Raw genomic sequence first — 116,430 nt, forward strand, 5'->3', positions numbered from 1 at the left:
GGCACCTTGTAAACCCTTAAAAGGTGCTAAATAATTGGGTCTCAGAATTCATCACTGCAATTACCTATATTTCTGAAAGTTTGTATATACTCAGCGCCTTGAGTACCTTGTTTGGTAGATACGTGCGCTATATAAGACTTCGATATTATAAGCCTTTTTGAGATATGGTGGGCACTATAATAATAATAAATAATAATAATAACAATAAGACTTGTAATGCGCACGTATCCACCCTGCTAGGTGTTCAAGGCACAGGACTTTAGAAGTGCACTGTTCGGTTTGGGTATACATACAGATTTACCCATCAAACCTAATAGTGTCTTAAAGTAAGTGGACACTATTGGTAATTGTCAAAGACCAGTCTTTGCACTTGCTGTATCTCAACATATTATTATGCATAACATCACAAATCTGTGAATATTTCAGCTCAATCCGTCATCGAAGTTGCGAGATGATAATGGCGAGGAAACGTGAACTGATGAATAATGGCGACTGGAGAAGAGACTAACTAACCGGAAAGGACTTGTATGTTGAAAACGCCTTGAAAACAGACTAAAAACGAGGCTATTTATAGGAGAAAAAAAAATTAAATACAAAAATAAATAGTAAAAATTTTGGTCGCCACGTGCTCTCCCATCGAAATACTGACTGGGCCCGATTTTGCTTAACCTCAGTGACCGGTCGAGAACCGGTGTTATCAACGAAGTATGGTCGTAGATAAAACCAAGTAATTACTTTTGAAGAAAATTGACATTGTGTTGAGAACGCCTCGAACGCAGACTAAAACGATCAACACGTGGTGCAGAGCGTGGTTATGCTCCTCAATGCACGGCATACTTACACGTGGTGACCGCAATGCACCGCATGCTTACACGTGGTGACAAAGTACATGTACATGTAATCGTAAAATCTTTACGCGCAATCAATGGGGAATTTTGTTGTTCTTTATACATGAATTTTGAAATTTTCAACCTCTCTTTTGAGCCGGAAGACAAAATCAAAATGGGGTCATGTATGTGAGGCGTTTACGTATGATGTATTGATTGTAAAAATCCCTCATGTAGATCAAAAGTTATGATTTTTTGAAATAATAAACTTTGAATTAGTGTATCTCGTCAACTGATCACGTCATCGTGACGCAACAACTTTTGCATCATCTACTGGTTATTGTCTACCTGTGTGCAAAGTTTCAAATTAATGCAAGCTTCGCATCTATGCTTTTTCTTAAAAAAACGAACAAAATCAAAGAGTTGTTCTTTGCAATGTGATATATGATTGTTGATTTAGATGACTCTGTACATATGTGGATGCTGGAAAGGATGACATACACTGAAAAGAAGATGCCTCCTTGCACCAAGCTGCTATATGTGTTTCAGTGTTGTTTCAGTAGTATAGTGGTATCGAAGTCTTATATAGCGCACGTATCTACCAAACAAGGTACTCAAGGCGCTGAGTATATACAAACTTTCAGAAAGATAGGTTATTGCAGTGATGAATTCTGAGACCCAATTATTTAGCACCTTATAAGGGTTTACAAGGTGCTACGGCGCATAAAGCAGCCACAACCAGGAACACCGGGGCGAACCCCTTCTCTTTTCGATAAGTGCACTGGGTTCTTTTACATGCGTTACACAACACATGGGACCAACAGACTCAAGGACACAGTGTCACGGCTGGGGATTCGAACCCACACTCTGCTGATCAGAAACACCAGAGTTTGAATTCGGTGCTCTTAACCGCTCGGCCACGACACTTCCAAGTACTACAAGGATACCTTCTCCGGTATACTTCTATCATAACATAACATAAAATCAGGTTAATTTTAGGAAAAACACTATTGGATTTTTGGAAATATCAGCTTGAATGGAATGCTTTGATGCGTCGATTCCATAGAAGCATTTTTGTAATGTCATGTAACTGTATCTCCCCAAAGGAAATGTACATGTTTACAATTATATGTTTGCTTATCAGTTTCCTGAATGATAGTCCATCTGCATGATGATTTGTGTTTTTTTCGCAAGTCATTATTCAATCGAGTTGCTATACATGTATATGTTGTGTACTATTAATTGTGTATTTTCTTTTATAGAAACGTCTCTGTAAGGACAGGGATGGGAGCCCAAATACTACAAAACATTTGTTTATAATTTATATACATTGGGTTATTTATTGGACATAACATTAAGTGACATCAAACTGAAACACTTCAAAATCTTTGATACATCTCCAGATTGAAATCTATATAATATTCGCCTTAACGGAGTGTAAATCTTTTATACTTCTCCAGATTGAAATGTATAAAATATTCGACTTAACGGAGTGTAAAGCTTTGGTAACTACTCCACATTATCAATGACCTTAAAAATTTACTTGTCATCAGCACTACAGCAGGGGTAGAAGAAAGGATAGTACACTGATTATATGGATTATTATTCAACAATTTATTTTTACGCTTGCATAAAACATTCCTTGATATTCTCTGTCCAAGACACTCAACACTCAATTGTCAAAGACCAGTCTTCTCACTCGGTGTTTCTCAACATGCACAAAATCAAAAACCTGTGAAAGTTGGAACTCAATTGGTCGTCGAAGTTGCGAGATAATAATGAAAGAAAAAAACACCTTTCTCACACGAAGTTGTGTGCTTTCATATGCTTGATTTCGGGACCTCAAAATCTAATTCTGAGGTCTCGAAATCAAATTCAAATATTTTTCTCGAAAACTGGGAGCCGCTTCTCACAATGTTTTATACTATCAACAGCTGCTCTCAATTGTTTTATTTTCCATCTACATTTATTTTGAGTAATTACCAATAGTGTCCAGTGCCTTTAAGTATTGCAATATATAATGTAGTCAAATGGAAATGTCCCTTCCCATTGTTGAAAGAGCCGATGTGACTTTGAATGATGTCTCGAGTTGCGGTGCATATGGTGCAGCCATTCAATCTATGTGCAGGTGGTATTAATGTCCTTATACGAATTTTGTTATTGTTTACGTGTTGCTTGAAAAATATTATGCAAACTGCGTTGTGGTTTGGTGACTTTAATGAATTGGCATTTTAACTCTTTTGACGTTGCAAAGCCTATAAGCGTGGAAGTGTCGTGGCCGAGCGGTTAAGAGCACCGAATTCAAACTCTGGTGTTTCTGATCAGCAGAGTGTGGGTTCGAATCCCCAGCCGTGACACTGTGTCCTTGAGCAAGACACTTAACCATTGCTTCGTCCTTCGGATGGGACGTAAAGCCGTTGGTCCCATGTGTTGTGTAACACATGTAAAAGAACCCAGTACACTTATCGAAAAGAGAAGGGGTTCGCCCCGGTGTTCCTGGTTGTGGCTGCTTAATGCGCCGTGGCACCTTGTAAACCCTTAAAAGGTGCTAAATAATTGGGTCTCAGAATTCATCACTGCAATTACCTATATTTCTGAAAGTTTGTATATACTCAGCGCCTTGAGTACCTTGTTTGGTAGATACGTGCGCTATATAAGACTTCGATATTATAAGCCTTTTTGAGATATGGTGGGCACTATAATAATAATAAATAATAATAATAACAGTAAGACTTGTAATGCGCACGTATCCACCCTGCTAGGTGTTCAAGGCACAGGACTATAGAAGTGCACTGTTCGGTTTGGGTATACATACAGATTTACCCATCAAACCTAATAGTGTCTTAAAGTAAGTGGACACTATTGGTAATTGTCAAAGACCAGTCTTTGCACTTGCTGTATCTCAACATATTATTATGCATAACATCACAAATCTGTGAATATTTCAGCTCAATCCGTCATCGAAGTTGCGAGATGATAATGAAAGAAAAAAAACACCCTTGTCAGACGAGGCTGTGTGCTTTCTGATGATTGATTTCGAGACCTTAAGTTCTAAATCTGAGGTCACGAAATCAAATTCGTGGAAAATTACTTATTTCTCGAAAACTACGTTACTTTAGAGAGAGCCCGTTTCTCACAATGTTTTATGCTATCGACCTCTCCCCATTACTTGTTACCAAGTAAGTTTTGATGCTAACAAATTATTTTGAGTAATACCAATAGTGTCCACTGCCTTTAAGCATCGTGCCCGCCATATCTAATAAAACATGGCTTGTCGTGTTCCCTGTTCGGTGAATGGTGCCTCCTAGTTCAAATAGGGGGCACAATTCAGGGAACATGGCACTAGGCTCCTGCGAACAACCTTTTGGCTAGGACTACGGGGGAAGTCTATCAATCAGCAACGGTCTCTGCGGATCGTATGAGCAACCACTCAACAAATAGCGCCACCAACATCAACAACCATGTACATCCCATGAAAATAAAAGATGCCTGATAACTACCAGTGTTGTCAAATATCCAACCTTTAACAGAAAAGAAACAGAAAACGAGTGAATTGGACACTGAAAAAACTTCGATTGTTAAATTTGGAAATTACCGTGAGAATGTCGGGGATTTGGGGTGTTTTTCTTCTTTTTTGAGATTGTCTGATAGGCCTCAGTGCATGTTTGTTAAACACTCAATCGTGTACAGATGTTAACCAAATTTACAAGTTCTGCAAACGTTCAATTAAAATGAAAATACTTTCCACAATTAGTTGTTTTGTTTCAACAAACACAATGTTTGAATTTGTTGGTAAAACTGTTTCAAAGAATAGCGATCTGTTTTTGATTTGCATTTATGGCTTTCCATAGTTTTCCAACCTGGGTTGGCAAAAAGTCGGGCTGTCACTGCAAAGAAAGGTCTGTAACTCAAATAATGCGATCTCCCTCCACTTGTCCATTGCCGCGCACATTACTATTGAACGTTAGCGGGCGCTGTTGTAAATCTTCCAGATCACCACCACAATCGGTGGAATAGTCGCAACGTGGGTGTGTGGCGTGGAGTTAAGGCCCTACCACAAACGTCTCGCACCAAGACTACATAGGCCTACGCTGGTTGCCTGTTAAGCATCAAAATAACATCCTGCAGCGAGGACCTTGTTTTGGTCGTGAAACCCCCTGCAGTTTTTGTCCATTAGGTTAAAGGGGCTGGGTCTTCATGAAAAAGGCTAGTGGCCCAACATGGAATTAGGAACTCCCACTCAGTTATTTCACGCTTGTGCCCCCCCCCCCGACCCCCCCCCCCCGCATGCGTGCTGTAACTGGGTGAGGGAAAGTGCATGCATAAAATTCAACTGCAGCCACATGCTAGTCTTGGCCAAAGGTAGAGCTCGATAGTGGACAGTGCTACTGTGCTACTGTGCTCGGTTGTAAATCGTTATAGCGCGCCCTCTTACGCCATGATTTAACCAACTTGACTAGCTCTGGAGGTTGAAATCTACTCCGTGGTTAGACTGATCCCCTGTCTTTTTAATAAACTGGTTTTACAGACCCAGCGATTTTATTAGAGAAAATTATTTCGTTTGATAAACATGTAGTGAAGTGATTAGCTTTCCATATCATTGTGCGATCGGTCCGAGTTGTTTTTTTCTTCAGATGAATGTCTGCACAGCGTGCACGCAATAATTATGTAAAATTATTTATATTAGAACATGAACGAAGGATTTGACTACGGAATCTCCATTTGAAATGAAGTCAACAAAAATAATATGCTTTTGGAAGGAGGTTGACAGAGGATCAAGGTTGGTCTCTGACGTTTTTTAAAGAGCCCCGAAGTGTGACGTCATCAGCTACTTCATCCGAGCATGGAGGTAGAAATACGGACTGATTCACCTTGCTGGATCTGGTTCAATTTGCTGGATCAAGTGTTAGATAAAATGGTAACTCGACTTACTGACATAATTCATCTCACCAAGTCGATTTAGATAAAATTGTCAATCGACTTGGTTAGATAATAAATATGTCAGTAGGTCGACTTGTTGCCTTATCTTAGTCGACTAGGTGAGATCAATTATGTTAGTAAGTTGACTAACCATTTTATCGAAGTCGACTTGATGAGATATATAAATTAATTAGTGGCTATAAGTCAACTGATTGCTTTGAAAAAGTCGACTTTGAAAAAGTCGACTTTGAAAAAGTCGACTGATAAAATTATGTCGGTAAGTTTACTTATTCAACGAAATAAGTCGTCTCGATGAGATATTTAATTATTTCGGTAACTCGATGTGCTTAGAGCAAGGAACAGATGTGAGATGGCACTCTTGGAGCTCCGTATAAAACACAGCAGCCAATGTTATTGTAACGTTCCATTGAAAGGTCAAATAATGCTGTCCAACTTTAATTTGACTTGTTACATTGGCTTACCAACACCGAGCGCCAACACTATAGTCAGCTGGGCGACACTTGTGGTCTGTGAACCAACGATGAGTGATGTTCCAATCAGTGCTCCACTCGCCATGACCATGACGCGGGTACCAAGTAAGGCCTCCAGCGGTTGTGCGAATGGACCTGTAAAGGCAGCCACAAAAAGGTCACCTGGAAGTGGTATTTTGTCAAAATAAAGCTTGTGTCACTAAAATAATGTGTTTTGAGGAGTCGAATGTGAATAAACAGTTAACTACGGTTCTACAAAATTAGTTTAAAAGTAGGCCCGACCAGAGAGGGCGCGCTGTTCGTGACGTCATTCGAGGCACGATATTTGAAGAAAAAATGTGTAGTCTGGTCCCGTCCGTACACTACGTCTGGACTGATCGGTATGATGCTGTACAGAACTACGGTCACGGAGCAGACTGTACGCACTGTATGGCTGCTGTGTGGACGGTCCACTCGGATTCCCCAGCACGGTGAATCGCATGCAGTGCTAACACAAGATATTGACGCTAGGCGCAAGCTAAAAATTGCCCCCAAAGTTGAAATAATACCAGATTTTGTTCACGTTAGGCAAATGCTCCTTTGGGTTCGTTACGTCTTTCAGGTACCTTCTTCGACTTCCCACAAGCTGGAAAAATTGTTGGGATGGCGTCATGTTTTAAAAAAGAACTTTTCTCTTCATGTCAAAATGTGTGATGTATTCTGGATTCTCGAAGCACGACGGCTCAAAGTGTTTGCTGCACAGTGCTGGAATACGTCGGACCGGACCACTTTGAAAACTGTTTTGAGGCTCCGAAATGAAGCATCTGAAAACACACAACTTCGTGTGACAAGGGTGTTTTTTTCTTTCATTCAAACTTTCACAGGTTTGTTATTTTATGCGTAGTTGAGATACGCACACAAGATGGTTATTGGCCATTACCAATAGTGTCCAGTATATCAATGGTAGTAAAACGCACTCTTTCAAACTATTTCTTCTGAAATTCCCACCTATTATTTTAATTCAATGCCGATCGACAACATTAATTTGAATGTCTAAAAAAAAACTTAAAGGCAGAGTGTTTGAGATTCATATTTCTGTGGTGTCAAACTATCATCTATGCGTTCCCTTGCTATATTTGGCTGGGTTCAGTGTTCTTAATATAATGGAATACCACGACGTTGTTTAAAGCCAGTGGACACCATTGGTAATTGTCAAAGACCAGTCTTCTCACTTGGTGTATCTCAACGCATGCATAAAATAACAAACCTATGAAAATTTGAGCTCAATCGGTCATCAAAGTTGCGAGATAACTATGAAAGAAAAAATCACCCTTTTCACACGAAGTTGTGTGTTTGCAGATGCTTGATTTCGAGACCTCAAATTCTAAACCTGAGGTCTCGAAATCAAATTCGTGGAAAATTACTTCTTTCTCGATAACTACTCCACTTCAGATGGAGCTGTTTCTCACAAGGTTTTGTACCACCAACCTCTCCCCGTTACTCGTTACAAAGTAAGGTTTTATGCTAATTATTATTTTGAGTAATAGTGTCCACTGCCTTTAACGTTTTTATTTTCTCAGTGACATTCTGCTAAGTAGTTCATGCCAACTTAGTTTTCATCTGTCTTGATAATTGGTTTATAAACCAGAATTACGTCGACAAGGCAAAACACAAATATGATCCTATATTGTCTGAAAAGATTTACATATTACAACTCATTCTAGTACCCTCATTTTGTAAAAAATGTCATTATTCTATGCAGAAATCCGCAAAACATGTGGAATGGTTATTAACAAAAAAAAATTCCGTCCATTGCCTGCCCGTGTCATAGGAAAATCTGTCCCCGGGGGTTCCCAAGCAGCAAAATAACAAGGAGGGGAAGAGTCGAAAAAGTGCACTATCGGAAATGGTCGCCATTATTGGGTGGGGATAGTCTTGGTGCAAGACGTTTCTCTTTTCCCTTTCACGCACACCGCGGCCAATTCACCAACCGCACCGACTCACCTGACTAAGTCCACTCACCGCCCCGGCGGGCGGTGAGTGGAGGTAGGTGAGTCGGTGCGGGGTCTGTCGGTGAATTGGCCGCGGTGTGCGTGAAAGGGAAACGAGAAACGTCTTGCACCAAGACTAGGGTGGGGATTGCACAGTTGGGGATAGGGAAGGGGTAGGGGAGGGGGATAGAATCCCCGCCACAATGGAACTCTTTTGTTGCAGTTTGTTGTCACAATGAACTGTTAGCTATTTGTATAGCCGTCCTTGTGTTGCACGGCGAGCGCGCGTACCGGGTGGGGGTGGGGGCATACTTGTCACATCAGCAACCACCAATCGCTATAGCAATCATCCACCCAATCAGCCACGTCTTCGCTGTAAACTGTTCCATAAGTGTTGGCAACATCACTCCTAGACTTTTGATAAGTCCTCCCCATAGGAAATTATGTCATGTGGAGACAGAGGACACCGTACCAGCCCTGACGGCTCCCTAGGAAGGAGTTTTCGTTTTGTACGATGGTTATGCGAGTCCTGTTACTGGTGTATAACCATAGAGCTGTATCGAAGTTCATTTATATAGCTCTATGGGTATAATAGATTTACCAGGGGGTGCAGGGGTTAATACAGGTGTTGGAATACAAATAAATAAATACAACATAAACATCGCGAAATACAATAGCGTAACAGTTGAACCTCGATATATACATGCACAAATTCATGCATGCATTTTATATCCGTTATTAAACGCTAAACAATAATTTCGTCTTTGTAAGCAGACTAAAACACACCAAATAGACACGCTAAAAATTACAATAAAGTGTGATAATAATAAGCAATCCCTCGATGGCGAGGAAGATGTTCTCAAATAAACCGTAAAGTAATTAGTCTTGGAGGCAGTTACTGTCTATTATATCGTCGACGTCATGAATAGGGTTTTTGACGTTGGCCCAGTCTGATCAAGAGAGGGCATATTTTATTATATTTTGACGCGAACGAATCAGACGCTGAGGAATCTGGGCCCAATTTCATGGCTCTGCTTACCGTAAGCACGGAATCGGCGCTTACGGAAGCAGGGAATTCTGTGCTTACGGCAAGCGTATTTCACGGGTTAGCGGCGAATTTGGGCTTCTGCGCGTGCGTACTCCACTTTACTAGCCATTCTACGCTTACAAGGCTAGCGCAGAAATTCGGCACTTGCACGTACGCGGGGAATCGTGATCGTAAGCGCAGAATTCGGCGGTAAGCAGAGCCATGAAATTGGGCCCAGCAGTTTATTCAGCCCATGGTATAGACGGGCGCTTTTGTTATTGACTAACTTAGGCTTGGTGGTCAAGGTACCATACCAACGAAAAACAGCATGCTGCCCTATCAGTCGATGATGTCATCGTTAGCCAATCACCCGTGCAAGAAAACCAATCTGTCTAAATAGTTGACTTTTTCGTAATGTGAGATTTGGATTAACGGTGAAATCGCTGTATCCTGACTGGACTAGGAACGATCCGGTCTCGGTTTAAACATTTCCAGGTAGAATATGAAATAATCTATCCATACATACTAATTGGGGACTGTTGCCGACGTTCATAACGGGAAAATTTGCCGTGTTTTTGTGACTTGTTTTCTCCGTTTTTGAAGCCATTTTTCACGTACAAATTTCTCTTTTTAAAATTTGAGTTGCACCGATTGTTTTTATACATAATGACAGCCTCTTCGTTTCAATTTACTGGTACATTATTTTGGTTGAGACTTTTCATTAAAGGCTGAAAATGACCGAATTCCATAAGCCCTTTTGACTAATTAGCATTCAAACCGAGGTCACGCATGAAAAAACGCCACATATCCCTGTAGATAAATAACAATGGGGATTAGTGTACTGCAGGCTAGGTAGACTGAATATTAAAAAGTCTGGTTCCCCACGTTTACCCAATCATTCCCCATTATGAGACTATAGTCTTAACTCTTTGTGAAACCCACCAAGCACTGTTTGCCGATCCATGACGAGTCCACAATTTGTTTTAGTACAGAAATGTATGGAGACGAAAAATAAATAAACAAATGAATAAAAGATATGGGTTTTACAATAGCTATTTGATTCAAGTTACTTGTGCAATACGGCCCGTGTTCCGCCCCAAAGGAGACGTAGACGGAGGAATTGGCACTGAATATAAATATTATAAATTCGCCGGCGGGGCTCATAAGCCTACTGCATCCTTAATTATGACAATTTATAGTCAATAGTCCGTTTTGTTGTCACACAATATACATAATAATTTTATGTGAAATTCACTTTGGTTTGTGAGTCTTAAAAATATATACAGGTGCCATGGCAAAAACTGTCCGCTGGCAATAAGCGTCCGCTCATTAGCATATTGCGTTCTAATTGGTCAAGCGTCTATGACGTCACATTGTTTACGGAAGCTTGCTATAGTGCATATAGTGTCCGCGGTTAGCGTGCATCATCATTGCGTGCTTATAGTGGCATAATTTCCACTTATTTTGTCATTATTTGGCTGTATCATAAAATATTAGTTCAATGGGGGGACATAATACAAAACACCTCTAAACATCCAGCCACATAAATTACATTCCACTTATTTTGTCATTATTTGGCTGTATCATAAAATATTAATTCAATGGGGGGACATAATACAATACCTCTAAACAACCAGCCACATAAATTATAATTGAGTGATGTAATTTTAAAATAATAATGATAATCACCGCAAGCAAACCTGTATCTAATTATAATTGATTAGTCTGCGAACCCTATCAATAACTTCAATATTGTGCGTGTTGTCAAGCGTGGTTGTAAGGAACCCACACACATCATGAGTCAACAAAATTACGTCAGTTTGCGCCTGCGTACTGATGTTACTACAACAAAAATGGCGTCACGCCAACGTGATGGGGTTGTTTTCTTCATGAAATAGTAAGTGATTATTATGCAATTAGGAAACTTTAGAATCATTTTAGCTACTCAATATTTCGTTTAAAGATGTGATGTACAGGTGCTGATACTTTGTGGGTTTTATGTGTGCATTTAATTGACATTTATTGGTACATAAGAGTTATTTTTGGGGCTCACACTCTCAATAATAACCGTGGCCAAACTGATGTGATAATATTCCTAGACTTTAGCAAGGCTTTTTAGCAAGTGCCTCACCATCGCCTGTCAGCCAAGCTGAAGCTCCAATTATATGGTATCAGAGGGGACACGGCAAACTGGATAAGTTCGTTCCTGAGAGATCGAGAACAGATTGTGTCAATAAATGGCACCTCTTCGTCTTGGGGTAAGGTAACATCAGGGAATTCAGGGGTGTACGCCTAGCCACCTGGCCACATACATGTAAATCGGTCCAATCCACTCCGTATCCTTTGCCCCAGCACCACTGTCACTGATATAAAAATCTTTTGCTTCCTTGAAAAAACCATCTGCATCATAAAACTTACCGATCTAATGCTTCAGAAGTTGCAGAGAGCCCTACACTTAGAATTGTTCAAATAGGTAAGGTATCACAGGTTTTGAGTAAAATTCAAATGAATTTTGACTTGAGTGTGAATTTTCCACTTCCTCTCTTTTTTTACAGCTACACTACTAATGCCGATTGTCCCCTGACCGTGTGCATATTTTTTTCCCAGGACAATTATGTAGATAGAATCATCTGCACACATTTGTCCTGGAAAGAAAATATACCCAATCCGCGCTTTGTGTACAAACATTTATGGACACGCGTCTGGGAACTATTCTTCGTAGTTCCCAGACGCAGGTCCAAATGTTTGTACACAAAGCACGGATTGGGTATTTTTTTCTTTCTAGGACGAACGTGTGCAGAGAGTTTTACACGTTTGTCCAATTCCAAGTGTAGGGGTAGGGCTATCTGCAACTTCTGAAGCATTAGATCTGTAAGTTTCATGATGCAGATTGTTTTTTCAAGGAAGCGAAAGATTTTTATATCAGTGGTGCGTGCTGGGGCCAAGGATACGGAGTGGATTTGACCGATTTATGGGGCTAGGGTACGCCAAATCGGGCTAGGGTACGCCAAGGTTCGGTTCTGGGGCCAGCCCTGTTTCTCATACACATCAACGATATCCAGGACCAAGTGCAATCCAGTTTGAGGCTTTTTGCTGGCAACAATGTCATCTATCGTGAAATACATTGCCAGGAAGATCACTGCAAGCTCCAGTGCGACATAGCAATTCTCACTGAGTGGTCTGCAAAATGGTTGATGCACTTCAATATCAACAAATGTGCTTCACTAACTATCACCAAAAAGCGCAAGCCCAGCCTCTTCCTTGGAACCTTACTCGCATCAGTAGACCAGCACGATTACTTGGGAGTCACAGTGACACGTGATCTCTGCTGGAACATCCACCACCAGAAAAAAATCAGTAAAGTCAGCAGCACTCTTGGTCTTCTTCGCAGAACCCTCACTCACTGCACTCAAACTGTCAAAACAACAGCCTACAAAACCTTAGTTTGTCTGCAAATGGAATACGCCTCAGAAGTCTGGAGTCCACACACAATAGATGGTCAAATACGGCTTGAGCAAACACAAAGGTCAGCAGCACGCTTCATCTATAACGATTATCGAAGAACAACCTCGGTCACAGTGCTCATTAACAGCCTGGTATGGGAAACCCTTTATGTAAGACGCCTCCTTGCACAGTCCACCATGTTCTTTAAAATACACCATGGTCTCGTCAACATCCAAATGCCACCATCTATCAAGCCAGCTACATACATCGCAGACAGGATCACACTCTCAAATATACTATACCAGATGCCTCTAATGACCAATACAAATTTTCATTCTACCCAAGAACAGTTCGGATCTGGAATCATCTACCCTCTACAGCAGTCTATGTGCCATCCATCTCAGCATTCCAACAGGTTGCCCTGTCAGCAATTAGAGTCCTACGACCTCTGGCTAGCTCTAGGATGCTGTAAACCCAGTCTTGCACAATGTAAATAGTGCACAACCTTCTCGTTTCCTTTTTATTTATTTGTTCTCTTCGCACCCTGCACCGTCGACCAATGATGCCACCAACGCACCATCCCAGCTTAGCTTCCTACGTGAGCTGTTTAGGGATTTAATTACTCAAGACTCAAGTTAGGTCAGGACATAAATAACCAGTCACATCGCACAGTGCCCAGTGTGAACCCGATGTCGGTCACTTCGGGTTCGTACCCTTCATACCCAAGTCACTTCGTCATGTTCGTACCCAAGTCACTTCGTACCCAAATTGTTGTACCCAAGTCACTTCGTACCCAAGTCATTTCGTACCCGAGTCACTTTGTACCCCAATTGTCTGATTCTGGCAGAAGTGGCCGGCCTTATTATTATTAATATTATTTACTTTCATGACATGTGGACATCGTAGATCACTTCATACCCAAGTCACTTTGTACCCATTGTCGTACTGGGATACAGTATATAGTTATTATATCGGCCTACAACTAGTGGATGTTGGACACTTTGTACCTGTGCCACTTCGTACCTTCAAGACACTTTGTACCTTCGTTCGGGACACTTCTTACCGTTGGCGGGGTACGAAGGGGTACCAGTCACTTCGGCACCTTGCAGACTCGTCACCTGCAACCTCGGCACCCACAGACTCGGCACATGTACAAATACAAACTCGGCACCCAGTTGAAAAAGTTTGATTTTCACACTGCGTGGTAGGCCAAAGGGAGTAACTATAGAATACAGGGCCACACTCGGCGACAGACCTAACCCTAACCGTAACCCTAATGTCCGGGGTACGAAGTGGCAATGGTACGAAGTGTCTTGACACCCAACTACTTCCAGGTTCATTTACAAGCTTGTACAAGATTGTTATGTGCATTCACAAACTGCTTTACTTGCCAACATCACCCATCCTACCCATTCCTCAAACTCATGGATTCTCGCCAAATTTCTGCGTGAATCCATTTTGATTCTCGCAGAGTCTAAGGAAATTCTAGGCCTGCCCAAATCCCTTATACTTTTTTTTAGGAATACACAATCTGGGGAACGCTACTGCAGAAACGCTTCTCAGATTCAAATTTGGGAGCACAAAAATGTATTCTTTTTAGTACTATACCACATGTTTTTTATGATGCTTTTTATATTGAAAGCTGTGATGTTTTGTGATAAACAAGGTTTAAGCCCCGGTTTGGTAAAGGGTTTCAACATTTGCTGGATAGAAACTTAAAAACTAGGTGTCCAAATTCTTCAATAAAAGTACAATTACATTTACATGTAAATGACATAAAACGGAGCGTTCAAAAGACACCTCATACACTCCTGGCTCTGGCTAACACTATGGTGTGGAATGTTGCTCCGCTTAAAGGGTCTATGTTCTTGTTCCTTACACAAAACACAATGCCCACAGATTTACATTAAACTTACACAGTTTGAAGATTATGATAGTGGAAAGCTTCCCTTGAAATTTTACTCACTAAGGTGCTGTAGTTTTTTAGAAATGAGTAAAACAAATAATTTTCGCCTCAGTTTTAGCATGTAAAAACGTATTAACCAGTTATGCTATGATTATGGTTTAATACCATAACTGGTTAATGGGATTTTACATGCTAAAATAATTTTTACTCATGTGAGACGAACATTATTTTGTGATTTGTTTTACTCATTTTTCCAAAAACTACAGAACCTCAGTTAGTATTACTTGAAGGGAAGCTTTCCACTATCATTATCTTCAAACCCTGTAAAGTTAATGAAATCTGTGGACATTTTGAAAAAAGTACCCTGTATCCTCTAAGGCCCACACGTACAAGAATATGTCTTTGGTAACAGGGAGTAAAATTTAGTTAAAGTGAGGGTCGGAAGCAGTACTTCTCCTTTTTTATAAAAATACAACAGAATTTTAACAGCTTTTGTTGACGTTAATTTTAGGCTATCATCATCTGGATCAAAGGATAATAACAAATACTAGTATAGAAGTCCACCACTCTTCACCCACTACCCTGAGACAAGATGGCTGAAGAAGCGGAGGAAGATCGTCTTCAGGTGATGTTCAAGAAGCTACGAGTAGACCCAGCTTGGTGAGTCTTCCTTACCCAGCTATTTATTACTGGTGTTGTAGTCTGTTTTGTTTTATTTTGGTCAGCTACATTATTTATTTATTTATTTGTTTTTCTTCGTATTATCGCCCAACTCACAAGGCAGAACGGCCACTTCAAGGTGAGGCTGTCGACCCAGATCATCTGTAACCAGGGACACACCTACTCCTGGGGCTGAAACAGGGTTACCCTTTTCACACTATGTACATGGAAGGTTAAAGGCATGGGTATCATTCACGAGGAACCAGGCTGATAGAGCAGAATGCACTACCTTCCCAACAAAGGTTAAGAGCACCGAATTCAAACTTTGGTGTTTCTGATCAGCAGAGTGTGGGTGCAAAACCCCAGCCGTGACACTGTGTCCTTGAGCAAGACACCAAACCATTGCTTCGTCCTTTGGATGGGACGTAAAGTCATTGGTCCCATGTGTTGTGTAACGCATGTAAAAGCACCCAGTGCACTTATCAAAAAGAGAAGGGGTTCGCCCCAGTGTTCCTGGTTGTGGCTGCTTAATGCGCCGTAGCACCTTGTAAACCCTTATAAGGTGCTAAATAATTGGGTCTCAGAATTCATCACTGCAATAACCTTTCTGAAAGTTTGTATATACTCAGCGCCTTGAGCACCTTGTTTGGTGGATATGTGCGCTATACAAGACTTTGATATACAAAGCAATTCTGGTTTAAGTGTATTGCTCTAGAGCACAAGTATTATGACAGGGATTCAACATCAAACCCACCCTTTTCAGAAAAATGTTTACCTTCAAATAAGAACCTACTTGCCGCTCTTGAAACATGGCCTACATTGACAAACAATCAGTTAAATTGTTTACATTTTTTATTCACCTTTTTATAGGTCTTCTGTGGGATCTACCAGCCTGCTGGTGCCACACACAGAGTATCCGATTGACAGAGAAACCAAAGCAAGGAAAACAGGTCTTAGAAAGAGCAGCCTCCGCAGCACTAAACACAGGGTAGAGCCTTATTCCACAAGCTGTGCATTGACTGCTACATTTGGTGAGCTCCCTTGTGCTGTGGATAAGGGAAAGTGCTCCTCATCAACCTGTCTGTGCGTTGAGAAGACTGTTGAAAGCAAGAAGGTGAATGCAGCCAGTGCTGAAACAATAAAGACCAACTCTGATCAGCAGGAGAAGGAAACCAACTCAAAAGAGCAGGCCTCTACATGCAGTCATAGACCTTACGTTGGCTTTGAGTCAAGCACTCTCAGAAATCCTTTAACAAAGATTTGCATCAGGAAAGACAAGGAGATATTTGGTGCTACAAATAAAGTCAAGTCCGTCGCCTCATTCAAGACACTCGCAACCATCGAAGAAGAGACAACCGATACCCTACCACCGCACGAGAGACCTAGCGAGACCAATTCACCCGTGAAGTTTCAGTGTAGCTGTAAGTCCACAGCCAGTAAGCACAACACAACTGCTGGAAAGCCCACTCGACGACTAACCCGACACCGTAAAGCAAAATTAGAAGCCCGGAGCCAATCATTTCATGGCTCTCGCACTTTCGCCACATACAGAGACAACACGAGGCTCTGTAAACTTGGGACTCCTGGTGCTGTACAAAAACCCTTGCATAATGCCAAAGCAGTGGTGAAATCCAGCACCATGAAATCAGACTCGCCGCTCCAGGGCTGGACTCAGACCCTTGCCAACGCCAGTAGTAGCGCCATGTCTTCACCTCCACGCTCTGAGTTTTCATGCTCTCAGCAAGCTCGATTCACTCACGACATCTCATTTGATGATACAACGGCTGACGATCTGGCTGGGTACTTTGAAAATTTGGTTTATATTCCTAAAAAGATGTCCGAAATGGCAGAAATGATGTACACATAGCTCAATATCTGTTTAAAACTTTTGACTGACATTATTTTTTAAGTCAATGAGTTACATATAGAGATTGTGCATACCATTTAGCATTAAGCTGTTTTCATTTTTCTGCGAAGTCAAAGAATGAGGAAAAATGTTTTCTTATATTTTATTTATTGTAGTTCTATCTTTTTTCTTCGTTTTCCAAAGTTGCAGCTTAATGCTAGTCGCTGGGTCATCATGCGATGAAGCATAGGCTGCCCTTACCATCCCCACCCCTTAGCAACAGTTTTAGCACCTTTATCACAGAAATGTCGTGCTAGGCATTTTGGGGAATATTGTAACCAAATTAAAATATCATCGCTTTACTTTCTCCCTCATTTAATAATAATAACGTGTTTATTTTATAGTGCATTTTACAATAACATATCAAAGTGCTTTATATGTTAGGCCTAGTGCCCTGGTCGTTTGACCAATTATCATTCTTGTAATCTTTCTCAGCTCCCTGTGGATTATACAGGCAGGGCAGACAGGTCAGGCAGCGCAGATAGGTCACTCTGAAGGTTTTTCAAACACAATTTCAACCTCTACCCTCACAGGTAGACCCATTTATGCCCCTGGGTGAAGAGAAGCAATTATGGTTAAGTGTCTTGCTGGAGGACACATGTGCCATGACCAGGATTCGAACCCACATCCCGATGACAAAACTGTCCGAACTTGAATTCAATGCTCTAAACTTTAGAAATTGTTATGAGTTATTTAATTCTGGATCTTCAGAATCTGCGTAGAATGATTGTACATGTTTATTGTTTAATTATTGAGGACTCATGTGCCATGACCGGGATTCGAACCCACATCCCAATGACAAAACAATCAGAACTTGAATTCAATGCTCTAAACTTTAGAAACTTTTTGAGTTATTTAATTCTGGATGTTCAGAAACTGCCTAGAATGATTGTATATTGTTTATTTGAATGTTCATATAAATGCAGCTTGCCTGGTATTTGTGTGAACAATTTTATTGGAATTGAGTGTAAAAGATTGAACAAAGCATCAATATTTATGAAAATAATGTGTAGATTCATAGACAGACAAAGTGGATGTGTATATTAATTATTTATTATTTAAGTATTTTAGAATACAAGGTAATATTTTACTTAAGTAAAGAATGTTTTTAAACTGAAAAGTGAGAGCGGCTGGATAAGGAATTTCTGACAGTTGACCTTGTAAAAATATCAATTGGAAACAATGGTACCCTTACAATTTATAAAGCAGATGTAGGGCCTAATAGCTCTGTGTTTATAACATTGTAATAAATCTGTATGGTTTCACGCTTAAAACCTCTTTTGACTCTTGCTCTGTGTGGGATTTACCGGTTATCATAACCCCCCCCCCCCCCTGTCCCCTCACCCTATTCTTCAGGGACTGTCTTTGACCATTGTTCCAAAATTATCCAAACCATTCACAAGTGTCTTGTCCTGTAATCTAATGAATCTTTTTTTGAAAAGTCTTTGTCCTTAAATGTTGTAAGAAAAAACATTCCTGTTAACTAGGTCAGACCTGGAATTTTGTTACAAAAAAGGGCAAGGCCATTGTCATTTTTGCAAAGGGCACTTCCATTGGAGCAAGTCAATGGGGAAATTGTGAAGGGGCACCAAGGCCAAGAACAGGGGCAGTGGAGGCCATGACCTCCGTAGCCTGCGTGTAATTCAAGGGTTGCTAGGTTTCTTTTGTTTTTAAATTAAAGCAAAGGTACATGGTACATGGACATAATGAAATCTTGCCCAAAAGCAAGTAACATTTGCTGTGAAGCAATTTCTATCGTTTTTGTACTTCATTTAAAAAAACCTAAACGGGTCGGTTTGCTGATGAGATATTGGGAATGGTGGATTGGAATGAGTGGGCTCTTCACTAGAAGTATTAGGAGGGGCGTTTCTTTCATTATTGGTCAATATTATGCGAAACTATTTTCTTTAGAAACAAATATACTAAGTCAGAGTCTTCTTCAACTAAAAGGACCCTACATGTCATTTAATAATTATCACAATATTACCAAATGTAGACTCATTGAGTTAATGTTGTTTACACTCAACCAGTTGGGTGAAGTTACTCAACAAAATTTTCGAAACAAGTGCCTCAAAATGGCAACCCGCCCCAGCCTGATCTCCCCCCCCCCCAATAATTAATAATTGCAAAGACTTGCTGATTTTCTGTTCTCCAAAGACACATTTCCTAGTTCAATTATCCTCTCCAAAAGGTTGTGCAAGAAAGTGGGTCTATGGATGAGTGAATAAGAGCTACGATCGTCACAGCTGGCGTACAAATAATAAAACAATTGTATCGGGGGCAGAAATTTCGCCATCGAAGCGATGTCGATGCTCAGCTCTGGGAAAACCCGGAGAGCTACCCAATTGAAACAAATGGCGCCCAGATGGGAAATGCCAGCTCGGGCAACTTGACTATTCGTTAAGTTTTCAACATTGGCATGAAGGAAGATCTTCAAATCACTGCAGCTCCCCAACAAACTTCTTTTTTAATATTAATTTCATTTTTATAATTGTGTGGTATATCATAGAGGAATCATTTTGTATTACCAATTGGGATTCGTAAATGGGCACCATTGAAGAATCACGTCATCAACCTTTCTAAAAACAATCATCACCACACACGCGCACGCGCAAACGATAAATAATAACAACCGCACAGTACATTCATCGAGCTCGGCTGAGAGAGAAAGGGTTATGTGGGTTTTCTGTGGGGTTAAATCGGTCTAAATTTGACCGATTGCTCCGTTTGTTTTACCGCTGTATAACCACGAAAACTGTGCTTACATATTATAGATTTGTTATATACAGTTAAATTTACAAGAACCTCAAAATGGGAAGGCAACGAGGAGTGCATCCAACATGTTGTTTTTGTCTTCACGTACGAACTGGCTCGGTTTTGATCGGGTTATGGCACATGGTAAGTACAAAGTGTAGATCATTTTGAATAGAATTTAGAACGTAGATGCGCAGTAGTATGTTACTACAAAAAGTAGACAAGATAACACAACAGTAGAGATAGTGTTCTAATCATGGAGTAGGTTCGGGTTCGCTACACTCTACACAGAGTGTACTCATGAGCTGATAGATTCATATTCATGAAATTCACTTCATGCCATCATCATGGGAAATACTTTATATATATAGGCTACTTCTACTTCTACTTCTACTTCTACTTCTACTGCGATACTTGGCATAGTCCTTCAGTCAGGATATAAACGCCAAGGATAGCTGCTTATGTGCGGTGCCAAGTGTTGCAGGTGCATTTTATTGTACAAGGTGCGAGTAAAAAGTTGGGAGGTAGCTAAATGGTTGCTCCAACCGCCCCCCTTAAAGACCCCGATGGATGGGAGCTCGAGGATCTGGCTGGGGAGGGCATTCCACCACAAAACTGTTAGTGAAAAAAACAAATATTTGTAGAGCTGGAGACGTGCTGGGATGGTTTGGTATTTACATTTGTGGTAGGATCGACTGCGATCGAGTACTGCTTGGGATCATGGGTAATGAGGTATTGAGTTGGATTGATGGCTACTAGCTGACAGCGGATCTTATACATCAAGGAGATACTAGCAGCGTGTCTGCATTTTTCAAGAGAGTCCCATTGAAGATCATCTATCATTTTGGAGACGCTGCCCCTGCCGTGATAGTTGTTGAAGATGAATCTGGCAGCTTGGCGCTGGTTTTTTGCTATTTTGGTGATGTTTTTCTTGGTGTGCGGGTTTCAAACTGTACTACAGTATTCGAGATGTGGACGGACAAGAGAAAGATATGCTTGTTGCCGTAGCTTCCAAGAGCAGCCTCTGAGGTTACGTCTGATGAGTCCAAGCATCCTGTTTGCTTTTGCAGTTATGATGTCTATATGGGATTGCCATGACAAGTTACTTGTAAAAGTTAGGCCAAGATAGGGATGTTCAGAAACTGTAGTAAGAGCACTACCACCGAGATTGTACTCAGTGTTTATGGTTTTACGTAGCAAGGTGAAGCGCATGGTGTGGCATTTGTCTTTGTTAAACTTCATGTTCCATGTTTCAGCCCATTGCTGTAAGGTGTCAAGATCGTTTTGAAGAGCTACAGAGTCATTGATGGATGCTATTGACCGGTAGACGAGACAATCGTCAGCGAAAAGGCGGAGAGTTGATGTTATGTCTGATGGTAGATCATTTATAAATGAGAGGAACAACAAAGGGCCAAGTACAGTCCCCTGTGGGACCCCGGATGTGACTTGGGACCAATCTGATGCTGTACCATCCACTACAACACGCTGGGAGCGTCTAGTGAGAAAGTTCTCCATCCAAAGCAATAGTGAGTTTTGTATCCTGTAGTGATGGAGTTTACGTAGCAACCGTTGGTGTGGTACACGATTAAAGGCTTTGGAGAAGTCCAATACTACCGCATCTACCTGCTCTCTGTTGTCCAACGACTTGACTAGATCATGTGATGTTATGATCAACTGGGTCTCACAGGATCTGCCCGGTCTGAAACCATGTTGGACATCGGCAAGGATGTTGTTTGAGTCATACATGTAGTGATCCATGACATGACTAAAGATAATGTGTTCGATGGTTTTACTACAAATGGAGGTAATTGAAACTGGGCGGTAATTCGCTGGTGCAGTTCTGTCCCCCTTCTTGTAAATCGGTGTGATATTGGCGACCCTCCAGTCGGATGGTACATCCCCTGTATTCAGCGACTGTTGGAATATGTGAGATAAGATGGGCGATATCTCAACTAGGCCTGGGCGAATTATTCGAATATCCGGTTAATGGCGAATAGGTTTTCCTATCCGTAACCGCGAATGCCTTTTTTTTCTTAACCGGATATCCGCATAGGGCGCGAATACCTATTTACAAACCGGATGTTTCTGTAATTACAACCGAGTAACCGGATATTCTTTAATATCCGAATATCCGCGGACGTCGGGCGACAACGGATATAAATGTTTTCTCTGAATCCTTATGAAACTTCTATTAAAACAGCATAAAACAGCATATATTAAGTATTTAACTATGCTCACCTCCGTGAAGATTTAAAACAATGACATTTCTGACGTAATTTGTTCAAAGATTACAAAAGTTTTCCTTCACGTATAGTCAATCACGATCAAAAGAAAAAGCAAATCGCCATCTTTAAATTAGATCCGGTCTTTTTTATGAATGAACCGAGTGACACTGTCTAAAACTTATATCAATCCGCCCATATGATCTCATTCACAAACGAACAGCGCCCTCTAGCGGCAAAAAAAAAATATATATTTTTTTTTTTTTTTTTTTTTTTTTTTTATTAAATAGCGCCCTCTAGTGGCGAAAAAATTATTCGAATATCCGGTTAATTTCGGATAGTTGGCCAGCGGTATCCGAATAACAAAATTTCACTATTCGCCCAGCACTAATCTCAACTGCGAGGTCCTTTAGAATGTGGGCAGAAATCTGGTTCGGGCCTGTTGCCTTTTGGGTTTTCAGTGACTTCAATAACTTTGAAACACCCTCAGTTGTCACATTGATGTGATTCGCAGCAGGGTATTTAGGGGGACCCAGATCAGGTATAGTCTTAGTGTCTTCAGTGGTAAAAACCGAGCTGAACTGGCTGTTAAACGAGGCAGCTTTTCCACGGCTGTCAAGCACAACTTTGGAGCCATCTTTTAGTGATGAGATATTGGTGGAGTCCTGTTTCTTGGACTTGATGAACTTCCAGAAAGCTTTATTTGATTTATCTTTTTCATCAAACATGTTATTTTGAAAGGCCCAGAAATTTTGGCACTGTTTCTTCTGAGTTGCCTTCTGGTGCACTTTGAAGCTATCCCAGTCCTTAGGATTGTTGGAGAGTCGCGCTTTTTTATACAAGCATTGTTTCTTTTTGGACATACGCCTCACTTCTCTCGTAATCCAGGGATTTTTATGACTGGCACAAGATGTTCTGGAGGGGATGTGCTTTTCCATGAGTTCACTGATCTTTTCTTTGAACATGTTCCAGTTGGTTTGCACATTGCGGGAATCTGGGTCACTATTAAGAAAGCTGTCCTGGAAGTTTGTCATGTCAGCTCTTAAATTCTCCATGTTTGCTTTCCCATACAAGTAAACCTTTCTTGGAACTTTTTTGTTGAGTTTGGGTTTAAGACTAAGGGTGAAGAGAACCACTTCATGATCGCTGATACCTGGAACCACTTTACATTTTTCAATGTAATTAGGGTGGGTTGAGAGGACGAGGTCCAAAATGTTCTGAGCAGCTTCAGAAATCCTTGTGGGCTCTTTGACTAGTTGGTCCAGGAAAAAATCATTGCATACATCCAGTAACAGAGAACATTAATTTGCCGACTCCACAGCATAAGGTCTAACAGATCGAGTGGTCCAGTCAATGTCTGCAAGGTTAAAGTCACCCCCAACAATCAAGATCGCATTTTTAAACTTTGACTGGATGCTGGCTAGCGAATCCGACAGATGCTGGATGTTTGCAGGTGGTGAGTTGGGAGGTCTGTAAAAAGAACCTATGGTGAGAGGTTTATACCCTTGAATGTGTAGCTCTACCCAAATTAATTCAGCCTCCGTTGTAATGATGTTACATTCACTGGCATTTAGATCATCTTTCACCATAATGAACACACCTCCTTTCTTCCCCTGGATTCTATCTCGTCGGTAAGTGACAAATCCTTACGGGGTAATTTCTGATGTAAAAATGGCGTTTTTGAGATGGGACTCAGTACCCACTATGACATCAGCTTTGTGGTGGTCTATCAGAGACTCTAACTGAGGGAGCTTGTTGCAGAGGCCATCACAATTGATGACCAGAGTTTTGATTTTGCGGTGTTGACTGGAGTTTTTTACTGGTTTGGCGCGATGAGCAGGGTTAGGTGAGGATGTTGCAATCGGAGAGCCAAGTTCATCTGATGGGATGTCATCTGAAGTGCAATCAAGGCTGCTGAATGAGTTACTTAAGGTTATACCAGGTAGGGAGTGGAATATCAATGGACTCGTGTTAGGTAAACCACACTGGCAACAAATCCATGTCAAGCTGGAGTTTGCATGGGCTTCATATATTGCAGTATGCATGTCCATGCAATCGATATGGTACCATCCGCTGCACTGATCACATTGCAGGCAATTCTGACCCCATCTAGCCGCTTTATGACAAATAAGGCACGGGAACTTGATTGAGCGTGGTCCTGGGTTCAGCTCTGTGTCTCCTGCAAGAAGTATGAGGGCCAAGAGGATGTAAGAGTTTCTTACGATTTTAAACTTCAGTTTGATTTGGTGGTGCTTGCGAATTAGGCTGAAGGCATTCCATGATTTGGCGTGGAATGTTTCCAAGTTGGTTGCAGACAAGGTGAGTGATGGGTCCTCAAAACCCAGGCCAACTGATTTAATCCAATACATGAATGCATCTGAAAGACGTAGGGCATTACCACTTTGCATGTAGCGGTGGCAGGTTGGAAAAGGCATGAAGGGTCTGCTTGATGATGTGGCGACACCTCCACGTTTGTTGGTCGATAATGGTATACGTACATTAAACTGAACAATATCAAGTTTAACAGAAGGGGTACATGTAAGTGGAATAGTTGCATCTTGAAGCGTGCATGCAAGCAATGTCAATCGGGGACACATGTAATTAGGTGGGCCTGTGTGCACCGCACAGAATCACTGGTAACAATGGTAATAAAATTGAAATGTTCATGTAGTACAGTCAAACAATAAATTGATGGAACATCATGGATTGTACATGCAATCATAGCACTAGGGCATGGATGGATCTCACCATTGTAGTACTGATACACTGCTTGCAATGGAGATCGATCAACCGTGTCGTCTGGGAGTACTGTGTAGACTCATGGAGTAGTCAGGTGGTCATTTGTATGGAGATGCATCTATGGACACTGGCCTGCACTGCTCCTGAACATGAACTGTCTTCAAGGTCTTCAAAATGTGGCGAAATGCACCAAAAACTTAGGAATTCCTCAGCAGGGGTGGTGTAAGGAGCATAACATAACAGATTTGGTAAAAGGAAAGACAAAAATCTGCCAAAAAAGGGGTGAAAATAGGAAATTTTGTGGAGCTTGAAACGCAAGGCAACTCTCTGGCACCGCACATTTTCAGCAACATACATAAATCTGAAAAGAGTGAAAAATGTCTGTATGCACTGTATCCTGCCCCCCCCCCCCACCCATGCATTGCAATGACATTGACAATGATGGCCACAACTTTTTGGATTTTTTTTTATATATGTATCATTTTGGAAAAGTTTCTGTACTGTATGGCGCCACCAGTTTTTCATTCGATATAAAATAATCAAATGTAGTATCTAATTTACCTCAATGAGATATCCCTTTTTGTCAAAATTAGTGAAAAAGAGGTGGTGCCATACGGAAAAATATCCGTTTTTTGTATGTTTATGTAGATGAATATGATTAAATCAAAAACAACATTTCCGTACACTGCCACTTACTAAAAAAGAATTCACAAGTTTTTTACCAAAGGAATATCTCATTTGACATTTGTTTTAGAGTTAGCCTAATTAGATACCAATTTATTTCTTAACAAAAGAAAAAGTGATGGCAGCATTGAAATTAAATAATAAATATTGATCCTACCATGGAGCTAGCAAGCCGTCAACTTGCCAACAACTCACTTGTGCCGTCAACCATGTCAACTCCCTTCGACTCAACCACGACACCGCAGATGGCAGGTATAGATTAGTCTTGACCCAAGACGTCAGCGATCAATCTACACAAGTAGTAAAACCTACCTAAGTTTAACCTAAAACTTAAGAAAATTATCTTTTTGCTAATGTAATACATAACAGTTCTACGCCTCTTGTGTGAATTTAAAAAAAAACATGTATTGGAGGAGTTGGCGGCGAGTTGACGGCACCAAGCGAGTTGATGGCAAGTAGTAGGACCCTGTAATATAGGTCACTGGGTCACTGCTGTCGTCATCATACACATAGTTGTGTCAGGTCACTTCGAACCATTATGATTACGTTACTCTTGACACTTCAAACATTTTGCAAGTTCTTCAAGTTCAAAGTTACTTTGGACTTCGTACCTCGTTCTTAAAGGGAAGGTACACGTTTGGTAATTACTCAAAACAAATATTAACTTAAGAACTGACTTGGTACCTAGCATTGGAGAGCTGATGACTCCCTCTGAAGTAACGTAGTTTTTGAGAAAGAGGTGATTTCTCACTAAAATAATAAAAGACTTCTAGCTAGAAGTCTTTTATTCCTACATGTATCTGAAAGCACACAAATTCGTCCAACGAGGGTGTTTTTTTTTTCATCATTTTCTCCCAACTCTGATGACCAATTGAGTTCAAATTTTCACATGTTTGTTATTTTATGCATATGTTCAGATACATTAAGTGAGAACACTGGTCTTTGACAATTACCAACAGTGTACCTTCCCTTTAATTCAGGATTACTTCATAGAACAAATTCCAGGCAAGCTAAACACAGCTTCTGAAGTAAACACTTGTTAAAATGGTACCTTTAAAAAGGGAAAATTAAAGGCAACATCTCAGCGAAACGATTGTGCAATAATGCCCAAAGGAACTAAAGTTGCAAGCAGTGTTGTCAAGACCACCCTAGTTGTGATTTTATTTTTATTTTATTTTTTCATGATTTTGACACATTGTACTGCTGTTTAAAAATTCTCGTGCCTCTTTGTAAAAAGTCAGTCAACTAGAGTCACTACAGTCAACCCTTGTCTCTTTATGTTGTTTTGGCACATTACAAATGCCATGTTATATTTACCTATCGTTGATTTTCATTTAAACAAAAATATGTACTTTCTCTTTAAATTAACAGGTGGGGCAAGTATGTGCTATGCTGCTGATTGCATCTATGATCATCAAGGGAACTGTCAAGACTGAGGACAGCACGTCCACCAGCTTGTCAATTGAGGACCAGCATGATGCATGTGGGTAGAAATGTAAAAACCATTTAAAACGGGCTATGTCTGAGGGACATATTCTCGGTGTAGGAGGGCACGGTTCCAGGCTGTGGGCGCCGGTGGAAATCAGCCACTGAAGACTTTCCAAAATTACAATATTTCGCCGTGGACTTTCTGCCTCACGGAAACTTTTAATACGGTGGAGTCTGCCCTATAACCTTCGAGGGCTGAACCCACTTGCCGGGTGGTTACAGTCGACCCACTCTCACTCACTCGATCTATCTCTCCTGTTACATGCGACCCTGCTCGGTCGGAGTCATCGTCGATACTACTCTACATTCATTAGGTCTGGGAGAGCAAATCTTTTTTGATGACAGTTTTTGGACTTTTGCCCTTCCCTGGACGGCCTGTGCTTGTTTTATTGTTTTGCTTTTTTTTGTCCGAAGAATTTAAATAAAATAAATAAATAAAATAAAATATCCCTACCCAGGAAACCTAACAACGATTGCCACACCTACATTCCACATACCATGTTCATAATGTGCCCATTCACAATACCCAAACCAAATATCATGACCACATGAGGAATTCTCTGAACCTCGACCACAGAACAATAAATAAACTTTTACTATTCGTGACACAACACAACTTAAAACAGACCATGGGCTGCTTGACCAACTATGCGGGAACTGAAAAGACTAAAGAATTCCACGCGACCAAAAACTTAAAACAATTTACAAAGTTCCACAAAATGGAAACACTTTGACACCCTCCGTCTCTCGGATGTAGGATTCGTACATTGGCCTTGTCTGTCCTAGACAGGGTATCTCACTCCAATATTATGGTCCTTCCTTGCTGTTTTAACCCTCTATTTATTGTTATTTTTGTTCAACAGCTGATTACTGTGTTGGACTGGTCATCATCTGTTGCTACTTTTTGATCACAAGCATGATGATTAAGGGAGTTGCACAGGTAAGTTCATAACAGGAGCTTTCAATAGGTCTTAATGCATGTGATGTCATTTGAGTTACGACACACTCGCGCTATAGGTCAAAAGAAGGTTTGCTCATTGGCCCATCATGTGCACCACACGCTTCAAATGCTTCATAATCATTTTACCTGACCTCTAACTAAGACTGTTCAAAGTTTGGTTATTATTTGGTCTGTCTATTCTATTCTAAAAAGGAATTTTCCTCTGGTATCTTAGAGTTTCTTTTGACTGCTGTCATAGAGATTGCCGACAGGGAGTACAGTGTGTCTCTCTGACTGTGTCTGTTATAAGTGTTCAAGTTGGTCAGGGTTATTAACTTTTTTTATTTTTTTACCCACACACCGATGTGCGTTAGCACTGTATACTCAGTACTTTTCCCGAGTCCTGTGAAAAAATATCACAGACATGTTACTCGGATTGGAACCCACGACCCTTGCAATTCTAGAGCAGTGTCTTACCAACTAGACTACCGAGGTTGCCCAGTAGCTAGGGGGAGTTCGAATCCTATGTTTTGGCAGCGGATACCGCAATGATATAAGAGATGTTGAATTTGCATCGGGGATAAAGAATATTAATTTTGTTTTTTACCCATACACCAATGTGTGTTAGCACTGTATACTCAGTACTTTCCCGAGTCCTGTGAAAAAATATCACAGGCATGTTACTCGGGTGGGATTCGAAAACCCAGGACCCTTGCAATTCTAGAGCAGTGTCTTACCAACTAGACTACCGAGGTTGCCTAGTAGCTAGGGGCAGTTCGAATCCTATGTTTTGGCAGCGGATACCGTAACGATATCAGAGATGTTGAATTTGCATCGGGGATAAAGAATATTAATTTTGTTTTTTACCCATACACCGATGTGTGTTAGCACTGTATACTCAGTACTTTCCCGAGTCCTGTGAAAAAATATCACAGGCATGTTACTCAGGTGGGATTCGAAAACCCAGGACCCTTGCAATTCTAGAGCAGTGTCTTACCAACTAGACTACCGAGGTTGCCCAGTAGCTAGGGGCAGTTCGAATCCTATGTTTTGGCAGCGGATACCGCAACGATATAAGAGCTGTTGAATTTGCATCGGGGATAAAGAATATTAATTTTGTTTTTTACCCATACACCGATGTGTGTTAGCACTGTATACTCAGTACTTTCCCGAGTCCTGTGAAAAAATATCACAGGCATGTTACTCGGGTGGGATTCGAAAACCCAGGACCCTTGCAATTCTAGAGCAGTGTCTTACCAACTAGACTACCGAGGTTGCCCAGTAGCTAGGGGCAGTTCGAATCCTATGTTTTGGCAGCGGATACCGCAACGATATAAGAGATGTTGAATTTGCATCAGGGATAAAGAATATTAATTTTGTTTTTTACCCATACACCGATGTGTGTTAGCACTGTATACTCAGTACTTTCCCGAGTCCTGTGAAAAAATATCACAGGCATGTTACTCGGGTGGGATTCAAAAACCCGCGACCTTTGCAATTCTAGAGCAGTGTCTTACCAACTAGATTACTGAGGTTGCCCAGTAGCTAGGGGCAGGGTTGTTAAAACTTATTTACTAATACAGGCCTCGAAATAGCCAACAGCTCACACTCACCCCTGTTTTATGTTTTTTCTTCCCCCAACAGCACCAGTCAAGTTACCTGCTGCCGTTCTTCTGCCTGCAGCTGTTTGATTTCTTCATCACATGCCTGACAGCTATCGGCCTGATGTCATACTACCCAGAGTTTGACTACGAAGACAGTGTAAGTCATTTAAAACCCTGGCCATCTGTGAAGTCCTCAAACAGTTTATAAAGCTGTTTAAGCAGAAAATACTGCTCAGCAAATTTCTAAGCAAATAGGGCACTGGTTGCAAACTTTTTGGATTTTGGGCTGGTAAGTTGTAACCAGTTTCTGTTGAGCAATATTTGCATTTGCTTAGCACGTTTTTATGCTCGCAGGCTTTATGAAATTGGGCTTTGATCCTTTGTAGTTAAGCCTGTGACAGTTACACAGAAAATCGGCCGATCATCCGGTTAAACGTTTACATTTTTACTGTTTGTAAAAAACGTAATTTTTTTTTTAAAGATGTTGTGGCGCTATGCTTCCCAAATTGCAATCCCAGAGTACACAATGCATGATCCTGTACCACGCAAACAGGCATATTATTTTAAATTTACAGGCGTGTTGTCTTAATTACTTAACGTGCGATAACAAATGCAAGTTACATTGATCACTAGAGGGTCGTTAAACAAAATTCTTGAACGGACGGTTACATGTGTAGCCGACTGTTTCAGAACTGGACGATTACATGGGTAACCAATCGTTTCAGAAATGGTTACACGTTAACAAATATAACAGTAAATGCAAGAATCCCCCCTCTTTGGTGTTCGTTCCCAAAATTGTAAAAATTAATGGGGTTCTACATTTCTTTCTTTCATTGTGTTCTTAGGGCAAGTTCCCGTACAACCAGGAGTTCATGCACTGGAAGGAGAAGCTGCCCATCAACAAGATGGATCTGGACAACCAGTGGTTTGTCATCGTTGCCCTGGTCATCTTCATGATGATCATGGTAGTCAAGGTAAACGGCTCTCCATACCCACTCACAGTGGGCTTCAGTTTAGGTTTAGCAGACACGGGGTTACCGAGCTAAGCCCAGCATATCCAGTTCACGTTCCTGCCTTCAAGCACTAATTTAAGCGATGGATCGTTCAGTGTGTCGGGCCAGACCATAAGATCCTCACCAACAGTTGATGATTTCAAATGCAACCTCAAAACCTTTTTATTCTAGTGTGTCATATTAATTGCTTTTGTTGTTTGTTTTCTTTGTGTGTGAAGCGCAATGATAATTTTTTTGCTATTGAAGAGCTGGAATTATTATTTCTATTATTATAATTTTGAGCCAAGCCCAACTATCACTTTATCTCTAGGTAGCATCTAGCAACAGAATCCAGAATTCTCCTGAAGATTTCTCAGAGCATAGTGATCGAAGCGTTGAGTTGTCAACCACTGGTTCTTTTAAGAACCAACATTATTAGAACCAACACTATTCATAAGAGGTTTAAGCGTGGTGCTAACTGCAAACTTGACCTAGTTATACTCCCTCCTTGCAAAGTTTTAAATCCTACGTAAACAGCTCTGATTTGTATGTTTTTCTCCGTACACACATCATCAAGCGAAGCCAAAGCTAATCGTGTTCCAGTTCTTGATTTTGTTTTTAAGATAAGGGGTTTACCCAAGCGTTTCTTGGATGTTTGGATGCCATAAGTTTGTGCCACATCACCTTGTAAACCATACAACTGTACAAGGTGCTACATTTATAAATGTACAAGCGTAATGAGGTTTTAATAATTCTAAACGTAGCCCTGCATACCTTTGTTGGGGTATGAAAAGGGCTATAAGATTAAGAACTATGCACCAATATTTTTAAAAACAAATTTATGTATTTCTGCTACTGTTTGTTATTGTTAAAGGAACGTTCCAGAATTGGTAAGAAACAAAAATCGTGAAGATCACAGATTTACATACATTAAACTTACACGGTCAAATGATGATGATAGTTGAAAACATCCCGTGAAATATTTTTGTCTGAAATGTCATATTTGATGAGAAATAAATAATCTAACTTCGTGTTTGGAGTTTATCGCTCAGTGAGCGTTTTATTCGTTTTTATTTTGGCACCGATGCAATGCAAAATTTGTAATCAGTTTTTCACCATCTCTCATGACCCAGATGGCTGATCGATCTCAAACTTCTACAGGTTTGTCAGTTTATGTATATGGTGGATTACATGTGCTTACACTGCCAGCAACTGTTTTGTTAGCAAAAAAATTCTGCAATGTTATTTTAAGTAACTTGTTTTTTTTTCATTGCAAGCATTTTTTAGTTCGTTCTGTATTTTCTGTAATTTTTTAATTCAAAAGTCCTGGTTTCACATTCCAAAAGCGCTTTGAGACTTCATCGTAATTTTGCGCCATATAAAAACTGTTCATTATTATTATTGTTAATTTGTCATTGCAAGCATGGGGATTTGGGTTCTCAGTGTACTCTTTTAGTCTTTAATTACAATTAACTTGTTTTTTTTCTTTGTCAGGCCTACTGCATTGCCTGTGTGTGGTCATGCTACAAGTACATCGCAGCCCGTGAGATGGGAGACAATGCCCAATCTGGCAATTATGCCATGGATGCTGAGGTAAGCAAAGTCTTAATCATGTTGCCACCCACCTGGTCAGGTTCCTTGTATAATAATAGTGGCTTTGATAAAGTGCTCATATCCATCACTCAGTGATGCTCAAGACGCTTTAAAGGCAGTGGACACTATTGGTATTTATTCAAAATAATCATCATCATAAAACCTTTCTTGATTACGAGCAATGTGGAGAGGTTGATGGTATAAAACATTGTGAGAAACAGCTCCCTCTGAAGTGACGTAGTTTTCGAGAAAGAAGTAATTTTTCACGAATTTGATTTCGAGACCTCAAGTTTAGAATTTGAGGTCTCGAAATCAAGCATCAGAAAGCACACAACTTCGTGTGACAAGGGTGTTTTTTCTTTCATTATTATCTCGCAAATTCGACAACCAATTGAGCTCAAATTTTCACAGGTTTGTTATTTTATGCATATTAAAGATACACCAAGTAAGAAGACTGGTCTTTGACAATTACCAATGGTGTCCACTGTTAAGTAGTAATAACCTGCAAGGTATTGTGTCATCATTTGAACAAATACTTGTTTTTTGTTTTAAAATGTTACTGAGTGTGGCTTTAGTATTCAATTTAAAAAAAAAAATACCACCGGACTTATCCAGTGATGACTTAAAAGACCCAAGACCAAAAATCACTGGCCTCAGGACTGTGGTCCAGTCTAAAAGTTGAGCCCTGAAGTAGATCAAAGAGCATGACTGATTTTATTACGAGAAAACTACAGCAATTTCTGTTTACTGGGTAGACTGAAAAAAAGTCTGGGTGTGGTTGGACGAAAGCATGAATTTTCTCATTCTTGGATAACTTTCTTAGGTCCATGTCGCACAAGGCAATTTACAGGCAACCAACCAGTTCCAGGCGATCTCCAAGAAGAGAATCCATTCACATTTTAGTGTTCACATATTCTTGTGGATCAGATAAACAATGTCTTTAGAAAAAATTACTAGTGGGCTGACAAAGTGTTGCTGTAGCACTGACTGCAGTAGGTTGCCTCCAAGTTGCCTGTAGAAGTTGCCTCGTGTGTCAAGGCTCTCATTGTCACCGTGGTCAAGTGGTTAGACTGAAGGGCTTGCAATCACAAGGTTGTGGGTTCGAATCTCCCAGCTAACCGCTGATTTCACAATGACTAGAATAAATATTGTCTTCTAGTTACTGAAATCTCAATTTCTTGATTTGTGCAATTCATAATCATAGACGTTAAAGCCAGTGGACACTATTGGTAAATGTCAAAGACCAGTCTTCTCACTTGCTGTATCTCAACATATGCATAAAATAACAAACCTGTGAAAATTTGAGCTTGACTGGTCGTCGGAGTTGCGAGATAACTATGAGAGAAAAAAACAACCTTGTCACACAAAGTTGTGTGCTTTCAGATGCTTGATTTCGAGACCTCAAATTCTAAACTTGAGTTCTCAAAATCAAGTATGGGGAAAATTACTTCCTTCTCGAAAACTACTCCACTTCAGAGGGAGCCCTTTCTCACAATGTTTTATACTACCAACCTCTCCCCATTACTCGTTACCAAGTAAGGTTTTATGCTAATAATTATTTTGAGTAATTACCAATAGTGTCCACTGCCTTTAAATGAGAGAGATTGCCTGTTGCCAGCTTGGCGTTTATATCCCGTTGGGGGAGTTTGCCGAGTTACCTTGACGGGGAGATCATCTTAACAAACAAACAAACTCTCATTCTTTGTCTTCTGTTTCAAGGCTCTGCTCCCCAAGCTGCCTACCTACAGTGACGCTATCCAGTCTCCTGATAGCAAGCCACCACCATATGAGCAATAGATCAGCGTGGCCCTCGGAAGTTAAAACTGTTCCACACCCTCTTCTCATTGTCTATTTTAGTTTCATCCCAGCATATTTGATGAGATTTTTTAAAGATTCAAAAACAGTTTTGTGTGGAACAGCCCCTTTGGGGGATCATAACGAGCAAAACATTTTATTAATAACTCTAATACTCACAACTAAAAGCGCTTATTAATAGAAGAGCAAGATATAAACCATAGAAATAAATACTCAAGATATTTACAATAAATATAATTAAAATTTACGGTTTGAAAAGAATTTGAGGGAATAAAGGGAATAAAAGTTCATTTTAGCCGAGAAGTTAAATGCAACAACACGTTAATCTAATGTCAGCTTAAAATGAAACGTTCAACTCAAAATGAATTAAAAGTTACCCAGCCGGCCTTGTGGTTTATTACTTGATAAAGTAAAGTGTGTAGTGGTATCCTACTTGTGTCACTCTATAGTAATCGCACATGATGATCATGAGTGTGTTTTTATATCTTTGAGAATCAAGTATCGGTGAAAGTTCTAAATTTCTTCTTTAAAAAGAAAAAGCTGAGGAAACAATATTGAACAGACTGGAAAACATATCCTTTACTGCATGATACTTAATTCTCATCTTTAACTGACCAAAACTTGTGTTTGTGTTTGTTGTTATGAGTGTAATTTTCAGCAGGTAGAGTATTGACTGGTGGTGGGTTTATTTTAAAATGCTAATTTTTTGATGAGGACATAAAAACAGCAGAAAGAGACAAAGAAAGCAAGGGGCTTGATTCAAAAGTGCAACGAAAAAGAAGGAACAACTCTGCTAGTTGGTATTTTGTTGAAATTGCACGGTTTTCCTTAAACCCCGTCAACTAACACGATCGGCCATTTATGGGAGTAAATTTTTGACTCCATAAATGGCCGACCGTGAATAGTTCGCACAGTAAAAGGAAAACCACCCAATTTTGAGGCAAACTTGTGTGGATCATCATTGTACTCTACTTTTAAAACATCTTTCCAACCATATGCATTTTATAAAAAACGGTTACAGACGCTTTTTATAGACCAACTCGTCCGATCCAAGGCAACATGTTCCTTTAATGAAATTGGAGCCTGGTAACCATTATAGAACATGTATTATGTGAAGTTTCGCACCTGCATGGTTTGTAATGCAACACAAAGTGCAACTGAAAAAGAAGGGAACAAGTCTCCTAGTTAGTACAAGTCGGGCCTGTGTTTTGGAAAGGGTTATTTTAGTTACCAACTTTGTATGCTTGATGACAGATTCATGAAATTGGGACCTGGTAACAAGTACTGTACATGTACATGTATTTTGCACTTGCATGCTTTGTATTACAACACAACAAAAACTTGCTAAGTAGAGTAAGTAAGCTGTAAGCAGATTAATGCTTGTAGATAAATACTGGCGCATTCAAATAGATTATGAAGCGATATGGCATTACTGCTATTGCTTTTATGCCTTTATTTTATTTTCAATAAGCTTTACAGTTTGCAATGTTTTGGAATTGCTTTCCCTATTATGGCATTATGCACATTTTCCATACACGTACAACTTTTTGTGTGTAGTCATGTAAGCAATGTATCCACAGACCATCACAGCTTGTACTCGGCACTGAGTAATCCATAGCAGCTAATTTTACTGTACAATTTGTTTCAAGTCATTTTCACAAAAACGTATTTTGATGGGATTAGGTTTGTAGATACATTAATTGGGTTTAATGTGATTCCTCACAAGGAGATTTTGTATAGTAGTCAGTGTGTTGTTAAAAGTTTTTGAAAGTGGTGGGTCGTAGTATAAACCATTTTAATCTTAATCTCTCAAACCGGTGTAACTCATCCATGTTTTTCATGTTTCCAATAGCTCGATGTACCAAAAGTGTGCTAGATTTACCATTTCAACCTTGGATAACAGAGTTTCAATCATTTGCACAAAAAGCAATACAAGAACAGCCTCATTCCCAGTGGGTTGCGATCTCGTCACACCATTTTGTTTTCTTTCCCAGAAAGCCTTGCTCAATCATCACTCTTGGAAGTGTGATCTGAGATATCAAACTATAAGACCTGTTGTTGATCCATTCTGTATTGGAGACATTTTGTGGTTTGCAGAACCAAAATTAATCAACATCCATCACAAAACATTGGAGTTTTCATCTCCATTTTATATTTTATTAACCTCTGTTTGAGCTTGTCACACGAGGCAACTTTTTCAGGCAACTTGGAGGCAACCAAATGCAGTGCATGCTACAGGACCACTTTGGTAGCACATGGTTCATTAGAACATTGTCTTATGATCCACTAGAATAACAGGTCAACATTCAAACGTGACTGCCTTTTCTCTTGGAGATGACCTGGAACTGGTTGCCAGTAAATTGCCTTATGTGACATGGTCTTTAGAACATGTTGGGAACAATGCAGCATATAAATCTATTCACATTGGTTCACTTAATTTACTCCCAAGATTTGATTTACATAACTCTATAGTCATTGTAACTGATGGTAATGTGTGAGTTTTGGCCTTGTTTTTAAAAACCAATAATTTGGTAGGATTAGAGTAAGCCTTAACAAAGATATGTATTAGCAGTTGGCACTGTACGAAAAAAAAATAAAAGTAATAAAATAAGTGTTTTTGTCCTACAGGTTCTTTATTTCATTGTTTCAGAAGTGTGTTAATTGTAATTTTTAAGATAATTGTGCAAAACATCATATTGGTAAACAAGCAAGTAAAATATTTATGTATGCGGAAATGTTTCTAGGAGACTAATTTCAACAGCACATTAAATTATTACCAATTATTTGCTCCAAAATGTGTTTGTTTTGAGCGACTGGGGGGACATGCGCAAATTAAATTGACTTAGTGCATGGAGTAATAACTGTGTATTTCCCTTTTCAATGCTCAGTTTAATTTCCACTTACAAATTTTTGATGAAATTGATGGCTGACCAGCCTCTTGTAAGTTGTAGTTGGTTTTTCAGTTTTTCATAATCGTTTACAAAAGGAATCCATGTAACAATCGTTTTATTATAGTTAGTAATTTATTATTTTGTTAAAGGTTGATATTGCAATCTGAATAATCAAAATACTGATCGTTTCCAATGCAGACTGCAGACTGCAGAATAGATGGGCGGTTGCATCGGTTTTCCTTCCAACATTCCACTATTGTTTTATAATTGTATAATATCACATTTACCAGATGAGTTAGTAGGCTACCACTAAGTTACTTCTGTTTCTAGAAGTACTCATCAAAGGCTTTCCCACCTGCCGCCTTGTAACATAGGCTTGGGAGTAAGTCGGATTCTAAAAGAGTTGTCAGTCAAATTAATGCTAAATAAACAGTTCTCATGGGCCGCATAGCTTTTTAAAATTTATTGAAAAACATTTATGTAACATCGATCTATAGCATCGATGGTGTCGTCCAGAGATAGGTTCGTTCCATGGAACGGTTCCGCTATCGTCCTCCACTACAAAAACGATAGCGGGCGAGGGAGGGGACAAACTTACCGGGCGATTCCCATTTTACCCAATCCTGCCTCTACATCGTCGACCTAGCAAGCAAGCTCACAAAAATCCGGTTGTAACACTTTTGTTACAGGGGAGAAACAAAGGTCTACATATATTTGGTTGTACTGTCCATCAAAACATATAACTATTAGATTATTCTGTAGTCTGTGTAAGATACAACACAATTCAATAAAGCAGGTTTGCTTACTGATGGAAATACTTTATTATGTTTCCAATAAAAGTCAACACTGCCCAACCCCTGTAGCAGAATGGAGAGTTCCATTCAGCGAGTACGTGGTGATGGTGTGTGTGTGTGTGTGTGTGATGTACGTGTACATCCCCCCGTATACTATGTGAGCTGTATTTTGCTCCACACACTGACGCACACTCACACTGTACACAAATTTCAGCTGCACTAAAATTTGTGACTGGAAAACCTAGACAAATAACGTAAGTATCCCTTCTTCTATTCCACTATTTAATCTCCATAGGTTCATCAGTTTCACTCGCTATGTTTTGGTGCTATTTTTGATAGACATTTGGATGGTATTTGGGCTTGAAATGATGTGATTTCTTGGTGAGTTCGCGGGGAGTTTGTCATTGGCTAGTGAGAGGTTTTACTATTGCTGTTTGATTGGCCGTCGCCATTTTTCATTGTCTCCATTGGTCAACCTGTCGTCGGTGCAATTTCGCGGGTACCTTGCTTTATTTAGGCCGTGTAGAATCTGGTTGCAGCTGTCGTTCGCGTACCAGCTAGTATTTCCTTGTTGTTTTCGTTCTCCGATCGGATTGGGTGCAGCAATTTGCAGACTCGGGAAGATTTTACTTTCCACTAATCACGACCGAGTTATCAAATTAACACAATTAACGTTCATGAGTTAGAATACGATTGGTTTGGGATGAGAACAAGGATCTCAAGTCAATGATGATACAAAGTATTTTTAGATTGGATTCTTGACAGTCATGCCAATTAATAGTTAGCCAGACAGGGGCCAGGCCTCGATCTGCTGAGAAAAAAATCCACCAGATCACAAAAGGCCCGACTTGTTGGCCATGGTCAAAAGGTTTGCTGGACTAGAAAAAAAAAAGATCAGGAATCAAAATGGAAAAAAAAACAGCTTTTCTTTTTCCTCTTTTTTATTCGGACAAGTATTTAAAGACATATTATTTTAAGACTGAAAGTAAAAAAAACTTCTTAGGAGAGAGGATTTATCTAACTTGTCACTATATAAATATGAGGGTTCAAGAACTACCCTTGCTTGTGGAAAAGATTGGAAATGAAGGGTATTCTAACAAAGCAAACATTTGAACCTGATATTTCAATTGAAAAAAAAACCTCAAGACTGCCGGACACATAAGCTTGGGCAATATCGATTTATTTTATTCACGATATATCGCCGACATTATATCGCGATATTCGATATAACCGCGATTAATTAAATTTGACATCATCAGTCTTCAAACTCCAAGTGAAAGTTGTAGAAGAGACAGTCAGAGCATAAGAGAGGTGTTCTAATGACCTATTATTCTGGTTTTACTCCAAACCTATGGGGTGCAAGATGTCTCAGCTAGCAAATACATCGCGATATTTAATCGATATCGCGATATTTCGATTAAAACCAAATCCATCCGATATCGAAATTGTTTCCAAATTAATATCGCGATATTCGATAATATCGTGATATCGCCCAAGCTTACTGGACACTTCTGCTAGTTGCAATAACGTAACCCTCCTCCCGACGGCCGCCAGGCCGGAGGGTTACGAGTTTTGAACCTGTCGCATCAAACACATTATTTTGTTATTGGGCTAAACCATTCTGTAAAAGGGGTGTTACAATGTTACAATGTTGCAGTGCTACAGTGCATGCGTGCCATTATGAGTGAACGGCGTGCAATGCAAACAGACAGCGCTCACACGCACTGCAACATTGTAACACCCCTTTTACAGAATGGTTTAGCCCCCCCCCCCCCCCCCAAACAAATGCGTTTGATGCGACAGGTTCAAAATATGAACCTGGGAATTTGCTCTGGGATCTGGTAAGTTTTTTTCCATTTTTCTGCGAAATATTTCCTAAATGGTGTTTTGAGTTTTGAGTATCATGGCAGGCTGCATTAGACATTGCATATTATGTTCGTACCCTCAGAATTTGTGTCATGATTTTTGAAAGTGGTAAAAATGGGGCAAATCTGGTGACTAGCTGTCGAAATTGTACGTATTGGACCAGATCAACCGTTTCCGCTCGATACAAACACGTAACCCTCCGGCCTGGCAGCCGTCGGGAGGAGGGTTACGTTATCGCAACTAACTTCTGCATGCCTGGTCATCGAGTTGACTACTGGCCTCAAGTCTGTAGTCCAGTGTAAAATTTGAGCCCTACAACCAGTGGTGCTGGAAATGGAGTGTCCAGTTTGTTGCCAGTTTAAAATAAAATTACGGTGTAGACATTTCAAAATTTTCAGAATTTAGACTTTTTTTGTGTCTGACAAAGTAGTCGCTATATCATTTGCCTGCTTAATAGCGTTTATTAAGTAGGACAAACTGGGTAGGTAAGTAAAAATTAGTTGAACAAAGAATACAGAGCGATATTTGAGCGTACAACCTCTGACGGATGAATGCACTTTTAGCAAGTGATTAAAAAAAAAGGCAACCATGCTAGGGTCGCAACAATGTCAGGCCATTACCTATCTTTGCATTTATACCATCGGTCCTTTTGGTCAGTAAGTTGTTTGCAACAGCTCATTCTATTTTCTCATCTACAATGATGTTGACAATTTTTTTATTTTTTTTATAAAGCCATGGAGGAAACAACGATTTCTGACGATGCTTCGTCAGCCCGACAGGCACATGAAAACTTCTGGATACAACAGACTGACAACATCAGTAACCTGAAATATGTGAGTTGCTACAATGTTTTTTATTCTGTATGTGACAACAAATTTTCTTTTTTTGCTCAAACCCCAGCCGTGACACTTGTGTCCTCAAGCAAGACACTTAACAGGCATGCAACTCTTCCGCGTTTCCGCGGAATTCCGCGTTTTTAAAAATATGATTAGCGCTAAAAAAATACATTCCGCGGTTAGCGCGATCTTAAGATAAATTCAACAATGCATCGTAACGCATGGTCTGGCCTCTGCCTCGGTACGCAATCCATTCTACTGCATGGTCAATATAAAGCCCACAGCAAGCAATGCATACGTTTACACACTGCGTGCGGTCATTAATAGCCGTGTTTACGGTCGAAAAATCTGGAACAGTGGAACGCACCCCGTGGCGCGGGCGAGTTGTGTGCTAAACCAAGTTATTATACAGCCTTGAAATGAGTCTAAGGTCGTGTCTTCGTCTGGTCCCGCTGTTTTGCAATAGTATGTGTGTGTGAGTTAGTTACCAAACGTACATGTATACTGTGTGCTTGTCTCACATTGCGTTACGAAACAGTCGCATCTTCAAACGTCCGTCAAAATGACATCCAAAAGAAATTATATTTTAGAGCGGGACCGAGTGGTACCTGGCCAAATTAAAGCCATAGATAAAGGAGTAAAAACTACCTGGAAGTGGTTCTGGTTGGGAAAAAAAAAGACGTAGACGGTAAACTGCTCTCCGAAACCGTCCGGAAAGTGGACAAGCCAGGAATGGCATATTGTGTGGTGTGCAAGAGGGAGATTTAACGACGGCAAGCGGGGACAAGTGGCTCGCACCGACCATTGTAAGGTGGCAAAGCATCGGGAGTTGATTAAGTTGAGGAAAAGTAACTATTGTTTCCCAGGTAGTTATGAAATTTGCATAAAATTATTATTCCCCCCCCCCCCAAAAAAAAAAAAAAAAAAAAAAAAACGATTTTTTTTTTTTCTTTTTTTTTTTCTATTTTTTTTTTTGGGGGGGGGGATAATAATTTTATGCAAATTTCATAATTACCTGGACAACAATAGTTAGTTTTCCTCAACTTAATCAACTCCCAATGCTTTGCCACCTTCGAATTACGGTGCATACATAGGCAAGGTGTTTTTTCCATGTTATTTTAGTTGTATAAAACACTCCACTTTGTCTTACATGCTAACAATGAACCTAAGAGCATAAAAAACCTCAACACTTTTTAGGGTACCATTGTGGGTCTCGAAAAGTTTCCTCTTTTTTTTTCATCGGGCAGTTGCATGCCTGACTTAACCATAGCTTCGTCCTTCGGATGGGTCGTAAAGTCGTTGATCCCATGTGTTGTGAAACGCATGTAAAAGAACCCAGTGCTCTTATCAAAAAGAGAAGGGGTTCGCCCCGGTGTTCCTGGCTGAAGCTGCTGTATGCGCCCTAGCACCTTGTAAACCCTTATATGGTGCTACATAATTGGTTCTCAGAATTCATCACTTCAATTAATAATAATAGTAAAAAAAGATACATCAAAAAAAGTGTGGATTCCTGAAGATTTTTGTTACGTTTTTATATGTAGTATTGCATGGTCCTCGAAAAAACATCATGTGGATCATACGTGAACAATTACACAAGGCAGTTCATACTAAATTGCCTTAAAAGTTGATGCTGCTTGGGTTCTACAGAACCACTTCCAAATTTTAACCCTTATTGTAATAACAAAGGAGTGGTAGTTTTACAACAATCATTACTGATTTTTACCTAAGCAATAGTCGGCACTGTGATTGTTAACTAAAGAGTACCTTTGCGTAGAATAACAGAATTAATATTTATTGATACAATGGGATCCATTTCTGGATGCATTCTACACTGACCTGATTCCATTCTTCTTCTTGCAAGCTTGAGTGCAGATCCAACTTTGCGTTTAGACACAACTAAAGTACTGCTTGATTTCTCATCAAACAACCCATGATTTGCAAGAAGATGATTTTGGGCATCTGCAAATAATGTAAAGTTCCTTTAAAAGGGCTACATGTGAATTGTATCTTTTTCTGTAATGAACATGGGAGGCAGCAGGTCATATATCAACCACAGTAATGGATGTACATGAAGTTTAATGAGGCCAATGATCATGAGTAAGCATTTGATAATTTGTCCCCACCCTTCAGAAAGGTGGTGTCATCCGTTTCACCAAGGATTGATGCCGGCAGCGGGACACAGTGTTCATCTAGTTGAGCACTGGTCGAAAACATGTGGGGGGGGGGGTCATTGATATTGTGTCCCCCTTCCTCCAAAAGTTAAAGGGACATGTAAGATCTACATGCAGATTTGACATTGTTGTACTGATGTGGTGTTATATCTTTTCGTATACCTTTTTGCGTACCTTGTTTGGTAGAAAGTGCGCTGTATAAGACTTTGATATATTTATATTATTATCTTCTGCTAATAAGTAGTAGTATGCCATGGAAAGGGGGCTTGTTTTAAAGAAGAAATCGCCTCAACGAAAGTGAAGCAGCTCTTTTGCCCCAATAACGTTTTCACTACTTTTTTTCGGGGCTTGTCCCTAATCAAGTAAGGCCCAGTTTGTGGCTGATCTCATTCTCAACTACAGGCCTGCAATTTCATAGGGCAAGGCCATTTTCATTTGGCAAAGGGCACCTTCTTTCATTAGGAAATCTAAATTCAATAGACAACTTTTGAAGGGCAGGTTGGTCAAGACCAGGGCAACAGAGGTGGTGTCCTTCTTGGCCTCTGTGTAATTCCATGCCCTCAACTGTGAAAGGGTGCCCAAAAAGTCTCGCTGCTCAATGGACCCTGTAAAATTTGATGCATACATGCACGTGTCATTGTCACTACTCTTTACTGAAATATGAGGGGGGGGGGGGTTCATTATGTAGTAATAAACATCATAACCCTCCTGGTTGTGATTTGTCATAATTGAACGAAATTATTTGTGAAACTTTCAAATTTTCTGTTTCAGACTGACTTCAAAACCCAGGAGTTACCATTGGCAAGAATCAAGAAAATCATGAAGTTGGATGACGAAGTCAAGGTATAAGTAAAACTATATTAGTCGCGACTAATTTTTTATTCCCAAGATGCATTGCAGTATATTGTTTTGTCGCAGGCCCAATATAGTAAAATTCATGCTGAAAGGATTGTAGAATTGTATATTTTGTGTTATATGCTGTCATGACTCATGAATAGTCGTGAGCGACACAATTGGTTCGCCAAGCAGGAAGTCTTTACTATTTTTGTAGTAGTCGTGGCTGCACAATTAATTGAATAGTTGAAAAACGGTAGTCGCGACTTCACTTTGAAGCAGTCAATAGTCGCGACTTTGACACTAGTCGCACTAGTCACCCAGGCTTAGACAAGTCATAGTGCTTGTTACTTTTTTGAATCCCTAGATTTCATTTACAGGAAGATAAGCATGATAAATGCCTGTTTGACCATGAAATCAAATGCAATCTCTTCTTTTTACCCCCCTAGATGATAAGTGCCGAAGCCCCAGTGCTTTTCTCCAAAGCAGCTGAAATGTTCATTGCAGAACTTTCTCTCAGAGCGTGGTTGCATACAGAGGACAACAAAAGACGTACATTACAGGTGAAGAACAATTTAAACTGTTTCATTGTTTTTGCCTGACCTCACTTACTAGATTATCTACAGTAACAGGCGTCAAAATTTATCTATTAGAGGGCAAGGCCATTGTCATTTTGCAAAGGGCACTTTCATCGTGTCCATTGGAAAGTTTGAAAGCCTATGGGAAACCTTAGAAGGGGCACCTAGGCAAAGACCAGGGGCTACAGAGGCCATGACCTTCGTGTACACATGACAACAATTGCCTCTTCTTTAAACTCGATTTCAGTGTGGGTGCGTGGCAAACTTTTGAGCATATCACACAAGGCCTCTGTGCGACGCTCACCATGTTGGCAGAGCGGCCATTGTTGCATCGCGCAGGGAAGAGAAATTTCATACTTTTTACAAATAATGCTTTATTTTTCTTGAAATGAAATAAGTCAGCTTACGGAAGCAGGGAATTCTGTGTCTACAGCAAGCGTATTTCACGAGTAAGCAGCGAATTTTGGCCTCTGTATGTGCATACTCCACGTTACTAGGCATTCTACGCTTACAAGTAGGCCTGGGCGAATTATTCGAATATCCGGTTAATGGCGAATAGGTTTTCCTATCCGTAACCGCGAATGCCTTTTTTTTCTTAACCGGATATCCGCATAGGGCGCGAATACCTATTTACAAACCGGATAATTCTGTAATTACAACCGAGTAACCGGATATTCTTTAATATCCGAATATCCGCGGACGTCGGGCGACAACTGATATGAATATTTTGTCTGAATCCTTATGAAACTTCTATTAAGACAGCATAAAACAGCATATATTAAGTATTTAACTATGCTCACCTCCGTGAAGAGTTAAAACAATGACATTTCTGACGTAATTTGTTCAAAGATTACAAAAGTTTTCCTTCACGTAGAGTCAATCACGATCAAAAGAAAAAGCAAATCGCCATCTTTAAATTAGATCCGGTCATTTTTATGAGTGAACCGAGTGACACTGTCTAAAACTAATATCAATCCGCCCATAAGATCTCATTCACAAACGAACAGCGCCCTCTAGCGGCAAAAAAAAAATATTTTTAATTTTTTTTTTAATTTTATTTTTTTAAATAGGGCCCTCTAGCGGCAAAAAAAACTATTTGAATATCCGGTTAATTTCGGATAGTTGGCCAGCGGTATCCGAATAACAAAAATTCACTATTCGCCCAGCACTACTTACAAGGCTAACGCAGAAATTCGGCGCTTGCACGTAAGCGGGGAATCGTGATCGTAAGCGCAGAATTCGTCGGGTAGCAGAGCCATGAAATTGGGCCCTGTAGTGTTGAGTTCAATGTTCTAAAAAGCTCTTTGGAATCTATCAGTCTAGGGGTTACCAAACGGTGGACTTTCTATCCTTTCAATGGTACCTCCTAAGCTCTGCATCACAGTTTAAGAGGTTTTTTTTGTCAGCATGGACTCTCTTCTCTTGTCTTGCAATTATAGAGATTTTGTACAACAATTGGGGACATATAACACACACAGATCTTGACTCCCAAATTCGTTGAAACCAACCAATATTGTTGTATAGTTCAGTTGAATTTAGTCAATATGTGGGCGTGGACTTTATGTTTCCTTTGGGGGTATGTTGATCTCCTAGGTTGTTTCTAGTTGGCCTTGTTTTTATGTTCTTCTTGTTTTTGTTTTTACCTTAACAGAGGAATGATATCGCCATGGCAATAACCAAGTGTGATCAGTTTGATTTCCTAATTGACATCGTCCCTAGAGATGAACTGAAAAGCACAAAAAGAACGGTGAGTGACGTGCACGAGACAGTGCCATAATGTACATAACATTGAGATGCTTCTTTATACATGTAGGAGTATAAATCGGGTTATTTGCAACCGATACAAATATTCTAAAGAGTAGTCGTATGCTGTAAAATTTCTTGAGAGTTTCAGAATTTCTCAGACAGCATTTTTTGGGAGGTTTGTTACCTATCTTCTCTTTTTAGTTGAAAGCAGCTTTCCCAATTTCATACAAGCTGTGTTTACCAGTGAAAACATTTCTGTGCTTTCTATAGCAGAATGTGCATTTTAAGTGCCTTCCATAAATGCAGGGATGCCATTTTTCGGGCTATAGCCAGAATTGTGACCGCCACGGCAACCCCAGGGCTGTACACTTGCCAAGGAGCTGAGAAAGGTTTAAGGAATGTTATTGACTCAACGACCAGGGGCCGATTTCACAAAGAGTTAGGCCTCGTCTTATCTCGAGTTAGGACGAGTAACTCTTCCTAACTTAGGATTAATCTTAAGGTCTGCATGCTACAGTGCAGGGTTGGGACTCGTCCTAAGTCCTAAGATTAGTCTTAAGTTAGGAAGAGTTTTGTGAAATCGACGGCTGGTCATTTATGAAGAGTTGATACATTTTTTTGAAAATGCATCATTATAAGAACTAGTTATTATGATATTTGTTGTGTTGTGTACTTACAATGTAGGATGGTCAGGTGCAGCAAGCAGCCATGATGCCAGAGCAGGTCCAGTACTACTTTCAACTATCCCAGAACCAGATAGCCCAGGCTTCTACGACAGGAGCTCCTGCTACCACTCCACAAAACCTTGGCACTCTGATCGCAACCACACAAGCTCAACAGGTTAGTCAAGGCTAGGACTGGTCAAGGGCCACATTTCATAGAACGGCTAATTTTGTGATTACTGTACTATTTCCATTTCGTAGCACTACTCCCGAGAAGGCTCAAAATTGCACGGTCAGATCCTGATCGCCCTAGCGTTCCAACTTATTTCTCTTTGATCGCTCTTTTGGGGTCTTGACCGCCCTTTTCTCAAATTGCAAGATCAATGCAGGGTCCAGCGGGAACGGGGCTTTAAGTGTCACATTTGTATTGCTTAGACTTACTTGACCATGTTCTCAGACTTGGACTCGAGCACCTATGCTTGGGACTCAGACTAGTGTATTTTTAATCAGACTCGCAGAAAATTGATAGTTTAGACATGAGTATCTTGCGAAGTCGCAAGAACAATTTCAATCAGTCTTTATAGGGACTAAAAGTACCTTATAAGGTACTGAATGATAAAAACATAATTTTGTTGTTGTATAGACATTTATTACTCTTTGAAAGGTTTTTAATCGAGTAACCAGTGATGCGAAATTAAGAATTTGTAAACTGCTAAATGTGAATTTGTCAGATTTTTGAAGTTTTGTAAGATGTTTTAAAACTCAGGTGACTTTTGACTTGCACTTTGACTCGACCTTAGTTACTCTTGCATGAGAGACTTTTAAGACGCTTGGTGGCAGCAGACTTACCAGGTAGAATCCAATGCTCTTGGTAATGTGCGCATGTGCAGAACTACGTAAACAATTGACATGTTCTGGTAAGTCTGCTGCCAATAGACTGTGCAACCTAATGGAGTTTTACGTTGGGGAGATTTTGCTCTGTCAATAATTTTAGTTTAACATAAGTTATGACTCTAAAAAGTGAATATGTTCTTGGGAATGTAAAAATAAGTGATTAAAAACAGAAAAGTAAAATCAATTCAACAAATTAACGAAGAAAACTAAAGAAAAAAACTTGACCTCCAGTTTCCGGTTTACTCTAAACAATTAAGAATATTACCCAATTGACGTTCCCATTATCGCTGAACCTATGTGATGATCGCACCAATTGGACGTGATTCACAAACGGGGTTTGTTAGAAAAACCATCCAGGTCGATGTCGAACAGCAATCCTCGTCCCGATAAATGTATAATATTTACGTTAATTTAAACAAAACAATTATTATGTACACAAATTAAAATAATAATTATACAAAAAGTACGTTAAAAATAATAGTCTTTAAGAATTTTTTAACAAATAACAATTTCAATTACAATTTGGTTTTGTACAAAAATATACTTTTTTTCGAATTAAGTTCTCGTTTTCGCTACGTGCGAGACTTGCACAGTCTATTAGCGCTCCAAAGTCTCCCATTGAACTCAAACTCGATCCAGGATGCCATGCAGGGTACACAGCAAAGTTATTACCTACATTGGATTGTTTAATTAATGCAGCAACTGCAGACTGTACAAGTGTCGGGGACAGACACCACCGCTGCCCAGCTAGTACCAGCACAGGGCACTCCTATACAGCTCCAGCAAGCAGGGGGCCAAGCAGCAGGGAGCATCCAACACATCATCACAAACACAGGAGAGATACAGCAGGTGTGTAGTAACAATAATAATGGAGACTTATAATAATGTCTATGTCTTAAAGTGACACTCCTGCCACAGAAAACAATTAAACTAAAGCTGACATCTTGGATCTACAAAATAAGCAGAAGGTGAAACGGTTCTTTCTTGAATGTGAGATAGGAAGTCTCCTTTCTCAGTTTGATGGGTAGTGAGTTCCATAGGAAATGATGGGACTGAGAAAAAGATTGGTGTGAGAGGGACACTCAAAGAAGATTTGTGTATCCAGCTCTCTTATGGTTTGGGTACTTTTTGTACAACACAAAATACAAACATTTACATTAAACTTACATGGTTTGAAGATATTGATAGTAGAAAGCTTTCCTTTAGGTATTACTTACTGAGATGCTGTAGTTTATGAGAAATGAGTAAAGCAATTTCACAAAATAGATTTTCGTCTCAGTGAGGTGAAAATAATTTAGGCGAAACAGATTTAGGCGACTCTCCTGAAAACACTGCTCTGTGATTTTCCCTTTTTTTTTTTTTTTTCAAAAAATTGCAACTAATGAAGCTGAAATTTCTACAGATAAAACAGTTGGCTGTTTGTGTCATAATTTGGTAGCAGGAGGGGGGTGGGGGTGGTAAAAATACTTGAATTCTGTTGGGCACAAAACAGAACAAACAAGAAATAAGATGTGTTTTAAAATTATTGTAGTGTAGGCAAGTCCTTGATTATTCCTTAATTGCTTGTATTATTTTTGTTAGGTTCAACTTCCAGTCGGTCAGCAGATACAGTATGTGAGACAAGCCCAAGGCCAGCAGCAACAGGGTCTACAGCAGGCCGGTCAAGAGTTTGTCACCCAAATCTCCGGTTCACAGGTCAGTATTTATGCCTGACTGGTTCCCTGTCCTTATTCGAAAGGAAAGAGACAGCCACAGCAGCCGATTTCACAAAATGCTAGGATTAATCATATCCATAGAAATAGAACCCGGAGAACGCTGAGCTCGGCCACCCTCTGTGTTGTCTGTGGACGTGTATGGCAAAATGATCATCGCGTGACACGCGTGTATGGCAAAATGGCAAGATGTCACTCACATAGACTGTTTTTCGTGTGTTCATTGGTCAATGATGACGTCACTGTATGGCAAAATATTTTGCCATACATGCGTAAAAAAAATGGGCGTCCATAAAAATGGTCTCACAATGAAACCGCACACTAACGAGACACTCAGCGTTATAATAGATGTTAAATTTGCATCGGGGGATAAAGAATATTAATTTTTTTTTTTTTACCCATACACCGATGTGTGTTAACACTGTATACTCGGTACTTCCCCGAGTTCTGTGAAACAAATATCACAGGCATGTTACTCGGGTGGGATCCGAACCCACGACCCTTGCAATTCTAGAGCAGTGTCTTACCAACTAGACTACCGAGGTTGCCCGGTAGCTAGAGGCAGTTCGAATCCTATGTTTTGGCAACGGGTACCGCAACAATATAATAGATGTTAAATTTGCATCAGGGATAAAGAATATAAATTTTTTTTTTTTTTTACCCATACACCGATGTGTGTTAGCACTGTATACTCAGTACTTCCCCGAGTTCTGTGAAAAAATATCACAGGCATGTTACTCGGGTGGAACACTCGGCGTTCTCCGGGTTCTATTTCTATGACCATATTAGCCTTGCTCAAGGCAGTCGAATTATTCACTCCGAAAAAAGACCGCCGCTGTATAAAAACCCACCCGTATTCACTGTGCGTAAAACCCACCCGTATTCACTGTGCGTAACATCGCACGACACGATGCCCCCGTACACTATCCGCATGCGGAGGACGTCAGGCCGACAGCCTTGTAGGATCTGTGTTGAAGCCACTGACCTCATTACTATAATAAGCGAAGAGTTCCCACGGTCAGCTCATTACCATAATGCCCGCGAAAGACGAGACATGTTTACCTCACACACCGCCACCATGGACGCATGATAGGGTCCAAAGGTCGTGATAAGGGAAGTGCGTGATTGGACGTCAAAATGAATAATTCATTTGCCTCGCATCCTGTGTTGTCTGATAGGTCTGACGAACGATATACATATTCATGAGCTGCATACTAGCATATCCTCGAGCCCCCCCAATTTCGTCCACTATTGGAATTTTTTCAATACAACACATTTTAACGGGAAGATACAGATCCGACAAGGCTGTCGGCCTGACGGCCTCCGCATGCGGTTAGTGGTGTACGAGTGCGATGACTTGTGTGAACAGTATTCGTGCGATCTGACAGTGTGTATACGGGTTGGTCATTCGGTGTGATCGCACACACCATGCACAGGGTATACGGCGGGTGGGTTTACAGCTGCGTCTTTTCGGAGCGAATAATGCGACTGCCTTGAGCAAGGCTATGACCATATCTCAAATTAGGATGAGTAACTAGACCGGCCCACTGATTTCGTTGGATACAATGATTCAATTGGATAACTGTGTTGTGATGAAGCTTTCCATATCTGTCTTATGATTGGTCCAAGGTTATGTAGTGTCAGCTTGCAATTTCGACTGTCTGTATGCGCAATTATTGTGTGTTGATTGTTGTGTACATGTAGGGTTGATTTATTCACTATGTGATACATGTGTATGTGTGAAATGAATGTGAAATGAATTTGCTTAGATCTGAAGATCCGCTCACGGCTGTTATCTTGCGTAAATTACAAACCTTGAAGTAAGTACCTCGAAGTCGGTGTGATGTCAGGTGTTCTCTAGATAGTGACCTTTGTTTACTTTTATTTTAAAGGGGCAAAATAGTGACAACTTATAAAAGATTTTTTCCCTCTCTTTATTTTTATTTCACAGCCTCCGATCTACCAGATTCAGACCGCAACCGGTACACAGCAAGTGTACTTACAACAACCGACAACAACGACAACTGCAACACAATAACACTCTTGTAACAATAGTGATTTTTTTAAAAAGAATAACAATTTAATATTTATTTGAAACTCAATTCATCTTTTCATCTGGTGCTGCAACAGATGAAAAAATTATGCACCATTTGTCATTTTTACAGATATGCCTTATGAATCTCATGTGAACTAAAAAATTAACAGACATATCTGAATATTGTTCGGTTTGATTGAAGATGACATATTTTGCCCCTTCCCCCGCTTGATATCTCTTGAAACCTGGACTCTGCATTTAGTATAAATTTGTGAAATGGTTTTATTGTTACTACTAGCTGGGACTTTTGTTAAGTCGATAAATTTCTGTCGCGGTGATAGTGATAGGGCTCTGTTTCTACTCTAAGCCACGAATTAACCCATGGCACCCGAAACAATTGCAGTAATGCCCTGTGCTTTTGCTGTGGTGCCCTTTGCAAAACTCCAAAACAAGTTGAAATTTTCCTCATAGGGGTAGCCCTAACCAGAACAAAAATTGCTTCAAGAGCAAAGTTCAAGGCCTGCAACTATCTCGCGAGAGACTGCTGCTTTGCCCAAGACTACCACGGTCCCGATTTAACAAAATTTGTACGTATTCAATGCACATTTGTATTTAGTACATTATTATGGTTGCCATGGCAGCCAATTAAACCGCCTGGACCTGTCCATTTTATCAAAGGGTGGTAATTCTATCGAATACCGTGAATACACTGAATGTTTAAACTTGAGAACATTTGTAAATAAGTTTCGTGCTGTAAACACCTTTGAACGGTAATTTTTGAAACTTTCACTGGTGGCTTTTATTGTATCTTTCTTGACAAATGCCAAACGTTGATCCTACCTTTAATTTAAAACAATGACTTTCACTAACTCATTCCAAAGTATTTTCAGCAGATTGATGTTTTTGACAGTCATAATGATAAGATCATAAACATAATGTATGCAAAGGATTGAAAAGATGTATTTTTACCCTCTTAAATATTTGCCAAGTCTGGAAATACATTTTTACTTTGTTATAAAGATCAATGAGATACACAGTTCACTTGTTGGTCTTCGTTCAACCTCAGTGAGAGTTTGATTTGGCTTGTGACATCAGATGCAAAAGTTCTGTATGGAAAGTAGGATGATTACAGCTATTTGTTCACTACTCACTTGTACTTGATTACATGAAATAATGTATAATAAAGAAAACATTTACTATATAAAAGAGTTGACTGTTGTTTGTATGTGTAACCATGGAGGAAGGAAGATAAGGAGCTCGAATGAAGGGACTTCAAAAGTCAAACCCATGGTACTGTGGTCGTTTAACGAAACCTTGTAATCACCCACATACCTTATACAGACAATGGGCGACCTGGCGTATGTGACTTTGCGCATGCTCACTTGGTTCTTCACTCAACTATGGTGTATGGATATATTACAGGAAAAAAACTTTTTTGAGACCCGATATAAATTGTGTACACTAATACCCACATTTTGAACCACCGCTAGTGACAGGAAAGTCACAAAAAAAGTAAAAATATGCCATGATGTTTCCGTGAAACACCACAAATGTGTATAAATTATTCACAATTCTTGTCTCCAATGATTCAACCTTACACGAAGGCAACGACGCAGTCTGGCGGTACCACACCTTCTGTACAAAGAGATTTATTCCTGCTCACTAATCGGCTGTCCAGCTGGAGGTCTCCTATCTTTTTCCACTGGTCAGACAGGGTATTCTTTTGTTACTCTGCAGTTTTGCGGGTCGTCCGAGCTTCTCTTCCTTCCTCCATGGTGTAACCAACCAAAACTTAATATACCATTTGCCTTACAAAAAGTTCAGTGGGATATTGACCTCCCATATTCCCCTTTGACCCCTGACCTGCAACGGTCTCTTTAACCATCTGGGATTGGACAGTCTAGTGAGGTACTTTTCATGAAGTGGTCTGAGGAGAGAGTTCTTCTCCCATTCTGTGATCTGGTCTTCATCACCAACAGCGGAACACTGCCATGTTTCGCCTATATCAACCAAACCTAGAAAGAAAAAAACATTGTGTACAGCACATGAGCACATGTAGATAATCATAATAATACTATGTGAATTTGTTTAGAACAGTGCCCACTTTAAAGGATTTGGGTACATTTTCAAAATGTCCATAGACTTACATTAAACTTACACAGTTTGAAGATAATGATAGTGGAAAGCTTCCCTTCAAATATTACTGAGGTGCTGTAGTTTTTGAGAAATGAGTCGAACAATGTCATGAAAGTAGGTTTGTAATGCTTAAAATAATTTTGGTCTCATGAGGCCAAAATTATTTTCATGACATTCTTTTACTCACTTCCCAAAAACTACAGCACCTCAGCACGTAATATTTTCAGGGAAGCTTTCTACTATCATTATCTTCAAACTGTGTAAGTTTAGTGTAAATCTGTGGACATTGTGTTTTGTGGACAATGTGTCAGAATTCTGTGCAACTACCCGGTAGTCCAGCTTGACTGATTGCCAAACTGCTGTTCATTAACCAATCACATAGTGTCATGGTGGTATTGTTGACTTGTCTCGTTTTGAGTACTGGCCCATCACTGAAATTACTGGCCTCGAGCTAGTCGTATGGTAAAATTCTAGCCCTGCTCAGACCGGAGCCTTGCATTGAGGTCCTGTCCTGGTCTGGAGATTAAAACCACTGAGTATGCAGGTTGTTTGTAGAAACATAAATCTTGTTTAGTTTGTTTAAAGAATTTGTTTTACCAACTTGAGTCTTTTCAATGATTTTCTACGCCTTTTTTTAGTGATTTCAGCTTTATGTTACATTCATTCAAGAAAATCCTCATGTGATCAGAGTTCAACAAAGATTAAGAAATTCGGAAAACAATTATGCTGACAAATTACAAGCTGTATTAAAGCCAGTGGACACTATTGGTAATTGTCAAAGACAGTTGGTGTGTCTCAACATATGCATAAAATAACAAACCTGTGAAAGTTTAAGCTCAATCGGTCATCGAAGTTGTGAGATAACAAATCAAAGAAGAAAAAACCTTGTCACACGAGGTTGTGTGCTTTCTGATGCTCGATTTCGAGACCTCAAGTTCTAGACCTGAGGTCTCGAAATCAAATTCGTGGAAAATTGCTTCTTTCTCGAAAACTATGTCACTTCAGAGGGAGCCGTTTCTCACAATGTTTTATACCATCAACCTCTCCCCATTACTCGTTACCAAGTAAGGTTTTATGCTAATATTATTTTTAGTAATTACCAATAGTGTCCACTGCCTTTAAACCCTGTTTTCTTCCTTACCAGCAACAACTGCTCGTCCATGCTTCTCACCATCCTTAATAAACTGATTAATCTTCCCCTCTCCATGCTCCATCTGCAACATGGTCCTCCACTCTTCCCCGTCCCAGTCCTTCCACGCCACGTGAATCGCGACTGTTCTTCCCTCTAGCTTCTCAAACACCGGAGTCCATCTGGTTTCGATCGTCTTCAATCCGTTAAGGATAAGACCTGCGTAAGGTTGCCTCGCTGAGATGCAAGGATATGTCTCATGACCAAGCAAGTTTTGGTCACCCTGACCCTTAAGAGAATCCACATCATCTTGACTACAGTCTTGAGAACCGGTATCGGGTAGTTTTTCTTCGGAGGATGAACTGCAAGTTTGAGGTGGTGGCTTTGCTTTGGAGTATGGAGCATGACGTCGCTGCTTCGCCTTCAGAAGAACCTCTGCTTTGGTTGCCATAGTAACACACTACTTAAAGTTAAGATGATGCCCTTGAAAAGAAAAAAGGAAGATTGGTTTCATTTTTTCAAGAATGAATATTAATGCATGAGATGTTGTTACATTTTGCAGCTCGATGATCTGGCGATTGGTTGAAGTTGTAACACATGTTATCCTGTATTTTGCCATAATTTGACTGCAACGTTGGAATTGTTGTAACCCACTGTCGTAAATATAGTTGGGATAACGAAACCCTCCTCCTGACGGCGAAGCCAAAATCAGAAGAAGGGTTACATTATCGCAACTCGGTCGTTGGCTACATGGAATTATATCTGAAAATGCTCACAAAAATGAAAAGGGAAAAAAGGAAAATGCATGTTGATGTTGGAATTTTTACAATGTAGTAAAATATAACAATCTGGCTCTCTATATTGCGGCTACAAAATGATAAGAACATTAAAAATAGGAGGGTGGCGCCCCTGCAGCATCACTTTAAACATGAACACCACCACTGACGAACCTTAATACCCACATACGGCATTGACTGATGATAATTAATATAAAGCAAAAAGTTGTACACAAATATTTGTGTACAAAATAAATTGTATTCCTTAATAATTAATGAAACTTACTTCTAATTTTAAATCACTCACCAAAATTATGATCACTATTCACTCTTAAAACGTCCACACTTTCTTCACCACCGTAGCTAGTAGTCACATTGTCAACATAATAACGACAGAAACAGTTACTTTTTTTCTTAATAATAATAGAGACTGGCACTTTCTGTATTGAACTGAAGTTGAATTATTTACACATCCACATGTTTTGATCAAATCTTAATTTGTTATGGTTGTAGCGCCACCAAGCGTTCCCTGTTTGTGGAGGTTAATTTAGTTCTAGTGTTGAAAAGGGTCATACATGTGAAAATCAGACGGAAAATGTCTACAAGTTTTACAAGGAAACGAGAAGCTGGTGAGTTATTTATCTTTTTAAGTATTTGGGATGAGACCAAACTAAAGGATAAGGATACCAGTGGTAAAGAAATCGACATGATAAGTTAAGTTTTTACAACGGTTTGTTTAGTGTTTTCTTAAAAACATCTGAAGACTGAAGTGAGTGTCTGCCTTCACCTTTTCTTCACCACCACGAGTTTCCATTTTATCACGTGGTTAATAAGGTTAATCGCGATTCAGAAACGCAATGCATTGTGGGAAGGAATATGGGGCAGTTTCTATGCAGTTTCTACAACTCGCGCACGCAACGCCTGTAGACCTTATGCACATGACGTCATTTCAGTACGGCGCCCTCGCATTTGAGGTCAAAAGGAGGTTGTTCATTGGCCAATCTATGTGTGCGTTTTGATTGTATCGTCACTGTTTGACCTCAAGGATGGCGGCTGGATGACGTCAATACATAAGGTCTATACCTTTGTGTGGGTTCAACAGCGCCCTCTTGATATTTTGCTATTCGCGATAAACCTTATTATGGAAACCAGTCAACTCGCCCCCAGCCAAATCGCTAACTACAAAGTCGCACCACACATTAGCAAAGTCACCCTCCCTTACGAACTCGCCCCTCTCAAAGTCGCCCCTTTCCCTTACAAACATGTTCGCTCACTGACTAAATGACGACAGGTAGGTGTAGACTGTAGGTCCTTATTTAAATTTTAAAAATTGTATGTCCAAATTGTCTTCAATTTCAAGCCTCTCCTCTCTCAATTGTGTGGGACTGGGAGCCTTCCCTTGAAGTTGATTACTTGAAACTTTTTGAAAGTTTGAGTTGTTTACTTTTTAACTTTGTTTAAAAAAAGCCTACCCTTTTTACTTACTAATAACTATTAATTGTTTTTTAAGATTTAAATAAAAAAAAATAAAAAAAATTGTAATTTTTAATTGTCTTAAAAAAAAAAATTCAAAGCTCTACAGTACACTAAATTCATTATTTATTGTTTACTTTCCTTCAGACTATTACTTTCTTTGGGGATAGGATGGTTTTTGTCTTTATTTACCTGTTCTTAAAGGGCACTGTACACGTTTAGATTGTCAAAGACAAGTGTTCTCACTTGGTGTATCCCACCATAAGCATTTAACAACAAGCCTGTGAAAGTTTGGGTTTAAAAATCAGTCATCGAAGTTGCAAGAAAATGATGAAAGAAAAACACCCTTGTTGGACGAATATGTGTGCTTTCGGATAGGAATAAAAGACTTCTAGCTAGAAGTCTTTTATTATTTTAGTGAGAATATACCTCTTTCTCAAAAACTATGTTACTTCAGAGGGAGTCGTTTCCCACAATGTTTTATACTATCAACAGCTCTCCAATGCTCGTTACCAAATCAGTTTTTAAGTTAATATTTGTTTTGAGTAATTACCAAACGTGTACCTTCCCTTTAAACTACTTTTTTGTTAGCAAGTTAACTTTGTTTTTGTGTACGTATGTAATGTATGTATTATTATATCAATTCATTGAGGAAGAAATAGTTTGAATGAGAAAGTTTTTTTAACAGTTATTTGATTCGACCACTGTGGTGATAGGAATAGGATGGTAATTAATTTCACTTGTTTATTATTTTCTTGTTTTTAAATTAAAAGGTAGGCCTCTTTTGTTTTTTACCAACTCTTTTATTAAAACTCTTGCACATGAGAGCCTCTTTCGAAAGCTCAAGCAAAAGCCTTTGTGAAAGACACTACAAAGAGTTGAAGCGCAGGCCGCAAACAAGCTATTTTACGGCGGCATTTTGCGTGAAATTACTTAATGGCTCAAACTTTTTAAAGGAGCGACTTTGTCCAGGTAGGGCGGGGAAACAAATGGTACAACCTCTGCAAAGTCCCCGATTTCTCGGTAGGGTGAGGAAACAACTTGGGGCAAATATCCGGCTAGCGGGGCACGGTTTGCACATCCCCGTCTATGTCCCAGCTACGGAGGTCCCAAGTCCCCTGGGGCCTTTTTGCGATATTGACAAAAAGTTTGAGCAATTATGTCTACGCAGACAAAATAATCAGCAGTTGCATTGAACACAATCTGAGAAACAATACTGCTGGGCCAGTAACTCTCGAAAGAAGATTCAATATTTAGGGGATAAAATGTGATTTCTTTTTATATTAGAGCAGTCCTTCTAAAAAAGTGAAACGTTTCTCAGTGTGCATTATACTCTCTAAAGCTGCTGTACTTCTTACCATTGAGCAATAAACTTAGTTTATTGCTCCATGTTCTTACCCAAGCACATGAAGTATAGTTGTTATTGCCATGAATTTTCAGAGTTAAAGGGATGCTGCAGTGAATTCAAATAAAACAGTTAATTTTGCTGTCATTTATTTGTGATATGTATTGAACATCAACAAAATGTGTTTTGTTTATTCCCGACATACCTGACTTGCGTAATTAGGGAATAAGTCATGCCCCCCCTTGTTGATTGTTAAACCCCCCCCCCTACCATCGACGTCACGTTGGGAATTCACACATATCTTCGGCAAAAAGAGTCTGGTCCCGAACTACACGCGCCCAGGTACCAGGCCACACAGTGCACACGTCTCTATGGATATAATGCAAACAGCCAGGGGGCCCGACGGCTCGGGTTACATGGCGTTACGTTTAATGCAAATGAAGGCTCCCTTTTATGGGGCAGGGTGGGTTCCCTTAATCTCTTGAAAACCATTTTAAAAATACTTGCGCATTTAAGAAAAAAGTATAGAAAAATATTTCAGGTTTAAAAAGTCATGTTTAATCGTTTAAATGAATAAAAAAAAACCTGCAGCCACCCTTTAATTACTAAACATACACAGTAGGCCTATAGACCCTTTGAATACTTATGTGTAAAATTTGTTGTCAGTATTCACAGCTCATGTGCTCACACGACTCTTCCCATCAGCGGAGAGTGAGCAAGGGGAACCACTCCTACAACAGCTGCCTTCAAAAGACTCTTTCAAGAAGAGTCTTCAAACCAAAATACCAAGTGGTCCTGCTAAGATCTACACGGCTGAGCTCCCCCCTGATGGACTACCACCACCAGAGACACTGGATAGCTCCTCGGTTCCTACTGTTAGACCTAGCGCCTCATCAGAGTCACTAGACTCCTCATCAGAAACTGAAGGTACGGAGCACTTTACAAATGACAGGGCTCGAGTGTAGAAATGTAAAAACTGTACGTCTGAAGTATTCACTTTACATAACAATACATACCATGTGACAGAAAACAGGGTGTCCATATTTAAAGCTGGGTGTCCAAAAGACACACATACACCCTCTGGCTGACACTACACCAGAGGTGGCCCCTGATGGACTACCACCAGAGACACTGGATAGCTCCTCGGTTCCTACTGTTAGACCTAGCGCCTCATCAGAGTCACTAGACTCCTCATCAGAAACTGAAGGTACGGAGCACTTTACAAATGACAGGCTCGAATGTGGAAACGTAAAAACCTCGTGTCCAAAGTGTTCACTTACATTACGTACATTACAATACATTTAACATAAGACAGATAAAACTGGGTGTCCACATTTTAAACCGTATGGGTGTCCAAAAGACACACAAACACCCAGCTCTGGTTAACACTATGCCAGATGTGCCCTCATTGACTTATAGTGCACCCCTTTGTGCCCCCTAAAATCTTACCCTAGTTTCGGCGCTGAGGAAAACCTGATGAGCAGGTTTAAAAGTTTGTATGTCACCTTGATCTTGCTATTGTATTAGTTGTTGTTTTTTAAATTAAAAAATTTGTATTCTATCAAAGATGAGGAAGCACTACCAAGAAAACGGCGACGGAAAAGGAAACGCAAAAGGAAAGCGTTACAAATCAATGATGATGTTGAGACAATTACCAGCAGTTCTGGAAATATAGACGATCCAAGTCCTCCCAATGGAACAAGCGGAGAATCACAAACACAGAAACTCAGAGACTCGGAGATTCACTCCTCACCTCAGGAGGCTGTGACTCAGACGCTCACCAAGAATCAGAGGAAGAAACGCAGAAAGAGGAGAGCCAAAAAAGGGAAACCCCTTCCTCAGCAGCTGCACCGTGCGACAGAATTTATTTGTGATGATGGCGGTGAGGAGGAGGCTGATTCTAATGGGGATGAGGAGTTGGATGGGGTTGCTTGTGAAGTGAAGGAGTTCATGGAGTCTGTCTGGAGGGTGTACTGCTGTGATGGTGAGAACACCTCTTAATAAAAAAAATGTTAAAGTCTTATTGCGCACGTACATGTATCTACCAACAAGGTACTTAAGGCACTTACATGTAGTATATAATACATTTTAAAGAAAGATAACTTATTGAAGGTTGAGACCCAATTATGTAGCACCTTCTAAGGGTTTACAAGGTGCTAGGGGGCATTAAGCAGCCACAGCCAGGAACACGGGGCGAACCCCTTCTCTTTTCAATTAGTGCACTTGTTTCTGTTACGTACATTACACAACACACGAGACCAACGGCTTTACGTCCCATCTGAAGGACGAAGCAATGGATAAAGTGTCTTGCTTAAGGACACAAGTGTCACGACTGGGACTTGAACCCACACTCTGCTATTAATCAGAAATGCCAGAGTTTGACCTCGGTGTTCTTAACCGGCCACGACTCTTGCCTCACCCTGGTAGGCACCAAATTTTATATTTACTCAAGCTCTGGTGTTTGTGATTTAGCTGATTGTGGGTTCGAGTCACGATCGTGACACTGGAATGTTAAGCTCTAGGTCCTGTGTGTTATGTAATGCAAATAAAAGAACCCAGTCACCTATCTTAAAGAGAAGGGGGTTTGCCCCGGTTTTCCTGGTTTGATTAGCAGCGTACTGCATCTTGCACAGCACCTTGTAAACAATTACTTGGTGCTATGTAAAGTGAAAAGATCTAATACTTAAATGTAGCCCATCACACATTGCAGGGTATTATTAGATATTCATAAATACCCCAGACAGTTTCTCTACTCCTATTGGTGGAGAGCGCGTCACGTGGGGGTGTTTAAACCTTTGATAATGACCAGCTGGAGCTGTTTATAACAAGCTGGCTTCTGCGTGTCGTGCGCAAGATTAATACGCGGAACGCAATTCATTGCCGTGCGATAAAGGCCCTCGCCTTCGCCTCGGCCTTTATCACATGGCCGCCGACCCTGCCGGCTTTAAACGGCCGCTGTAGAACTCGTCGCTACCCTTTTATTCCCTTGTATCAATTATTTGGTAATTAATTCTTTGTACTGTAATTCCACCCAAGGGACTAAGAGAAAGGATGTACCCTGTCAGACTGAGCCATTCCATGCTATGATTGGACAACTCAGCACCAATCAGCTGCCAGGAGAGATTCTGACCCAACTGATCGATATCAAGAAATTTCTGGTCCTACAGGATTTTACAAGAGCAGAACTGAAACTGACCGAGCTGAAAGAAAAATCTAGGAGTACTGCAAAGTCAGGTTAGTTTATGGATTATTTTTTTTAAAGGTATGGTTGATATTTTTTTTTTCATCGTTATAGGCAGTGGACACTATTGGTAATTGTCAAAGACTAACCTTCCCAGGTTGTATCGTAATTTGGGTGTGATCCCTGCCTACACAGCAGTTAACGGTTGCATGGCTTCTGACTGGCACCCCCAAACAAAGATATTGACAAAATAGGGACACCGCCAATATAGGGCTAGATAGCTCAGTTGGTAGAGCGCCGGCACGTTAATCCGGAGGTCGTTGGTTCGAATCCCACTCTAGTCAATTCTTTGTTCAACCCCAAAAATCATTTCAAAATTTACCAGGTCAGTTTCCCTTGTGGTTTATATTGATATCGTCACAGTTTGTGTATCTCAACATATGCATAAATAAACAAATCTGTGAAAATTTGAGCTCAATTGGTCACCAAACTTGCGAAATAATACCGAAAGAAAAAAAGCACCTTTGTCACACGAAGTTGTGTGCGTTTAGATGGTTGATTTCAAGACCTCAAGTTCTTAATCTGAGGTCTCGAAATCAAATTCGTGGAAAATTACTTCTTTCTCAAAAACTATGGCATTTCAGAGGGAGCCATTTCTCACAATGTTTTATATCATCAACCTCGCCCCATTACTTGTCACCAAGAAAGGTATAATTATTTTGAGTAATTAAGCTTATTTGTAGGTCCCCAAAAAATCAAAAATATTTACTGTAAAAACTGAGCTTGGTAAGAAGCATTATTAGTAGAAACTCTTTTGAGAAAAGATTCCCTTCGAGGTAGTATAGTGTAGTTTGGATAAGTTTTCACCCAAGTACATACGAATCTGTGAAACTACTCATGAATGCATGAACCGTTTCTTAGATTTCTGAGGGCGGGCGAACCAGAGACATGGTTTGTATACCTGCAGACACCTCGCTAGATGTGAACGGGAAATTTAACATCAATGAAGCACGCAGCACGCAACATTCCCAGTTTGATTTCTACGGCACATGCACGCACCCACACACGCAAAGACGCCATGTTGTTGGTCAGATATCAGAACGGTGACATCATAATCAATTGACCCATTTCACCTGACGACATCATCAGAATAATCTTGGATGCGCCATTTTGGTGGTCAATATCAACGTGTGTTATTCAGTGAAGTGCGCATTTTTAGGTGATGCTGCGTTTACACGTAAGCCTTTCAACCACCAACATGGAGAGCGTGGCATCAGTCGCTGCGTGTGACTCACGTGCAAGGGGTCAATACGGTCCATTGAGCCAAAACTTTTCTTTCACTGTGAATATACTGCAGCAAAGCTAATGCTAATGCTAGCTAATACGTTATTTTTTACATATCTTCATTTCATTTGCAGAAAATGTTTCAATGTTTTCGACATTAGCAGAGTACTGGATGAATGACATACATACAACTGCTCTCCGATGAATATATCTTAAGGAATGTTGAGTTGTTTTCAGCTGCATCGTGACTCAACCAAAGATCCCTCCACAATCACCAACTCGGGTTATTCCAAGATCTGATTGGAGTGTCCTCATGTAAACAGAGTAAATATGCATTGGCCAATTTCGTTTGTGCCACAAACCATGAAAAATTTAATTATTATTAACTTAGGACCAGTCCTAAGTTAGGATGAGTTACTGGTCCTAACTTAGGACTGGTCCTATCTCTTAGCATTGCCTGAGACTAACTTAGAACTGGTCCTATCTCTTAGCATTGCCTAGGACTAGTCCTAAGTTAGGACTACCTTTGTGAAATCCACCCGTATTGTAGGACACAAAACACAACGTCCACAGATTTACACTAAACTGACACAGTTTGAAGATAATGATGGTAGAAGCTTCCCTAAAAATATTACTCGCTGAGGTGCTGTATTTTTTGAGAAATGTGTAAAACAAGTCACCCCAGAATTCATGGCAAGTCTGTTGCTACTGTAGTATTATTCTTTGTAGAACAGAAGTATAGTTCGGCTGGACGCCAAAGTGGGGGTCTGCACTGTGCAGTGTAGGTGTTTATTTATGTTATCTTCAACACTCACAAAAAAACCTATTACAAAGCACATACACAATAACATATGGTATGAGTCACATGTACAATAACAATGTATAGCATTGGCCCCAATTACACGTACAGTAAATTACTTAACCATGGTAAACTTGATGTGATCGGATCAGTATTTTAATTTATATTCCCACGATCTTAATCCTATGCCACATTACATAATTAACTCCTACACCGACTTCTATATGACTTCTACACTTATGCATGTTCTACTCACCAGCCGATGCATAAATAAAAATGACCTATGAAGGGTTTTGTTGATGTCAAAAGTACTTCGCTTCTTCTATCCGTCGTGCTCCGACATAAAAAAGGCTGAATGCGCTCAGACTGCTTCACACAACAAGCAACGTATCAATGCGCGAAACCAAGTCTGACAACAACTCCCTCTAACCATTAAAACAATCTTAGGTTTGGCCCCAGGCAGCGTTACAGCAATCATTAAAGGTAAACAGCTGTAAATAAATGTCATAATGAGATGTGTACCTCCAACTAAATGAATTGTTTGGACTACATTCCTGCCCAATCACATTTCCCCCAGTATGTCTACATCTGATGACTGTTATACTTAAAGGAACACGTTGCCTTGGATCGGTCAAGTTGGTCTTTGAAACCGTTTGTTATAAAATGCATATGGGTAGAAAGAAGTTGCAAAAGTAGAATACAATGATCCACACAAACATGCCTCGAAATTGCACGGTTTTCTTTCTACCTCGTCGACTAACACGGTCGGCCATTTATGGGAGTCAAATTTTTGACTCCCATAAATGGCCGACTGTGTTAGTTCGCAAAGTCAAAGGAAAACCACGCAATTTCGAAGCCAATTTGTGTGGATCATTGTATTTTTGTGGATCATTGTGGATCTTTGTGGATCATTGTATTTCATTCTACTTTTAAAGCATCTTTCCAACCATATGCATTTTATAACAAACGGTTATAAACGCTTTTTATAAACCAACTCGTCCGATCCAAGGCAACGTGTTCCTTTAAAGTGCGCCCTCATACAGAAAGAACCTCAAAGTCCTTAACATGACTAAAACCAGTATCACCATATAAGAAAGAGGATTGTTGTCCATATAGATGGTGAGTGACGCACCCAGAAGATAGTCGCAAAACTTCTCCATAATTGCCCACTTGAGGGCAAGCAACTCCAGCTGAGGCTGCGGCTGGCATAGCATATGACCACTCGTCCTTCCTCTTGGTCTTGGGACAGGACAGCTCCTGAGCCATCTAAGGAAGCATCAGTCTCAACTATGAAGGGCTGTGTGAAATCTGGATAGCCAAGGATCGGTGGTGATGTCAACCAAGCCTTCAATTCTTCCATGGCTCTGATACATTCGAGACTCCATCGGTCGCAGAACTCTTGCTTTTGTCTGGGGGAGGGGCGTCTCCACGCTGAACCCTTCTTACACCCTCCCTTAGTGAGAAGAGCATGAAGGGGTGCTGCTACCTGGCTGAAGTTTCTGACAAATCGTCGTTAGTACCCAGCTACACCGAGGAAAGACTGTAGATCATGCTCACTTTGTGGGATCTTCCATGAGCCTATCGCCTCTGTCTTCTGGGGGTCAGTTGCTATCCCTTGAGCTGATACCACGTGGCCCAGGTAGTTACATTCCTCCTTGAAGAGGTAACACTTACTTGGTTTGATTTTAAGGCCATGGTGCCTGAAGCGTTTCAGGACCGTCTCGTGTCGGAGTAAGTGCTCTTCAAAGCTGCTGGAAAACACAAGGATGTCGTCCAGGTACAGTAGTATCGAGTTGTAGTTCAGGTCACCCATGATTGCTTCCATCAGACGCTGGAAGGTAGCCGGAGCGTTGCTCAACCCAAATGGCATCCGCAGATATTCGTACAGGCCTCCAGTGCCAGCTCTAAATGCCATTTTTGGGATATCCTCATTCTCGATAGCAACCTGGTGGTACCCTTGAGCCAGATCAATTGAGCTGAAGAACTTGGCACCCTTTAAAGACTCTAGTGCCGCCTCAATGCGTGGAAGTGGGTACGCGTCTTTCCTTGTTTTGTCGTTAAGGGCCCGGTAGTCGACACACAGTCGGATGCTTCCATCTTTCTTTCTCACGACGACGACTGGTGTTGCATAGGGGGTTGTCGAGGGTCGGATTAAGTTTCTGTAGGTGTGTTTTAACCTCTGCCCTCTGATGTGGTGGGACCCTCCGATGTGGAACACAGATGGGGCGGCTGCTTTCGGTAGGGATTCTGTGCTTCACTGTTTCTGTATAACCCAAAGTCTTCGGCTGACTGACAAAATGTGTACTTGTACTTTCTCAACAATGCAGCCAACTGCCTTCTCTGCTCGGGGTCTATTGCGGACTCGTCCATGTGTATGTCAAACGGTAGAGGTCCCTCATCTGGTGGCTCCACTGTAGTGCGGTTGGTGTGGGCTACGCTCCTACCTCTGAAGTTGACAAGAATGCTGTCTCGGGTCTCTTGGATTGTGCATTCCTCTGTCTGGAGTACAATCCCCTGGCTTACTACTCCAATGCAACTCCTTGGATTGATCCACACAACCTCCTCTACCCATGGTCACGGCCATATTGATTACTTTGTTTCTTCTTTCTTCATTCATACTGTCTAGGTAGTCAACGACCCTGTTCTTTTGTGCAAGGATGCGCGAGGATAGATAGCACAGTGTGGCATTTGGTGCATGTTCTTTGGCTGCACTAAACATTCCCATCACCTCTTCTATAGTAATAATTATAAATTTCTAACGCGCACATATCTGTCTCAATAGAGACACCCAAGGCATGCAAGGCGCACAAAAAAGAAAGTCAATGTAGTATTTAACAGAAAACTTGAAACTGAATTAGTAAGAACGCTTGAATAAGTATGTCTTTAGTTCGGTCTTGAAGCATTGAAGGGAGGTAGCAGTAGCAGTTTTTCTTGGAAGAGTGTTCCTAACTGGTGGAGCAGCCACACAGAATGAGCGGTCTCCCCACGAGCGTCTCGCTCTGGTCTTAGAGAGCCTGTTTCTGCATCATGTCGCCAAACAACTTCTCACCAGCTGGAGTTTCCCTCAGCTTTATAAGAGATGAATCGCTGTTAGCAAGCTGATTTCTGAAGAGGTCTATCGTTGTTGGCAACACACTTGCAGGATTTTGACCACTTGTCTTCAATGACTGGATGATTGACTTCACCTTCTCAATCCCCTAAATGTGACTAACTGTGGCTGCTGCTGCTGCTGCTGACACATAAAATAGAGGTTGTTCTAAAACCCCCTCGACCCCCATGACCCACGACCCTCCGACGTCCGCCCCGTGTTCGAAGAATGTCCCAATTACGAATTCATAAAATGTCGCTTTACGGCCAAGTAAGAATTAAGTCCCCGATTTAGAATTTACAGTGTGTGATCCGCGACGCAACTTCCTTCCACGGCTAGGCTTGACTTCAAGTCTGAGACTGCGGTTATATTTATCTGCATCAGCCACACAGAATTGGGAGTATTTACTCTCCGCTTCCGCACGACAAGTGCACACCGATTTGGGACCCCAAACAGGTTCGTGTGGCCATTTGGTCGGTCTGGTCTACAACCTTGAGCTCCGCTTAGAGCAACTAGTAGTACCATAGTACACAGGAAGGGAGCGATCGGCCGGAAATGGGTCCGCCTGATCATCATGTAATGAGTTGGCCGTAATCGTACTCGGGCGGTAAACGCAGGTTTCCAGTTGGGATAATAATCTCTGATCGGCCAAGAGATACACGTGGAAATGCCGCGGTTTTTTATCTGTACATCATAATTGCCACAGGCCTGATCTCGGCAGCCAATCACGCAAAGTTTGCTTCGTGCATACTACGTGTGTATGGTCTGTCTCGTACGCTGTGTTGTTGTGATGTGCGAGGCATGGTAGTCGATGTCAGCATACACAATTGTGTGCGTGATTGGCTGAGGTTGTGAACTGTGGCAATTTCGGTGTACAGAAAAAAAGATCGCACAAAAGTCGATGGTCGAGGGGGTCGTGGGTCGTGGGGGTCGAGGGGGTTTTAGAACAACCCATAAAATAGTGCCATCCATGGCCTTGAAAGAAGTTTCCGATCAGCACTAATACTTGGATTTCAACTTTTACCATTTGTGTGTCAAAGTCATGTAAAATTGCTGATTGCAGTCCACTACAAGAAACTGTTCCATTCTTGAAAACCCCAACGAAAAGATTGTGGTGCTCGAACAGTTTTCCGCATATGTGGAACAAGAAATGATGCCTTTTTCCTCGATATCTTGGTAAGATGCCTTGTGGTAAACCTGCTTCATCTAAAAAGACTACGAAACCTTTGGGGTCACCCTTTCCATCTTTAAAGGAACACATTGCCTTGGATCGGTCGTGTTGGTCTTTGAAAAGCGTTTGTAACCATTTGTTATAAAATGCATATGATAAGAAAGGTATTTTAAAAGCAGAATATAATGATCCACACAAGTATCACTCGAAATTGCGTGGTTTTCCTTTTACCTCTTCGACAAACATGGTCGGCCATTTATGGGAGGCAAATTTTTGACTCCCATAAATGGCCAACGGTGTTAGTTCGCAAAGTAAAAGGAAAACCACGCAATTTCGGGGCAATTGTGTGTGGATCATTGTGTAAACCCCGGGCCAAGGTGAAGGGGGCGGGAGGGTTCTGAAAATAAGGATGAAACAGCCAGTTATGGAGTGTTCGTAATTTTATTGTGTTTCCTCACTCACAGTCACTCACAGGGGAAACCCCTTTAAATGTAAGTCAAAACAACTTGACTCCACTTGTTGTGATAAACAATTATTCACACAAGCTCTGCAGCACATATCATGTAAACACTCTCAGTTTTGCTACTGTTGGTGATAAACCGACACAAAGAAAAACATAAGGTGGTTGACTAAAGAAAAACAAAGAATTGGATAGATTAGGAAAAACATAAGAAAACCCACTTGTCCTTGGCCAGCCTGTTCCTATGAAAACCTCTCTGGCCTACCCTGACCATAGCCTTAGGGCATAGCACTGATTACCAAACCATCTGTTGTGGTGCCACTCAGACTATATCTAGCCCTTGTCCAGCCTGTGCATTACCCAATGCGGGTGGACTCAAAGTGTGCCCTAGCTATACCCCTATGTAGGCTTTAGTCAATGGATACTACCAAAGTGTATTTACCTACAAAACTATCATGACATTTCCTCACCAATTGCAAGTAAATGGAAAAGTCAATGAACAAAAGTTTAGCCTAAATCAGTGAAGGTGAATTCAGGCCTTCACTTTTTCTGACATCTGGTACTCTTGTATGGTAAAAAGTAACGCATTTTACTGCAATTAAATTGCAAGCAGTTCCAAAAGGCACAACGATAGTAAATCTCTATCATGTGGTTCAACTGCAATTTGGTTCAGGTCTAATGTTGTTGAATCGGTGGATTGAAGGAGACTGGTGGTCTTGACATCGGCATCCATCCTTGTCCATGCTGCTGAGGGTAGTACTGGATTGGGGCTGGCAAGAAGATCTGGTGGATGCATTGGGAGGGTTGGTGGGATTAGATAGCTGGCCTGGGGCACAGGAACATATCTGGGGTCCACCGGGGACGCTAAAACGGTAGCGACAAACTGCTGGATAGGAGTTCCCATGTGGTCGTATGTGAGGAAACTAGGGGGCTGTCGGTTCCGGGTGGGGTAATGTGCTTCTGGCTCGGGGGGGGGGGGGGGGGGGGGGGGGGGGGGGGTGGTGAGGGAGGTTGTACTGGAGGTAGTGTGTCCTGATCCAGGGACACTTCTGGTTCAGGTTCTGGGTCTGGCTCAGGGGTTGGTGAGGGTGAGTCTACATGAGGTGGTGTGTCCGGATCTACAGACATTACTGGTCCTGTCTCAGAGTCTAGCGAAGGGAGCTCCCCAGTTTCTGGAGTCTGGTGTTCATACACAGGTGATTGTGAACGCAGGTGGTATGACTCCTCATCCGAGCTGTAATCGTCTTCACTTTGGTGAGGGGGAGGGACGCGTCTGTCTGTAGACTGCCGTTCTCTCTTCTTTGGTGGTTTTGGAAGGTTTGTTTGCTCTATCTCGGGCAGAGGTAGGTAGTTACAGGGGAGGAGTAAGTTTCGATGGAGGACCCTGGTTCTTCCCAGTCCAGTCTCCGGCTTCAACTCATAGACTGGCATGCCGTCCTGTATCTGCCGGACGATAACATGGATTTTCTCTTCCCAGTGCGACCTTAACTTTCCTGGTCCGCCAGTCTCATTCAAGTTTCTTACCTGAACTCGGTCTCCTGTCTGTAAGCTGATGCCATGTACCTTCTTATTGTACTTGTTCTTGTTACACCTCGTTCTCTGGGACCTATGTCTGGAGGCCAGAGCATAAGCTTGCTCCATCTGGGTCTTCCATTGCATGACGTAGTCTTGATGAAATATGGTAGTGCCTTCTGTATTAGCTTGGAGGTTAAACATGATGTCAATGGGGAGTCTGGGTGACCTTCCATACAGAAGAAAGAAAGGGGAATACCCTGTTGCCTCACTGCGTGTGCAGTTGTATGCATGTATGACTTTGCTAAGAGAGTCTTTCCAGTTTGCTTTCTGGACTTCTGGCAGGGTGCAAAGCATGGACAATATTGTGCGGTTGAATCTCTCTACCTGTCCGTTGCCCTGGGGGTGGTACGGCGTGGTCCTTGAATGTTCAATTCCACAGAGTTTCTGAAGGCGATCAAACTCTGGTTCTAAAACTCTCGGCCCTGGTCATGATGGATTCTTCGTGGGAATCCAAACTTCAGAGTGAAATCATTAAAGATTCTGTCTGCAGCTGTCTTGCCTGACTTGTTGGTTGTCGCATATGCCTGTGCGAAACGAGTAAAATGATCCATTACAACCAAGATATACTCGTAGCCACCTTTGCTACGCTCCAAATGCATAAAATCGATGGAGATCAGCTCAAAGGGTTCCGTTGTTGTAATGGTCTGCATCGGGGCACGCGTTGGTCGATTGGGCCGTCGCTGCTTCAGACAGGAACATTGTTGAGGGACATAATGTTCTATGTTCCTCTGCATGTGGGGCCAATAGAATCTGTCGCGGGCAAGGCTAACTACTCTGTCAGCACCGAGATGGCCCATACCATTATGCAGCTCGTGATACACCTTCTGCCTGTATGTTTGAGGGAGAACCAGCTGTGGCTGGTATCCTCTCTTCCGATACAATGTACCATTTTTGATCTGGAGTTTCTCCCATTCATGAAGGAGAGCCGTTGTTTCTGGATGTTCTCCTTGTCGCTCACTCATCTTCGGTCGCCTTCCTCTGGTTACAAATTTATGAACAGGTCCAATACCGGGGTCATTCCTTTGGGCTTCAACCATGTCTCGTAGGTCCTGCTGCGACGTGTTGCCAGGCTTCTGTACTTGATTTGGAGGAATGGGTGATGTGATTGCTGATATCCAAGCCAGGCCTGCCTGTTGGGCTTTGAGAGCTTTCACGGTGGCATCAATCGAAGCAGGTGTTGTTCCAACCGTGCAATCTGCCATGTACTTCTCAAAGTCCAGAGGGAGTCGTGAAAGCGTATCGGCGTCAACATTTGCTTTCCCTGGCTTGTATTTGATCTTAAAACTGAAGTCAGACTGCTCTGCCACCCAGCGGTACCCGGAAGCATTCAACTTGGCGGAAGTGAGTACGTACGTCAGTGGATTGTTATCTGTATACACGGTGAACTCCTTCGCATAATACAGGTAATCCCGAAACTTCTCGCAGATGGCCCACTTCATAGCCAAGAATTCCAATTTGCCGGAATGCAGATTGTAGTTTTTCTCCCATGTGTCAATGTTCTTGAGCCATATCCAATTACCCTTAGCTTGCCCTGTTGGCGCTGATACAAGATTGCTCCAAGGCCTTCATTGGACGCATCTGTGTGGAGGATGAAGGGCAAGGAGAAGTCTGGGAATGCCATCACTGGTGGGTTCGTCAGCCGGTCTAAAATAGAGTTTAAGATGAGCTGGTGTTCGCTGGTCCATGTGATCGGTTGTTTGGAGGGGACTTAGTCTGCGCCTCGTTTAGCTGATTTGTTCTTGCCTCTTTGTTTTCGGTCGTTGTCCAGTTTCTCTCGATGCTGTCGGCTCATGGTAAGGAGGTCATACAGTGGTTTGGCTACTCTTGGATATATCGCCTGTAGTATCCAAGGAAACCAAGTAGTTTTCTCACTTCTCCTACGGTACTCGGTGTCTTGTCCTTCAGAGCTTGGACAGCACTTGTCTTCAGCAGGATCCATCTTGTGTCCCTCTGCAGAGACAACACGGCCAAGGTAGCGGACTTCGTGTTGGAAAAGATGACACTTACTGGGCTTTATCTTGATACCATGTTGTTGAAGACGATGGAGCACTTTTTGAATGTTTTCCAGATGGTCTTCGAAGGATGATCATACACTAGTATGTCGTCATGGTAAATGACCGCTATCTCACCGGTAAGTCCCTCCAGGCAGGTCTCCATACACCGTTGAAATACAGCGGGGGCGTTTGTGGTGTTATAAACGCTGTCAGAGGTCGGCTTTCATCAGACATAAATCCCTGATGGTAGGCTTTACCCTGGTCCAGAGTTGAGAACCAAGAGTTTCCACCTAAACCATCAAGAACGTCTTGGATGCGGGGGATGGGTTGTCGGTCTTGTATGGTTTTGTTGTTGAGTTCCCTATAGTCTATACAGAGACGAAGGCTGCCGTCTTTCTTCCTCACACAGACTATAAGAGATGAGTAGGGTGATGAAGATTTTGCTATCCAACCTCTTTGGATAAGATCTTCAAGGTACTCCTTGACTTCTTTGTATAGGGGTCGGGGCACTGAGATGTAACTCTTCTGCACTGGTTTGTTATCACGGAGTTGGATGTCCATCTGAAGATTTTTAATACAACCCATGTCATCATCATCTTTGGCAAAAGCTCCTGCCTCCTCTTTGAGCATTTTCACTGCAGCCAATCTCTGCTCGTCTGTCAGATGACTCAGGTCTATTGGTGGGACCCACTCTTTGGATTTTGAGAGAGGTGTCGCGGTGGCTGTGTTGACTTGTGTCTTGAGCGTTGGTACAGTCTCTCTAGGAGGATCACCCTCAGTTGAGCAGGGAATGACTGCTCTTACTTGCTGGAGCACACCAAGCATGGTATGGCTTCTTAGGGGAACATCACGACTCGATTTGTTAGTCACTGGCACATTGATACGCGATGTGGAACCTGCTGTCAACGTCACTAAGCATTCGCCGATCTCTAACTCCTCCAGCCAGGGTGTACTGAGGTTTGGGATGAACAAAACAGGGGTGTTCTCATAAACTGGTCCCGTCCTTACTGTGCAGGCGACTTCCCTGGTTGCACCTCTTGGGACCAGTACATCCTTCTTTCCCAGCCAGACTGTGCACAAGTCGTCACAGCCTGAGTTGTGAAGTACATTCACCAACGCTTTGATTGAAGAAGCTTTCATCTTTGGAAATCCTTCTTGAAGGACACCCTTTTTATCTCCCTCGTGGTCTTTCGAAATTCTCTCTATGACATTATAACCAATGATCGGTTCAGCTAGAGCATCTGATGTAACTAGCATTGGTAACAGCAAGGATATTGCCTTTCCTCTTCTACTCAGCGAAAACTGCGCCTCGATCCAGCCGTCAAAGGGGATTGGGGTCGAGTTTGCAGCTCTTACATCTAATGCAGTTTCGTCTAGCAACTGCTGAATAGGACGAAGAGAGACATCAGGAAGGTTTTGTTGAATCCATGAGCGAGGGAAAAGAGAAATCTGGGACCCTGTGTCCCATAGAGCCTCTGTCGACTTCCCATTTATACAGCATTGCACCATACATCTGTTTCCGATGAGACGGCTTACCTTATGGCGTTGCTGTGGGGTCAGGTGCGCGTAGATCTGTGCAGATGCACATTCTCCATCTGTCTTCTTCCTGCTCGGGGTTTCCTTCTGTTGGTGGGACGGTGTTCTTTGTGTGGTTACTACTTGTCCCTTGGCAGTAACCCACTGTCGTTTCCCGAAGTGCACTGGCGAATGAGGTGATCAGGTGATCCGCATCTGAAGCAGTGTCGGCAATGGTCACCTACTCCTTGCTCTATACACGGTTGACAACCCCATCTTCGGGCGGGGCCCCGAGGGCGAGGGTTTCTCTGAGTCTGGTCAGCAGATATGTTGCCTCTAGTCTGTAGGGCACAGAAAAGAGCAGCGATCTGTGTCTTCAGCTCTCGTACGTCCTCAGCAAGGGGGTTGGGTTTTGGGAAGCTCGGGGTGGGTGCTTTTGGGACCTCCGGTTCGGATTCACTATTACTTGCAAGGCTGCTTACTGTGACAATCTTTGATGAATGGAGTTTTTGCTGCCGCTCTGTCTCGTGACTGGTCACACAGAGTAGCTGGTCTGCTGCTTTGCTGATGAAGGGCGCATTCATCTGATGTTCTTTAACTTATCTTGTATATATGTAGCCACTCTGTCCACCAACTGAGCTGAAGAAGTGTTCCTATGGTGGTCAGGGGAGAATATGGCATCAAGTGAAGAGGGCAGACAGCATAAAATTGTCATAAAAAAATCAGAAGCAGCTTCCGTTTCATATACATGTACGTGTGGTCTTTATGACATGTTGGTAACAGGTATACAAACAAAATAATGATTAAACTTGACAAAACTTCAAACTTTGACATGAAAAAAAGGGAATCCTTAACTGTTTATAAATCTCATATCATACATTACATATACATTGTCCACATTGGCTCGTTATTGAGCGCAAATCAATATCAACAGAGCAGCCATTATTCAAAATGAGTAAACCGTTGTCCGATTTTCAGGACATTCCAGCTCCTGATCAGAAGACTTACTGGGTAGTTAGTGTTTCATGAATCTAAAATTAATTGGAAACTTTAAAACTTCAAAATCTTATCTGTCCACTTGAATCTCTGAGATTTGGAAACAATTTGATCACGACACAGCCCACTGCATGTTTCTCCTGAACAGATGGGTAACTAATAATCAAAACAAGAAAATAAAAACAAGAATGAACCTCAGGCATAGAGTTTCTCACATTTATTTTTCCAATACGACCCTTAAGAAAATGAATCAACAGCTGTACACACTTCATATTGAGTACAGGGTAGCTTGCACACCTTTTTACAATTTTCAGACAAAATGGTAAAGATTTGTGCATTTTGCCTGACTTATTTTAACAATATCTGTTAATCATAAATACCTCAAACAGTTTCGCTATTCCTTTGAGCACGTCATGTGGGGGTGTATAACGGTTGATAATGACCAGTAATTAAAACCAGCTGGCTTCTGCGTGGCACACGAGACTATCATGCGGAACACAATTTGTAGCTATACATAGTAACAATGCGTAATCTAAGCGCGCGCGTGCTGAATCTAAGCGTGCGCGCGGAATCTAAGCATGCATGCGTACACACAACCCAGGCATATTGAACAGATTCTTCACAAAGTTTTTGAAAAAAATACTTCAAACCTCAAATTTATAATTGTTAAAGTGTCCATTGCGCCCTTGCATGGCTGCTTCTCAAACACGCTAAAGCCGCGTCCTTCGCAACTCAGCTCTTAGCTGCAAGTAAGGATGATTAGCCCCCCAAATTGTTATTATTGTTATGTTCGTATTTTTTGTTACGTTTTAAAGGGCATTTTTGAATGGAAATTAAAAGAATAGTTTAAACGTAAGTTTAAAACCTTGCAGGATTGTTGCCTAGCGATAAAGCGAGGCCGCTGACCCTGCCGGCGCTTTAAACGGCCGTGGAAGGACTCGTCGCTACCCTTTTATCCCCTTATTTATAAGCGATCCAACTGTCTAATTAATTATACGGGCCTGCATTCACCAAAATGTAGCAAATTTTGTCTTGTGATTCGATCGCCGAGTGTTCAAAAATTTATTTCCAAATGAAAAAAAAATTCATGTAAAAAAAAAGTACATACATGTCAGTTCATCACTTCCCAAGAATTGAACTAGAGTTCCTTAAAATTCTTAAACCTTTTTCTGATTCATTTCAAGAAAAAGACATAAAGACAACAAATATTCAATCACAAGTACAATGCGCATACAAGACTGTTATTTTTCAATCATATTGTGATACTAATTCATTAATACTTACTTTCCACACTGTGCGATTAGTTCAGCAGTGAGTACCCTCACTATTGTTATTCTGGAACCAGGGCAGATTTATTTCTCAAAAACTACAACACCTCAGCAAGTAATATCTTACGGAAAGCTTTCTACCATCATTTTCTTTAAATTGTGTAAGTTTAATGTAAACCCTTGTCAATGTTATTTTATAAATCTCTGACTTATATCTTGAAACTTTGAGAATAAATTATAAGGTTTACATTGACTAGGTCTTGAGTTTATAAAATAACATCAATGATCACCCATCATTTACCAAACAGTGCTGTAATTTAATCAATGTTATTTGTGGAAGATCCATTGCTCTTGAATATAACCTTTGTGGTTGTTTCACTCACTGAGAAGGATATAGGGATCTATTTCTCAAAGAGTGAGGACTGGTCTTAACTTAGGACTAGTCCCAGGAGATATTAAAAACTTAAAGGTAGTCCTACATGTAAGTTAGGACGAGTAACTTGCCTAACTCGAGATAAGACTAGTCTTAACTCTTTGTGAAATCCACTCCAGTGGTCAGTTAGTTACATCATGGAGGAAGGAAGAGAAGGAGCTCGAACGAAGGGACTTCAAAAGTCGAACCCGTGGTACCGCGGTCGTTTAACGACACCTCGTAATCACCCACATACCTTATACTATACAGACAATGGGCGACCTGGCGATTGTGAGTTCGCGCGTGCGCACTTGGTTCTTCACTCAACTATGGTGTTGTATGGATATAATACAGAAAAAAAACTTTTCTGAGACCTGATAAACATTGTGTACACTTGTGCCCACCAAATCGAAAAACACAATTGAATACCAACCACCCTCGTGTGCTAATACCCAAATCTTGGACCACCGCTATTGACCGGAACAGCACACAAAATGTAAAAATATGCCATGATGTTTCAGTGAAACACCACAAACAGTATATGAAAACGTGTACCGATATTCACAATTCTTGTCTCCAATGATTCAACTTTACACGAAGGCAACGGCGCAGTCTGGCGGTACCACACCTTCTGTACAAAGAGATATAATCCTGCTCGTTAATCGGCCGTCCAGCTGGAGGTCTCCTATCTTTTTCCACTGCTCAGACAGGGGCATTGTCAGGGTATTCTTTTGTTACTCTGTGGTTTTGCGGGTCGTTCAAGCTCCTTCTCTTCCTTCCTCCAGGGTTACATATTATGTAGGAATCAAAACTTTGCTTGGTGGAATTGCAGTAATACCAGGTGGATATCGCTTATTTAGTAGTGTTCTGAAAAGAACCATGAGAAGAACCACAACACCATCTAAATATCTCTTGTTGAGTAGTATTGGTTCTGAGAAGCACCGACCGAAACGAACACTATTCAAAAAGAGATATCGGTTCTTTCCAGAACCAACACTATTCAAAAAGAGATATCGGTTCTTTCCAGAACCAACACTACTCAAAAAAAGATATATTCATAGGGTGTAGCTCGGACCTCTCTTAGATGATTAAATTTATTCTTTAAAGCCATTATACACTTTCGGTACAGAAAAAAAAAAAAGTTCAAAGATTAATTCTCGATAGCAAGAATTACTGATTTATTTTAAACACATGTCGTGACACGGCGAAACGTGCGGAAACAAGAGAGGGTTTTCCCGTTATTTTCTCCCGACTCCGATGACCGATTGAGCCTAAATTTTCACAGGTTTGTTATTTTATATATAAGTTGTGATACAAAAAGTGTGGGACTTGGACAATGTTGTTTACCGAAAGTGTATAATGGCTTTAAGCACACAACAATGAAGTCTTTGTTGCTGCAAAAAGGACATGTTGATAAACCTTATGACAAATATGTTTTTTAAATAATATCATATTTTTGTACTGAAATTGTAAATAATTTATATGTATTTTTAACTTATAGATGTACAGGTCGAAATGAATTTCCCATTTGTGGATAATAAATTGAATTGAATTCAATTGAATTAACACTTGGTGAACAAAGGAATTTTATGTGTGTCGTCCGTTTATTAAAAAACAATCATGTTTTGTAAATAAGGGTTGGGCCTACAGATTTAATGTTAAGGGCTGTTAGATTTTGTAGTTTTGTGATTTTTGCAATTCATTTTAAAGGGGTGGAATTCTCCTGAAAACTTTTCATAATGAAGATCTTTATTTTGAAAATTACAACTTGATTTGTGGTTGGGTTGAAGGAGTGATACCCTTTCCTCCCTTGACCTCTTTGAACCTAGTTTTGAATCCCATCAGGGCATTTTGGATTGGGTTGCAGTCCTAACAAGGGCACAATTTCATAGAGCTGCTGTACAAGGGTACAATTTCATAGAGCTGCTGTTAGCACAACAATTTGCTTAGCATGAAATTTTTGCCTTGATAAAAACAGGATTGCCAATCGAATTTCCAATGATTTTCAGGATAAGCAAACAACAGCTGAATACCAGTAACAAGCTTTTGTTTTGTTTTGATTATGTTTGTATTTTGTATGTGTTGTTAGGCTGAATAAATAATAATAATAATAATATGGAATACATGGAAATTTGGGTTGTAATCCCATTTTTATCAAGGAAGAAATTTCAAGCTAAGAAAATTGTTGTGCTTAGCAGCTCTATGAAATTGGGCCCTGATAAATTGGGTTTTCCCTGGATAGTTTTTAGGGATTTTTCCTTCCCAACCCCCTCAAAAAAAATTAAACATCCACCATGATTCAGCTAAAATATTTTAAAAGTTCTTTTGGTGTCGAATACAGATAAATTAAGTCATTATCTGCAATGTTTATAATCTTGAGATAGAAGCCCATTCACTTAAAACATTTCAGGGAGATGGAATATACCCTCCCACCCCCCCCCCCTCCCCCCCCCCCCCTCTTAATAATTCAATGACTGAAATAAGCAATTTCCAAAGTGCAAGAACCTGGTGGAGTCATATTCATCAGCATCTTAAACTGGACCATTCCACTAAAAGCAGGCGGAGGTCTCAGAGATATTTTTTGAGGAGCAGAAGACTGTTTCCACTGGTACATGGCACAAAAATCCTAGATATGAAGAAGTCATTGAATGTGAAAGTGTTGGGAACGCGCATTTGTTTTGATTTTGGATGGTATAGTGTTCCACAGCTTTGGGATAAGTTGGCTGGTGACACGCCCGTCTTGATTTCATTTATTGATTTAGAAACGATGTATTGTAGGTTAAATGCAGGCAAAATACAGAGGGCGTCTGTCAAACGAGGCTAGAAAAAAAGGCTAATACTATCGAGCGCAACAGACCGTAACTTTGATTTTACTAAGAATCAACCATGCATGCCATAGACTAATGCTTTATTCGTGTTTGAATTGCATCCATACTCTAAGCAAGCTGGTGTGTGTGTGTGGTTTGTGTGTGTGCACAGTTTAGTACACGCGCAACAGCAACAGCTTTGATCGAACTCATTCAACCTGCATACAGTTAAGTCTGACCGTTTTATAGCTCCATGGTTTGACCCAATTGAAACCATTTATTGCAGAGCAAATTGTTTAAAAAAAAACTCCACCAACGTGTGTGAGCAAGGAAGAACTGTATCTGTATCTGTAACTTGATGGAAGAATCAACTTTTTCTTGGCACATACACATACCATACATCGCGGTTGGGATGTTTTCACCGGAGTGGTCTGATCTGCTGGGCCGTATGCACGCCGTTCATTCGCCCACCACTTGTAGTCCAACGACTCGGTCCCACACCCACTTCTTCTACGGTCACTGACTTTGTATACTACAGTTTGGACACACTTCGTGCAGAGCATGAATTGCAGTAAAAATCACCATTTTTGTAGATCGTGTTTTAAACAGCCAGATAATAGTACATTTTGCACAGTTCTAGTGTGTGAAAGAAGGAGTTAAACATGGATCCAAATTCTGTGGTAAGTAAACATTGTAATTTATTGTGAATTAATGTGGCCTAGTTTTTTAGGTCTGGCCTTTGGAAGTCAGAATTATTAGTTATTCAACAGTCACACAGTCATACACTGTATGATATACTCGTAACAGTGTTCTAAGTTTAAATCCCTTTTCACTGAAATTGTTGATAAGTGTACCAAATAAAACAGCCTTCTCTTCTTAAGGGAACACGTTGCCTTGGATCGGACGAGTTGGTCAAAACAAAAGCGTTTGTAACCGTTTTTTATAAAATGCATATGGTTGGAAAGATGTTATAAAAGTAGAATACAATGATCCACACAAGTTTGCCTCGAAATTGCGTGGTTTTCCTTCTACTGTGCGAACTAACATGGTCGGCCATTTATGGGAGTCAAAATTTTGACCCCCATAAATGGCCGACGTGTTAGTCGACGAGGTAAAAGGAAAACCACGCAATTTCGAGGCATGTTTGTGTGGATCATTGTATTCTACTTTTACAACATCTTTCTACCCATATGCATTTTATAAAAAACGGTTACAAACGCTTTTCAAAGACCAACTCGACCGATCCAAGGCAACGTGTTCCTTTAATCAAATTTGAGTGGCAAATCTAATGCTTAAAAATAAAAATTACTTTGATTGACGGAAGAAAATAAAAAATGGGGATGTTGGTCATTAGGCCAGGGATTTCATTTTTGAACATGTTCAAAGGGGAATCAAAGAGCATGGCTGTTTTAATTTTGCCAAGGGCACTTCCATTTCCATTGAAAACACTTAAAGTCAAGGGGAAATTTTTGAAGGACACCAAGTCCAAAGGCCAACACCAGGGGCAACGTATAAAATGTAGGTCATGGCCTTCTTGGCCTGCGTGCATTCCATGCCTGAGTAGTACAGTAAAATTGAAAGGTGGTACAAAGAACTTAACTCTGGACATTATGATGAGCCAGTTAAAGACACTGGACACCTTCGGTAATTGTCAAAGACCAGTCTTCTCACTTGTATCTCAACATGAATACAAATTTATAACAAATCTGTGAAAATTTGAGCTCAAGTTGCGAGATAACTGTGAACAGGTGAAAGAAAAAACATCCTTGTCACTCAAAGTTGTGTGCTTTCAGTAGTTTGGATAATGTAACCCTTCTCCCGATGTCGGGAGGAGTGTTACATTATTGCAACTATGCTTTCAGATGCTTGATTTTGAGACCTCAACAATCTGGTTCTGAGGTCTCAAAACCAAATACGTGGAAAAACTCGAAAACTACGCCACTTCAGAGGGAGCCGTTTCTCACAATATTTTATACTATCAACAGCTCCCCATTACTCGTTACAAAGTAAGGTTTTGAGGAATTACCATCTAAATCCACTGCCTTTAAATCTCCATACAGTATTTTAGGAATTTCCATCAACCAAGAACCATGACGTGGTATTGGGTCTATTACTCAAAGACCCAGTAACTGCAATTGTACAGAGCCCCAGTTTCTTGGTCTACAAATCTATTGTAGTTTGAATCAATGTTGTGGTGCAACTTTCATCATTGGATAACAGCATCTACCTCCGCCTCTTCCTGTGCTATGTTAAAAAATATTGGCTCAGCTAATTAAAAAATAGTTTGGTGCATTAAAAGTATCGCACCCATGCAGAAATTCAATCAATTATCCAGGCTTCTTTGCATTCCCCCCAGTGTGTCAATATTGCAACTGATAAGTTTGCAGACACAAAGTAAACAAAACAGTCCAAATCTAACAGTTAGAATCTAATAATCGGCAAGGTTTATTTATTTTGTTCTGTTGTCATTTATTGATACAACTTTACAGAAAGTTTCCTGAAATTCAGGCCTTAAATAAGGGAATCAATGTGTGGTGAAGAGGTTTTCAACTAGTGGTTATATCCCAACGAGGCCTGTTCTTGATAATTTTACCGAGACGAAGTCCAGGTAAATTAATCATCTCGGTAAAATTATCAAGAACCAGGCCTCGGCGGGTTTAAACCACTAGTTGAAAACCGATTCAACACACTTTGACTCCCATTCATAAATACCTTTTCGGTCAAAAACATCAACATTTTTGGGTCAAAAAGTAAAATAAATGCAAAAATTATAATTGTTCAATGATTTCTTTAAAAACAACCCCCCTCCAGCTATGAAATGGTAAAGCCCTCCGCCGCCCTCGGTAAACAACTCCTTATAAGGGAATGCTGTGCGCGTTCTTGATGACCAATTGAGCCCCCAAAATACACAGCCGTCGATTTCACAAAACTCTTCCTAACTTAAGACTAATCTTAGGACTTAGGACGAGTCCCAACCCTGCACTGTAGCGTACAGACCTTAAGATTAATCCTAAGTTTGGACAAGTTACTCGTCCTACCTCGAGATTAGACGAGTCCCAACTCTGTGTGAAATCGACCCCAGGTTTATTTTTTTATGCATTGTTTGAGAACACAGGTCTTTGACAATAAATAAAAAGTATACCCTTCCTTTAATATGAACAAGTTTATGCTCATGTGGTAAATAATAAATACTGGTAGTGTTCAAAATATTAGTTTAGAAAGACTCGACATATGGTAGTGAAACCAACACCAGCATTTATACTCTGAAATACATGTAGTTGAACAGTTGATATGCATTCAATGGTTTTTATGCAATCATGCAGTAATGAATGGCTGATTCTACACAGTTGTGCTCATTTAGTCAGTTAATTTTTATTTTTTTTTTACTGAAAACCCAGGAAGCCATTTTGTGGCTTATCCAATTGATATAAATAAATGGGGAAACACTTTTTGTTTTGCCCTTAAAACATCTGGGAGAAGGGTTTAGAGCTGGGGAATATTTATGAAAAACTATTGTGTGGCCCTTAAAGGCACTGTACACGTTTGGTAATTGTCAAAGACTAGTGTTCTCATTTTTTGTGCTTTCAGATAGGAATAAAAGACTTCTAGCTAGAAGTCTTTTATTATTTGAGTGAGAAATTACCTCTTTCTCAAAAAATACGTTACTTCAGAGGGAGTCATTTCCCACAATGTTTTATACTATCAACAGCTCTCCAATGCTCGTTACCAAGTCAGTTTTTAAGTTATATTAGTTTTGAGTAATTACCAAACATGTACCTTCCCTTTAATTTGAATCTGGTGGAATTAAAAACCAAGTTCTAGTCCACTAAAATTCCTTGTAAAACAATAACGGCCGAAAGCACTTTTTCAAAAATAGACTTGATCAGATGTTTAACTCACTTTTAAAGATGCTGTGTCAGATTTTTGTCCCAAAACATAGATTTTTTTGAGCGAATGGTATTTCAAAGAGTATCACCCGCTGTAACGAAAACAAGTTTTAACTTTTACTTTCAATGGTCAGGAACCATGACAAACATTTTAAACGTTTCTTATAAAACACATTTAATGTAAGAATTGGTCACCCGATATATTGTAGGGATCCCGACAAAAACTAAGTTCGAGCACTTTGTTTCATTGCTACTAATAATTGGCGGACTTTTTGAGCAATGGCTCGTATGAAAGCTTGTAACTTTCTCGACCCCCAATAAAATACCTATATTGAATTTTAAATCAAAATGTTGTGGTCAAAGCGGCCAAAAATCTGACATAGCATCTTTAACTTACACATAATAGGCCTAATAATAATAATACGCAATTCTTATATAGCGCATATTATTACTAAATAAAGTCTCTAAGTGCTTCCGTGGTTTAAAAGATGGGTTTTAAGTTTAGATTTAAATTTTTCTAGCATGGAACAGTATTGTGCATTGACCAAAGTGATTTATAGATCAATTAAAAAACTGTTGATCCCGAACAACCTTGAGAGTTTGCAATAGGCATTGTAGTATGTGAATGTACAGAATGTGCCACCATAGTCACAACTCCCATTCAAAAGAAAAGTAAAGAATGAACTTTAATACTGCGGTATGGAACTTATTTACTATTCTTGAAGGTGTGCCAGCAGGCATGTAAAGTTTGTCAATTGTTGGGCATTTCAACCTGGGCCCAGTTTCATAGAGCTGCTTAAGCAGAAAATTTTGCTAATAAAGGCAAAAAATCCTTGCTTAGTAAAATCAGATTACCGGACAAGACTACACTCAATGGTTTTGCTTATAGTAAACAATAGCTAAATACCAGTCACAAGCAATGTATTTTATGGCATGAAATTTTGGCCAGTAACATGTGGGGTGTCGTGGTGTCGTGGCCGAGCGGATAAGAGCACCGAATTCAAGCTCTGATGCTTCTGTTCAGCAGAGTGTGGGTTCGAATCCCGGTCGTGACACTTGTGTCTCTGAGCAAGACACTTAACTATAATTGCTTCTCTCCACCCAGGGGTAAATGGGTACCTGTGAGGGCAGAGATGGTTCTTGTGGTTGATTTAGCCGAGTAGCGCATATTAATGTTGCACAGGCTGCATACTCCCTACCAGGGAGCTGAGATGGTTTAAGGAGTGATTTAAGGCCCAGTGACCAGGGGTAATAATGTGAAGCGCTTTGGGACGCCCTCCAGGTGTGAAAAGCGCTATATAAAAACGGGTTATTATTATTATTATTATTATTATTATTATTATTATTATTATTATTATTATTATTATTATTATTATTATTATTATTATTATTATGTGTAAAATAAGCGAGCTATTTTTCGTTCTTAAGCAAATTTTTTGCTTTTAAAGCAGCTCTATGAAATTGGCCCCTGAAGGTGGTTCTGTTTGATATGCATTATTGACTTCATTTGGTAGCTCTGCAGCTTTGAAACCAACTATAGGCCTAAACATCATCTGACCTAATTTTAAATAGGGGCTTTTCTGAAAATAGCTTAAAAGCCCTTTTCACTCTACAAATTCAAACATGGGTCCAAGTTATGCTTAGCAGAATAGGTTTACCAGGTAACCAGCTGCTATCCTGCTTGTAACAGAAAATCATTTGACAGTATTTTCTGTTCAGAATCAGACAGATTCAAAATTCAGCCCAAATGTGCATGCCCCATTTTGTTTAATAGAAAATTAAACAACAAATCAAAGAGTGTAATCCTCATAAGCTATTAAGTAATAAGCTATAAGATTCAAAGATTTCTTCCATGGAGTTAAACTGGTACAAAACTTGCCCATTGCAGAAAGCTTGGGCTTTGACTTTGTAAGTTATAGCTAACTGTAACTGGTATTTTGAAGTGAGTCAAAGCCACAATACTAACTTACACAATATCTTTTTATATATCATGTTTAAAAAACAAACAAACTGACATTGTACTTTATGTATTAAGTGTGGGCCTTGTTTGATTCATCGGCAAAATATCAAACGATGTCCGAGTGTAGCTCACTTGCAAAGCTGCCAAGTCTCCCTGAATATGCCAAAAGTTCCCTTTACATAAACCAAACTTTCCATGTTTTGAAGAATAAATTTGAAAATCTCCCTGATTCCTTGTGTTGAAAGCGATGTGTGATTCTAGATTGTTTGGTAAAGTCTCCTTGATTGCAAGATGCAATGGTTGCAGATAAACCTGTCAAATGCACTTTATGTGGGGAATGAATTGCAAACTATTTAGAAGGTACATTGTACTTTTATAATTAAATGTATTTATGTTTTGTACACAATAGGGTAGCCACAACTGCGCACAAATCAAAACAAGTGAATGTGTATCTAACAATGAATCTATTAAAAATGTTCACGACAGCGGAACTCCAGCGGAACTCCAGCGGAACTCCAGCGGAACTCCAGAGGAGTTTTTGTTTGGACAGTTGGATGTAATAATAGTTTAAATTGGCAATTAAGGATACTAGGAAAGGAGTAAGTGGATGATTGCATCTTTTTTTAGTTTAGATAGTAGTGAGGTATAGATCCATTAGACACCAATGCATTCACAGGTTTTCAATTACATCACAGATGATCAGAATATCTTTACCTTTTGTGGTATTCTTTGAAATATTTAATTGCTAGACTTGAAGAAACCTCAATAATAATACTAGACATTCGGTGTGTTTTTTTAATGACTATTAAACAATGTTGGTGAGTGATATGGCATTAAATTATGAATGAATTGGCGAAGCAATTCCACCTTTTCAATACAATGTCTGGTTCAGGAGTTATTGGTAAAATGCCTATAAGAATCCTGCGAAACTGTTTCATCTGAAATGCCTGAGCACCTTGATTAGAAATCAATAGTAGAATTAAAGAAACACGTTGCCTTGGATCGGTCGAGTTGGTCTTTGAAAAGCGTTTGTGACCATTTGTTATAAAATGCAATGATTAAAGCCATTGGACCCTTTCGGTACAGAAAAAAAAAAAAAAAGTTCACAGATTTACAAATAATTTACAGGGTTTACAGAAGGTAATGGTGAAAGACTTCTCTTGAAATATTAGTCCATGAAATGCTTTACTTTTTGAGAAAACGGTAAAACAATATAAATTCTCGTTAACGAGAATTACGGATTTGTTATAAACACATGTCATGACACGGCGAAACGCGCGAAAACAGGAGTGGGTTTTCCCGCTATTTTCTCCCAACTCCGATGTCCGATTGAGCCTAAATTTCCACAGGATTGTTATTTTATATATAAGTTGTGATACACGAAGTGTGGGATTTGGACAATACTGTTTACCGAAAGTGTATAATGGCTTTAAGATGTTTTATAAGTAAAATGTAATGATCCACACAAGTATCACTCGAAATTGCTTGGTTTTCCTTTTACCTTGTCGACTAACACTGTCGACCATTTATGGGAGCAATAAATGGCAGACCGTGTTAGTTAGCAGAGTAAAAGGAAAACCAAGCAATTTCAAGGCAAACTCAAGGCGAGTTTTGGAGATGCAACTCATTTTCCTTGGTGTCTTTTTGTGAATACTGATGCCAGAGAGTGTTTGGATGGTTCGTGCTGCCTCCTCGATAAACATGGATTTGTTTGATGTTTTTTATAAAAAAAATGTATGACTGTCTTTTGCTCGGGTATCAATAATTACAGATCTATTCAACTCGCATTCACTGACTTTACTTCTTTCTTGACATTATAGCCTTTAAAGACACTGAACACTTAAAGACAATTCAATTGGTGTACATGTATCTCAATGTGTATGCACAAAATAACAAACCTGTGAAAGTTTGAGCTCAATTGGTTGTCAAAGTTGCGAGAAGCTTGCGTGTGCTTTCAGATGCCTTTAAATATCACATTACATGTACAGTGAACGATGACAAAAGTTCTGATGACTCTGATGGAAAATACCATGACAAAACGTAGCTCAACCCCACATGTTTGTGACAACAGTGTTGTATTTCATTATAATAATACTTACTACATCCTATGGGTAGTTACATTGTATGTAACATGATGTCTTAGTCTAAATGGCCTTTCAAGATGTTACAATGTCCAGTAGTTTATTTTTAAATCCAAGTGATTTCAATATATATGTGAAAACATTTTAAAAATGTTTTTATTAATTTTTTTTCTTTTCTTTTTTTTCTTTTCTTCTAAAAAATAGATAGCTTGTCTAGCCTTGTTTGTCCTAATTCAAAGACTTCAGAAACCTGTTTGGAAATTAATTTAAAGGCAGTGGACACTATTGGTAATTGTCAAAGACTAGCCTTCACAGTTGGTGTATCTCAACAAGTGCCTAAAATAACAAACCTGTGAAAATTTGAGCTCAATCGGTCATCGAACTTGCAAGATAATAATGAAAAAAAAATACCCTTTTCACACGAAGTTGTGTGTGTTTAGTTGATTTCGAGACTTCAAGTCCTAAAGTTGAGGTCTTGAAATCAAATTTGTGGAAAATTACTTCTTTCTCGAAAACTATGGCACTTCAGGGGGAGCCGTTTCTCACAATGTTTTATACCATCAACCTCTCCCCTTTACTCGTCACCAAGGAAGGTTTTATGCTAATAATTATTTTGAGTATTTACCAATAGTGTCCACTGCCTTTAATTTAATCTCTAATGCAAACAAGGTTTTTCAAATATTTTAAAAAAGCCTGTCCTAAACAAATGATTGGCACTTTTGAGACATCGTAGGAAAATTGTGATTGGAATATAGCGGCAGTGTTTAAGATGCTAGCTTTGATAAACTCGCAGCACTTTCCTTCACTTAAAGATTACCACATGTCTTAGTCTCATGGATTGGAATTTAATTTCGTCAACTAATGATGTCCGTTGATGCATCATCCCCTTACCTAATGAAAAGCTTGGGAAAACTGTTCATTAGTCCCTTTGTCTTGATTAATTAATTACTTTAGGGGGCCTACTCTTTGTAGTGTGTTCATAATGTGTGTGTGTTAATAGAGCATGGAGCATGGACTGGCTTGAGGGGGTCACTGAGTTATGACATACATTGTGAGGTGTTACATAATCTTGTTTGTAAAGTATGATGTACTGTAAGCCACGCCCACTACAATCCTGGTCTTATCTCATTGCCCCGCCCCCCCAAAAAAAAAAAAAAAAATTTCATTTTTTTTCATTTTAATTTAAAGCCTTCTTTTGTATGTTTAAAGGCAGTGGACACTACTGGTAACTAAAAATAATGAGCAGCATAAAACCTCACTTACGAGCGCTGCAAACGAAATGGGGAGAGGTTGATAGTATAAACATTGTGAGAAACGGCTCCCTCTCTGAAGTGACGTAGTTTTCAAGAAAGAAGTAATTTTCCACGAATTTGATTTTGAGACCTCAGATTTAGAATTTGAGATCTCGAAGTCAAGCATCTGAAAGCACACAACTTCGTGTGACAAGTGTTGTTTTTTCTTTCATTAATATCTCGCAACTGCGACGACCGATTGAGCTCAAATATTCACAGGTTTGTTATTTTATGTATATGTTGAGAAACACCAAGTGAGAAGACTGGTCTTTGACAATTTTACCAATAGTGCCTAGTGTCTTTAAAATAGAGCATTGGAGCATGGACTGGCTGGAGGGGTCACTGAGTTATGACATATTGTGAGGTGTTCTTGAGTGTAAAATGTGAGGTAATGTAAGCCACGCCCACTACAATCCTGGTCTTATCTCCTTGCTTCCCTTTAAATACTGCTTGCTGAGGTGCTGTAGCATTTTAGAAATGAGTAAAACATTGTCACAAAAATACATGCTAAAATCATTGTTGTGACTTAATTTCCTTGTTAACAAATTTGTCAAAAACAACAGCACCTTGGCAAGTAATATTTTTTTAAGGAAGCTTCGACAAATCATTATCTTCAAACCATGTCAGTTTGAGTAGGATTTGAAACCATGTCAGTTTAATGTAAATCTGTGGACATTGTGTTGTGTGTCATACAAAAAGTAGGCTAGCTAGATTCTTGAGGGAGAACCCTCTTGTCCATACCACTGTCTGCACATTCCTCTAATCCTCCAACTCTACTGCCCACAATAGTCTGAGATTTACCCAGAATTGAATGGGAAACAAGGGGGCTTGACATTCACAAGGCAATCTGTACAAAGTCATCAATACTAGATGTCTATAGACTGAGCACTGAGCAGGTTTGGACAATTAATGAGCATGTCTATAGGACCAACTCCAGATAGTCAGCAATAGCAAAAGAGATTATGACTTCAATTCAATTGCATCTAATGCTGGGCAATGCATTTGTACCAGAGGCTACCAGTATATTCTCAGCGAAGGTGTACAAATGCTGTGAGCAACACACTGGCACACAACAAGCTGATGTCTTCAGTAAATCTATACTATTAAAAGCGTAACCTGCGCCATCTTGGATTGAAAATTAGAAGGTCCAGTGGTATGGCATCCTTGTGGAATCCAACACGGTTGTTTGTGTGGAATTCAATACGTTTGTGTGGTTTCAGACGTCGGGTTGCAAGTCTGCAAAACCCGGATCCAAACTCGCACTTACAAGTCATGTGATTGGAGGAAGTTTGGGCGGCGACCGTGCGTCAACCACTGGTCGATGTTGTTACCAGACTTCCTAGAAATCTTTCTGACAGGCGACTCATTGGACAGTGTTTCGCAGATGGTGCTCCGGATTGGTTCATTCATTGCCCCTTACCCGCCCACCCGCCATTCGATCCGCCCTTTTTGGTCAGGTTACTTTCGTGTTGTACTAAGCATGGTTCTCCGGATTGGTTCATTCATTGCCGCGCAGGGCCGAAAGGGTCGAAGAGGCTGGGTGCCAGGACAAAAACCGAAAACCAATCTCACGAATTTGACCGAATTTGCATTGAATGGATGAAGTACCGTAGATTGATGTTTCGCAGGCGACCATGTGTCAACCACTGGTCGACGTTGTTATCAAAAAAAACATTCACTTCCAAACGGCATGAGAATTATCATGATGAACAAGGATGGGATCAAACGGAAGCTTAATAATTTGGAAACATTGGGTAGGGCCGGCTATAGGTTGGAAGGTGTCTAAGGGAACTTTACAATTAATAACATTTTGGGGGTGGGGGGGGGGGGCTTACACAAAGAGCCATTCTGGTCAGTGTATTGTGAGTGGTGTGTTGTCTGGTTTGAGACAGGCCACCTGTTGCTTGGTGAAGAAGGTCGCCGTGGGACCACTTTAGGTTGACAGTGGGTGGCGACCTTGGACCTTTTGCCAGTAAACTCAAATGGGTACATGAATACCGTTTTAGAATACGGTCTGTTCATGGAGGTATAATGTTGCAGTTTCAGAGTTTAACCATGGAGGTAGAATTTGTGAAACCATTCCTTACTCTATGGTGAAACTTATACACGTACGTCAAAGGCTGTTTTGAAGCTGCAAAAAAAGAACTTTGCTTTGCATTTGGTCAAAGTTGTTAAGCAAATCGACATTAAGTTTCCTTTTGAATAAGTCCATTCACAAAAATGGTTAGAGCAGTGTGTCGGTCAGGTCTCAGAATGTACATTTTGCCAAATCCATTTTGAAGCCTAATTTAGCCATCGGCCCGTCGGGTTGGTTACTGATGGAGATAATATTAACAAAAGAGACCTCGTGCGGCTGAATGGGGTACATTTTTAGGAGTTTGTCTATTGACCCAAAACTGGACGTAACAAACCCTAAACATGACTTGACATGCTTTCTGAAAGTGAAATAAGTTAGAGAAAGTTAAGGAGTGGGGACGGGTTTATCGTTTTTATTTAGTTTGTACGATATAGGGTTCCAGAGATATGGGATGTATGGAGGTTTGTTCCTAGAGCAGCGTGAACATGAACGCGGTCAGAAATTGTGTCGTTTGTCGTTCAAATTTCGCGAGATGCAATAAGCCCAAAGTGACAATAAAACAAAACCAGACCTGCCAAGTCTCACGCATTAGGCGTGAGACTCTAGCATTTGGGCTCTGTCTCACGCTCACACGCACATCAACCATTATTGGGGCGAGATCGGGAAAAAAAAAATAACGACATTTTTTGTACAAAATTTGTACAAACAGAGCGCAAATTTGCAGATTGCGCACGCTTTTGCTCATCCAGTAGGTTCAGCTCAAATTCGGCAGAGCGCAAAACGCTTATTGCGCACAAGTTTGTTCCGATTCTTTTAGCAAATTCGTTGAAATGCGCTCCACTCATTTTTAGTCTATTTTTTTCAAGTTTGGAAGGATATAATCTGACACAATCGAACCTCCACATTAACCATCAACATCTCTTGTGTACCTCAAGTGAGTTTTAATTATTCTGAGGAGGTTTTTGATGCATTTTGAAACACTTTTTGTTCACAATTAAATTTCACATTGTTTTATTTATTTATAAAAAAAATAAAATAAAAAAAAGGTTGGGCGGTGATTTAAAAAGGCCTTCTTAAACTGGCAATTTTTTTTCCGGGGGGATGGGGGTTGAGCTTTGAAAAATCTCACACATAGCTAGCCTCTGGACTTGGCATCTCTGCCTGCAAAACACTTTTTTGACGTTCACGTTAAGTGCTCCCGTTATACATGCAGCCTATTGACCAGAAAGTTTACAAGACCAATTCAGATGAGAATAAACTAAAAAGAGGCCTACGCTCTTACCGCCCCCGCCCCCCCCCCCCCCCCCGAAAAAAAACAGTAGATAAATTAGATTTGTGGCACACAGCATGTTCCAAAAACTCGCTTTACTTATAGTGCTGTAGCAACGCTATGTATCGTGGGACGTAAAAATGTCATTTTTGACGAATTTTTTTTAAAAAGGAAATGCAAGCATTATGAATGTATATTGAGTGTGTGGAGAAAGTTTTGGTAGTGTAGTACAAAAGAAACTTTAGTTATTGCTGACTAATGGTCAGTTTCACCTATCAACGCTGATTTGAAAAACGTGTAACGTTAGGGAGGCCCAACATATTAGACCCCTATAAGGATCACGGGGGAGCCTTATAGTTTCTAGATGCTTAATACGTCGTCTAACCCAAAACGAGGTGGGTACAGCCACTGCAAGTAGTGGTGGACGTGCGAAATAGCTTCATTTTGGGTTAGAGTTATGACGCCATGCATAAATATTGAGAGAGGCGTATAACACCCTCACCCACATTTCGAAATATTTGTGTAAAGGATTTTTATATCCTAGCGGGGTGCCGCGCGAAGCGCGGCATCCCGCTAGTCTACATTAACATTTTGTTCATAGACAAACCTGCTTTAGGGCTTAAGGGCCAATGTGGTAGAAAACAGGAAACTTGTACAACAAACATGACATTTATAGTGTAAACAATACAAAAAGCTTGCTTAAAGGCAGTGGACACTATTGTAACTCAAAGTTGTTTGCATAAATACTTACTTGGTTACAAGTAATGGAGAGCTGTTGATAGTATAAAACATTGTGAGTAAAACCGGCTGCCTCTGAAGTAACGTAGTTGTTGAGAAAGAAGTAATTTTTCATCGAATTTGATTTTGAGACCTTAGATTTAGAATTTAAGGTCTCGAAATCAAGCATCTGAAAGCACACAGCTACGTGTGACAAGGGGTTTTTTTTCTTTCATTATTATCTCGCAACTTCCAGTACCGATTGAGCTCAAATTTTCACAGGTTTTTTATTTGTATGCTTTCAAAAAATGTTGAGATACATTTACACCAAGGTTAGTTTTTGACAATTACCAATAGTTCCCAGTGTCTTTAAAGCAGCTTTCCATAACTTTGGTTTAGATTGTTATCCTAAAATTTGTGTAATCTTTTGTTATAATTTAGATGATCATCATCGGTGCTTGTTTAGCCATCGGTGGTAATCTACTCATCAGTATCTCCATGAACGTACAGGTAAGATTTTATCAGAATACAATTCTAATCGCCAGCTCCCCCCCCCCCCCCCCCCCCCCCGAGTTATTTTGTTTTTTATAATTTTCTGTTTTTGCAAGTCGCCAGACTCACAGGTCTGAAGGCCACTTTAAGGTGTGGGCTAGAAGCTAGAAGAAGAAGAAAACAAATTTCCATGGGCCATTGCCACCTGCTCCCGGGGCTGAAATAGGGTTACCCCTTTACAGTCCATACTGATGTAGGCTTGAGCATCATCAATATAAAGCCTGGCTGGTAGAGTAGAAATATATTTTTTTCGCAAATAATTGTTGTTCTTTTAGCCCTTTATCAAGAGTGGTCTTCCACCTTGTTTGAAGGGTTTTGATACCTTTATTTGGTAAAGATTTTGTCCATGACATCAATCACAACTCAAAAAAGTAGTTTCCGTCTCACTGAGAGGAGAACTGTTTTTGTGCAAATTGTTTTGCTCCAGACCTCAGCATGTGGTATTTTAAGGGAAGCTTTCTACCAGCATTATCGTTAAACTGTGTAAGTTTAATCTGTTGACGTTTTTTGTTTTGTGCAAAAATTACTACACCCTTTAAGATGAAATTGCATGCCATGTATAACAAAAAATTACATTGTTGAGTGAGTTTTATGATGGACTTTGTTTTCACATTGCGGGGGCAGTACGGGAGTAGGCGTCAGACGGCAAATTTATATTTTTCAATTTTGGAATGTTTGGTTAAATATTGTTCTCGCTGTACAAAGCTCAGGTATGTGGTGTTAACATGAACATGGCGCACACCAGTGATTAAAATAAGAGCAATAATACCAAAAAAATCACGTACTGTTTGCACTCAAGTTGCACCTTAAAAAGAAATTTTTGTAAAAAACTTGACAATAAGCAACAACGGAAATAAACTCTTTTGTTTTCATGTTGCAAAAAGTACTCGACATTGGGAGGTACTGGCTGTGACTATTATATGCTTTAGACATGTACATTATGGTACACAATTTACAGTTAAAGGAACACGTTGCCTTGGATCGGACGAGTTGGTCTATGAAAAGCGTTTGAAACCAGTTGTTATGAAATGCATATGGTTAGAAAGATGTTTTAAAAGTAGAATATAATGATCCACAAGTATCACTCAAAATTACACGGTTTTCATTTTACGTTGCGAACTACATTGTAACATGGTCAGCCATTTATGGGAGTCAAAGTTTTGACTCTCATAAATGGCCGACCGTGTTTGTCGACGAGGTAAAACGAAAACCACGCAATTTCAAGGCATATTTGTGTAGATCATTGTGTTCTACTTTTACAACATCTTTACAACGGTTACAGGACGCTTTTCAAAGACCAACTCGACCGATCCAAGGCAACGTGTTCCTTTAAATATTATACTTGCTTGGTCACTCAATGTATGTTTCAGAGCGAACATTGTTTCTTTTTTTTAATTACTACACATTATACTAGCTGGGTTGTTTTTTGGTGTTCGTTCAATGATCGCAACACCTCTTGTCTTGCTTGTTTAAAGCCATTATACACTTTCGGAACAGGAAAAAAAAAGTTCACAGATTTTCAAATAACTTACAGGGTTTACAGAAGGTAATGGTGAAAGACTTCTCTTGAAATATTATTCCATGAAATGCTTTACTTTTTGAGAGAACATTAAAACAATTATCAATTCTCGATATCGAGAATTACGGATTTATTTTAAACAAATATGTCATGACACGGCGAAACGTGCGGAAACAAGGGTGGGTTTTCCCGTTATTTTCTCCCGACTCCGATGACCGATTGAGACTAAATTTTCACAGGTTTGTTATTTTATATTATAAGTTGTGATATACAAAGTGTGGGCCCTTTGGACAATACTGTTTAGCGAAAGTGTCCAATCGCTTTAAAGGAAAGATATTCGTTTGGTAAGCACTGTTACTGAGTATACAGTGCTAGACACACATCGGTATAGGTAAAAACCAAAATTAACATTCTTTATCTTGATGCAAGTTTAACATCTATTATACTATTAAAACTAATCAATTTGTACCTTCCATGCAGAGACAAGCCACGTTTACTTGACCAGCAAACTATGGTGGCTCGGTACATGTATCTTCATGATGGTGGTCAGGGAATGACACCAAGGCTAAGACCAGGGGCCAATTTCATAACGCTGCTAAGCACAAAAATTTGCTTAGCATGAAATTTTGGCCTCAATAAAGACAGAATTACCAACCAAATTTCCACGTGGTTATGATCAGGATACACAAACAACAGTTGAACACAAGTAACAAGCAATATACAAAAAAATGGAAGTATGGTCGATAGTCCTGTTTTTATCAAGGAAGAAATTTTGTGCTAAGCAAATTTTTGTGCTTAGCAGCTCTTTGAAATTGGGCCCTGGGGCCACTGAGGCATGGCTTTGGATGGTGTAAAGCAGTTTGAGAAACACCACTTCCATAGTGTGGTTATGTAATAAAATAACAGTTTTCATGCCTCAGTCTGAGAAGCGTTACTGTCAGTATCAAATAGAAATAAAAATGTCCTCACCCTTTTCAAACGTAAAAATTCCAACTCTAAATTGATAACAATTAATAGATATGGTAACTTCAAAATGTTGTTTTTTTTGCTTATAGAAATATGCCTTGACGAGACTAGAAAACCAAGGCTTCCATGCAGAGACCAGCCACGCCTACCTAACCAGCAAGTTATGGTGGCTCGGTATCTTCATGATGGTGGTTGGTGAAATCGGCAACTTTATGGCGTACGGTTTCGGCCCGGCGTCAGTGGTTGCCCCGTTAGGCACAACCACTGTTGTTGGTAAGCTTAATGATGATAATTGTGTTTATTTCATTTTCTCGGGGCCATAATTTTCTTTTTTTTTTAATGAGGACAAGTATAAAAGTTTTTTTTGCACTAACTTTTCAGGTCATTCAAAAATGCAAACTATGGGAATAATACAAACAAACTTCTCTCACCACAAATACTTGACAGAAAAACTGTAGATTTAAGTCTCAAAATGTGTATTTTATAATTTGTTTGCCCACATTTGCTTATTCATATGAAATTCATGCAATGAATAAAAAATGTATTTGTTTAAATGTACAAAGTTTTAATATAAGCACATTTCGAAAACCTTTGATTTATAGGCCTTGAGTTCAGCCACGTACGTGTAATTGTATTCATTTTGTAGTATTAAATCCTGATACAAACTAACTATTAATGTTTATCTTCTTGTCTTGCAGCAAATGTTTACATCGCAATTGTCTTCTTGGGTGAAAAACTACGATCTCGAGATATATTAGGTGAGTTGAGTTTGGGTCAACAATTGTTAACTGTGTAATGTTGACAAATCATAATATTTTGTGGTTTTCTCCCTCCTTTTGATTTATTCAATAGGCTTGTTTGCCCCTTTCACACTATTTCCCGAGAAAATCTCTGGTCAATTTAGTTAACGAGTTTGTCCATCACAGACATTCATTAAAGCCATTGGACACTTTTGGTAAACAGTATTGTCCAAAGGCCCACGCTTCGTATATCACAACTGATATGAAAAATAACAAACCTGTGAAAACTTAGGCTCAATCGGTCATCGGAGTCGGGAGAAAATAACGGGGAAAATTCACCCTTGTTTCGGCACGTTTCGCCCTGTCATGTGTTTAAAGGCAGTGGACACTATTGGTAATTACTCAAAATAATTATTAGCATAAAACCTTACTTGGTAACAAGTAATGGGGAGAGGTTGATGGTATAAAACATCGTGAGAAACAGCTCCCTCTGAAGTGGAGTAGTTTTCGAGAAAGAAGTAATTTTCGACGAATTTGATTTCGAGACCTCAAGTTTAGAACTTGAGGTCTCGAAATCAACCATCTAAAAAACGCATACAACTTCGTGTGACAAGGGTGTTTTTTCTTTCATTATTATCTCGCAACTTGGACGACCAATTGAGCTCAAATTTTCACAGGTTTGTTATTTCATGCATATGTTGACATACACCAAGTGAGAAGACTGGTCTTTGACAATTACCAATAGTGTCCACGGTCTCAATAGTGGTTACAAAATGTAGGCCTACAATGTACCTTGAGGCGGATTCTTTCTGTTATTGTTTTTGCACTTTATAAACTTCTCTTTATTAATTGTTATTACTACCTTCCCAAATGTTCATATGTTTGTTATTTCAAGTTTATAAATGATCACACAAAACATGAATACTGTTTGATAATATCTTGTCATCGTGATAAATCTTGTAAAATACCTTTAAATGCACGTATAATAACAAACAAAAATACAAAATAAGTAAATAGTGCTCTGTTTATCACATTTTATCTTTCAAGGATAAAATGCTTTATACACAGGGCGAAAGTGTAGTTACACATGGTGCGTGTGCTGCCAAAGTGCGGTTAAAATTGTACAAGCTTAAGGGGTAATTCCCTTGTGTGCAGGGATGCGCGGCCAGGTGCCGTGCACTAATACTGAGTAACTACGGTAATTTGTTCGCGGGCAAATATGTTGGTATGCCTGGGTTTTTATTTACAGTCCTCTGTGCATAAATATTGTGTTTGTTTTCAATTAGCCAATAGGGTGTTTATAATAGGTCAACATTGGCCAATGAATGTTTTTGTTTACCTTACGTTGTTGGGGACGCGCTAATTAGCGCGGGATTAACTTTCACTTCAAAGTCACTTTGTCACTGCCTTTCGAAGTGAAGAGGCTGTGTAAGTTTTATACTCACACAATTTAATTAATTTCCCTCCACTCCCACCCTAAAGGTCTTGTCAGTAATCTTAACTTGTCATTGCGGTATGGCATTTTTTACGGGATTCACAGAGTGTTTCTGTTTTGGGGGTTATAGTTGCAAGTAAATGTACTTTGTCGAATTATTTCTTTCACTTTGTACACCTTGTTCAAGGAACTTACACGCCCATTCGTAATATTGAGTTAAAGTATTGTAACAACAAGTTGTGTTAGTGCTCTGAGGTTCCCCAGGGGCTAAGTCCGACCTCATGTCTCAAGGTGGAATTTTACAACTTAATTAATTGATTGATGGGTTAACCTCATTGTGTAAGGTATGACTAGTTTCAATAATTGTTTTAGTGCATTCTGACTGTGTGCCCACGTGATTGGAGTCAGGTGGGCATGCAGATTAATGTTTGGCCAGGTGCCAGTTAACAAGTATAACATTTGTGTGCCAAATAAGTAATAGGGGCGTGGTGCCCATTAATGGTTGTGTCACTTGCACATTGGAAGAGAAGCCATGTTGGCCAGATTTGTTGTGGTGTGGCAATTGTTTGCCAATTAATTACTTCGGGCGTGGTGCCCAGTAATGGTTGAGGTCACGTGTTCATGGGAAGAAGAATCCAGGTACTGGGCAAATTTGATGAGTGTTATGTGGGCAGAAGAAGCCAAGTACTGGCCAATGAATTGTGGGGTCAGGTGTACCCTAAGCTGTTTTTATGTGTGTGACTGGCTAGCCATAAGTTTTTCGGCAACCTTCACAATTTTTGTTTTGGAAATAAAACAGTTTTCAGAGGCTGTGGCAATCAATCAAAATATAATTTGTCTGCTTGTTTTATTCGTATCTGAGTATAATTGGTTTCATTTTCTTTTTCTTGTTAGGAACTTATTTAATTATCGTTGGTGCTTTCCTCATCGTTGTCTTTTCATCCCAGGTAAGTCAATCAACTTGCTGCAAAAAATGTATCAAAAGAATTCCATTTACTGCATCGAATTAAAGACAGTACACACTATTGGTAATTGTCAAAGACCAGTCTTCTCACTTGGTGTACATGTATCTCAACATATGCATAAAATAACCAACCTGTGAAAATTTGAGCTCAATTGGTCGTCGTAGTTGCAAGATAATAATAAAAGAAAAAACACCCTCGTCACACCAAGTTGTATGCTTTCAGATGCTTGATTTCGGGACCTCAAAATCTAGTTCTGAGGTCTCAAAATCAAATGGGTGGAAAATTACTTCTTTCTCAAAAACTACATCACTTCAGAGGGAGCTGTATCTCAGAATGTTATATACCATCAACCTCTCCCCATTACTCGTTACCAAGTAAGGTTTTATACTAATAATTATTTTGAGTAATTACCAATAGTGTCCACTGCCTTTAAGTCATCGGTGTGTTAATTTGAATCCTGGTTATGACACTCCTTGAGCAAAAAGCTTTTCTGTAATTGCTTCTCTTCACCCAGGGGTATAAGTAGGTACCTGCGAGGGGAGAGGTTGTTATTGTGTGTGACATTTTTTTTGTGGATACTCCCCAGGGAGCTGGGAAAGATTGCATGAATGTTATGGCCCTATGACAAGGGCACTCAGTAAAGCGTACTTTGTAAAGTGCGCTTTGTACAAGCTACTGGTAGTTATATGTACTATAAAAAGCCATGGTCTATAACTAAAATGGCCTCCCTGTCATTTGTTTTCTTTTCCACAGAACAATACTAGATTATCAGCACCTCAGATACATGAGCATCTCCTAAACCCGGTGTTTCTTATATACTTGGTAAGAATTGTTGATAATTGTTGATAATATTTCATTTATAGGGAAGGTAATCGTTGTTTGGTTATCACTTATAAATTAATGGCAATAAAATTATTTTGGCAGTATAAAACATTTTTAGAAGTATGCCCATCTTGATGTGAGCATCTCCAAAAACCAGTATTTCTTTTGATTTTTGTTGTTAATGTTTTTTTTTAAAGGGAAGGTACACGGTTGGCAATCACTCATCAAATAACAAGGGAATCAATGTGTGGTGGAGAGGTTTTCAACTAGTGGTTTAATCCCAACGTGGCCTGGTTCTTGATAATTTTACCGAGACGAAAATTAACACTTTTTACCGGTCATAAACACAGGTTTATACACACCCACGTGACGCGCTCTCCACCAATAGGAATAGCAAAAAAATCTGAGGTATTTATGAATGACAAATAAAAAACATTTGGGTAGAAGCCTACAGCAGAGACAATAAGCTGTGGATTTACGGCCATATCTCAAAATAGTGACAATCTTTTAAAAAGAATTTTTCACATGTTAGTTTTATTGCATACACAGTCTACATAAATATAGGGTTTAAACAATCGAAAGAATAAGAATAATTTACTTCAAATTGTCAAGCATAAACGAGCCGGCACTCTTCAAACTGAGCTGCATATTTTTTATTGAAATTTTGGGCACAGCATGGAGAGCAAAAGTGGGAAGAAAAGCAAAATTACTTCTTTGATGTTTGGGGCAAATCAACATACCCCACGCGCCCCTTAACCAGGACAACCTGTCATTCCATTTATGTTGTTTTCTAATGGGGCTGAAACATCTACAGATTAATTATATTACAAACATCTTCATTCACAGTGAATATGGATTCATGTCATGGCCACAAATTGTATTTACAAAAGGTATCAAAACCCTTTAATATGTAACTTGCGATAGGTACCAGCACATCATTGCATCCTGTCGGTTTGACTCACAGTCATCCAGTATAACCTTTGTACACGTTTTTTTTTTTTTTGACACAAATCACAAATATTCCAACATTATCCAAGTATATTTTTCTTTTAAAGGGAAATTGTCAACATTTGGTGATTGAAACCTACTGTTTGCTTCAATTCTATATTGTTATAGGTACCAAAAAAACTAACCTGTAAATATATTTTTTTAAGGAGGTAACGTTTTGTTTGATACATTGCCGAAAATCTTGAGTGGTCCACCCAGGAAGAAATTTTCTGCAACTTGAATACACATTCTCAGAGAGCTTTCCAGTCAAAATCTTTTTCCATAAATGCAGTTTTTTAAGTGAACAATTTCTCAAAACGCATACCATGTACACTATCCAAAGCTGCTGTACTTCTTACCAAGTAAATTTTGTATTGCCACTAGTTTTTGGATTTATTACCAACCATTTAAAGCCATTGGACACTTTCGGTAAACAGTATGGTCCAAGGCCTACACTTCGTGTATCACAACTTCTATATAAAATAACAAACCTGTGAAAATTTAGGCTCAATCTGTCATCGGAGTCGGGAGAAATTAACGGGAAAACCCACTCTTGTTTTGGCACGTTTCGCCGTGTCATGACATGTGTTTAAAATTAATCCGTAATTCTCAATATCGAGAATTGATATTGTTTTAATGTTTTCTCAAAAAGTAAAGCATTTCATGGAATAATATTTCAAGAGAAGTCTTTCACCATTACCTTCTGTAAACCCTGTAAGTTATTTGTAAATCTGTGATCTTTTTTCTGTTCTGAAAGTGTATAATGGCTTTAAGGGGAGGTATGTGTTAGTTATCACTCTAAAAATTATTGGCAACAAAAACTTACTTGGATTAGAAAGAACAGCAGCTTTCGATAGTATAAAGCATTTTGGGAATTATATCTTATTTAAGGCAGTGTGATTATGGAAAAGTTTATCAGTTTTTATCCCCACAAATTTTAATTTGCGAAGTGATACTGACAGTCAAAAGTTTCTCAGATTGTGTATCATTCGAATGTTGTATTGTTCTTCTTATGGATATAAGTGCTCCGGTTTATGACAATATCTAAAAAACACAACCGCCATTTTGAATGGAATTTTCGCAGTAGTTGTATAGGAATAAAACAATCAAACTATTCCGAAAACAAAATGGTACACATTCCCTTTAAAATAAGGGTTAGGAATGAGACTTCACCCTCAAACCATGTTGCATTACCCTGGCCCGGCAAACGTTTCGTTATAATTTGTTTTTACCGATATAATTTTGTGTTAAATTCACCAACTCCTTGTTTAACTGAGACCTTTTTTTTCTTTCTAGGCGACGGAGGTCATAATTTTTATAGCAGTTAATATTGTAGTACACCGCTACGGTTCCCTTCATGTTATTTTATTTATTCTACCAGCTGCCATTCTAGGTAAGAAGTTTGCCTTTTTGCTCCCAATTCTTTCTATAAACCCTCTTTAAACCCACGTAGGGCTATGTGGAATTGGTTACTTGTGAGGGCAGGAGATGGTTCTTGTGATTGATTTAGCCAAGTAGCGCATATTTATGTTGCACAGACTGTACTCCAAAGGGAGCTGAGATGGTTTAACGAATGAATTAAGGCCTAGTGACCAGGGGTAAATATTGGAAGCATTTTGAGACGCCCTTTGCAGGCATGTGAGACTTCCTCTTTTCAGCTGATTTCCTCTTTTGGGGTTTTGATTTTCCTCTTTTGTCCTTCACTCTCTGTGTACAAAAGTATAGGAATAATGTCTTTTCCTCTTTTTTTCTTGCTCGATTTTCTCTTCTCCTCTTTTTTTCATGGATAGTTACTCACATGCCTGTCTTTGGTTGTTGAAAGCGCTGTACAAAAATTGATTATTATTATTACTATTACTATGTTACACAAGGCAACCAGTTCCAGGCAATCTCTAAGACAGAAAAGACTGTAACATTTCAATGGTCATCACCCACTGCTCTTGTGGATTGTAAGACATTGTTTGGAGATTGGCTCGTGTGCTACCAACCACGTGTGATCTTGGTTGCCTCCAAGTTGCTGGTAACTCGTGTGACATTGCCTAATAGACCCTTCCCATGAAATATGTAAATTGCACATAGCGCTTACGCACTAACGTTTTGGTTGGCAAAATGAGGGAACATCACGCTGTTTTGTACACGGCTAATGGGTGCGTGACGCCGACGCGATTGCGCGTCTGCTTAGTGCACAACTCTATGTGTTTCCAAACCAACAGGGTCTGTACGCATGTGTGAATGTAATTACATGTAGCATATTTAATGGGAAGAGTCCCTTTACACATGGCTACTGTTATGGCGTGATCGCTATCTGTAGAGTCAAATTGCATGTAAAAATTACGGCTAACCGTTCATGCTGGTAATATTTGCACTAACACTTCATAACACACTGCGATGCTGCTGGTGATAATGATACAAGGGACATAAATTCTTAAATAATTTTCTTGATATAATGGACGTTAAATTTGCATCGGGGATAAAGAAAATTAATTTTGTTTTTTTACCCATACACCGATGTGTGTTAGCACTGTATACTCGGTACTTCCCCGAGTTCTGTGAAAAAATATCACAGGCATGTTACTCGGGTGGGATTCGAACCCACGACCCTTGCAATTCTAGAGCAGTGTCTTACCAACTGTCTTTAACATCTATTATATCGTCGCGGTACCCGTTGCCAAAACATAGGATCCGAACTGCCTGTAGCTGCCGGGCAACCTCAGTAGTCTAGTTGGTAAGACACTGCTCTAGAATTGCAAGGGTCGTGGGTTCGAATCCCACCCGAGTAACATGCCTGTGATATTTTTTCACAGGACTCGGGAAAGTACTGAGTATACAGTGCGGACACACATCGGTGTATGGGTAAAAACAAAATTAACATAATTTTCTTGATGTTCTTTTTTCTTTCTTGCAGCTTCTTTGACCGTGATTGGTTCCAAGGCAGTATCTGGTATGATAACGCTCACTGCCTCAGGTCAGAGCCAGGTTGGATATCCAGTCTTTTACATTATGATCATCGTTATTGTTATAACGGGCGTGGCACAAATAAGGTGAGTAAAACAATTCCCAGGACTCAATGATGTAGAATAATAATAACAATAATAATACTACAGCATTTGTAAGGTTCACTTTCCTATATACCATTCAAAGGCGCCGCTCTAGTAGAAGTTAAGTAAAAGTACGTATAGTTGGGAATAGCAAGCAAGAACACGTGTGTTTTAAGTGTCTGCTGGAAGAAAATGATGTTGTGCATTTGTCTGAGGTCGTCACAAAGTGAATTCCAAATTCTTGGTGCTATGTTTGAAAAAGCTCTGTCCCTAATAACTGGCTAAGCAAGTTCAAGGAACTACTTGTATGGGGGCGTCAAGAGATTTTATATGTAATTTTTTTTTGCTCAACCCAAAATAGACAAACATTAATTAACAAACAAATAAAATAAACCTAGATCGACACATGCATCATATAATATTCAAAATTGATGCTTTCATAACGTACATCTTTTCTCCAGAAGACGATCAGAGCATACTGATCGAAACGTTGAGTTGAAACCAACGTTTTTTTTTTCAGAACCACCCCAACATGTTTAGAGATAGTCATTACATGGTGTTACCACAAACCTTTCTATAACATATGACATCCTACTGTGTAAGTCACTCAACAGCTCTTAGGCACACATGTAGAGTGACATGTGTCCTCACTCTATGTCCAAATACACTCTACTTTAAATTGAAACCCCTTATTAGTCTCTGCATCAAAACAGCTGGTACCCAGGGCTGTCTTAGGGAGTACTAACCTCTGAAGATGGGAATTGTCTTGGGATCGGGAATTGTCTTGGGATCGCTGATGGAGTTCATTAAGTGGTGTCTCCCCATAGAGTAAGTGTCCTTACTCTATGGTCTCTCCAGCAGTGAGTGTGGGAGTTCCTATTGGCTATCAAGGTCGCAATTTGAAGAGTCATGCTGGTTAATTGCATATTGCACTCAAATTGTCTGACTTAGCTCTGGGTGCACATTACTAATACCATGTTCACACTCAATCCAGGAATGGATTGAGTTGAGATACAGTATTTTTATCAGAACAACAGATTAAGATCTTGTGCTGGGTTTTACTTTAACACCAGTGCTTGATCCAGCTCTGATCCCACCTTTTATCACAGTAGTTCCACAAAAAACACTAGCGAAAACCCTGCCGTCCCCAGCAAAACCCGGAAATGACCTGGAAAAAAAAACCTGGAATCCACTGTGCCAGATCTGATCCACCTAAAGCCTGGTTGATACTTCCTGCGAATGCAAGTGTGGTACAAGTTTTGACTTTACAGGGCTGTGTGTTGGAGGAAAAGTTTCACAGAATTGACGAGCACATGTCAACTGACTCAAATGCAAATGGTGCGAATTTGTGACGTCAAAATTTGTATCATTTTCGCATTCGCAGGAACTATGAACCAGGCCTCAGGTGCATTAAAATTGCAGGATCCTGCGAACTTGGTCTGATCCTGCTTGTTTGCATTTTCACAAGCTTTTAATCCACATTGTAGGATCAGATCTGGGTCTGATCCACCACTCAGGATCTAGTGTAAATGAGGTCTAAAATAGGCTCCCTATGTGCACGAAGGCACGCCCGTGCTGTAGAACGTCCTCTGCAGGCATCATCAGACAAGATGGCCTGACGATGATATCAATCAATCATGTAATATGCACAGCAGCCAACATTTGCACTTTGCAATCAGGGATATTGTGCACAACATGAAGGGAGATATTTAGAATAACATTTAACTTGAGGGAGATCTTCCAATTTGTTCATCCTAACATGGAAAGATAGTTTTTATTATTTTCAGGGAACTTACTGCAGAATCAGGAAGCATTGGCAGCTCTGTAAATGCCAAATACTCAAAAACTTAATATAAAAAGTCTGTCAGTCTCTTGAAATCAAATCAAATAATAATGTCAATGGCTAAACTTTTAGGAAGGGTGTTTTTTAACTTGTTTACTTGGTTAGCAAATTCAATTTCTGAGCTATGCTCATCCAAAATGATAAAAGGACATGCAGGACATGCAATCACAATCCTTCCAAACTAACCTGATTTCACTATTCAGTTGTTTCTCTAAAAGAGCATCAAAACAAGTTACATTTTACCATCCTTTTAAACTGTGAGGTTAAAAACTTATTTTGTCCTTCCCACTTCCAAGAGGACTCTACTATATTGAAAAATTAGTGCATCAAAAAGTTGAATATAATTTTGAAACCCCTGTTTAAAGGGAGTGAAACTAACTTATTGCTGTTTTCTTTCTACCTATGTGTCCAGATATGTAACGAGGGCTATGCAAGCATTCCAGGCCACTGTAGTAGTACCAACCTTCTTTGTCTTCTTCACAGTCAGTGCAATATTAGCAGGTGAGCAGTGTCAAAGGTCAAACGCCCCAAGTCCATCTACACAGAGAAATATGGCCCGATCCACACAGAGAAGCACCAACTCGTACATGCCTTGTTTCATTGTGAAAAGACTTTCGACCTTTGAACCTTACGTCATTTTTTCTTATGTGGACCATGTGCTATTTTTAGACTGTTGTCATCTTGAGATCGCGCTCTATCTACGGCTGTTTGCTGCGTTTTAATCGCACGTTTATAACTCAAAGTACACCATGTCAAACTGAGTGGGCGCAGGTGGGCGGTATGCGTGGTAATACGCAGGGCGCCTCCAGGCGGTATGCGTGCTGAAGGGTTAATCAAAACTCAAAGACGCCGCCTATAAGATGCTGCCCATTGGGTCTTGAATCAAGACTAAAGAATGCCATCTATCTTTCAAAGACGCCTTTTTGTAAAGACGCCGCCCTGCCATTGGAATCAAGACTTGAAGACTTGGCTGTTTGAGTCTTGAATCAAGCCTCAAAGATGCCGCCCATAGGACTTTACCTCAATCAACAATTGAAGATGCGCCACCTACTTGTTTCTCAAAGATGCTGTCGATTGAGTCTTGAGTCTAGACTAAAGATAGATTGAAGCCTTGAATCAAGACTCAAGAAAGCCGGCAATTGAGTCTTGAATCAAAACACTTAAGGATGCTGCCTTTGTTAACTGGTTTTTGTTTTCTCTTCTCCGTTTTATTTAGGTATATTTTTCTACGGTGAATTCAACGGCTTAACTTTTGTACAAATAGTGATGTTCCTTTTTGGGTAAGACTTTTGATTTTTTGAATTATTTTTTTTTTATAAACAATACCTTGGAATTAACATCTTTTCTCAAAGGATTTGGGTACTTTTGTAACACAAAACACAATGTCCGCAGATTTACACTAAACTTACACATACACCGTTTGAAGATGATGGTAGAAAGCATACCTAAAAATATTACTTCCTGAGGTGCTGTAGTTTTTGAGAAATGAGTAAAACAATTTCACGAAAATGCGTTTTTACATGCTAAAATAATTTGTCTCATGATCACTGATGAGATGAAAATTATTGTCATGACATTGTTCAACTCATTTCTCGAAAACTACAGCACCTCAGTCAGTAATATTTTTAGGGAAGCTTTCTACTATCATTATCTTCAAACTGTGTAAGTTTAATGTAAATATGTGGACATTGTGTTTTTTTGTCCTACAAAAAGTACCCAGACCCTTTAAAGCCATTGGATTTTTTGGTACAGAATTTTTTTTTAAAGTTCACAGATTTACAAATAACTTACAGGGTTTACAGAAGGTAATGGTAAACGACTTCTCTTGAAATATTATTCCATGAAATGCTTTACTTTTTGAGAAAACATTAAAACAATATAAATTCTTGATCGAGAATTACGGACTTATTTTAAACACATGTCATGACACGGCAAAACGTGCGGAAACACGTTATTTTCTCGTTATTTTCTCCCGACTCCGATGACCGATTGAGCCTAAATTTTCACAGGTTTGTTATTTTATATATAAGTTGTGAAACACAAAGTGTGGGCCTTGGACAATACTGTTTACCGAAAGTGTCCAATGGCTTTAAAGGTATTACACAGGAGTGGTAAGGATAAAAAGCGTCTGTTTTATTTTAATCTGATAGCTTACTGATTATGAAGTTCATACTAGAACCTTTTTTTCTGTGAATCATTTCTCTCTGAAATTAATTCATATATTATTTGAGAAAACTGCATCTAACAACCTTACCAAACAAAACAGCTTATTTGGTTGCCACCATGAAGGAAAATGTTACATGCTTAAAATTGAGCATGGTTATGCACAATTTTCTCCTAACCCATACAACAGATTCAGATGAAGTTATTTAGCCTTTGAGAAAAAAAGTTAATTTTTCACATACATTATTGAATCTGAGGAGCTTTTCTAAGGTATCTGAAAGCACACCATTCTGTGCAACTATTTGTTTAATATATATTTTGTTCATTGTTTTCTTTCAATGACCAATTTCAATAACCAATTGAGCCCAAATTTTCACAGGTTTGTTCCTTTATGCATATGTTGGGATACACCAAGTGAGGATACTAGTCTTTGACAATTACCAAACGTGTACAGTGCCTTTGAAAGGTCATACTTCTGGACACGCAACACGCTTTTAAATCCTGATCATTTTTTTCTTCAGGTGCTTTTGCTCATTTCTTGGAGTGTTCTTCATCACCCAGAACAGAGACGGAAATGGGGCTCCACCATTAGACTCTCAGTATCAAACAAGGCCCCCGCAGAAACTATGTGAGTGCTTTATTTACTCCTTTTGTAGACCCCCCCCCCTTAAAGAGACTAATCCAGACTGGTGTGGCATACTCTAGATGATGTCTTACTTTACTCTTGTAGAGGTTGATGGAAGTGCCGTGGTGGAGCGGTTAAGAGCACCAAATTCAAACTCTGGTGTTTCTGATCGGCAGAGTGTGGGTTTGAATCCCCAGCCGTGACACTTGTGTTCTTCAGCAAGACACTTAGCCATTGCTTCATCCGTCGGATGGGACGTAGAGCTGTTGGTCCCATCGTAGAGCAAGGAACAGAAGGAGTTACAACTAGTTGTATATCAAAGGTTCCACGTGTGTTACTGCGGTCACAAATGACCAGCGCTAATCGGCAGAAACATCTGCGGGCGCATTTCCTGACAAGCGATGTACAAAGAACTATAGTCTGAATACGTACAAAGAGCTCGCTGCGGTCGAAATGTGTACAGCCTTTTCCATAAAAAGAGAAAAGAAACATGATTTCCTTATGTCTTTGTGCACAGAACTAGGCACATGTTACCTCAGCAATGGCCGCGGTGCTTAACACATACGCGCCCGGTGCGCGCCTGAATTGGTGTATACGAAGGACAAGGCAATAGTTATTAGTGTCTTGCTTAAAGACACATTCGAGCCACACTCTGCTGAGCAGAAAGACGAGAGTTTGAAATCGGTGCTCTTAACCGCTCGGCCTTGACACTTCCACCGATACCTTAAAGGTGGAAATGCCATCAATTCAATGTACTTTCTAAAGTTTGGATCCCAATCTCAGACTTTTTTTTGTCAGCAATGACACTCACCCCTGATAATAGTCAATTTTTACGTAGGGCTTTATCTTTGCCCGAAGAGTTTATCAAAGCACGTCTTATATTACATCCCCTGTTCACTGGGCCATAATATTTCATTTCTTAAACCATCTCAGCCCCCTGGGGAGTATACAGCCGGTGCTGCAAGTTACCGCTCTCCAAGTTAATCGTTCACATAAAACATCTCTGCCCTTACAGGTATCCATACCCCTGGGTGGAGAGAAGCAGTGGTGATGTGTCTTGCTCAAGGACACTAAGTGTCACGACTTGGATTCAAACCCCTTGATGTATAGACATATATGGCCTGTCGGCCTATATTTGTTTTTTATTCTTAAATCCTTGTCCGTGTATCTTGTGCTTTATTTGTATCTGCCTGTCGTTACATTTTCATATTTGGTGTGTTTTTAAAAACTTGTGTGAGCAATGCAATTTCTTCTTTTGAAGATCAATAAAGTTTTCTTATGTCTTCTTATGTCTTATGTCTTACGTCACATCCCCATGACTTAACCATCCGAGCTTGTCCGCTCAGCCACAACACTCCCACTGATCATATATTTATTTCCTTGTTATCTTCTTTGTTCTGTGTTCAGTACCCGTTTGTCAGTTTCCGTGCACCAGTTATTTGGTTCAACCACCGAGCTCCGAGGACGAGACAGATTCACACGACGGCAAACCAAAAGAAATGGAAACAATTGAGGAGGAAGCAGATAAGAATGACGAAGGAGAGGTCAGAGTTTTATTAGTTTTATTATTAGTAGTAGTAGTATTTATTTTACCTTATAAATACAAGTACATGTAAAAAATCCTGGCCACCCTTTCCTAACATTATATGAAACAATTCCCTGTCCCCTTCCCATTGACACTAAAAAATGTGTCCCCCATGCCCCCTGCTTAATTTTGACTGTACTGCAGAAGAAGATTGGCAACTGGAACCAACATTGAAAGGGGGTAGATAGGGGGCCCAACGAGATATGGACACGTGGGGCTCTCCAATGCCTTTCTGCACAACTCTGCCGCCCGCGCCAAGCATACCCGCAGGCATGTCAGACCTTAGTGTCGACAGACCTTCGTTGCGTTGTGATTGGTCAATACGCAATGGGGCGGAGCTTAATGAATCGGTCTATTGTGCTCAAATTTTCACAGGTTTGTTAATTTTTGTATATGTTGAGATACACCAAATGAGAAGACTGGTCTTGACAATTACCAAGGGTATCCAGTGTCTTTAAGTGCACTACCAATCCTGGTACATTGTACCCATGACTACTTGTCCCATCCAAAGGACAAAGCCGTTATCTAGCTCAAATGTTAAAGGGAAGGTACACGTTTGGTAATTGTCAAAGACCAGTCTTCTCACTTGGTGTATCCCATCATAACCATAAAGTAACAAGCATGTGAAAATTTGGGCTCAATTGGTCATCGAAGTTGCAAGAAAATGATGGAAGGAAAAAAACACCCTTGTTGGACAAAATTGTGTGCTTTCAGATAAGAATAAAAGACTTCTAGCTAGAAGTCTTTAATTATTTGAGTGAGAAATTACCTCTTTCTCAAAAACTTTGTTACTTTAGAGGGAGTCAGTTCCCACAATGTTTTATACTATTAACAGCTCTCCAATACTTGTTACCAAGTCAGTTTTTAAGTTAATATTTGTTTTGAGTAATTACCAAACGTGTGCCTTCCCTTTAAACAATGTTTTTATTACTGAAACCTCCAAGTACATTTGTTTGGATTTCCATGAATGTAGTTGTATATACATAGCCTGACATGAGATACAAATTGAATCTCATCAATGTATACCTTTAAAGACACTGGACACTATTGGTAATTGTTCGAAGACCAGTCTTCTCATCACTTGGTGTATCTCAACGTACAGACAAAATAACAAACCTGTGAAAATTTGAACTCAATCGGTCACCGAAGTTGCGAGATAATAATGGAAAAAAAACACCCTTGTCACATGAAGTGTTGTGCTAATTCAGATGCTTGATGTTGAGACCTCAAAATCTAATTCTGGAGGTCTCAAAATCAAATTTGTGGAAAAATACTTCTTTCTGGAAAACTGTCACTTCAGAGGGAGCCATTTCTCACAATGTTTTATACTATCAACCTCTCCCCATTACTCCTTACCAAGTAAGGTTTCATGCTAATAATTATTTTGAGTAATAATTACCAATAGTGTCCACAGCTTTTAATTGTTGATTCCAATTTCATCAGACGATTTTGGTAAATTTCTTGATATGATTTGATTGACAGCTGATTGGGAACGGCACAGGTAAAACACTCTTCAACCCTCAACTACAGATGACTGGTCTGCATTCCAGGGGTAAACAGTCGCTCAAACCTACAGATTTCACCAACGGGGATGAACCGGCGGGGGCTTCAACCTCTGCAGAAATTCACAATACGTGACTGGTAATGACAAATCGGTAATAACAATTGGTAGAAAAGGAAAATGGTGAAAGGAGGCAATGGACAGTCGCTCAAACCAACAGATTTTACCAATGGGAATGAACCGGCGGGGGCTTCAACCTCTAGTGATGTTCAGAATACCAATATGTTACTGAAAAAGAAAAATGGCAAAATGAGACAACATAGTAAACAGTTGCTCATAAAACCCACAGATTTCTCCAAAGGGAATTATCAGGCAGAGGCTTCAACCTCTGCAGAAGTGCCCAATACATGATCAGTGATACTTTAAAAGGAAAAAGGTGAAAGGAGGCAGTATGAACAGTTGCTCAAACCCACAGATTTCACTAACAGGAGTTATCAGGGGGGGGCTTCAAACTCTTCAAACTCTGCAGAAAGAACTCTGGCGGACGGAGGCAGTGAAGCAACCACTATTTGAAGCGAAGTAACCAAGGACTGTTAAGAAAGTTGCCTCTGAAGTGAACTTCAGATTCTGACAGGAAACCTTTTAGAGCAAGGGGGTACCATCAACAGAGTAGACTTTATAGGGATGGACATTGAGCTGACGCATTAGCGGCAGTACTGCCACACAGTGCTCAGAAAACAGTAAGACGGTAAGACTCAATTCTGCATGATGATCACGTCTTAGTGGGAGCTGTAAACCTGTATGGTTGTGGCCATCTTGTAAATCTTCCATGCAACTCAGTGGAACCAAAGCGAGGCAGGAAGGAAATAACTGGTCCCTTTGTATTGAACCAGAGTTAAACGAACTACCAGGGACAGCAGACAAAAACGTTTTTATTACCCAGACGGTGGATCGACCTCATAATGTCTGGTATATACATGTATATCATGTATGTGTATTAACTTTTATGTTACATGTATTTAACCTTAAATTTTCTCAGGGTGCTTGGTATGGTAATCGTGGACTGTTGTAAGAAAAAAGAATGTATACTAATATGCAAATACGTAGATAATTTATTCGTACATTAATATTTTTAATATGCATATTCATGTTTGCTTAAATCACAAAGGTACTTGTAATAAATTATGCATATTCTGTGTATGCAAATCAAGGTGTGGTTCTTCCTGGGTTTGAGAATAGGGGCCAATGTCAACAAGCTAAGCTAAAGCACAAAAATTAGAAACAGGTTACCAGCCAAACTACTATGTGATGTACATTGTATGTGACTGATTCCCTGCAAAAGTTTGCTTAAAGGCAGTGGACACTATTTATTATTACTCAAAATAAGTATAAGCATAAAAACTAAGTTTGGTGATGAGCAATGGAGCTGTTTGTTATTTTGATATGCGTATGTTGAGATAAAGCGAGTTAGAAAACTGGTCTTTGACAATTACCAAAGGTGTCCAGTCCCTTTAAGAGACAAGTTTTCCTTTGGAAATGTTTCTGCTTATGAAATAAGAACCACTTTCTGTACCTAACATTTAAAATCCTGTGCTTAACTGTTTGTGAACGTTCATACACTCCCACCAGTTGGATGGGGTGCAGTCACCATGCCAGGCAAATTTAACATCTATTATACCATTGCTTTACTTGCTGCCAAAACATACATTAGGATTCGAACTGCCTCTAGCTACTGGGCAATCTCGGTAGTCTAGTTAATGTGGTATTGGTTCATGGTAAAGTGGTTAAAACTGTGACTTGCTTCATGCCAAATACAATGATAAATAAATGTCAAAGTTTAAAGGTACTGACCACGTTTGGTAATTGTCAACGACCAGTATTCTCACTTGGTGTATCCCAGCACATGCATAAAATAACAAGCCTGTGAAAATTTTGACTCAACTGGTCATTGATGTTGCAAGAAAATGATGCAAGAAAAAACACCATTTGTTGTACAAACTAATGTGCTTTCAGAAAGGAATAAAAGGCTTCTGGCCAGAAGTCTTTTATTATTTTAGTGAGAAAAAACTCCATTACAAAACTCCGTTCTCAAAAACTCCGTTCTCAAAAACTACGTTACCTCAGAGGGAGTCATTTCTCACAATGTTTTATACTATCAACAGCTCTCTGTGGCTTGTTACCAAGTAAGGTTTTATGCTTATATTGCTAATATATATTTTGAGTTATTCCGAATGTGTACATGTCTTTAAAAGGGTAGTACATCAAACTCGGGTGGAAGGATTTTGAGGTAAAGGGGTTAGTCTAGATAAATATCTGTATATTTTTGTAATAGCATAAACCCAACTGACAATGTGTAATAGATTAATATTTATTGAAACTTCCTTCAAAGGTTTATTTTGTTACACAATAATGTTCATATTGTTAAGGTTTCATTTTTATTTATGCAAACTTACTAAATAATCATGTGCTTCAAGTCTTCCTTCCTGGTTTCATTTTCTTTGAAAGAAATTCTGTTTTTATTTTGTATTATTTCTAATATTTTTTTCCTCTCGAGTAAATCATTAACACAAGCAATCCCTACCCTTGCAGATATACCACCACCTTACCTCCCAAGAAATAATAATAATGGCTTCTTGCTCATGGCGCTCCAACATTGTTACCCCTGGTCACTGGGCCCTAAATCATTCCTTAAAGGGACACACCGGCCGAATTGGGCTATTTGGGCTACAAAATAGACTAAGATATGACTTCAACTGTCTTCCAGGAATGAAGAAGAACAGTCCTTAATTTAGCCGTTTTTGAGCATTTTAAGACAAAAACGCAGGTCGCGTGATTGTTCTCACCAAAAAGGGGTACAAACAATCACGTGACCTTCCGGGCTAGTTTTACTTTCAGCCGTCTAAAAGTAACTTACTTAACCAAATTTCAAATATTTCTTTTACAAAATTATTCACGAATAAGATGAAAAATATCATGTATTCAAATTATCACTACAAAATGTTAATAATGGTGAAAAATCTAACGGAAGATTCACATTCAAAGAGTCCGTGTAACGGAAGCTTGTTATATGGCCGCTTTTTTTTTTTTTTCCATTTTTCGCTAAATACATGACATTTTGATGATTTTTTTACAGCAACCATCTATAAAAACATTATTATTTTATGATTCTACACTCCTAAATTGCGTAAACAGTGAGCCGGTGTGTCCCTTTAAACCATCTCAGCTCCCTGGGGGTGTAACATTAATATGCGCTACTCGGCTAAATCGATCACAAGAACCATCTCTGCCCTCACAGGTACCCATTTACCCCGGGATGGAGAGAAGCAGTTTGCTCAGGACACAAGTGTCATAACCGGGAATCAAACCCACACTCTGCTGAACAGAATCACCAGAGTTTGAATTTGGTGCTCTTGTCCGCTCGGCCACGACACCCCAAGAAATGAAGAAGACTTTGAGGGGTAGGGTGCCTCTGTGGTTATCAGTGAGGGTAGGGAATAATGGAGTGAATGATTTGGCTGCGGGTGCTGCATAGTAGTTGAGTAAGTTTGCTAATTACCCGATGAAGTGGGGAAATAATGCAAAGTGCTGTGAAAGGCTTTACATGGTTTGAAAACGGTACTATTTTTGTATTACTAGTTTAAAGGCAGTGGACACTATTGGTGTAAAACATTGTGAGAAATGACTCCCTCTGAAGTGCCATAGTTTTCGAGAAAGAAGTAATTTTCCATGAATTTGATTTCGAGACCTCAGATTTAGAACTTGAGGTCTCGAAATCAACCATCTAAACGTACACAACTTCGTGTGACAAGGGTGTTTTCTTCTTTCATTATTATCTCGCAAGTGTGATGACTGATTGAGCTCAAATTTTCACAGGTTTGTTTTTTTATGCATATGTTGAGATACACCAACTGTGAAGGCTAGTCTCTGACAATTACCAAAAGTGTCCACTGCCTTTAATATTTGGCTGGTATTTTTTATTATTATTGTTTAAACATATATATCCTAAGTAAATATCCTTTAAGTGGTTGAGGTTCTGAACAGAACAGCAGGTTGACACCTCAATGTCTTGATCAATATGCTCTGATCGTCTTCAGGAGAAATGCTGAATTCTGTCAACACAACTCAAAGAGATTTACACGTGGTGCTACCGCAAACATCACCAAATTTAAACTCCCACCATGCAAAGTTTCAAATCCTTACAAAGATATTGTGATCAAGTTTACATTAAAGGGAAGGTACGCACGTTTGGTAATTACTCAAAACATATATTAACTTAAAAACTTACTTGATAATTAGCATTGGAGAGCTGTTGATAGTATAAAGCATTGTGAGAAACAGCTCCCTCTAAAGTACGTAGCATAGATTTTGAGAAAGAGGTAATTTCTCACTAAAATAATAAAAGACATCTAGCGAGAAGTCATTTATTACTATCTGAAAGCACACAAATTCGTCCGACAAGGGTGTTTTTTTTTTCATCATTTTCTCGCAACTTTGATGACCAATTTACCTAAAATTTTCGCAGGTTTGTTATTTTATGCCTGTATGTTGAGATACACCAAGTGAGTACACTGGTCTTTGACAGTTACCAATAGTGTACCTTCCCTTTAACCACCGATAAAGTTTCTAGATATCCAAATTGGCAACTACAGTATGGCTTTGACTGTAGCAACTAGCCGTGTTGGCCGTATTGTTGTATTTCAGTATTATGCACACACATGTAATTTAAACATAAGCTGTTGATCATAACCACAAATTATTGGGTTTATCTGTTTCTGGGCGGGATTGGGTGTTTTTGTTAAAGGGTAAGAACATCAATGATTTTTTGGGGAAGAGTAAATTTTTATAACCCAGATCCGGTACCACTGTTTTCATAGGACGTAAGGATGAAAGGCGTGTGTATCATTCTTGGTAAAATTATGGTAATGCCTTGCTCAAAATCACAAGTGTTATGAACGGGATTCGAACCCACAGTCTGAGTACTGACAACATCAAAACTTGGGCCCCAGTGAACTAAATCGCACACCCACGACACACCATGCTGTGCTGTGATGATGATCTTGTCATTGTAATTGTAGTACGTAGGTGTACTGCATGTATGTGTCTTCTTTAACGAAATACAAATATAGTTTTTTTCAAGGGTCAAGCATAATTCACGCTGTAGTCTCTTTTAAAAACACTGGACACTTTTGTCAAAGACCAGTCTTCTCACTTGATGTATCTCAACAATATGCACTAAATATAAAACCTGCGAAAATTTGAACTCAATTAGTCTTCGAAGTTGTAGGATAATAATGGAGGAAAAAACACCCTTGTCAAAAACGAAGTTGTCTCAGATGCTTGATTTCAGGACCTTAAAATCTTAACTCTGAGGTCTTCAAATTCAAATGTTTTTGTGGAAAATAACTTTTGTTTTTGAAAACTACGCTACTACAGATGGAGCCGTTTCTCACAATGTTTTATACTGTCAATAGCTCTCCATTGCTCGTTACCAAGTCAGTTTTTTTGCTAACGCTTATTTTGAGTAATAACCAACTTGTGTCCCTTTAAAAATATTGTTTACGATATTTTATGTGTAACATGCAAGAAGTAAAGTGCTTATTTATTACTTTAGGTGTACAGTAAGCTAATTGAATAGTGAATAAACCAAACAAATTTGTGTCATTATTTTGAGTTTGTTTTCTCATTTATGAGACCTGCCATCGATTTTACCAAACTGTTCCTAACTTACGGCGAATTGGACACATCTTAAGTTAGGACGAGTAACTCGTCCTTCGTCTTAACTTGAGATAGTATTAATCCTAGCTTTTCGTAAAACGGCTGTAGAGTCATTGTTGACACACCTGGGACAATTCATGCTCAGCCCAGTTACAGGTGTGTTCGCCATTTTGGGAGTCAAAAATTAGTTAACTTAGGAATTTACTCTTAAATGCAGTGTCTGTATAGTTCTTCTTTAAAGCAGTACATTAATTCTGCTGCCATTTTAGCTGTTTGCATT

At 39.9% G+C, this 116,430-nt stretch overlaps 7 protein-coding genes across 8 annotated transcripts; 5 read left to right on the plus strand and 2 right to left on the minus strand.

Moving 5' to 3' along the window:
• Positions 1 to 11,066: 11,066 nt before the first annotated feature.
• Positions 11,067 to 18,425, plus strand: LOC139952630 (uncharacterized). 2 transcript variants are annotated; one of them, XM_071951833.1, is made up of 3 exons: positions 11,067 to 11,132; positions 15,097 to 15,245; positions 16,116 to 18,425. In XM_071951833.1, the coding sequence occupies exons 2-3, from the start codon at positions 15,178 to 15,180 to the stop codon at positions 17,110 to 17,112; spliced, it is 1,065 nt and encodes a 354-aa protein (XP_071807934.1). In that variant the 5' UTR covers positions 11,067 to 11,132; positions 15,097 to 15,177; the 3' UTR covers positions 17,113 to 18,425. The 2 variants fall into 2 exon arrangements, with proteins under 2 accessions (XP_071807934.1, XP_071807935.1); XM_071951834.1 differs by lacking the exon at positions 11,067 to 11,132 and adding an exon at positions 11,201 to 11,493.
• A 1,354-nt stretch (positions 18,426 to 19,779) lies between these two features.
• LOC139952342 (lysosomal-associated transmembrane protein 4A-like) lies at positions 19,780 to 34,534 on the plus strand. The gene is made up of 7 exons (XM_071951453.1): positions 19,780 to 20,049; positions 26,922 to 27,033; positions 27,902 to 27,978; positions 29,623 to 29,739; positions 30,428 to 30,556; positions 32,069 to 32,167; positions 33,887 to 34,534. Exons 1-7 carry the CDS (start codon positions 19,963 to 19,965, stop codon positions 33,962 to 33,964), a joined length of 699 nt encoding a protein of 232 aa, XP_071807554.1. The 5' UTR covers positions 19,780 to 19,962; the 3' UTR covers positions 33,965 to 34,534.
• A 3,279-nt stretch (positions 34,535 to 37,813) lies between these two features.
• Positions 37,814 to 52,207, plus strand: LOC139952517 (nuclear transcription factor Y subunit gamma-like). The gene is made up of 9 exons (XM_071951665.1): positions 37,814 to 37,921; positions 40,266 to 40,366; positions 43,312 to 43,383; positions 43,824 to 43,937; positions 45,604 to 45,699; positions 46,383 to 46,538; positions 47,954 to 48,103; positions 48,836 to 48,949; positions 50,918 to 52,207. The coding sequence occupies exons 2-9, from the start codon at positions 40,268 to 40,270 to the stop codon at positions 51,002 to 51,004; spliced, it is 888 nt and encodes a 295-aa protein (XP_071807766.1). The 5' UTR covers positions 37,814 to 37,921; positions 40,266 to 40,267; the 3' UTR covers positions 51,005 to 52,207.
• Positions 52,208 to 52,337: 130 nt separating this feature from the next.
• On the minus strand, positions 52,338 to 55,528 carry LOC139952518 (protein EOLA1-like). Its single transcript, XM_071951666.1, has 3 exons — positions 55,350 to 55,528; positions 54,279 to 54,749; positions 52,338 to 53,016 (listed from the first exon to the last, which is right to left on the minus strand). The coding sequence occupies exons 2-3, from the start codon at positions 54,715 to 54,717 to the stop codon at positions 52,811 to 52,813; spliced, it is 645 nt and encodes a 214-aa protein (XP_071807767.1). The 5' UTR covers positions 54,718 to 54,749; positions 55,350 to 55,528; the 3' UTR covers positions 52,338 to 52,810.
• Positions 55,529 to 55,609: 81 nt separating this feature from the next.
• LOC139952366 (uncharacterized) lies at positions 55,610 to 63,782 on the plus strand. The gene is made up of 5 exons (XM_071951479.1): positions 55,610 to 55,671; positions 58,527 to 58,787; positions 59,428 to 59,844; positions 60,897 to 61,094; positions 62,460 to 63,782. Exons 1-5 carry the CDS (start codon positions 55,638 to 55,640, stop codon positions 62,528 to 62,530), a joined length of 981 nt encoding a protein of 326 aa, XP_071807580.1. The 5' UTR covers positions 55,610 to 55,637; the 3' UTR covers positions 62,531 to 63,782.
• Positions 63,783 to 66,984: 3,202 nt separating this feature from the next.
• LOC139952706 (uncharacterized) lies at positions 66,985 to 69,712 on the minus strand. Its single transcript, XM_071951908.1, has 2 exons — positions 68,837 to 69,712; positions 66,985 to 68,786 (listed from the first exon to the last, which is right to left on the minus strand). Exons 1-2 carry the CDS (start codon positions 69,710 to 69,712, stop codon positions 68,442 to 68,444), a joined length of 1,221 nt encoding a protein of 406 aa, XP_071808009.1. The 3' UTR covers positions 66,985 to 68,441.
• An 8,845-nt stretch (positions 69,713 to 78,557) lies between these two features.
• Positions 78,558 to 116,099, plus strand: LOC139952279 (NIPA-like protein 2). Its single transcript, XM_071951360.1, has 13 exons — positions 78,558 to 79,090; positions 92,136 to 92,204; positions 94,821 to 95,004; positions 95,430 to 95,489; positions 97,801 to 97,853; positions 98,625 to 98,693; positions 100,977 to 101,073; positions 102,586 to 102,721; positions 104,974 to 105,062; positions 105,778 to 105,841; positions 107,246 to 107,352; positions 108,757 to 108,893; positions 110,417 to 116,099. Exons 1-13 carry the CDS (start codon positions 79,073 to 79,075, stop codon positions 110,570 to 110,572), a joined length of 1,239 nt encoding a protein of 412 aa, XP_071807461.1. The 5' UTR covers positions 78,558 to 79,072; the 3' UTR covers positions 110,573 to 116,099.
• The last annotated feature ends 331 nt before the right edge of the window (positions 116,100 to 116,430 follow it).

The sequence above is a fragment of the Asterias amurensis genome, chromosome 20 (genome assembly GCF_032118995.1).
Source record: "Asterias amurensis chromosome 20, ASM3211899v1".
Taxonomy (NCBI): Eukaryota; Metazoa; Echinodermata; class Asteroidea; order Forcipulatida; family Asteriidae; genus Asterias; species Asterias amurensis.

Excerpts from the sequence above, each read along its gene's own strand:
- LOC139952342 (XM_071951453.1), top strand. The coding sequence starts at position 19,963 with ATGGGAAGGCAACGAGGAGTGCATCCAACATGTTGTTTTTGTCTTCAC. Across the intron at positions 27,979-29,622 it reads TGATTAAGGGAGTTGCACAG|CACCAGTCAAGTTACCTGCT; the intron begins GTAAGTTCATAA and ends TTCCCCCAACAG. Across the intron at positions 32,168-33,886 it reads ATTATGCCATGGATGCTGAG|GCTCTGCTCCCCAAGCTGCC; the intron begins GTAAGCAAAGTC and ends TTCTGTTTCAAG.
- LOC139952517 (XM_071951665.1), top strand. The coding sequence starts at position 40,268 with ATGGAGGAAACAACGATTTCTGACGATGCTTCGTCAGCCCGACAGGCA. Across the intron at positions 40,367-43,311 it reads ACATCAGTAACCTGAAATAT|ACTGACTTCAAAACCCAGGA; the intron begins GTGAGTTGCTAC and ends TTTCTGTTTCAG. Across the intron at positions 48,950-50,917 it reads CCCAAATCTCCGGTTCACAG|CCTCCGATCTACCAGATTCA; the intron begins GTCAGTATTTAT and ends TTTATTTCACAG.
- LOC139952630 (XM_071951833.1), top strand. The coding sequence starts at position 15,178 with ATGGCTGAAGAAGCGGAGGAAGATCGTCTTCAGGTGATGTTCAAGAAG. Across the intron at positions 15,246-16,115 it reads CTACGAGTAGACCCAGCTTG|GTCTTCTGTGGGATCTACCA; the intron begins GTGAGTCTTCCT and ends ACCTTTTTATAG.
- LOC139952279 (XM_071951360.1), top strand. Across the intron at positions 95,005-95,429 it reads AGGCACAACCACTGTTGTTG|CAAATGTTTACATCGCAATT; the intron begins GTAAGCTTAATG and ends CTTGTCTTGCAG. Across the intron at positions 95,490-97,800 it reads ACGATCTCGAGATATATTAG|GAACTTATTTAATTATCGTT; the intron begins GTGAGTTGAGTT and ends TTTTCTTGTTAG.
- LOC139952518 (XM_071951666.1), bottom strand. The coding sequence starts at position 54,717 with ATGGCAACCAAAGCAGAGGTTCTTCTGAAGGCGAAGCAGCGACGTCAT. Across the intron at positions 53,017-54,278 it reads TGGACGAGCAGTTGTTGCTG|GTTTGGTTGATATAGGCGAA; the intron begins GTAAGGAAGAAA and ends TTTTCTTTCTAG.
- LOC139952366 (XM_071951479.1), top strand. The coding sequence starts at position 55,638 with ATGTCTACAAGTTTTACAAGGAAACGAGAAGCTG. Across the intron at positions 55,672-58,526 it reads TACAAGGAAACGAGAAGCTG|TATTCACAGCTCATGTGCTC; the intron begins GTGAGTTATTTA and ends ATTTGTTGTCAG. Across the intron at positions 58,788-59,427 it reads CTCCTCATCAGAAACTGAAG|ATGAGGAAGCACTACCAAGA; the intron begins GTACGGAGCACT and ends ATTCTATCAAAG.
- LOC139952706 (XM_071951908.1), bottom strand. The coding sequence starts at position 69,712 with ATGCTTTGCACCCTGCCAGAAGTCCAGAAAGCAAACTGGAAAGACTCT. Across the intron at positions 68,787-68,836 it reads AACCTCCCTCACCACCCCCC|CGGAACCGACAGCCCCCTAG; the intron begins CCCCCCCCCCCC and ends CATTACCCCACC.